This window comes from Corvus cornix, chromosome 5 (genome assembly GCF_000738735.6).
Source record: "Corvus cornix cornix isolate S_Up_H32 chromosome 5, ASM73873v5, whole genome shotgun sequence".
In the NCBI taxonomy this organism is placed as follows: domain Eukaryota; kingdom Metazoa; phylum Chordata; class Aves; order Passeriformes; family Corvidae; genus Corvus; species Corvus cornix.
The window spans coordinates 44,011,627-44,155,805 of NC_046335.1; the positions used below are offsets into that span (position 1 = coordinate 44,011,627).

Consider the following 144,179-nt stretch of genomic DNA (forward strand, 5'->3'; position numbering starts at 1 on the left):
TGATGATTATGGAGAGATTGAAGGCTGTTTTGCCTTCCTTCTTTCAGGGTGCAATTGTAGGTACAGCAGAAACAAGGAAGCATTTTGTTCACAGCAAAAAAAAAAAAAAAAAGCCAAGCAAACAAAACTGATTTCCAGTTCAGCAAGCTGGAAGAGAGAAACTTTTGGCTGTGTGTTAATGAGGCTGCTGTGGAGACTTTGGTCAACACAAGAGCACAACTAATTTTTACTGAAAGTATCGAAACATCAGACACGGAAATATCAAAGCTTTGGAGCTTTATATTGATTTACTTGTCACCTCCTTGTAGTCAGTGCAAATGAGGTAGGGGTTACTCTGTAGTTAAGTGTAGCTCATTCCTTTCCTCCCAGCTTTGGCAGCTGGGCCCAAAAAAAGCTGTCACCTTCCCTCTTCCCATCCTAAGGGACTTCATCTAAGTTTAAATGAATCACTTCCAACTTCCCTAAGTTCAACACCTAGGTAACTGCTTCCAGTGCCAGGGCAGGGGCCAACAAAGCAGGCTGCAATGAACTAGGACAAGGAAAACAGGTGTAAAGGGGAGACACTCCATTGCTTCAGCAGCAGAAGCCTTTGGGAAGAGCAGCAATAAAATCAGTTCAGGGTTTTTCCTCAGCCTGCAGTCCTGGGGCAGATTTCACTACCTATTTTTACTTTGAACTTGAAATAAGTAAATGATTTGGTTTTGTCATTCTCTCTCCTCACTTATAAAGCCAAAGTCATAGTGTTTGCAAAGCAGTCAGCAATTCGCAGAGAGAAACTACCACTGAGAGGCCAGCGAGCAGCCTCAGCCAATGTTGTCATGAAGCACAAGGAGTCCAGACACAGGGCAGAGGGAGCAGAAAGAGAGGAGTGATGAAGCAACCAGCCCAAGGGCCATCTTCCCCAGCCCCTCCCCTGACTGAGGGATGCTCAGCTTGCCATGATACAGTTTAATATTCAGAAGGTCACAGTTTCAACTTTTGCCTCAGGCCTTCCAGACTCCTTGACACAGCATTTCAAATTACATTAGTTTGGGAAAGAGGCAAACAAAAAAAGTTATAGTTTTCTCCCAGGCATTGCTTTAAATAGAAAGCAAACAAATGTCACTGCTGACATGCACAGCCCTGCAGACAGCAGTGAGATGCACAGACACAGACAGATGCGTGCGACTGGCCTCTGTGCTTGATCAAGACTACAATTCTTTAACTATCAGCCCAACATGTTCTGCATAGGAAACGTTTTTTTAATATCAGATTATGGAAGATAATTAAACAGCTTTCCATTCGCATGCTGGGCCATTTGGTGAACTATATGAATACTATGGTGGTTTGCTCTCAGTTTTCCACCACTTTCTTTTCCACAGTCTCCTGTGTAATTTGTTCTGTCTGGCTGTTTCAAAGCACATCTTTATGATGTCCTTTTACTCTATTCAAATCACCATCTGTTTGTTTCATTAGCAGTCTCACTTGGGGGGTGGGGTGTGCTGAGGAGGTCATTCAACATTTCAAAATTAAAAGCTCGGAACTAATATTCTTCAACTAGAAAATTATAAAGTGCTGCTCTTTGGCATTTTCCAGAAGCTTGTCTAAAAGCAACCCAGTGCCAATTTCTTGATACTTTCCCCTTTCCTTTTACCTTAACTGAGAATCACTACTTTACTTGCAGACTAAAGACTAAATGCTTCACACAGTTCAAGGAGAGGTTGCTAAATAATCAGGCTAATAGTCCATGGGTCCACTTATTTATCTGAGCGCACGGCTCTCGGCAAAGCAATGTGATTTTACTGGGCACAATCCCAGTCCCCCCAGAACCACCAGCTCCTTTTACCCTGCTTCCAGTGGGGTCAAATCCAACCGAGAGTGCTCTAGGCCTGCAGTTCATGGGCCAGCACCACGTTTGATGAATGAGAGGGCTGCCACACAGCTTATCCAGAAAAATGCACAATGCTGAAACATAAGCAGGCATGAAGAGGGAAGCGTTTGTCACCCACAGTGCCAGTGTCACAGGAGAGACAAAGCATCATTTTTCATGTCTCTACCAGAGAGTGCAAGCTTGTTGGGACATGATGGCAACTCATTGATCTTGGAAAAATATCTGAGTAATTTCTTGCTGAACCAGAGGGGGTGCAACAAATTCAGCTTCACGTCTTCATGCCCGCCTTGTTCTGTAGCACAGGATGAAAAACAAGCCCTGCCGGAGAATGAAAAGGAGGCTATTGCATTGCATTTGATTATATTGCCTTGTGTTGGATTTTTGGGTGATGCAGGTAGCCTGCAGGGGGAAAAGGAAGATCAGGCAGACAAGAAACATGAAGGGTCACACAGTGATTTGTTTATTCACTGAGTCATTAACTCAGCAGTAACCATCTGAGATGTTTTATTGGTTTAGAACCCTGTTTTGAAAGGTTCTTCCTTAAATTGTGACTCCTAGACTCACCAGACTACAGCTGAAGCTATTAATTTCCCAATGGAAAAAACAAGACACTTGAAAAACACAAACACATCATAACTAATGCACTGCTCATTTGTCTGAATGCAGAGTCCTGCTTATAGAGAAGCACACTACCTCTTGCATGGGCTGCTGGCTGAAAATATGGCTGCATTAGGATGAGTGGTGCCTCAGATGCCAGGCATGTCTCCAGTTACCAAGCCATCACCAGTGTGCTGCTAGGGAGAGGCTTTCCCAACCTGCCACTTCAGAAGAGGGATTCTTAGTTGCTTCACAGGCTGCCTAAAGACAGTGAGCAGAGACACAAGCAGTTGCTCAAGCCACAACAGTGCAGCCAGACCTTCTCCATGCTGGCAAGCTTGGGACAAAATTATCAGGAATAGTTTCAGCAACAGTGTGGCCAGCAGGACCAGGGCAGTGATTGTTCCCCTGTACTGGGCACTGTTGAGGCCAAACCTCAAGTGCTGTGTCCAGTTTTGGGCCCCTCACTGCAACAAAAACACTGAGGTACTGGAGCATGTCCAGAGAAAGGCAACAGAGCTGGGGAAGGGTCTGGAGCAGAAGTCCTGTGAGGAACAGCTGGGGGAGTTTAGCGCCTGGAGAAAAGGAAGGTCAAGGGAGACCTTATCTCTTTCAACAACCACCTGAAAGGAGGCTGGAGCTGGAGGTCGGCCTCTTCTCCCAGCTAACAAACGACAGGATGAGAGGAGATGGCCTTAAGTTGTGCCAGGGGATGTTTAGATTGGATATTAGAGAAATGCTGGGCTGTGAAAAATCCCATGAAAGTTCAGAGGTGACTTTAATCCTTGAACTACATTCCAGCAGCAGGGCACTGTAAAGCAGTCATGTAAGCTGAAGAGAAAGCAAGGGCAGAAGGCAGTCTTCAGATGGAGCATGCACTGGAGCACCAGACCTTCAGGAAAGGGACATGGAATACCAAGCTGACAGAAGAGATCTAACCACAGGCACAAATAAAATCCAAAATTCTTCAGGGCATCTTAATAAACTCTCAGACTGAACATAGATAAGGGCAGACAGATCCTCTGGCATTTTCCTAACAGTTGATAGTGGTGAGGGAAAGCCTCCCCATAGCCTCAGGGATCCTTCCTAGGTGACTGATGGTGTGAAGTCATACACTCGCCAAAGAATACAGCACAAGCCCGTTTCCAGATGACACTTCATGTACTTATCCCCCCTTCCCCTTCATTTCCTCCCCTTTGCCTTCAGACCTGTCACAGTCCATTTGGTAAAAATGATCTGTGCTGCCTCCTTTGAAGCAGCTACTTGGATCCCACAATGTGGTTTAAGGGCTTTCAGACAGACTTAGTCCTGGGGCTGCCACAGAGGTTCAGCTACTATCCTCAATCACTGTAAGAGGGCTGAAGTCCAAAGCCCCTGTCTTGAGCATATCTAGCAATCTAAGATCTCCCCTCACACTGATCCTGGAACCACTGGCTACAGGTGATTGCAGAATGCCAGGTCAGACTGCATCCACTGAAATAAATGCCTGTTTCTTCAAAGGAATGTGAAATCCTCGGGTGTGCCTGTGCAGGCATGTCCTGTGCACTGAGAGGTAATGAACAGCCCCTGGAGCTGCTGGTGCTACCAGCCCACCATGCAGCAGGATTAACCTCTGCTTACAATGGGGTTATAAGGCTCATTACCCAGCAGCTGGAGGGAGGCTCACCCTCACACAGTGGTATGGCCTTCAGCTCTCACCCGACCTGGGATTTCACCACACACATGGCATACACACAGTCCCAGGGAAAATAACAAGAGTAGGGGCTGCCCTGATGGGATTAGCAGGCAGCAATGCTATTAGGACTCCAACTCCCTGTCTGCCTTCTCCTCCCCAGCCAGAGCCTCATCCTCTTAGGGTCTTGCATTTGCTCCTGTCTTGGTGTCACACCACACCCTTACAGCCCAGAGCAGCTCAAAGCCCAACTCGCTGAGCACAGCAAGTGCTTCCCTATGCGGCACCTGGCCTGTGCTGGGAACAGCTCCTCTGCTTACTTCATCAGATTAACACAAAACATGCTATCAGCACATTGGCAGGCTCTTAATGTCTTTGCTGGCAGGCTTTAATGGCCTCAGGTCTTCTAAGGCATCCCATTCATCTGGTGACTGTCAGGCTGCAAGAGCACCAGGGTGCTCTCCCCCCACATCCCCTTCCTCAAAGCAGAGATAAGAGCAGCTATTTTAAAAAGCAGGAGGTGACATGAAAGCACTCACTTTAGTTAGGACGCTGCTGCCATTCCATAATTAATTTCACCTAAATTTTCAAAGGAAGAAAAAAAAACCATCCGAAAACCATTCTGAATCACTCTCTCATCCACGTTAGCCATCTCCTTCTTCATATCAATATCAAGAAAAGAAAGTGGGGACTTCTTTTATTTTTTTAAATAATATTACCCTTCAAAGCACTATCTTGAGCTAATTTTTCAAATGCCAGCATGAAAGGCAGCCAGGTCACACTCTTCTCTCTGTAGTTCCTTGTATCACTTTGGGCTACCTAGAAACTCAGGGTCAAAAAGACATTTCTCCCTCTTACCTCCTCCCCCTCCTTTCCCCAGTTCCATAAAGCAGAAAACGTTGGTGCCAGCCACCCGATGAAGTGTTCCTTCAGGGCCTGTAGTAACCTGTGGCCCTCCCCTCCACACACTGTAATTCCAGTGGGCATTTCTAAACCAGCATTATTTACAGCAACCCATTTCCAGTACACCCTCCAGCTCCCTTCTGGGAGACATTCACAGTCCACACATTCATTAAGCTACAACCTTCTTTCATGGAAACCTACAGAAATACCTATTCTAGGTGAAGATCCAGCCCACAACCTTATTCTAGAGCAAAGTCCTCTTCCATGTGAAGAGCTATACCGAGTAACTGTTTCAATGAGTTTGCAGAAATAATAGGGCTAACAAATACCTAAAAAGTTAGAAGAAAATAAGGAATTCAAACATTTCTTCATGTTTTTTTAATCACTGCAAGAATTTTTTGCAAAAAGAAAAAGAACTTGAAACAGTTACCTGCATATCCAGACTTAACTCTTTTTTCTTTTCTCTCCTTAAATCTGCAAAAAATCTTCTGTTAAATGGAATAAAGGATTTAAAAGATCTCGAATATATGGATAAGATGGCACTATCCAGAGGTCAGGAAACTGGATCTTGGAAGATGCAGCTTCTGTTATTCCTGAAATTTATTTTGATGTCTCTCCCTGTCTCAGGTGTCCCTACTTTAAAAACAGTGCAAATCTTCCTCCCATCCCTGCAATGGATAAAAAAAGAAGAGAGAGTCATTAGCTGCTTGAGAAACATGACTTAAACAAAGCAGCCAAACAATTTCCACATAGTTTCCCAAAGGAAGCTGACAATTGGTCTAGAATGATTTTCACATAGTTCAGGTATCACATACCAGACAGACCAACTCCTGCTACCAAACCTGAAACAACTATTGCTTTTTCCTGTGAGTGCTGCACCTGCAGCTCCACTGGGCTCACAGTGCAGGAATATCTAACTGACCTGTAGCCAACTCCTAGACTGGCCTTGCTGATGAAGATCTGCTGTGTCTCTCCGATTCACAGGTTTGACACTTTTTTTTCTTTTCCCTGTAGAAGCTCAGGTACAATTTTATTTTATGTAATTCACATCTTAACCAGTATACCTAACATGACACCTTGCAAGTGGATATGTAAGCCAGCTCCCTTATTTCTGAAGCAAAGCACTCTCCAAATCCACTTTGGGTAATTCATTGGTTCTGCTAACTCCACTGCTCTGCACAGAGTGCCAAGGGAGAACAGTAAATACAGCAACAGATGCATGGAGAATTTTTGCTCTTGACTATGCATCATATTTGAGTAAACAGAAATTAGCAAAAGAGCAGCCATGTATCAACCCTACTTCCTTAGTCTGCAAATTCACTTACTGAGCAGCATTTAAATATTTCTTATTCAGGTACAAGAGCTGGAACACATAAGAAATCTCCGAAGCAGTTGACACATATACATATACATTAAACAGCCAACCTTCCTGTCCTCCCCTTACCCCACACCTCCATGAGATAGTGCTACTTTGGATGCAGCACTGGGCAAGGAGCCTTTGGAGCATTTTCTAAAATAACTCTGTCACAAACAAATGAGAAGAAAAATCTACTCTGTCAAACACAACATCATACTTCTTCATCCCTGTGCTGCAACAGGACTCGCATCTGTCAAGGCAATAGAAGGTGTTCCAAATAAATATAAAAGACTCAGACTCATTCAGCCAAATTGATGCTGCCAGGGCACTCCTTGAGAAGTGAGAGGTTTGGGTGAAGATGAGCTGTTACTCCTGTTGTTCCTCACAGGTGAAGGTTATTGCACTTTTATGCTGGAAAACAACAGTGGTTTAAATTTGAAGGAGTTACAGGCTGTAGTATCAAATAATGAGAGATGAAAGGTTTCACCTCAGGGTAACTGATAGGAATTAACCTTAGGTAAGATGAGACTAGGAAAAAAAGAAAAAGCCACCTGTAGAGTGGCTCTTGGGAAGCAGAAAGGAAGTGATGGTCCCAAATCAATTCTCAGTGAATGGGGGTCTTCTGCATGGTATCCAGCATCAAAGAAACTGCACCTAGTGAACCACTTGGTATTCATTCCCACAGAAATACTAAGGGTCAGATCAGCCCCAAATCTGCTCTACCTCTTCTTCTTCAGTGGTTCCTGCAATAAGGCTGTAAGGAATACTGTCAGGATTTTGGGAAGCAGAGAATCATGTTTCAATATATCTATTCACAGTATGTTTGGCAGATAAAGAGAAAAGTAAATTTCCTAGAGAGATCAATCCAGGACTTTTCCAAAGTGCTTTATGCAGTACACATACCCTCAGCTTTTCTTTGAAAAGCAAAGAAGAGCTGTGAATTTCCACATGAAGATGTCTTTGCTTCAATTAATAACAGCAAATAATTTTGGACTACAGCTCCCCAAACAGTGAAAAGCTGCTCAGTTCTCTCTCCAACAGATAACTGAGGCTGACTGATTAACAGAGTGCCTGCAAACCATCAAGAAAAGATGTTGCTCTTAAAAATCACTGCTGCCTATTTCATTTTTAAGGTGTAAAAATTAGGATCTTTAAACAAATCAAAGCAGAGAGAATAAAAAAACTTAATTAGGGATCTTAGTTGGAGAGTATGGTATTCATTATCAACATTGCTCAAGCATAGCTCTTGCTGGGATGTGAGACTGAATGAGCCAGCTCTGAGACTCCAGTACTCCCTCCCCTGCAGAGAGCCCATTGTGGCAGCCTCAACAGCTCCATCTCCCTTGTGCCACTGGTGTTGAATTCTGGATCCACAGCTATTTTGGGGCAGTTTGCCAGCACTAAACAAAGATTTCCATCTGAGAATCTGAGTGAGGGCATGTGATTTAATTAATGAGGATAACAATAAAACTGGCATGCCTTTGTGAAGGTAGCAAGTGGAGAACAATCATGGAAGTGGGATATGGCAACCTCTGTATACTTACAGAGATTCAACTACTTAGACATAACATTTGAATTAGTTCTCCTTAGTCTGGGAAAATAACTTTATAACATCAGGGGTACTTCTTACAGTAATCCTTTGATTAACAGGACTTGGACAAGAAGCGGGTCTGGATTTCTGGGGCTGGGTGGTTCCCCTGATAGTGGTGGTGCCTGCATGAGGCATCTGACTTGGGACTGCAGCCAGGCACGCTGCCTCCACGGAGCATCTCCACTTGAATCTGGCTCACGCGTCCAGCACGTGGATCACGGACCTGGAGATAAACAGGGACATTGTGCTGGCAACACGAGTGGGGGGGAAGTGGCAGGCAGAAGGGGGGAGGGAGAGGCTGATGCTGACAGCCCCTTACCTCTGTTGGTAAATCCATATACAGCAGTCAGCACAGAGCACCAACCTCTGCTGCGGCCTCTAGAGCTTTGCGACAAAGCAGACAACAAAACTGGCTCAGATGCCTCATCTTTGATGCCACAAACACAAGCAAAATGAGAAGTTATGAAATTAAATCATTTTCATTTGTATAAATACGAACACACATGGATCAGTATATTTTTATACATACGGGTACATGTGAGTTTCCAATATCACTTTGTTTTAAAAATACCTTTAAAACCCACAAAGAGTTAACAAAACTAATCACGGAATGCAAAAAGAAGCCTCATGTAGGAGGCTTTAAAACAACTGAGACTTCATGAGACAGGGGACACGCTCACTTGTGAACAGTATTAAAACACCAACTTTATTCAGGAATACAGAATACATTTTTGAAGATTTCCAGTTTACCAAAGTTTAAGACAAGGTTGGCTTTCAACATACAACCTCCTTTAAAGCATTTAAGTAACTTCTCCATTTCAAGTTAACAAAACCCCTCAAATCAGGGAAAAAAAAAAAAAAGACAAATGAAGGCCACAGTCCTGCACTGGGATACATTCAGGCAGAATCCAGAACAGTATTGAAATTCTTTCTGCAGTCCGTATTTTAGTCCATGGGTGCAATATAACCTTGTGTTAATAAAAAAATATTGCAGATCTAGTAAGAACTGCAAGAAAAGCCCTTGTCTTACCATTTTAATTCCAGGCATTATATGCAAAGTAGCTTCCAATAAGCAACAGTTAAAAACAGTACTTGTCATTTGATCACCACATTAAAAATACAGCATTAAATTTTTTCTTCATTTATACAATTTTAAATATTCATTAAAAATCACAAATCAGTGTCCCTCCATCCTTTTCATCGTTAATAGTTTTTCTTATCTACTAAAACCATTTGTCTTTGCTAAGATGTCTAAAAGTAAAGAGCACAAGATTAACAAGCTGCAGCATTAATTAAAGTGAGAGTCATCTCTTTCCTCCACTCAGTGTCTAAATCTATCACAAGGGCCCTATTAGCTGTATCAAAGTGAAGTGCTGTAAATAAAACTGATTTGGCTTAGAAGTAGAGGAAGAAGGAATGCAGAGTTATTTAAAAATTGTGATGCAGTCGGTGTTGTTGTGTGTGTCACTGCAGACAAGAGCCAAGAAAATTATTCACAGGCTCTCTTTTAAAAGCATTACTGCCAGTTTTCCATTTCCAATACCAGAGAGGTAAATGGTAATTTGCTTTACAGGGAACTTCAGATTACTATCAAGCAGAATCACTAATGGCTTAACTTTAAATACACAGCACTCTGATTTCAGCAGAGGGTACAGACACTTAAAACTCCTAAATTTTATTTATTTGTTTATTTTTAAATGACCTTCTTTTCAACATGCCTTCATTTACCTCAAGTAGTCATTTCTTCAAACTCTTTTGTTCAAATATATTAACAACTGCACTGAGAATTACTCAACACAGTGGTCACCAACCACTACAGATGCGGAAACAGAATTTGGCTCTGGAAGAAAATTTTAACTGATTTTACTTTTGTAAGAATGGATCTTTGTAATAACATCAATTTGTTTAAACATTAAATAGAAAGGAAAGCTCTTGGATGACTAACATCAAACTAAAAGGTTAAGAGCAATTGTAAACAATAGGATGATCAATTCCAATTTTACCTGCTACTGAAAAGAAACCCTATCATGTGGTATTGGATGAACATTTAACTGCAGCCTTACAAGCTGCAGGATTTCCAATGAAATATTTAATTTCATCAGCACATTTCCCAAAGATTCCACTGAATAATGCAGCGTAGAGCTGTATTAACACTCTAGAAGTGACACATCATAAACAATTTCTGTGTGATACTACAGCAATTTCCAAAGAAGCCAGCCTAGCAAACCTGTTCTACAAACCAGAAAACTGGAGTAAGACGAGTCACCCCAGGTTTTAGCACGCCTTTTTTGAACAAGATACTGAACAGCTGTAGTCCTCAAAGTTCAGTGGTCCCCATGAGTAACAACGAAGAGGAAGACAAGACTTGTTGCTCTTTTTGGATCTCTAGACAATGATACCTAACAACACCCAGAAATGCAGGTAACAGCCTCTCCAATCAACATTCAAACAGAAAGGCACAATCTCCTTTTAAGTTGTGTTCTCATAAACTAGAAGATTCCTTTACAAAGATAAATACACCCTTAGCTGGAAGGGAAAACATCACACCATTTAGAATGTTTATTCCTTTTTTTTTTTTTTTTTTTTTTTTGTAAAGTCCAAATGGATTATCTTAATGCAAAAATTACATGAATATATACATCCTGGAAGAGTATCTTTTTTTTTTATATATATATATATATGTACATATATGACAGTGACTGACACAGAAGACAGAAGAAACAGGCTATATTCACTCTTTTCCTACTTGTTAGCAACGCAAGGCAATGTTTTTCAGATGCCATAGGCACACAGTATTTGGGTTGCACACACTCTTGGTGTCTTAGAATACACATGGGGAAATGCAATTGCCTGTGCAAGGCTTGTTTGAGGGATACTGGACACAATGATTTTGTTTCACTATACAGCTTTTGGCCACTTTAAAACATACCCAATTACAATGAAGCTACTGCAAACTCCTCAAGGGTATGTTTTCAAGAGCAGTATAAAGTTTCTAAAACTGCAACAGAAAACTATTAAGGTTAATTCTCATACAGCGTAACACAGCTCTCTTACGGAGCCCAAGAAGAACTTTAATGAAAGGCCAGAGGGACAGCAGGGTCCAGTGACCACAGGAGATGTCCTTGCACCCACCTGTACTATTAACTCATTCATGTACCTGAGTCTGATCTACCTGTAAAATAAAGAATAACTGTCTGCTCTGTGCAGACATCAGTCTGCTGATGACCTCAGTCAGTCAGTAATACAGCTAAATCCTGCTTTGTGCAGGACAGCATAACTACATTGCTTGAGTTCTCAGCAAGCACGAAATCAGATCCACTCTTGCACATTACTTTGCAAGGACCTAAGAGCATCTTCAGCAATGCATTTCACCACAGGCTGCCTAAGCCTGTAATGAAAGCCCTTCATCTGCTTCCAAAATCAGCCCAGCCCATCAGTATCAGAATTCTCCAGGACACCCCACCATGTCCTCAGTCCTGGAATGACCTGTGCTTGTAAATCTCTCCCTGCCTCTTGCATATCGTGGCAACAGACTCCAGAGCTGGAAATGGAAAAATAACCAAACCAACAACACCCCCTGCCTCCCTAAAAATTCAGGTGTATTTATGAGAACTGAGACTGAACTTGAGTTGTTCCCTTACCTACACTCCAAATTCTTGGGTTCTCAGCATATTACCTCTGGGCAAAAGAGTCTACCTTAGAAAGATGGGGAGAAAGAAAGCAGAAGGTGTGGGCAGTCAAGCTTCCTTCACTTCTTTTAAACAGCAAGGTCTATTTAATGACACTGTTCTTTTACACAGAAGGAGTGGGAAATGTGGGATAGACAAATATTAATAATTTTTCAAGGCAATTTTCCCCTCAGACAAGAGAAAGACGTTGTTTTCTCTATATTGAGCACAAGCACAGCACTGCAGTGGCATTTAAATTCCTAGCTTCTTCCCTCTTGCTACTCTGAATACCTTTACCTCCAAGGTGCTTTCACATGGGTGATTCAACAAGGTGCACTGAAACACATCTGACAGGAGACCATGACAAGACTCAGGACAGAACAGACAGAAATAAATTCTGGTTATCTGCAGAAGTTAGGATTTTAACCAAATGAATATGAATAATGTAAACTCTGTAAAAACCAATGAGTTTATCAAAACCAAAACTTTGACAGTTTAGAGTTCTTGTGGTGCAGAAGAACTACACCCACGTGATACACTATGCACATACCCACACACAGCATTACACACATGTATTCATGCATGTACACATACATGATGGAGGTGGGATGACAAGGCCAACGCCTTTCACTGCATGACCTGCCTGCTTTCAGCTATTTTACAAATACAACAAACTACTCACTGACATTAAAGCTTTCTGTGCCGGGTGTTTGCCTCACACCAGTTTTGGTGTTGAAGATTTAGCTGGAACAATTTGGGTTTTGTTTTGTTGTTTAGTTGTGGGGTTTTTTTAAGAGGGAACACATGGAGTAATGTTTTGCCGCACAGGAAAAGAAGTCTTGCTCTGTTGTTTTGAGAAGCTTCAGTGCCTCTGTACTCAGCCTTGACATTTGACAGATAAACCAACCTTTGTGGTGTTGCTGAGACAACCTATGCAAATATGGCCTAAATACTGGCATCTGGAAAAAAACCCCTTGCTTAGTTACAGTTGTTGCATCCTCACAAGCTTAAAACTCCTTCACAGTGAGAATGTTCCAGGCTATGCAGAGATGGGTCAAGTAGGAGATTTTCTGCAATTTGGGCACTGCCAGGCGGCTGGCATTGGGCACCACACCTCCAAGCAGAATGACTGCCTCTCATGTGCTTCAGTGACCACCAGTTGACACCAGAGAGTAAGAAGAAACAGCTCCCACGTGGACAGAATGGAAGGCAGTCTGAAAACAAGAGTCCTTCTGGCAGAGTTCTCGTGCACCACTTCTGTAAATATTATACACACACATATATACATTCATATACAGTAAGCAGTTCAATAAATACAGCACATCAGTTCTTTTGACAAAGCACTGATGTTTCTCTTACTTGCTGAACCAGAACTTGCTCACAGAAATACTGTGGAGAGCTGATGTGACTCTAGGTTTAGCCCCCCTGCTCTGCCTTTGATGAGCCCAAAATGCTGAATTCAAGTATTAACTCAGTGTGAATTCAAACCAAGTCATCATTCAGGCACATGTCCCCCTGAAACCTATTAGCCACAGCAGATTAACCCACACAGACACAGTAAATGCCTTCCTGCCATCCCAACTACTGGAGCAGTTACACTTCTCTTTCAGCAATGTGGCTGAGCAGAGAATCACTCTGATCTACTGTCCTCTCCAGAAGAGTTCTGTGCCCATCCATGCTGCCATGGACATCTCTCGTCCAACTGTCGGATGTGCCCACAGGACTTTCTGCCATGGGGGTGTCTGTGCTGGCCAAGCTTCCCGACCGAGAGCGGTAAGGAGGAAGGTCCGCCTGGTTAAGTGATTCCGATTCGGAACAATAAGGTGGTGGAGGAAGGTCAAACCAAGGTGGTCTGCTGTAAGACACACAACAGAGTAAGAAGTTACTGGAAACATTGGGACAGAAGATAGTACATGGTATTCCAATTATGAAAAAAGCAAACAGCATTTCTCAGCTTTTCAATTATGACACATATCAAGAGATCTCAGACCTTCCTACATCATTCGGGTCATTTCAAAATATCCACACCACCACTGGGAAGCAAGGTTTCTGGCCAAGGTGCAACACAGTAATTACAACCTGTTCAACAATCCACACGCTGAGTTAGTTGGCTATGGACTTCAACAAAGCTGGCTCAAAGCCAGCTGTGCAAGAGGTAAAGAACTTTTCTGTTTAACATTTACACCAGAGAAAACAAGTTTAACAGAAATAACATTAAGTGGTGGATTTACACCTATAGATGATGACGTGAACAGAAGAAAGCTCCAAGGAAACCTCCACTAAGTGACAGAGATTAATGGCTTACAGTCCACAAATAAATAACAAACTGAATTCTCCACACTGACAAATCACTTTGGTTGTCATGAGATCACATGCAGGGCAACTGCTAAGTAGGTACAGGCAAGATGAGTACTGCATTCAGGAAAACTGTTCTGTGGTTCTGATAGCAAGCACATAAAGTAGCTGAAGGGTTGAGCAGACTGATAACAGGCCCTGGGGGCAATTAGCTCCAAAACTGCTGATGGTTTTATCAGCTCAGGTGAGAATTGATTACAGTCTGGACACCTGCTCATTTAGTTGTCCTTAACAATGAAAAGATACCATTATTATGAAAGTCAACATTAAGACAAGGGACCTGCAGCCAAAAGCAGCAGAGAATAGGAATTTACTATTATTCTTAAATCCTACAGTTTGTACTAAAAATACCAACAGGGTGATAGTGAATAATCGGAATTGTTAAAGTTTGTACTATGTCCTTTTCATGTAGAGGGGATGTCTGTTTACAAGTTTTGTTTGGAAAGGCTTTACAGACAGAGGTTAAAATGAAGGTTAATTATCTACAAATAAAAACAGTGTCATAACTCCATAACTACAAAAGCATCATAAACAAGCCACACCCACACCAGACTTCAAAGCACTTTCAGCTATTTAAACTAAGACGAGTTCTTTCCGTTCCAGAGTTCTGTTCTTTTCTTGGTGAAAGGAAAGCAGTGCAGAGCAGAAGAATGACACAATTTCTTTATACAAGAATTGAAGAACTCTCTCACCTTTATATACTTATTATAAATGAACAGGGCAATATTTTTTCAGTGCTATGACCTTCACCTTAGCTGGGTTTTTTTGGTGAAACTCCAAACCCAGTTTTCACATTTTGATTCCAGACTGGCACAGGATATCACTACTAGAAAAATGATACGTTCTCCTGCCATTCTCAGTATCTTACAACCAACAACATGTGCTAAGAGGACATGACTGGAGTTAGCCTCAAATCCCTTTAATACCAGTAACAGGACCTGAGGACCATGAACTTTTCATACACAGAAGGAGCTCAGATTTACTTGAAATATGCAGGCAACAGAAGTGCAACACTGAACTTCTGTCAGAAGCAGCAATAAGCGGGGGGCAGCAGCACAGATTACCAGAGCTGCAGTCAGCAGAGTGACGCTTTGGAGGGCCCAGAATCAGCTCCCGTACGTACCTTTGGTCGAGCACGGCCTCTGAATAGGAGGGTGGGGAGTCCAGATCCCCTGGCCTGTGGTAGGGCTGGCTGGCCACGTACTGGATGCCGTTGTTGACGCTGTAGGTGACGCTGCAGTGGTGCGGGTGGTCGAGGACCACCAGGCGGGACAGCAGCACGGGGTGCTGCAGGCGCTGCACCGGCAGCGCCATCAGATTGTTGCGCTTGCGCTGGTGGTGCAGCACTAAGGCAAGAAAGGCCACCACGAGCACGAAAATGACAGAGCTGCCAATGATGGCATAGGTGATACTCGGGTAGTAGAGCAGCTGATTTTCGGACGTCACGTAATCTTGGCCACTCCCTGCCTCTGCAAGACAAAAGGAAAAAGGAAGCCTGAGATTGGTTTCAGTATACAACTGCTTTTGGCCTATGCTGTGTTTTCTGCTAACACGCTGTGTGACAGAAGAAAGTTTTCCTTTTTCTTTCAGATTGTGGAAAACGAGCTTATTAAAAGCACATGCATGCAAATTGGAGATTGGCAGAGTATCCCTCAGTCCATCCTCGCCCGCAGCAAGTGCCAGCACATAAACTAATAGGGAGAGACAAGCTGAGAAAGAGGAAAACACACATCATAGTAGGAAGCATGAGCATTATCATGGGAGTATCTCTCCCACCCCTACTTAATAGTCAGTACTTTTGTTTCCAGGTGAGACACCCAGATCCAAGCCATAACGGCAGTACCTCAGCTGCACCTGGCAAAGCTCACTAGAATCAGACATGTAGAATGTGCAATACTCACTTTTCTTTTTCTTACTTTACATTCCCCTGACGCCATTTAAGCCCCATGTTCACAAGATCGTGCAGCCATTGAGCAATATTTTTTTGGGCAGGAATTTCTCTCTCTGTGCAGCCTGTAATTCCTTACAGCCTCAAACAGGCTATTCTGACATTCATCTACCTCAAGAAAAATATGAGGCTGAGTAAAAACCAAACCAAACAAACAGAACCCCAAATCCACACAATTACAACAGCATGATCCATTCAAATTCTTAATTTCCTACCGCAGAAGGCTGGCACAGTAAGTCTTAGCATATGATTTTCCTTTCTTTTCCCTATCAAGCAAAACTGCTTTTTAGTCATTTAGAATTGCAACAGAGCCACTAATATATTTCTCTAACAACAGATAATGAAATATACACTGACTGTGCCCAGCATAATGGAGAGCTTTACTCAAGCACCCATTGTTCTCATCAAGATGCTTTAGGTATCTCTGAATATTTGATTTTGGTAACTCACTTCCATACTTAAACACCAAACAACAATTTCCAGCATCACTAAAAATAGCTTCTGCATTTGTTAGTAAGATAATACAACATAAAATGGCGAATCCTTTAAACATCTCCATTTTAAAGCATAGATGCTTTCATAAGAAGAGATGAGATGGGAAAAAAAGACTGTACCAGAACAAAGAAACATGATTTCTTCACTATGAGAATAGTGAGGAACTGGAACAGGTTGCCCAGAGAAGCTGTGGATGCCCCATCCCTGGAAGTGTTCAAGGCCAGGCCGGATGGAGCTTTGAGCAACCTGGTCTAGCGGAGGGTGTCCCTGCTCACAGGGTTGGAACGAGATGCTCTTTATGGTCCATTCCAACCCAAACCATTCTGTCATTATTGGTCCAGCTACCAACTATGAAAACTACCACTCAGATAGATCTGTTCTACTGATGATGCCACTACAACCACACACCAGAGCTTTGCAGGCCAGCCACAAGCCACAGACTTTTCCTGGTGCTTAGTGTAACACCTTAGTGTAACACCTCAGGGAGGATCTTCACTAACTTTATTTCCCCATGCAACTGTGCTAGAGAAAGCAAAAATCACTGTTTCCAGTCAACATTGGGTCTCTGGCTCACTCAGCAAAGTGAACCAAGTCTGCAGGAGGAATGTAAATGAAAGCAGAAGGAAGGAAAGGAATTGACATGCATTAGTAATTTTAATTACAGCTCATCACATATTACTCTGGCTCCTTTAATACACTCCCTAAATTCAACAGCCAAGAAATGAATTCATGTCACATACCACAGACAAGGGCCAACACAGGGAATATAATGACAAGCAGATAATTTCTATGCAAACATCAAGAAATTTATTTGCAAGGACTGACCCATGCATGAATACTACTTCCTGCAGCAAGTGCAAGGAAGGTCAATCTATTATGACATCCCACTAAAATACCACAAGACTCTCATTCAGCTTGGCTCACTGGTTACAGTGCATTGGCATAAGGCTGCAAACAGGATGCCTTTGCAGACCTGATGAGACCTAATTAGTTACCATAGGCTCATTCCGCAGCAGCACAGTCCCTTCTCTGTATAATCTCCATCTTACTAAAAGGGAAGAAACATGAGAAGTGAATTATCCATCAACTTTTTTCCAAACTTTCAAAGTTATCCACCTGTTTAGGATAGCATCTTCCAGGTCCTACAAGAACCAGCTCTAGAAATCCAAACAGGTTAACCAGACTGCTGAAGAAAAACTACTTTGTCGAAAGTCAGACGGGACCTGATGACCAGCTTTAGAACAGGGTGAAACAAAACATCTCTTACCTGCTTTTACAATCCTTTTCATACAACAACCATGGACATCTTTTGCAGAGATTTGGAGTAACTTTGCAGTTAACATGCTGTTTTGGAGATCTGGGATTACTGTGGCTAATGAAACATCATCTACTTACCAGTTAACTCTGTTGCTTTTCAGGTGCTTTTAGATCTGTTCCTTGTATTCCCATTTAGTTCAATGTCCCTCTGAAACCCAGAGCAATCTAAGGGCATGCCTGCAGATGTGTGTAGAGGTCTCTGAGCCAGCAGCAGAGCCATTAGGGTGCTGTTTTGAGCAGTGCTGTCTGGTGCAACCTTTGAACCGGCCAACACAGCAATATTGCATTTGGCATTGGAATTAGCATCTCCATCAGTTCAGCTAATTCTAGCCCATGTGTCTCTAACACGAAGCTGCACAGAGAAGTACAGATACACGCTGTGAAGAGGAAAGAATCTGTTCATTTGTCAAGTGCTCTTTCTTGTGCCCCAGGCAGTGTTGAGGATTTGCATGGAGACACCCTCCCCATGCAGAGAATCCAGCTCCCTAAACATGCATAGCCTTTATACCTGCCCAGGAAAAGACTGTACCTGAGATGGAGTTCTAACTAGGAAGATTCAGCTATCACTGAAACTAAGTCTTCTTTCCCCACAGTAACAACCTTACTCTTGCCTTATAGGTGGGTTTTCTGGGCCAAGAAGATATAACCAAAGGTCTCTTAGCAAACCATGCTCACAGGTGAAGTCCAGTGGCATTTCACTTCTGCTGTGGTATAATTTATGCCATGAAAGACCAACCCGTACCTCACCTCTCTTTTCTAGCAAGGTCAGTAAATCCAAACCCAAAAAAGATGAAAGTAACATTACCTGAGCCTATCAACACTGCTTGGCTTTCAGCCCTAAAGACGTGAACTGCCCTTAATGGTCTTCCAAAATAATGCTTTGGCAACAAAACTGCTCTTTGGCACAGCTAAAACAAAAGTAGCAGAACTATGAGACAGTTTTGCATACAGGAGACTCTTACATAAAGTTTTTGCTTTGTCTTCATATATTGTTACTCACTTTGAAGTGAGTAACTTCTTAGAACTCCTTGATAACATTCTGGAGGTCTTTTTGTAGAGCCCAGTGAATATTCAGAGGTGTGGAAGGGAATGAGGGGTACTGAGCTGAGACTGCCTGATGAACCTCTATCCATTTTGCACATGATGTAAAAGGGAGAAGGTGAGATACGGAGAACACCTGAAAACTCTCAGCTGGACATGCACAACTACTTAAGGAAACAAAATCCACTACTCTTCAGCTCTGCTCTAATAATTTTCAGCAAATGTTTACACATCATAGAAGCCATTGAACTGAATTTCTCGGTAATTCAGTTATCTTCTCCCAGGAGAAGCAGGTATTATCCAGGTAGGTTTAAAAAGTTCTGTCTGCTCTGCTACTAAGTGCAAATTCATGAAAAAGAGTGAGTGGGCAAGCAAGTTTAATTTAAATTCAAGGAGCATTTCTTATTTTGTGCTTTTTTTTCCCCTTAAGAAGATCCATTTTCTATCAAGCCACATATAAACAGTTTATCAATGTCACTTATGCCTATTAAACCCTAGTATCTGGGAAATGCTGAATTCACAGATTAGAGATTTTTGGAGTGTAAAAAGCCTTGTGAATAATTTAGGAAAACACTGATAAAGGAAACATAGCGGGTTGTGCTCAGAGGTCTATTTTATTGACTGTGAACAAATTTGCTGTCTCAAAGTTTAAAAAAAGATCTGAGAGTAACTGCATTAAGTCTGCCAGACATAGGCATGAGAGGCTATTATTTTATCTTTCACAATCCTCTGCTCAAGCCTGGCTTTTCACAGTTCATTGGAGAAAAAGCTTTTGAAAGACATAATCTGAGCAGACATCTGTAGCCTTAATGAGCACGAGTCATGGTCCATCTCCAACAAAGATGCTACTGTAACAACACATTGAAATTCCAACTGGTTCAAGTGCAGAGCTGCAGCTTGGAAGGTTAAAGGCAACAAAAATCAAATGCAGACAGGCAGAGCCTCTGCACATTATTTACTTTCTGTGTTTGGAGTTCTTAGGGCATCCAGCTAAGTCTCCCAAAACTCTTACTAAATTTCTCATCCTTGATGATTTTATATCCCGCTAAAACAAATCTTACATAGATTTTGTGCACCGAACTCTCAGAATACTCTTTATTCTAGTGATGTTTCTCTAACTGAGTTATTTTTTTCCCTATTGCCCTTCTCAGTGCTACAAACAAGATCTCTCCCAGACTACACAGCACCTTGACCTCATGCAGTCTCATACTAGGTTACCATTGTTCCCCTCCTGAACAGCTTCACAGTTCCCATAGACACCAGAAAAAAGGATTGGTTTTCAACTGTATTCAAAGCATGTTTTTGCCCTGCTATGGCTCTCTCTGTTTCAGGCACAGGAGAGAGATTCACTAATGGAGGTGTTACACATACTAAACAGACCTTATCTATGGGAATTGGCCAGAGGAATACAATATGATTACATCTTTGCTGAACAGGTACTTGATAAATGGGTAAGATTTCTGGGAAACCACCATGATGAAGTTCCTTCCAGGCATGTCTAGAACAGTGATGACTTCACAGACACAGACAACAGGTATCTGCACAGATGTCCTGGCTTCAAATGGCACCAGGTTATCCTGTGTTTAACTCCCTGCTAATCACTGTCCCTAATGCTCAGAGACCAGAACCACAGCAACCACAACAGCCCTCGATCTAACAAGCTGGAGCAAAGGGCATATCTATTCCCAGCTCTTGAAGTTGCCCATCAGGTCATTTTCTCCATCTCTGCCGGCTCCTTGCCAGGCTGTCGCCACCTGAAAACCAGACAGTGATGTTCCTACATTCTCAGGACATCCTCCCAAGCTGACAAGAACTGCATTTTCCTCAAAAGTCTAAGTGTTTCAATATCAAGCAGAAGTCTAAATACCACTGGGTGCTCTGTCTTTACCTATTCTTTCAGATGACTGAAAAGATAGTCATGATCTTGCCTACATAAACAGAGTAGGACCTCTTGATATGAAGAACTTATTAGCTGTACATACATATAATTTTTTTTAAATCCCTATTGGTATTAGTGTAACAACTTGAGCTCTGAGCAATGAAATAGGATTTCTCTGTATAATGCACTTTAGAGGCTCTGAGAAAAACAATGCTTATGTTCCCAAGAATGTACAGCTAAGTTCAAGACTTGGAGCTATATATAGTTATACAAGTAGCCAGCAAGACACAGATAAACCTCAGGACAGTAGCAGTCAGCAGAATTAGAAGCAGTGCCAGCATGCCTCATTCAGTGCACCAGAATGAGCGCATTACCAGTGCCTTCCTCCCCAGACTTAAATCCTCCTCCTGACCACGCACTACAAGAGCTGGGCTTTCAAGTCTTTGCAGCTGCTCTAAAAGAGCAGCTGAGTCAGCCTGAAGATCAAGAGCCTCACCTCTCACATGCCATCCTTTTTTATCTTCTGCAGGGCAGGATAATTACTCCATGCGCTTCAGACACACACACAAAGAAAAGAAAAGCAGCAAACTGAGCAAATATGTAGAGAACTAAGAAATACTTAGCAGTAGTCATGGCAACTAAAGTTCTAAAATTAACTTGGCAGCAATGTAAAAACCTGCAAAGCCAAAATCTGCCATAAAACACAGAAACAAAAGGTCCAGACTTGGCAGCTGGATGGAGCCCAAGGAGGAAATTAAAGTGTTACTCCAATGTAATTCAGGATTACTCCAGCATTGATCTAGGCAGCACTTCCTGGACACGTGATAGGATAGTGGTGTACTTTGATTAAATCATAGCCAGTACAAAAACCAATACCAAAAGCAGGGGTAGAACATAAAAAGGAAGAACTTTGTTCTAAAAATGTTCTCTAAATGCAGTGGTTCGGTTACTTCTGTTTGTCTCCTCTTTCTCCTTTGGAAATGGAGTGCCACCATCAAGGAGGCTGCCATGAAATTAGTTACTATAGAGTTCTTGTAACATTTTATGACAAAAGATGCCACTCGGGAAGAGTCTGGGGCACTGAAAGCTTTAGGGGCTTGTGCTACTATTGGCCCCTCCCAAGCATTAAATTAAACCTGCTTGCAGAAGAAAAATCTCAAGCTGTACCCACCAGAAGGCTCTTTGGTAGACCAAGCTTATGAAAGAAATCAAGAATGTGCTTCAAAGAAAAAAACAGTATTATCTTTATGGCATAAACATGCTCTGGTGCTCTTACCAATACACGTGACAACTACACACCTCCCAGGCTCCAGCTCCAGTTAAAGCAAAGTGCCTAAGTTGGAGATAAGAGCCATTGATCCTGAAGCACAGCCTGCTCTTTCCCCCAATCTCCCAATAGATATTCCAGTCTCACCTGGCTCCAGGCACAAACAGTATTCCTCAACTGCATAAAAATCCAGGTTTGGGGTCTTTGGTTGCTGTGTACTCCCCTGCGTATCATTAATGAGTAGCATAAGATAGTCTTGAAAGTTAAAACAATAGAAGGTTTCAATGGAAAAGCTAACAGAACTGTGAAATTCAACCAGCAAGACCCAAGTTACTCAGTCTCCAATATTTAAGGAATAATGGACATACACTCAAACACAAGAAGTTCCACCTCATCGTGAGGAAGAAATCCTTTATGCTGAGGGTGGCACAGCACTGGAACAGGCTGTCCAAGGAAATCATGGCATCTCCCTCTCTGGAGACATTCAAGAGGTCCCTTCCAACCCTAATGATTCTTTGATTCTGTAATATCAGCTTCACTTCTTTAACTAAAGCATGCTATTTTCTACCAAATCCCCTCGGCAACACTGGCAAACTTATGTGCAAGTGCACTCTGCTGTCTTCTGCGAAGGTTAATCAGAGCTCTGAGCCAGGAAAGAGCCTGGACATTGGATCAGCTCCCTGCCAGGACAAAGGCATGCCCTACCTTGATTAACTCTGAAAGGTCTTCAGTACAGTTCCAAGTCAAAAGCATGATGAAAAACAAGTCTGGCAAAGGCCATGGGTGGCTTTGCCTTTCCTATTCCAGTCTTGACCTTAAGTGCTTAGAATCCACGTTTCCATGACATATTCCACTAACACTCCTTGCAATCATGTGAATATCTAGAAGGCAGAAAAACCCAACAAATAAAAACAAAAAGTAAACTAATTAAAATGAAAATGTGTGGATGAAATGCTAGTGTTTTCATCATCTATCAACTCTCAAACTAAATTACACCCACTGCAAAACTGTTACCAGTTTGAGTGATCTGCATGCCTGAAAAAAATGCATGTTATTTCAATAGAATGTCTGGAAAAAGCTGAACATGGGATGCTGTGCAGGACAGCTGAATTGCATTTTTGTAGTGTTTATTCTGGAGGCTGGCAAGAAGAGACACACAGTGCTCAGCTAGAATGTGCACATTAACTTTTTCCTGGGTGCTGATTAGTGCTATGAACAGCTGGAGCGTAAGAAGGATAATAAGGCTTGAAGAAATGCAGTGCAGGATTTATGGAGCCTGCAGTCAGGTATACACGGCAAGAAATAGTGCTTAAATGTGATTTAAATCTATATTAGACTAAGTTTATAAGCAGTTTATAAATTTAGCCTAATCGTTCAAGAACTGTATTTTAATGGCTCTGATTTTTGAGAAAGTGTTAGTACAACGTCCATGTCCTGTTTTACATATTACTATTGTCAATCCTATTTTTTTTCTAGAATTGTTAAGAGGAGATGTTGCCAGATACACAGTGCACACAGCTTCACTTGTTCAAGATATTAACAATCCTAACAATTTAGAAAACATGAGCAGGTTGTGATCTCGAGTAAAAAAATAAACAAATTTGAAGAGACAGACAACAATACCTTCCAGGTCACCTAATCCCTTCCCTCGGGTCCCATTTCACATCACCCATTCATTCATACCTACTCAATGCCCCCCTTCAATGACTGCTTCTAGGATGCCACAGAAGAAACCAGCAGCAAATCTACTCCAGCACGAGCCTGCAGGCTACCTTCTGGCTCTAGGAAGCCAAAGGAGACTGGAGAGGAAATCAAGACTACAACAACTGAGTGGATGTGGGTAGAGACTCAGTCCAAACCAAGATGGAGCTCAGTTCTTGGTTCCACAAAACAGTGCACCTGTGTGAAGTTACATTATGAGATGCTTTGCTTCTTAAAGTTATCCTGACTTTGCATTACAATTGTTTGACATACAAACTAATGTTTCCTTTCAGCCACAAGCTCTGTAAACTCAAGAAACTGTTGCCAAACAGTGGCCTTAGTAGCTTCACTGCATTCAGGTTCCACCTTCAGGAAGGTCTTCACAGACATTGTACCTGATTGCAAATCAAAGTCTAAATATTTCCTTAAATATGATATATACATACAGAAAAAAAAAAAAGAAAAGAGTAGCATACAACAGCAGAGAAGACAGCAATTGGCTGTGAAAGTAGCTATTTCATAGCCCTTTTTGGCCTTCCTGATCACAAGACCCAGACTGTCAAATGCCAGAGAAAGAGAGAGGGGAGAAGAAAGAATGCAGAAGCAAATGAGGCGAAGAGAAGAAAAAGAAAAAAGCTGCATTTGAAAGCCAGTGTACACAAATGGGACACTAACAAGCATCTGGAAGGCATTAACACCAGGAAGAAGATAAACATGTGCTTTTCATCCTCTGATAAAAATCTCACTTGATCAGAAAAGATGACACTGAAAATAGGGAGTGGGAGGGAAACTCAAAGGCTGTGGCTGCCAGGGGCTCATTAGAAAATTGAAAGCTTTTCAGGAGGGTCCAAAAGGCTCTCCTCTGAACCTGAAACTATTCATTAATTACCTGAATGACTGAGAATGCTTATTCAGCTTGCTGTTAGGCAATACCAACTCTGCTAGATGAGATCAAAATTAAAAATTATTCAAAAAATAGCAGAAATGGGCAGGATCACATGTAGTCAGCAGAGAACAGCATGCTGACTGGCAGTGAAAAATACAATCGAAACAGAATCCAGGTCTAGCAAAGTGTCTGCTCGAGCATTTATCCAGCTCAGGACATCACACTTAAAAAAAAAAGCAAAGGTGAATCAGAGCTTGGTGGAGAACAACATGAATTACCAGATGCCCACAGAGACACTAACTACCAAGAAGGGTTGTAAGAATCAGGATTGTTTAGGCTGAAGACAACATTGCAGGGAAGCTTTTAACATTTTTAAATACAGAAGTTTGAAATGAATGAGAATCAAAACCATGCCTGCTCTAACGATATAAGTGCAGGGCTTTCAAACACTGCAGGGAAGTGTACCACATGACTAACATGAGAGATCACAGCTTTATTTCATATGTCTAATTGATCAGAGCTGCTGCCTTTGTCAGTGAATGAACAGTAGCAGCACCACACGCCTCCATGCCTTTAGATTTCCAGATACCCTGACCACTCTGATGGTTTTATCATAGGGACTATCATTCCTGTACATACTCAGGAGACCTTCCTGAAGTTTTTCTGCAGAGTATAAAAAATCCTGTAAATTTTAACTATCTACAATCCAGGTTGAATCTGAACCACTTACCCCCAAAGGCAAAGCACCACAATAACTTACTACCCACATGTGTAGCTCTGGTGTGAGGTGCAACTTGGTAAGTGGCAAGGAGAATGCAGCACTGGAACAGATCCTCTCAAGCCAACAATGGTCTAGGTACGCTTTGCAAGTACCCTGACACCTCTGACAGTCCTGAATGTATACACTGGCCTGTAGTCAAAAAAGAAATAGCAACGCTTTCACCCTGCCAATTGAATAGCCCAAAACACCCCATAAAACCTAAATTTGGGTTATTTCTCCTGGTGAGCTGACAAACCTGTGTTTGTTTCACCAAACCTGTCTTCAGATAAACAGAAAAAAGATGAAAAACGCCTTCTAACAATAAGGATGGAGCTCCTCTGGTAAAGAATTTTCTATCACTTGTTACATGATCCCATTCTTCTGACAAGTTCAGTAGGAGTTCATACTTCATTGACAAACCAATAAATTCTATAAGCCTTAGAAGCTAGCCATGCATCCATAAAGGAAGGAGGAGCTCATCTCCTCCTTTAGTGTGCAGAGGACACTTGGATACCTTTCCCCTGTGGATGGACTTAGCATAACATTTCAGACAGTAAATCAAGGTATTATAGTACCTGGGACTTTATCCAGAACTTTTCTTTTTGAAAAATGCATTATAAAAATTTTGGTCTCACTTCAGCAAGTTTTCATATAAATAAATTAAGCAAAAAATATCTTTCATTATAGAACGAAGGAAATTGGTGCACTTGATGAAAGGTTGTTTATTCAGCACTGTCAAATGCAGCCTAATGAATGTGAGAGTGCCAGATTTTATTCTTGCTGAAGATTTAGTCTTGTTTTTTGTTTCCAGAGAAATTGTGGAAACATTTATTTTCCCTTTGACCCTGGCTAACTGACTAAACTAGTCATACTGAATTGTGCAATTCTTGAAATGAAAAGCATGTGTACAATGCAAGAAAGAAAAATGTATTTTAAAATTAGTATTAAGAGGCAAGAATAATAATTATTAATCACTATGTCAAGATAATTACTGTGTGCAAGGGCAAATGAAGAGATTTTTGGTGGCATACTTATAGTTCTCATTCTGCGTGAAAAGACTGGAGGCAAATAATAATGATTAGTACGGCTTAGCATCGCTTAAAAGGCACTGAATTAGCTAATGTGTCACATGAGAACAAGCCTTTATTGACAGAAACTTTGGCTAATGCATAGCAGTGGTAAAGAAGGTTAATAGAAAACTGGCTTATCACAAGGGAAGGATATGAACTGTATTATGGCATGATTCTGCAAAACCCCAATGAAACCATGTCCGAACACTGGCAGTCTGTTTTGGCCAGCTTACTTGAAGACAGAATTAGGTTGATGAGAGTACAGCACGAGAAACAAAGATGATGAATGGGGGAAACAGGGCTTAAATATCAAGAGAGAAAAAAGCATGATTTATTTAGTCTTGAGAAAATACTCTGAAGAGGAGACATGATTGAAGTATTTATAATAGCCACGGGTTATAAAAAATAAGCTCAGTGACTAATTCTTAGATTATTGGGCAGATCAGAACTAAAGGCGAACAAGGGGAAAAGGGAAAAGATACAAGACAAATTTAGTGAAACACTTCTCAGGAAGAGAAAATAGGTAAAATGATGCTTCATGACTAAATTTAAACAAAAGCTGGGGGACTGTGGGCTGGGTAAAAGCTTCTAGGGAGCATAATTTGTAATAGCTGAGACATGTTTCCATTTACACACACACACGAGCATCTGCTGCAATTTTAAAAACCATTCTTAAAGCAAGAAAGGTTAAGAGTTTATCTAATTTGAAAGAAGAAGAAACAAAACCATTTACTACTACTCCTTCATAGTACAGATGCAAACAGCCAACTCCAGTATTTTTTACAGTACTATTCCTTTAAGTATTTAGAGACAAATCACATAAATGTTACAGTAATCCAACAAGATAGGTAAACCTATTCCTTACCTAAAAAGCAAGACTTAAATTAATAAAACTATTCGCTTCCAGTTGCATAGCTAAAGATTGTCAGCCAGGATCAGAAATTGGGAGTTCTCAGCTTCCATCAGCCATACCCTGCTCTCCACACACACACTTTAATGAATTATTTACTTTTTCTTTACTATCAAAGAGGAGGCAGCTTTATTGCTTCATTCTTAAGGTGCACTTAATTATCCTTGAGCAACCCAGTACTGTCCTCCCCAACACTCTGTGGTATTTTAACAAGCTGTCTACATACAGTGCTCACACATTGAAGATGAAGGCTGATTTAATATGCTTATGTCTGAGCTTAAAAACTTGTCTAAACACAAATTAGGAAAGAAAATTAAAAGAAAAAAAAAGGTCCAAATCACACTGGATTCTAGACTAAGTGAAACACACCAAATATCTAGAAAATACTGAATAAAAATGCAAAACAAACCCCAGACACACACTCGGTCTGTATGACTCCTTGCTGCCTTTACAAACAACTTTTCTTTAATTTTTCAGCTAGTTTTGTTCCAGTAGATAAGGACCCCATAAACAAAGACCTCTGGATGCTAAAGGCCTGACTGATCCTAACATCACTCTGTATAGCAGTCACTCGTGCCTTGTGCTTGCTGGCTCCTCTGCATCATGCTTACCCGTGCAACTCAACATCCTTCTCTTTGAACATTTTAAATACACAAACAATAGATGCTGCAATTTGCTTTCATCGGGCTTTTCACAAAAGTTTCAAGAGTTGTAAAATTGGAACATAATGGTTACCTGTGATTCGTAAAGTGGCAGATGACCTGGGAGACCTCCACCCAGGAAAAAGAAATCCTAAAATGCAATTTTCACACTCTGGGGTGTAACTACCCTGCCTTGGGAGTGTCACTGCAGTTTTGAAGGGATTAAAACAAAGAGCAGTCTCCATAACTAAGCCAGCTAGAAGTTTAATTAAATACAATTGCTTGCTGTGCTTCCCTTCCCCAAACAGCCTCATGCATATTCATCACCGTAATTACAGCAGTAAAAACCTCCACAACTAATTATGCCATGCTTCTCATCTTCTATATGCCTGGAATTTTTTACATAATTACCACTGAAATTAATTGCAAGTTAGTTAATTTTGCACTTTGTCCTTTCAAGCTTAATTGAAAATTAAAATTTTTCAAACCAGTCATTCTTGAAAGCATGGTGCTTTTACCTCAGATGGTGCCATAACCAAAATGTGATTTTAATGGCTTTTAGTAATATAGCATAGAGGAGTACTGTAAATTTTATCATTTAAAATAAGAGTGTTGCTCTAATACATATGAACCATATGCTCAGTAGTGCTACACTCTTCACAGAACATTCAGGCTGCCCAGTGCCACTTGGCCTGTCATGCAGTGTGTTAGCATGCCACCACCTGAGACACAGACCACTATCAGCCACAGTTAGCTTAGATCAAGCTCAGACCTGGAATTTTATCTGACTATGATTTAAGCATTGTGCCTAATATTTCAAGGGTAACTAATGATTTTGGATATCCAGTTCTACAGTCGATTCTGAAAAAGTAATGAACGTTTCCTCCCTTAAGAAGTAGGGGAAGAGGGCAAGAGCCAAAGTTTGACTTGGTCTAGAAAAATAATTGCATGAAAAATTTTCACTCAGCCCAGCAGCACACAGTCTCCTCATTTTCTAGGGTAATCTCTGTAATCAATTATGACTTATTGATTTGGGAGTGCCTTCAGTGAAGGACACTGTACAATGCAAAATCTTGCAACCAACTAAGGAACCGACCAAACCCCATGTTGTGACAACAGAGAGAAGATGCAGAACCCCTGGATGGGGATCCCAGCAATTTCCACAACACAAAGAGAACCAGTGACACACCTCAGCAAACCAAAGGAGATTTTGGGGGCACACACCATATAGCCCCATGTAACTCAATCCACTATTAAGATTATTTTCATTTAAGCCTATGTCCTTGGGATCTTAGTGGCAATATTAGGGGGTTTTGCCCACTAAAATAATTCATTATTGTTTTAAATGAAACGAAGTCTGTATTTCAAACACCTTTTCAATCTTAAATTCAAAGCTTCAATCTTGCTGTGTTTAATCAAATCTATTTTTTTCATCTGTCAAGAAATCTTGCAAATTTCTCATCAGATAGACAATTTTCAAAAGCACAAGAGAAGTTTGCTAAGAGAGCACTTGCTCCTTACGCCTCCACAATCTCTATAAGCCACTGACTCAATGGGTGAATTTTCTCTTACAATCTTTTGTTTTCAGATTCTGTAGAATCTTTCAATTCTGTACAGTAGTTCAATATCTTGTGGCAACAAAAATCAGGGTGGCTGGGGAGTAATTAAAAAAGTAATTAATAAGAAAAAGCACTGAAAGTCAAGAGCCCAAGAATGCCAAGAAAGCTCTTTCAGCAAGTGTCATAAAGACCTCTGACAAGTGATCCTTACCAGTAAAGCAAATGAGTACAGTATTTGTTCTGTCTCTGTACACTAAGAGCTGCCTGTGAGTAGCTGTGAACCTGTGAGCCACATGTGTATTATTAACTAGGAGGTTCTGAACAAACTAGACTGGTACAGTGTCAGAAAGCAATGATTTCTGTTTCACAGATAATTTGCAATTCAATGAGGAAAAATCCCTATGTGTTTGCTATGTCCAATTTAAAAGTGAGGCAAAACATAAATTCCGTTGTGTATTTTCATAGACTAGCTATAGTTAAATACTTCTAACCACATAAAATTGCAGAGCTCTTTGTAAATCAGTCTCAAATTTTCTTAACCAAAGAAACTTCATTCTGCTAATGACTAGCAAGTGTTACACAGGTGTATACACAAAAATACAATGAATGATTTGGTGTGAAATTCATGATTTTTTTGTACTCTGCATCTTTATCTGATGGAAGTCTTCTATGCTCTTATCCAAACCTCAGAAAACATGCTTCAAAAATCCTAGTTCAGATCTCCTAAGGATTTCTCAGTGTATACCTACATACCACACTAAGAAGCATTTTTAAAACCCAAAAAATACCAAGAAAAAAAAAAGAAGAAAAATCAGATTCTGTCAGTCCTACAAACAGTCATTTATTTCAACTACCCCACCACAATACTTCTGCTTTAATTAAACATTAAATCAGTCAAGTAGGCATGCAGATTTAATTACTGCTGTGGTTTAAAATGAGCTTATTTTCCCTTGAAACCAGTGAAGGTTAGCAGGATGACCTCAGTATAATGGAAAATCCTCAATCTGGCAGGATGCTGGACACGAATTTGTCCCTTACGGCACAGTTTAAATACCATTCTCAGTAATACAATGCTTACAAAGAAGCACTGGTTTAACAAGTTTAATCCAAACATACCTGAGGCCTATGGCAACTGAGTGTTTCATGGAAATAAATCAACCTGGTTTAGGGAACTAGCCTATTAAGCACTAACTTTGTCAGCTCAGTAAGAGTGGACTGATGCACAAGTCCCCAAATATCTTCATGTTTGATTGATACTTTTCTCCTCTGACTCATCATTGTGACCATTTCACTCAGCCACCTCGGTACTCAGGGTCAGGTCACTACAAGTGAAACAGAGCTCTCATAGGGGACAATGCGTGGTACAGGAAAGGGGAAAGAAAAGAGGAGTCTTTTAGGCCACATGGCGTCAGTTCAAAGCATTTCCCATCAGACAAGAGAGTGAGGATTGTCACCTTGAGTAGAGTCTCTTCCTGTTCACACCAGGGCTTTGGAAAAGACCAAGAACACACCCACCACAATGATGGTAAGAATTCTGTTTTCTCCTGAGTTACGTCCTACAGGGACCTCTGGGATAGCTGTCAGCAATCTGAAACCCACCCACTGATTTCCAGGCCTCTGTGAAGGAAAATCTGTGTATGTCTTCATCCTTTTTCTGCACTAAGATTTTTGACCAAGAATCTCAAAGGCTGTATGTCAGATGCAGACAGTGATTCTGGTTCTGGGCAAAACCCAAGCAATGAAGCAATTACTTGCTTAGTGATAGATCTGAGTAGCTGAAAACAGGGCAAAGCTGTTTAGTAGGAAACAACTACAGACATTTGTATTTATTAAAAAAACATAAGTATTCAGTGAAAAGCAACTGGCAGCTGAGAAGGTACTTAGTAATACAGTCCTCTTGCATTTAAAAATTGCAGATGTGCCTGAGTATCTTTGCAACCCTACTCTAATACTCTGTCTAGACAAAAACACCATAGAATGTATAACATACGAAACTTTCTACATCCTCTGTGGGGATTAAGCAATAAATCAGGTTTTCAGACTCAGAAAAATTGTGTTCTTTTGAAAGTGACTTGCGAAATTTCAGTAAAGGTTTTCTGCCCTTGGGAATAAACCCATGATGCTTTAAAGATAAGTACCAAGAGATCATATCCAGGAAAATAATTGAACCAGTTTTTAATTAATAGGATCTGTAGAGATCAAGGAGAAATCAATGACATATTCTATGCTGCACAGCCTCTTTTCAATGCTGCATCTTACACAAACACTCCAAACTTGACACTCATTGTACAGAACAAATATTATGCATGTTCTTCATTGCATGCTAATTCTGTAACAGAACTGCAGCATTATGACATTTAACACAAAATCGGTATTCTTCTATTCTCCTTCTTCACTAGCATCTGAAAACAAAGGAAATTGGGGTTGTGTGATTCATCTCCCCCAAGTTACTGAACCTACCTAACCTTTAGGTTGTGGATTAACAATTACAGAGTTCACCCTGGAAACAGGAGATGCCAAGTCTCATATCTTCTGCAAAGACTGCTTATGCTTTTCTGTACAGTGCAACATGTAAATACATGAACCCTACTCATGGAGAAAGGAATACAGAGTTGCCTCCTCCCATGCATCTTTTGCATCACCCTTCTTCTTTCTCCCCCTTACCAGCCCAAGGACTCTCCAGTTCTCTCCTACAAAGCAATAAAACGTAATAAAAAGAGTGTTTCCACTCATACACCCTGAAGCTGTAGAGTGCAAGGCTTTCTCTTAAGGTGTTTTGCTCTTAATCATTTTAGGATGAGAGAAGCAAGGTGTTCCAAGGTGTTCCATTCTCCAACAATGATTTAACTAACCGTGATAGAGGATGAAAGGGAAAATCAGCTTATGCTGGGTCTTTCTGAGGTAAGTGGATGCAAATGTTACATTTCAGTGGAACTTAATCCTGTTTGTGCATGTGAGTCCTCCACCGTGGGAGTCTTTGGTAAATGAACTCCAGCTGAGAGCATCCCTGTCAGATACACGTGTGAAACCAAAGCCAAACTGCTTTGCCCCACCCAAATGGAAGCAGATACAGAACACTTCAGCTGCATTAATCTAGGTACCTTTCTGGACTAACTGCTTGCTATACAGTGGCACAGATCTTTCAAAACCACATCCTTCTCATTCTGTTGTCTCAACCATTACCATCAGCATATGGGGGATAGATTAGCAACAAACTTTCTTCCTGACTATGTCTTTGGCATAGTTGCTTTGTTGAAACTCTACATGTAATTATTCATTTGCTTACTAGCTGCTTGCTGTTTCACTGCTAACTGGCTATAGAGTATTTCACTTAATGAACCTTATTTAATGATCCTTTATACTGCACTGCCTTTTAAATAAGGGGCTGAGTGAAAAAAATCTACTGCATTATGTCATACAAGGCAGATACTTTCTTAAATAAGGAAAATTTCCTTTAATCTGAAGCCTACAGACCAACTTCATCTGTTCTATTTACTTATACTTGGTGAATGCATGCCACAAAGCATAAGCATTTGCCATGGCAATACATGGTGAGAGATAAACATCTTAAATACTTTATGCAAATTCCTTCCTTTCCAACTCACAAAAGCTCCTATGCATCCTATACAGTGAATTTTTAACACTTCAAGGGGTGATTTAAATAAACCCTAACTCAGACTGAATTGTACAGGAATAGTCCAAGGCTATGACTTTCTCCTGTAACTAATGACACCCTTATAAAACACATAATACATGCTCTTTACTATTTTTCTTGATACCTTATAGTAAACTAGGTATCCTGGAATTTTCCTTTCACCCCTTCACTTTGACAAACTCCTGATCATTAAAATATCATAAAAAGATGCAGGCAAATGCTTTCATCTGTCTGGCAGAATATTCTGAAATAGGCTGAAAAGCAAAAAACAGAAGATACAGACCTCCACTATTCAAGCCAAACTGTGTCCATGGATTAAGTCTGCTGCTCATTACCAAAAGCTTTTTGGCAGGAAGAAAACATGCCAGGAACCCATTCTCCAGTAATATATGTACACGTATATGAGAAAAGAACACATCTGTTAAGACTGCAATTATGTTCACTTTTGATTGCCCTGGACAAACAGTAAACAATTAACCTGCACTGCTGACTAAAAAAAAATTAACTTTATACCCCTTCTAGTTAATTCAGATGCTTCTTCCTCAGGAAGAAAAATACATTTTTCTGTAGTACCCAGAACTGTGAGTGCAGGTTGCCTGTTCTGCCTCGTGGTTATACCGTGCATTTAAATCATACACCATTTAAGACAAAATAACATGAAGTTTATGATCCTGTCGGTTTTTAAAAGCTAATGATATGTGCTACTTAAAGCAAACTGCAAGCCCAATGGGAGGCATTATAATTAATACAGTTTGTTCAAAGAAAAACAAATGCAATTCCCCCTCATCTGTCAGCCAGCTGTACTGCAACCTGAATGCAAGGAACACAGAACAATAACACAAGCGTGTGAGAAAATCAGACAGAATTGGGGCTCGACAAAGAACAGTAAGAATATAAGCCAACTGCACCAATATCAGGCAGAAAGATTTGAGTTTTATAACATCAATTTAATAAATATAAGTTTTCCCCATCTGTTCTGGTTTCAGGTTTATTTTTCCTAGCAGAGATTAGCAGGCAATTTCGAAATGCTCTCTCCTAAGGAGAGCTCTTCAATTGTACATATAAATTATGAGAGCTAGCAAATTCAAGCACGGAGGAGAAGCATAGTAGAAAACAGGGGAAAGAACAAAGAAAACTTTATACAGCAGAAGAGGCCATGGGAATTTCTCCCCAGTCCCTGAAATCACACCCACACCAATCAGTGGTGTCCCATTAGCCACTAATCTGATATTGATTTTAATCTCATTTACACCAGATTAATTACTACAATACCAGATGATTTACTACTCATTTAAAATGGAGTATGTTATACTAAGATCAGGTCCTTAACATTTTGACAATCTTAATATTGATTCCCCCGTGGCAACTAGTCTTGCAGAATTCCTCTCAGTAACATCTCCAAAGCCATTCTTTTAAAATTTTTTTTCAAAACAACACCACCAACAAAACCTCAAGACTGGCTCTCAAGCACTCACAACAAATTCCATCAGTATTGGTAACAGTTTCATGCTCCAATATTAGTATGGTACTTCCAAGCACTTGCTGAGGCTTGAAATGACAGAGACATTTCATTTCTCACACTGACGCAAATGTAAATTTATCAACGTGCTGTGCTGCTGAAGTAACACAGCTTCCATCTGAGCAAGAAACCAGCCCTGTGGACTACAGGTTAGCTAACAGCTTCCAGGTAGGACATATGGATGAGAACAGGTATCCTTGGTGGAAATCTATCCAGACAACAGCAGGGACGCTGCCTCCTCCCCTCCTGCTGAGCCCAAGTGACCCAAGGGCTGCCAGGTGAATGTTTAAGTTGAGGTGCACATGAACGCAGGGCTGAGTTTAAATCACCATGTCAGGAGCAGTGCATTGTCGGGCATGTCTTCACACACACACCTGCACAGCTGCACTTTCCTCCATTGCTGGGCTTCAGTTAGGACCAACACCTGTTTCTATCTTTAAATGATCAACAAATTGATTCTTAATTTCGAAAAATAAGGAAAATATTCAACAAGGTCTTCTCCGCACCATTTATAAAATTCACCTGGCCCATGAGAGGAGTGATTGCAAGAGGGGTAAATCAAGAACCTTCTTCTTAGCATATTTCCCCTCAAAGTACAGGCTATGCATTTCTTCTAATTGGGTTAAAAGGAAATGGGTGGGTAATGACATGCACTGCAGATCTACTTAGAAAGAAAATGGCTCCAAATCTGGCATTCATGAAGTTTTAAATAAATGAATCATTTCTTGCACTGTTTCTTCTCCTTCCCACCCCCCACATCTCTACAAACATGAAAAAAATCTAAATCTAATTTATTCAAGTCCCAACATTTATCTTGGTACGAAACTTCTAATAGTATACTATTTTTCAAGCAAAAAGGGCAATCGAAGACCACACAACACAGAGGAACTCAGGATGGCATCCCTCAGCACCCAACTGGGTAAGTGAAAAACTGCTGTCACCACCAGCATCAGATTTCCTTGTCAGAGCTGATTATTGTATTGCTCTAATTTTTGCTTAGCTCGGTATTGCAGAGCTGTGTATATGATATATACATCATACTTGTTTGGAAGTGTGACCACCATGAAGAAATGCAATAATAGATAACTCTTTTATTGCTCACTGACTACTACAAACTTTAATAACTGTTCCAGCCTCTGTTCTTCTCACTTGGCCTTCATACCATTAAGGGAATGATGTTTTTGCCTCACACAACATACTGAGCCCATTTGCTGGATTTTCAGCTTTACTGGTCTTTTCTTTGAACTGATGATTTAAAGTGGTAGATAGTGTATTTCTAACACATTTATTCAGGAAAGAATTATTGATATCTTTTAAATTTGGGTATCCTGAGGACCGTTTCCCTTAGCTATGCACAGAAACTGAACAGAAGCAGCTGAATGAGTAGCACTGCATATAGAATTCACATCAATGAACAGCATAACCCACATAATATTTTAGGTGATGTGGGGTTTATATTAATTCTTTTCAGTATGTACAGAAACATATATAACTCAGAATTGTCTTCAGAATGGTAAATGGGTTTAAATTTTAATGGTTTAGAAGTATCTTTCAGACTCAGCTTCTGAAGATGCCAAAACAGAACAGTGTCTTCTCACATATCGATTATAAGCAATTAACAAACAAGAGCTGTTCTTTGCTGAGCTGGGGGGGGGACAGGAGCATACCAGCTTCAGATTGTCAATAAATCAAGAAGCAATGAGTCTCCTCTCCCTCTCCACAGCACTTGTGTCATCCCCCAAACTCCATGGGGCTTGTACGTTGTAACTTCAGGGGAACAGAGGCTGCCATGTACACAGACTGTGTGAACATGATCATTATGGAGATGCTAACAAAGAAATGACTTCCCAAGTAAAAACCCTCAGTAGAACACCAGATGCTTCTTCCTGCTGCTAATGAGTAACAGCAAAAATTCTGCCCCACCTCTGTAATAGAACAAAAGCCATTTTACCAAATGAGCCTCAGTGCCTTCTCTGTTCTCATGTTTACTTCATGCTTTGGCCTTCATCACTGATTTGCAACAAAAATTCCTCTTTCTCTATCTATTTCCAAGAAGAGCAGATCTGAATGAGAATAAACCTATCTTTTGAGGAAGAACACTCTGGAAACACTTTTAACTGCATTGTTTTAGTGAGCAGGTATTCATCTCTTCCTGATAATGACTGGATTTAATTAATAAAGACATTCTTTTAAAGAACAAAAATATGACTTTCTAATGCACACCAATCTTAATGAAGAAAAAAAAAAAACGTATTAAATCAGAAGCAGGGATAACATACCTAGAGTCATTAGAATTTTATGTCAAGACTACAAAAAGGCTATCCAAGCACTTTATCCTCTCAAGAGACAAAAATTACCTGTGTAAGCAAAAGATACCCAGCAAAAAACCCCAAAACAAAACAGAAAATAAGAGACAAATAATAAACTTTCATTCATCATTATTTACTTGCACAGACAAAGCAGAAGAGTGACTTAATCATATTCTGATACTTCTATTTAATTACTGGACTAATTTTAAATGAAAATGTAAAAATATGAAAAGGAATAAAAACATTTGATAGAGAGATTTAGAGGTCAGAGTGAGTATTTTGAGATCATAATGTAAATGCTTGTTTTGCAAATATCCTCTTGTCCCCACATTACTTTTTTATACAACTCTATAGTGTTATCTTATGGGAATTCCTAGGTGAAATGGATCCTCAGTATTAAACTGTCTTCTTGCTGCTCAAGAGGATTAACAAGGCATAAAAGAGTCATGCTAAAAAACAAAGACTAATGTCTAGAATCAGACTGTGTTCATCAGAAGGGGAACTACATTTTTTCTGTTGCAGTTCCAACTGCTGATTGATACAAGCATTTTCCACAAACAGAAAAATGCCCATTTCACCCATGCAGAGGTCACACAGCAGTCCTGCCAGCAATCAGGGTAACAAAGTATACAAAGCTTTTTTGGGAAACTCCACCTACAGGAGCTCCACATTGCTACAAGTGAAATAATCTATTAGGAGAAACACAATTTGAATTGAACTGCAAACACACAGCAGGATCCAATCAAGATCACCCTGTTCCAAAACACCTTGGTGTACGTGCCCTGGGGAACTGCATGAATTAACTCCGAACTTTTCCAAGGGCATGTCCAAAGGAGAAATGGATTCCCAACTTCTTCCTGAACAATGTTTTCAAGTGAACTTGTGACAGTACATTTCTGTCCTGGTGGATATAAATAACAAGACACTAACAGTTACTGTCTTTTTAATGTCTTTTTACAAGGGCATGTAGTGACAGGACAAAGGGAAATGGCTCTAAACTGAGAGCAAATTTAGATTAGGTATTAGGAAGAAATTATTTATGGTGAGGGAGGTGAGACGCTGGAAGAGGTTGTCCAGAGAAGTCATGGATCCCCCATCCTCTTCAAGGCCAGTTTGGATGAGGCTCTGAGCAAACTGATCTAGTGGAAAGTGTCCCTGCCTCTGGCACAGGGCTTGAAACTAGATGGTCTTTCAAGTCCCTTCCAACCCAAACCAGTCTATGAGTCTATGACTAAGTATGCAATCAACAAACAGTTTATATAATCCCCAACTATACCCTTTGAAGATAAAGGAAGTACTACTTCTATCTTAAAAATTTGGGAAAAAAATTATTGTGACAGAAACTTGCTGCAAGTCACACAGTAGGATCACAGGTGATCAAGGAACTAAATTCATTCTCTCAATTCTTTGATTAGATGGCCCAAGTGTCAAGGATGCCTTTTTTCAACTTATGATCTCTGGTGACAATTACAGTGTGTCAGGGAGCCTTTAGACAGATCATTCCCATATTTCTCCTCTAGCTAAAAGCAGAATAGAAGTTGCAGAAAAGTATTTTTAAAAAGAAAAATGATGTCTTCCTTGATTTGCAAAACCAGTTGCCAACAATGCAAATCGTCTTAGTAACACTGAGAAGGATCTAGAGCAAGGAATATCTTCACATACTCAGCAAGGAAGCACTCTGAATTGCACTGTCAAATGCATGACTAAATGTCAGACTCCCTCTAGCAGCTCTCTTCCTTCTCTGGAGGATGCATTCAAAAACCTAAGCTCCACAAATACAACTAGAAAATCCTTCCTCCCTAGTAAGATGCTCTGTTATAGAGAGATCATTAGAATTATTCTAGTATCAATAAAACAGTAGGTTAGGATCACAAGACTCATCAGCAATACCCTGCTCCTGAGTCTGTCAAAGCAGCCACGGCTCCGCAAGCACAAGCAGCTGGGATGTTCTCATTTACTTTGCTACTGGTCTGGAGTACAAACAACAATAAATTCTGAAGCCATCATGGACTGGAAGATTCAGGATAAAGAAACGACATTAAAACATCATTCCTTACATCTCTGAAGATTAAGACAGCTCCTGCTTTTAAGTGAAGTCTATTCAGTGCAGGATGGTAGTAAATGAAGCATGCAGTGAGTGTCTGCTCATACACGGGGCTTCAATACCTTTCCTAGATGAGTGACATTCTGCTGAGCCACTGCATCCCCAGCACAAGCCTGCAGTCTGAAATCAAAAATACCTGGGCCAAAATGCAACGTGCTTCTTTGGGTTAAGAAACTTCTTCAAATCAAGTGCCTGTGTCTGAAAACATTGTGCTGGATAGGGATCATCAGTCTTTCTTCAGCTGACCTAAACTCAATGTTACAGTTATCAACAAAAATATCGGCCAAATCTGTACCTCTGACTGACAAACAACACGCATTCCCAGGATTAATGATTCTGGAATCATGGTCTCATACTGATCCTATCCTCTGGTACTAGGCAGTTTGAAGGAAGGCAGTATTGATCATCAATGCCTTACCCATGGGCATACATTTAAATTCTTTGGGGTTGAAAAACAGGGTGTTTGTATGAGTGCTTTAGGTTTGTTCATTTTTACAGTAACTGGCTACTTTTAGAAATCCTACTGTAGTTCAGGGGCATTATTATTTCCATGGATCAGGGAACAAAAGAAATAGAGGGTAGAGAAACAATCAGAGTCACATGGTTTGCATACAGTTATCACAAAGAAGGCAAAGAATTTATAGTACAAAAGGATGCAAACACAAAAAGCTTAATGTTAACCTGATGCGATGCCAAAGAAATAAAATAGACTGAAAAGAAAATATTTGACAGTACATTCTCTGGATCATTAACAATGTCTAAAAATATCCTTGGTCAGCAGCTTTCCTTGATACAAGCGATCTGTTCAGAAAGGCAAGTCAGCCTCCCACTAAATCCTGATCAAGAAAAACATCCACAGGATACAGTAACATCTTCTCTTGGCAAGTTAAATAACCAGTGCTTTAAACATCCAACTAAGCATGGCAGCAAGGGAACTAACAATTAAAGTAGCAGAAAGCGGTGGAGGTACCTGAGGGAGAAGTGTAGAAGCTGGAAATACCAATGTTCAAGCTGCATGTCAAAATGCCTCTCATAAGGACTTGATTTACACAGCTGATCTGAAAACTCACGTAAATAAATATTTCCTTCGGAAAAAATATCTACTTGGCATACAAGAATCAATCACATGATTACATGTTAATAGACAGAAACAGAATGCTCTGAATGCATTTAATTATAGTAATGGGAACCAGAAGGGAAAACATTACCCACTGGAGTGACAGAGGCGATGGCAAATAATTCTGATAGAAAATCAAACGTATTATTCCAGAGCTTTCTATGTGTAACCAGAGAAAAATGATCTTCCCTTTGCTCTTAACCATTTTAAACCCAAAACAAACTCAGCACTTACATGATACCATTAATAGCAAAACAGAAACTAAAATATAACTAGCTTAACCTCGGCATGACACAATTATGTGAAAGGCTGATAATCCCTGTAGAGTGACTGTAACACACCAGAAAAGCTGAGCCACAATACAACCCAGAGCTGACTTCTTTATCTGTACCACAGAAGCACAGCAGCTCTTGAAACAGGCACAAACTTACTTAGCAACAGCTCAAGACATTTCACTCATCCATGATAGAGGCCATGGAGTTGTCAGCACAGGAAATTATACACAACTCTGACATTCTAGTGTGAAGTTTCTAATTTTAAAGGTTCATCTTGAGAAAGGTCTAGCTCAATTTTTATACAGCAAAGTGTCTGAAGTGGCCTATTTTCAAGTCATAAAAATGTGATGAAACAGGAATATCCACAGCAAAATATCTGGGGCAAAATATGGGAAGTATTCCAACATTATTTATCTTTTACATCAATCTCTGTATTGGACAAGGAGCAAAAGAAAAGTTTCAACTGTTAAAGCCCACAGTGATGAGTTGAATATGCATGAGCCAGATCATGAAAATGAGCCCACCAGAAGCAGACATGCTCTGGATCTGCTGCTCTCCAGAAGCCAAGACCATGCTCATTCCAGAGGGTGGCAGGTTTTACCACTGAACACTCACACTGCAGCTCACAAGTCTCTCCTGACAGCGAGATAGCACTCGGGGTGTGACGAACCTGTGCTGGCTCACTGCTTCAGAATGAAGCCTTATCTTCATCCCTATATGGCTGCAGATGCCAGGACAACAAAAAATGCAACTGATTTACTCAGCTGGTGTGGGGATGAGGAGTAGTATTCAAACCAGACTGCTGTAAAGACACTGCAGAGGTTATATTGAGTAATTACCAAGTTACTGCTTTTCACTCGAAGCTTAAAACCACACGGGAAGTGATCAGATTTGCATATTTAAAAAACTGACACTCACCTCTAGCTACATATATAATTTATTAAATATTGTGCAACAATCAAACTACAACTCTAGGTGTGCTAAGAAGCTGCATTCTCCGTGTTCTTGGCATAACCTGCACAAGGAAAGTTCTTTGTCAAACATAGAATTCTCTATTTATCAGATGAAATTCACTTCTATCCCTAACAGAAATCCCAGCTTCATCCATTTCAAGCTTCAAAGTCAGAATTCATGGACTAACAACCTTTTAAGGTTAAAGACATGTTAACTAAAGTGCCTTGAAGTACGATCTTGAACCATCTGCCTATTTAATCCCCTTCCCCACCACGAAGAACTAGAAGGAATTTATTTTCACAGAAAGATGGGACAACTTGTGAATGCCGTTTCCAACAGCATTTGACAGCACTTCACAAAAAGTAATTTTGGAACCATGTACCACACATTGTAGCTTCACAGAACACTATTCTCCCAGTGCAAATAAATCCTCCCATGCACATCACCTGTCCCTACCAGCTCCTGCCTGGACATGACTACCACCCACAAGGAGACTCTAATGAGCCTTCTAATTCTACTTTTTTGGTTGGTGAACTACCTGGCGTGGGAACTCCCAGAGCTGCCCTCCAGCAGGAGAGTTCCAGGCAATGGAGTATTTCGTGGAATGTTCTCATTCCCCTCATGTTGGATCAGACATACAATCAAGAACAAACACATCAGGTCTCCAGATGTAACAGAAATAAGGCTTTGTCAAATATCCCTCCCCTGACAAACACTTCCTGTGTTGTACTAGAAAAAACTAGGGACCCAACACTAATTTGTTTTTTAACTGAATAGCCAAAAATTTTTGTTCTATGTATTTTCACATGGCCTCACGACCCACACCTTTTCTTTAGGAAAGCCAGCAATTATGCAGCAGTAACCCCCAAGCCTTAGTGGGATGTACAGAATGCCACGCAGGACACTGTCTCATTTGGCACACTGCCATCACACAGTTAGATTTGTTTGGTTTATACTGTCAGGATGCTTTAAACTTCTAAAGATTAGTTCTAAATCAAAGCAACATGACTCTTTTTCAAGAGAACAGATAGTCCTACCCAGCTTTTGCAGATGCATCTCATGCAGCTCTATCAACAGACGCTAATTCTCCTGGCAACTGCACAAGTTAACAAAACCACATTTACATAATAAGATTGTGAAATAAACTCTTGGAAAGCAAGAATTTCAAAGTTAACAGTCAGCTCTTTGTCAATGTTAATGATGTGCATACTTGCATGCATGTGAGTGGGCAACAATCATCTGCAAAATGAAAAAACTGCATTAGCATTAAATTTTGAATTTTCTGTGTCTTGCTTGGGTTGCAGATTTAATTACTTTTTAATACAGGCCTCTTGTCCTTTTTCTGAAAAGGGAAATAAATGGAGGGTTATGAAAAATGAAACGCATCCACAGAATTTTATTGCTTTAGCCAAGTGATTATTTTAAACTGTTTTAATGTTTTGAAAGCTTTGTCTCAAGTAATCAAACACCACTTTAAGGAGGCTGTTCATTATATTTATGAATGCAATTGCTACAGCAATTTATTCTCAAGCTATTAGCTCATTGGGTCTCATAAGTCAAACACAGGATTAGGGTAAATGAGTTTCCTGAGATGCCTGTGACAATACAAGACGGGAAAAAAGGGAAGAAAAAAGCTACTGCCAACGGTAAAAAAATAGGAATTCAGCAAGTGAAACTCTCACATTTATCAGGAACACTGCCCCACCACCATGCTAGAAGATTCACAATATTCAAGGCTTTGTCTCAGATAAAGCAGAAGATTCTCACTTAAATACAGGACTGTATTTTAAGTGTCAATACCTGATTTGCAGTTTATTGGCATTTTTTCACAGGACTCAGATTACAACTTCCCTTAGTCTGTACCCCATCACCCTCAATGCAATTCCTCTGGAAAGGGAAAAAAACCCCACAAGTGCCACTCCCACAGCACAGAGTGTTCACAGAAAGCAAAGCAGTTCCTCCCTGCGAGCTCTCAGGACTCCCACTTTGCCTTCTGGACTTCTCTGAACACGTCTCTTCTAAGAAAGCTCTTGCAACGAATTTAGCTACTGCTACTGTGCAAGGAAAAACTGACAGTAGGATGTACCTAAAAGAAGACAGACTGAACAACCTGAGCTTTGGAAGCCTATTTGGAAGCATTTTAAAGATGTGTATTTTAGGTAACACAGCATAAGATACAGTGATAAGCTGTAAGAAATGATAGTGAGTCTGTAGAGTGGGAAATTCCCTCTGTCCTGTAGGAACAAGAACTATACCAGCACGAAGCACTCCTGCTGCAGTGACAGTTGTCCCTCAATGAACCAAACCTGTGCTTCATTTAAAGCCCACTTGGGCAGAACATGGGTGGCATCGGAATTCATAATAGTAAATGCTTTTAAATGACAACAGACAGGAGTTTTGTCCTTGCAAGGACTGAACGTTCATAAGCTTGGCTAAGCAAGTGAAACTAGAGAAAGCAGCAGCTTTCTCCAGGCCTGACAGAACATATGGCTAAGGTGCAGCCTGAAATCAAGAGGGAAAAGACAGGTTGATAATCTCTTCTGAAAATGCTCCCACTCACACTTTACTGTCAGAGAACAGACCTCTCCCTCTCCTTTCTTACACTGCATAGTGATAAAGGACCTTGTCTTTCACTTACACCGACTTTTGCACCATTCCCACTACCACTTCTCCACCAACAGGACTAAAACCACATCAGCCAAACAGCAGCCGTTGCACACACCATTTACTGCCAGAGGTGGAAAACTGCCCAGGGCAAGGGTGACACCAAACTGCCAACTCCACAAGGCTCAGCAGAAAAACCTAGAGCTTCTCATGTCACTAAGAGACACTGTCCAACAGGCAGCATCCCTTTCAGATTCACCAGAAAATGCCAAATAAGCTGGTATGGGGGACATCAGAGAATTTTCCCCAGTTAGAGAGAACGGAGCGCCTTCAGAATAACCAACACAAGCAATAAGCACTCCTTTTTCTGTTTTACAGTGGGTAACAACATACTCCTTCATTTCAGCAGAGCACCCCTGTCTCAGTAAATGAAAACCACTGAACATCCACCTGCCCTTCCAGGCACTCTGCCTGAAGGGCAAAGGAAAGGATTCTCACCAGCAGTGGTGAGACAGGGGCTGGTGCAGCACTGACACTGAATGAATGTGAGATGGAGCAAGGAATGACAGAAGGAAAACACCTTTTAACAAGCAGCAGCAGCAGCAGCAACAACTGGAAGTTTTAAGAGATACTGGTGGGGTGGAAGAAAGGAAAAGAGGGACTCATAGACTTCACTATTATGGCCAAAGAGATCCCCCTTTCTACCTCACTGAATTCCCTCTGACAGTTTCTATTCTTTTCTTCCTCTTCTCCTCCTACCCTCCCATGGAAGGTCTCCTAACCAGGTCTGTTTTCTGGAGGTTTCATGCAATACTTGGCAAGTAGAACACTTTTCTGCTGCCTGAAATCATTTTCATACAGCTTGAAAGTGCCTAAAAAAACAGATGCTGTTGAGCACTTGCTGAGGCTCTAGCAGAGCTACCTTTCCCCCATAGCAGCTGGACACCAGGCAGAGCTCCCTCCCTGCAACCAGCCCTGTCCATTCCCTAGGCCAGCCAGGGGACAAGGGCCTGGAACTGCATCTTGCCCAAGGAACAAGCTAAATTCAAGGAACCAAGGGAGGGAGAATCTCCCATGCATTTACCCCCCAGCTCACAAGATACACTTTCAGTCTGAAACACTAAATGGAAACTACATAGGGCAAAAGAAAGGTTTAGAAATTGAGATCTAGCAAAAACATAAATAGGTAATAAATTCAGCTGGACTGAGGATGGATTCATGTGATTTACCAGTCACTGACTCTGAAAATCAACCTCAGTCACTTCCATCCATGGAGAGAGAAACTAGTGCCAAGAAAAATGAAAGAGAATCCTTGTTTGATCATTGTTTTGAGTTCCAGAGATCAAAAAAGCCCAAACAGTATAATAAATAATAAAAAATGAAGTCGTAACATCTGTATCCCTCCTGTATTCCTCTGAAATGAAGCACCTATGGAAACACATGAGACTAGCAGGGCAAAAACCTTCTAACAGAATGCAGAGGACAGAATGAGATCAGGACAGGTTGAACCATGCACAAAACGGCAATAGAAAGGTCAGTGTCTGAAGATGAAGCCACAGGGCAGCAGTTTCATAACTTCCTATTGACAAAATGGGCCTAAATGCAGCTGATCTAACCACTGGAAAAATAACAAGCTAAAAGACAAGCTCAGCGCTACATGATCCTACCTCTGGACAATGAGAATCTTCTTTAAAGAGTTATTTAGCAAGACTCAGCAAGAACTGGTCCACCAAGTCTTAACAGAAAAATGCAGCTGGGATGGAGTGTTCATTAAAAGGAGGGAGCACATTTAATGTACAAGTCACAGAAAGACTAGAAGCAGTCCAGCGTAGGGCAAAGATCACTAATCTCAGCTCACCCAAAACAGCTGAGATAAATTCACTACCCTATTAAGGAAATCAAAGATCTAGAGAGTTTGTTCTGGATGCAAAAGTCAAAGGAAAGGTTAAAGTTAAGAGTATTCTGTAGTACAGGCTTGTAGAGGCCCCAAAACCACAGGTTATGGAACACTTGAGCATTCCTTGGCTTTAGAGCAGAGGTGAAGCTAGAACAGGAAAACCTGTGAGAGCTGCAGTTACAAGAATCCCCCAGAAACAGTAACTAAATCCTCACAGCCTGAGGTGTTGAAACTCGGACTGAACAAAACATAGGAGAGTGCTGCAGGACAGGGCAAACTGAATTGTCAGGATATGGTGATCCTTTTTGAAGCCTCTAACAAGGAAATAAGTGGAAAAAAGGACTCTGATATCTGCTCCAGTCAGCATTTTTTCAAGCAGGGGGAAGCCTTGCTTGTATTAAGTTATCTTTGGTGCTTCATTATTTACTTTGTTTAAAGAAAATCCACACTGACATTATATAAAAAGGGTGATCTTTACAAATTTGCCTAAGAGTACAGAACCTACTAGAAGTTGACCTTACTTGTGCATCTAAACATGTGCTTTGGAAAAAAATCCACTTCACAGTTTTTGCCTTTTTTGTTGGGATAGAGCCATAGCACCCATAAGAGAGACACATTCCTTCCTCAATGTGAAAAGGGCAGAGGCGTGCAGCACCCTCTTCATTTCCCTGCCTCTCTCACTGCATGGTAAAAGTAGAAGGCAAAAGGGTATGAAAGAGAAAAGAAAGAAAAAGGAAGAAGCTAAAGAAGCCCATCCTAACTACCAGAAGAAGAGACAGAGTATGATGTGATTGCAATTCCAGAGGCAACTGCCATAAGAGTAAAGTAATGGTTTTGGAGACGCAGTCCCTGCAGCCCCTGGAAAGTAACAAATTTAAGAAGTCTGATTACATTTTTTCCCTCCCCTATCTCCCACAGCTGAAAAACTTGGGGAAGAGTGGAGCAGAGAACTTCACCCTGTTACCCATAACAAAGACTTGTGGTTGAAAAAAGTCAGGGGAGATTTTTCTCTGAAGCATCACTCACAGAACTCGAAAGCAGTGAGGAATGCTTCTAGCCAACTGCTGGCAGCAGCCTGCACTCAACCCAGCTGCAAAGGCTTCCTCTCTCTCCTCCCTTTTAATGTATGAGCAGGGAACAGTTCCTGCTCTGCACCCCAGCCTCTGCAAGCCATGTTTGTTGCTGTGTGCTGCACATGGCTGGGGCTGCCCAAAGGCTTGCCCCCAGCTTACACTCCAGAAGTGGACTATTAACCCACTTATTGTGGAAACTTCTGCCTCTAGCAGATGTTTAATACAGTAACCTCTTTCAAGACACGCCCCCCCACCACCTTCTTCCACTGCAAGGCCTTGGTTCTGGTGTCCAATGGGAATGCACCGCAGCCAACAAATACACCTTATGTCAAAAGCATCAGGACACTACCCCCTCCTAGCAAACCACAGGCAGGGAACTGCTAGCAGCATCAGAGAAACTCATGACATACGCTATAAATCACAGCCATAAAATATAAGCAGTACAAATAAGATGGTAAAAAAGGCAGAAAGGAAATTCCTGCTCTAACAGCTATAGCACAACCAGAGCAGAAACTGACTCCTTTCCTCACCTGACTGTGAACTGCAGACACCACTAAACTTACATTAAATCTCTGCTGAAAGAAACACACCACTGCTATGAATACTGCCAGCTAACAATGTTCTTGTAGAGGGCCACTGTCTGGCAATCACATCAGAAAGAGATGTGGTCCAGAGATGGAACAGAAAGGAACGTATACCCAGTCTTCTCAGGGAGATGTGTGATTTCTCCCGCCCCTGGGTTTTGAGGGTTTTCTTGGATTTGCTTATGTTTTAAGCCTAGATGATCTCCTGCCCCTCCAGGGCAACACTACAATAGGAGAACAATGATTCAGTAGGAGAGATTTACCTGAACAGAGCAATGAAACTTTGTGCTGTTTTAACTAGAGGTAGTAGAGCAAAGTCTGCATATGGCTTACTGCACAGTTCCCCTTGTCTGACACCTCCAGAAAAGCCAAAAAACTACATGTGACAAAAGAGCAAGATGCAAACACTGAAGACACAAAGAAGCCAGAAAGCAAACAAACAGAAACAAGCAAGAAAAAGCCCCTGATGGCTTACAGGAAAGAAGGCAATGTAAAAAAAAAAAGAAGCAAGAGTTGGGGGGGGAAGCACAAATTTGACTTAATTTCTTTGCTTGAAGAGTTTTTCCAACAAATGAAATTAGAGAATATGGTGAGGGTGAGATGATGAACGAAAGAGCACAGAAACAGGAGAAACAAGTTCACTATGTTTCCTCTACTCTCTATGCCAGGCTCTCTGGAAAGATTGACCATATTATTGATGTACAGGTAACAAAGGCACAAACCAAAAGCACTCCTGTACCTTGCTGGGAAATTCATTATTCAAAGATTAACTCATTGCACAGTGTTTTTCCATGTGCTTGGTTTCCACCTCAGACAGGCCATACAGCTTGCAGAGGCATCTGTTGGGATATGTCTCCAAAATGTGGGCTCTCAACACCACGGCTGCAGATTTCCTGAGGCACCTCCAGCCAGCGCTCCTTCACATGCAGAGTCTTGAATTACATCCACCTTGGCCAGGAAGGCACTCTCTGAATATTTTCTTGCAATTTTCAGTCACGGCAAGAACCTGATCTCATGTGGCTGCCAACTAACCATCAGCTAGGATTTACATATCAAGAGGTGCAAAAGGTAGTCTGGAAAACAAGGGAGAGGCCAGCAGCGGCTTCTACAAACATTCAGTGATTCGATCACACTTGTGCTGTGAACTCAATGAAAAAAGCAAGAATTTGGCCTCAGGATTGTAAACCTTGGCAGCTAATTCATCACAAAACTGATTGTGTGTGCATATGAACAGCAGGTTACCACTATCTCAGTCTTAATTACATGAGCTGCCTCCCACACAACAGCAATTGATGAGACCATGGCCAACTGACCCTTCCATAAAATGCAGTTAAAAAAAAAGTAGGAGGAGCATGGCTTAAGCCTCTATGATGTGCAGCGGCTATTTCCACAGTAAGCTCTGCTCACTGCCACCAGGCCTTATCTTTTATCCCAACAGCTGCTTCCATCCTCTCATTCCTGCTGTAGCCACCCTGCTGTCTGAGCCCATCTCTGAGGAGCCTCCCTATTTAACCTATCCCCAACACACCTGTTCCAATCTGGTCAGACAAATTCGGCTTCAATACCAAGTAAAAACATAAAAAAAATCAACTTGGAATTTGTTCAGTTTTGAATGGAACATATGGTCTTCTCATTCCCCTTTTTGTGGTTGATCACAGTTGACCAGTTTCTAAACAAGGATACAACTTCCCTCACAGCACTGCATTCCTGAAGTCACATACTTACTGTTCTCTAATTCTAGAGTATGAAAAAAGAAAATTAAATTTGATGGTCACTTACTGTAAGGACACTCTCTTTCCCATACAATATTCCTACAACTATGGGTTCTTACAAGTATCAGTGCAAAATACCTTGCAGAGCTTCCATTTTAATTGCACATCATGTTCCCTTTCCCTCAAACTAAGTCCAAACCACCTCTTCACAAACCAGTCAGCAAGGCTCCAGCAACCAGAGACTTCAAAGTTATCTGACACAACAGTTCAAGTTTTAGTTCAGAAAACCTCTCAGGTCTAGAACCTGCGCTGCAGCATCCTCCTAAGTCTTCTCCTGTAGAGAACCATAAACACTATTTGCCATGGAAAAACCTACCTCAAAAGGCATAAAAGTGTTTTCCTAACAGTCATTACTCAATCAAGGTTGGTGTTTGCTTGCTATTCAGCATGAAGGAGGCAGCAGAAAATGACAATCTAAGAAAAAACACTTGAACAAATGGAACAAGTTAGTTTTTAATTTCCACAGGTTTTAGTGCAGTGTAACACATTTCTTAATCTCTTAACAAAAACAACAGACCCTCAAAATTATTTCCACTTAAGAACTCGTTGGTAATGACTGCATTTACTGTAGTACAATAACGCTGTTAGAATAAATGAAGCTTTGAAAGCTTCTGCTTTGAAGCCTCAGAGGATGTACTTCAGCACCAATGACCAGACCCCACAGTGACTGGCTGGTGCACTTCAGGTGACTGACAATATTCAGAAATGATTAATTATATTTATTTTCTTCAAATGACTTAATAATCTTTTATAAACCTTTCAAAAGTTAAAAGTTTGGTATTTTTCCCATGCAAAATAGAGACCAGGCACACAACCCAAACTGCCCAAGGTCATTTACCACACCAGTAGCAGTGAGCATCAAGCAGCTCCAGCTGCTACCACCTCTGTGCTCAGGACATGAGAACAGGCACTCCCAACTGTCCCTGCCCTCAGTCATATTAATGGAAACACTATTTAATCACAGGGCATAGGTATCAACAGGAGTTCTGAACCCAACGCTTCCCACTGACAAGGTTGTGACCTCCCTTAATAGCCCATACCGGTTTTTACATCTGAACTTGAACAGAGATGCTAAAAGCACTTTATGGCACCACACCCTCCACACTCCTCCCCCAGCTCATTCTCCAGGTTTTACTGTTTGCATAGACTCTATATTACAAATAAACAGAAAATTTATTATTCAGCTTCTAATTCCCATTGCATGTTGATGTTTATGCAATTGAAAACCATATAATTACTTTATGTTTTAACAACCCTCATAAATACGGATTTTTTAACACAATCCTTTACAGCAAATTAGCACCAAAAATCTGGTAATGTGAGATGGGAGCATGAGTTACTCTGGCAAGCTCAGGGAACAGCATGAAGACTAAATACTGGTGTGATGTCTCTCATCACTTCACAATTTTCAGCAGGCAGAAGAAAATCCGCTGCAGTTCCCAGCTTTGCTAGGAAGCCTGATCAGACTCTGGGACACAAGTTTTAATGCAAGAGCAGCAAAGAAGGAAAATCTAGATTTCAACAGCCTCATCCTTCACACATTTACAGGTACTGAAATGCTTGGCTGAGGATGAATCTCAGCTTAATCAGAAGCCTGGCAAGAAACTTCCTTCTTCATGATAATCCACTTACTTATCAAGTTTCATTTGCTAGCTTTAGATCGGGCAGTATGAAATACCTTTCTCTGGAACCCCGGCTGGCAATTTGCTTGGGCTTTAAAAATCACCCTCAAGCAATTTGTGCTCCACAGTGAATACAGCACACTGGCATAGCAATTTAAGTGTGACCTGCAATAACAAAACAAATGCTTTTAGCTTCAGCTGCAGAAAGTTAATGCTTTGCTTCCATTGACCTGGCTGGAAGTAGCATTTGGAAGGAGTAGGCATAAAGATATAGATACACTTTGATATTAATACCACCTCAGTGATTTGGTATCCCCCACAATTCAGTTTTCCATGCCTTTATTTGTCCTATAGGATGATATAGAAACATATTTTCTGTAAGGCAGAGTAAAACTGCAGCTATGCTAGCACCGTAAAGTGAAACCACTTAGAGAAAAACAAGAATTACTCTAAGCAAGGATTTCTCAAAATAATAGGCACAAACTGCCAGGGCCTATTCAGGTCCTGCACTCATGGGATCACCTACGCTTCTGAGGGCAATTCTGCATTTCTACCTGCTCTCCTTCCTATGAACCAAGTGCATTGCACCAGCACAGAGTCTATCTAAAGGGACATCCGGTTGACCCGGAGTCACTGCACTTAATCTTTTTGAGCAAATGTCAGCAAAACTTCTCAACAGAGCTTGGTAATGCTGCTCTAGGGGACATACTGCTCTGATAACATACTGCTTTAGGTCAGTCACATAATTGGCTGGGTACTAAACTGCTACAGCACCTGAATGGAGACACTTTTATACCTGGTCATGCTGGCTTTGCTTGTGGCTTTACCTTTGAGTAAGATCTCACACACAAGCTCTGGCAGAGCTCACGTGTCACAAACTATTCCCAGCTATAACTGAAGCTGTGAAAAGATACAGATTTTAACCACTTGCAAAACTAGTTACAGCTGGGGACAGAGCTGCAGCCTGATGTTTTAGGAGCCACATCTTCCAACTTTACTGCTGGCAGTTGCAGGGGGAAAAAATGAAACTAAACCAAAATAAAAAACCTACCCCAAAGTCTGACACTCAAGTAGCTAGGATCTGTTTTTTCCCACACACACAGGTATAAGCAGCAAAACTGGTCTTCCTGCCAATTCCACTGCCACACAAAAAAAACCAGCCCAACTCCTAAAAGGAAAGAAAGGGACGGTGGTGCTCTCTGCTCAAGTCCCAGTGCAAACTGCTGAATGCAGCCACCATCCCCAAAAGTTCATCTTGGGAAATCATTTCTAACTAGTGGTTACAGACACAACAATGCCAGACCAAGATTAACAAAGGTACTGAAGCATAAATAACCTCACATTTTTTGCTGACCCGGTTAATGGACACAGGTCTCAAAGCCAGATTAGGGTAAAGCATTATTACTTACCTGAGATTAATGTCAATTATCAGGCTAAACAACAAGGTTTAACTAAAAGTGCAGAGTTGATGGGGCCAGACATGGTGGGAGAGCCATGCAGACTAGCTCCCAGCTGGGCTTGAAAGTAGAATTACAGGTTAGAGCAGGCCAGTCTGATGAATGAGGGTTAGAAAGTGCAACAGAAGAGACAGCCAAGCTAACTCCCACTCCGCTAGGGAGAGCGTCTCGTCAGTACTTAACCCAGGAAACCTTTGTTGAGGCTCTTCCATGACACGTGTTTGCTATGACAACTCCCATTTTCCAACAAAAACCAGAGGTTGTCCCTGTACTGAAACTGCACTAACAAAAGGTTTAATTTTAAATACAAATGCTATGATCATTTTGTACAGTAACTGTAGAAAATGCACTTGGTCACCTTACCTGGAACTGATTTTGTTTTACAGCAAGTCAAAGATTAACATCTGTGCCTTTTATTTGGATTCTCTCCAATGACAGCAAAAGGACTTGGGTCTGGCACCTACAGTCCAGCAACAGGAGCCTTTTGCACAGTTAAATCACACTGACATCTGTCGGGGTCCCTCCCCCCCACCATGTAGCCCTGGGAGAGGGGCCCTGGGGGGAGACACGGGGTTTCCCTGGCCCTGGTCAGCCTCGTTCCCCCTTGGTTGGTTTGTGTTCCCCTGCGCGGGCAAGGACCCTCAGCCGGACTGTGAGGGTTCCTCGGCAGAGCCCCGGCCATGCGGCTGGAGAAATAAACATCTCTCTGAAACATCTAGCAAGAATCTGTCCGTATATATTTCTTTTCCATGGGACTCCTGGTTTGATATAGGCGTGTTACAGTAATCCCCATTGTAACAGACATCTATGAAAAGTTAATGCAATTCAGCAGTCAGGACATGGCATGACATGCCAATACATACAGTGTATTTCAGACACCTACATGATGTTATAAACTCATGGAAAATGTATTTCAAAGGAATTCATTTATTTTTACTAATGAGAACTCAAGAGATAATTTAATGAGCCTCCAGATCAATGGGGAAAAAGAATATCCTTTATTTTACACTTGTCTTCCTCTAGGGTGACATTTAATAACTTGTTTTTGAAGCTTCGAAGCACAGGCAATGAAACTGGATATCCATGTTACCACCTCTTTCTAAAACTTTTAATTAGACGTAAATGCCACAAAGTGAAGGTAAGAATATCTGGACACAATCATTAAGAGCTCATATTTCATCTCTGCACAAATGAGAAGACCCCATGCCTTTCCAGGCTCAATTCCTAGATCTTCTCATAATCCACTTGATAAAAGAAAAGTATCTAATAATCCCTGCACCTCCTGTTTTTGTAAGTAGCCTGAGAACTGTAATTTCAGTTCCAGCAACAAAAAAACCAACCAACCAACCAAAAAAAAAAAAAAATCAAAAAAAAAAATCATGGTATTACAGTAAGAGTCCAATGAAGCACTCCAGTGAGACCAGCACTTCCATGATGGGAGTAAGGTGTGCCTTGAGGGAAGGCACCCCGAAGTACATCTATCTACAGAACGTGCTTGAGGCACAATGTCAGCTCTCCATCCTTACTATCGTCAAGAAATTGCTTTCAGGTCAAGATGATTGTTGCCAGATCCTATTTTTCTTCCCTATTACCCCTGATAAAGCTGTTTGTAAACATGGTGACTCCTACAGACACAACACCCCATCCAAGATTTGACCTAGGTCATAAAACTGATTTTTACAGTAGTCAAGTCATCATCTGCTGGTAACTTTGAGCTTGAAGCCATCAAAGATGGGCTGAGTAGGAGATCAGGTGAAGAGTCTGGACACCTCCCAGATCTAGAAACACCTTTCTAAGTAAGTTTGTTGTCCATTTGAAGACTTGAAGTCATTGCTTGTCTATTGCCACATTATAGTTGCTCTTAATAGAGCATCTGCTCTCCAAACAGGGGCAGAATAACATTTTGGCAGCATGTTTTTTATTATTCTGCCAAAATGACAGGCCAAGGTGCCTGTAGAAGCAACATACTGGTCTACAAGGAGATTATTCCTCAGCTACATTTGCCTGTTCTGCAACAAAACCTTGTCATACTCCCAAGATCAGGGAGCTGAGAGAAGTAGCAACTCAAATCCACTTGTACCAGCTGTCTGGACCTGTTCCTGAGATCCCCACATCTATTTTAAACTGCTTTAATTCCAAAGCCCCCATGAACAGTGAAGTAAGAGTTCCTCTCTCAATCCCACTCAGAAGCTACCATGTTTCTGAATGAGCCTGGGTTATTATCAGCTGCTCTTATCAAGTGATCAATAATCCATTTTACAAATGATGGTCTGGCCTGGGAGGCAGCACAGACCACGGAGTCCACGTGCTGCCGAAATTAACGTGCAGATGAACTCACCAGTCACCTGAAAGGTCAGTACCAACTACAGGAACACCTGCCTCCTGCAGCTCACCTCACCTGTTAGTCCCCATGCAGATGGATCCATATTTTCTTGACAAGAACCCTCTCAAATGAATAATCTTTTGAGGAGAAAAAAAGGGAAAAAAGAGGAAGTGTGGATTCAGGGAATAGAGGAACACAGGAAATAAAAAGTTCACAGCTAACAAAAACATTTCCATCTAGCAAGTATTACAAAAGAAGGATATTAGAGAGCTAAATATGGTCAGGCAAAGCCCTCATTTAATAAAACATTTAGTGGCATTTTATTTCTATCCTTCCTTATGTTTCTGCTTCTACTCAGTCTGCCTCTGAGTATTAAATTCCGGCTGCAGGCTGAATTTGGGCTCAGATTATGCACAATAATTGCATGCTGAGCTTCAGTTTACAGACTGAGATAATAATGAGTCAGAGAGACTCAATAAAAGGAAACCTACAGACAGGATGAGACTACAAAGCCTTGGGATGTCTAAGTGACACCACAGCATTTGGGAATTTCAGAATTTCAATTTACCACGTGCAAAGGGCTGGTTACAAGCTCCATACGGAGTGGGATGGTCTGGGAGCTATTTGTGTTTCATAAATTAGGTTTTGTGGTATTTCATTGAAATTTAGAGTACGTCTGTTCCACTTAGCTGTCAGTTGTAAAACCCACTTTGCATTGCAACCCAATAATGCAAACATTAGCAAAGGCCTTAGTGCTTACCTCTACAGCCAGCCCACTTCCAGCTCTGCCTATAACTTAATCCACAGAAATTATCATTACAGAGCTCGTATTATCACAAAAAAATTCATTTTAATAAGTCAACATTTTGAACACTTTCCACTTCTTCAACACAGGGTCAGATTTTTTATTTTTTAATATGCTGACTAGTTTTATATAAGCAATTTATAAATGCCCCAGAGAAAAGAACAGAGACTTCTAAAACTGTACATGCTTCTAAATCTGTTTTAGAACACTGGGGTACATAAAAATTCTAGTGCAAATTCAATGAAAAGATAAGCAAAAAATAAAAGGAGGAAGTATCCACATGTACAGCAGTGGACATTACCAAATACACAGGACAGGAATTAACTTCTGAACACTTGCAAAACATTTGGTTTAGAACTTGACCACAATGGTAGTGTTTACAAACAACTGCAGAGCTAGAATTTCAGGAATATTACTGAAGTCAAGAGCCTCTCTTTACAGCAGCAGACAGAGTGAATACAGACTAGCAGCAATACAACTCCCTTTCCTAGGCAACAGGGTTAAAGCTAGTAAAGGTATTTAGCAATTTAGATGGAAAGAAAAGAAGGGCCATGAAAGAAAAATGGGTTTGAATTAAACTACCCAGTATGCTTTTGTTAGTGTTAAAGCTTTCTAAACTAAAAGTACAAAATGGAGGAGAAGAAGCACTGTGAGGACACATTCAGATTAAAAAACCCCAAACCAATTAAGAGAATAAATTAAACACAGTCCTAGAGCTGAACAAATTTACACGGTTGTTGGAAGATACTGAAAAGGAATAATTCCTTTCCAGTTGAGTGGATGCCTGCCACAGAACAGGCAATCCCCCCAGTGTCAGACAGGCCTGAGGAGTACACCCGAGTAGATGCTATGAATGTTTAGCACTGTTAGCCAAATAGAGGCATAGGAGAAAAGTGTGTGGGGGAGAGAAATTTTCCTCTGAATTGAGATCAATTAAGCACAGAAGAGGAGCAGAAATTTCTAATCACTGCTGGTGTTGCCAAACCTGGAGTAATGCCCTAGAAAGAACAATTCATAAGCAATTCATGTATTTGACTGGTGCGGATAATCCAAGCAATCATATCCTCCATCCCATCCCAAGACTCAAGCATATACTTTGATGAATACATCACATTCCAGATTAAGGGAAATATTTTGCTGTGCTACTTCACTACTGGAAAACTGAGATGACCGAAGTATAGCTGGGGTGGGATTAAAAGAATAGCTCTGAAGTTTATCATGGCAGTGACAAGAGCTACAGACAACTTCTGTCAGGAATTAGAGAAGAATTCTTTGACTTGCTGCTAAACTGGTGCTTTTTAATCTGACACTTTCCCCATGACATACAAACCTTTGTAAGATACACAACACTCAGTTACAAGTGGTAAGGAGAAAGGAGGGCAGGAACGCCCTCCGAAATTTGATCTTCCTCTCATTTTCACAACTAAGTCATGGGGCCCTCCCTCCTCTCAAATGAATCTGCTCTTATTTATGACTAAAATGAATCTTTAGAAATGCATGTCTTCAGGTTCATCTCAAATTGCAGCATGCTAGCAAAGCTAGGATGGCACATTTTGAAGTGGTCCATGTCAAAGCTGAGTCAGTATGTTTTTCAGTAGGAGGCCACATTCCTGTTTTCCTGATCTGCAGAGTGACCCTTCCTGATTGAAAGGGTCCTTATGTGTGGAGGAGTATTTGACACAAACCAAACTGGAAAGATACTGGAGCTTTCCAGTAATGACAGCCGGATAAAAGAGGCCTTTGAAGTTCATGGAAGAGCAGGAAGAGGTGATAATTCAAAAAGCTTGTCAGTATACCCAAGAGCAGAAGGAGAGCAAAGTATCAATTAATAATTCACACTTCTATTTCCCATGTTATCATAGTGTCTCAAAACAGTTTGCAAACATTGATTAAGTCTAGTGACATGCCCCTGAAGCAGACAAGCACGGATGAAGCTCTATTCCTACCAGCCAGGATGGCACTCCGGGAGCATTTCCTTTAGGTGATCTATGCCCTCTCTTCCCCATCTGTTAAATGGCGATAATGACACTATCATGCAGTGGTTCAGAAGCTTAGTGACTTCTAAATCAACACATTTACAGATAGAAAAACAGCACACAAGGACAATCTCATATGTCAGATTACACTCAATTACACTGAACTAAAGCTACCACATTTGACATAACATAGCCAGTGGGAAAAAAACCCTCTATCTTCATTTTGTAACACCCTACAGATTTGCCTTGCTCTGTCCCTAAGTACCCGGAGCACTTGAGTTCTAGTTAATGACCAGGATTCTTGGGTACTGTGTTAATACAAACACATTGTAATTACAGTAATTAGATCTGCTGTAGAAAGAATTGTGAGAAATTAAAGACTGTCCACAGTAGCCTCTAATTCCCAATTAACACAAAGCAGTTGGTGTGTTTGCAAGCCAGGACAGACATGCTCATGGCTGCAAACTCCAGAGGGAATCATCATTTACAATCGGATGGGAAGCTGAACACATTACATTGTTTTAATCCTTGCTTTGAAAGACAGGTACCCACACATTGCCCACTTACAGATGGTGAAATGGCAATCCAGGAAGGCTCTGAGCTGCCAAAGGGAAAAGCCTATCACACAGGCTCCCCATAGCCAGCATTTTACTTTGGGAACTCCTCATTCCCAACCCCATACTTGGATTACTTTTTTTTTTTTTTAAATTAGAAAGCCCACAACCATGGCTGTTCTTGTCCTAATGGAGAGAGTTCCTTCTTCCTTGTTTGGGCCTCTTTCACACATATAATAAGAAAGAATTACTTTGCTTAACCCTTTTACTAATCTAACATTTCCAGAAGGACCAAATATGAAGACAATAGTAATGGCTTCATGAAATACAGCTCTTTTCTTCTCTTGAGCCTGACAGTCAGTTCCAAAAGCAGATTGTCATGACAACAAACAACGTGGAGGCAATCCAGCCAATTAATCTGCAGAGGAAGCAGTCATCCCAACCTAGGAGAATAGCCCTGCTGCTTTAAGCTTCAGAAGCAAAAAAAAAAAGAGAAAGCAAAAGAAACCTAACACCAAACCTTACCACCCGCATTAATCTGATTAGGCTGCCTTAGAGCTGCAGTGAGGAACAGTCCAGCCCTGGGCACATGCTGGGCCCGTAGCAGCCCTTTCGTCCCGCTCCCAACACAGAGCTGGGGCAGGGCAGACCCTCTCCAAGGCTCTGATCCAAGCAGAGCTGCATTCCCAGGCTATGATGTAGCTCAGCACATGGAAGAGTTATCAAGATGACCCCTCCAACCCTTACATGTGGAGCCAAGGAAAGAGCCTGTAGGTTAGGCAGAGGTATGACACAGAAGACACCATTGCCATAAACCCTGTTTTGTTGGCATTGCTGTTGTGTGTTTTACCTCTTCCTCTGTGAGTTGTTAAGAATATTTATCAGCATCTTAAGATCAGGATTATTTTCTTTTCCACAAACGATTAATTGATCAGTGCAGGTAGATATTAAAGTAATTCTCCTTCAATTTCACTAATTACTTCTTCCTTCATACCCTACTTTATCTCTCTTCATGTGTCCTGCTTTCTATAGGCTGAAGCACATCACATCTCCCTTGAAAATATCCACTGTCTCCCATATTTTTTCTACCCTGGTCTCTCAGCAGTAACGCAGACATTACAATGTTTAGCAGCACATGCCCAATACACACTGTTTGTTAACCTCAAGTCATTAATATATACTTCATGTTTTATAAAATACTGTGGCATTAAGTTACAGAAAACAAAACTGAGAAGCACTAGCTGCAGACGTACATGATAGGTTAAAAAGAATAAAAATGTCAAAGACTGTGTTTTGAGATTCTCCCAAAACTCAATACACAACAATTTTCAAACAAAAATTTTCTTCCCTGTCTTCAGGGGAAGGGTAGGAATAAATACTTTCACTGTAGACCTGTCCTGCAGTTAAACACGTCTTTCAGAAGGTAACTGAGCAATGAAGATCTAAAGCTCTAAGCATACACAAGATTTACTCATCTGGTAAATAGACAGATTCACTTCCAACTGAGGTTTTACCTCAATCACCCCGGGTCCAATCCATCTCACAGAAGTACTAAATGGATTCCCAGTAACTTTGGTGAGCACTGGATCACAGTTTATAAGCACTTCCTGCAAAAGTGTGTTTTTACAACCTGAAAGATACCAGTCTTCTGAGCACTGAGAATGCAATGCATGCATGTGCACACTCTCTACACATTTCACTCTCACTATCTGCAGCGCTAGCCAACACAGAGCAAGCCAATAGAATCACATTTTCTGCTGAGCCTGTGTTAATTTGAGTCGGTCTAATATTGCAGAACAGAATAAAACCCCTGTGCCTACCTTGAGGGCTTTCGCAGCTTTCTTCATCACTGTTGTCTTGGCAGTTATTTTGACTGTCGCACACAAAGCTTTTATCAATGCAAAGACCATTTTTACAGTGAAATCGGGCAGTAGAGCAAAGCAAGGGATTTGCTGCTGCAAAAAGAGAAAGTGAGATCTTTCATTAGAAATTTTCTTGCCCAGGCAGTTAAACAACTGATAAGCATCAACCACAGGTTACAACTCCACAGCTGGTCAGTTTGCTGGCATGTGGGAGTAACGTGGCAATCATACCTGCCCTGGCTCTCTAAACAGGGAGAGCTGAAACTTCTAATTCGTGCAAGATTCATCACAATTAGCAGAGATTTAGCCCACCCACAGTTGTGATAAGCCTTCTGCTCATTTTCATGAGAGCCCAATCATGATCACTGTTCCACATTTGCTCACGCTGAAGACATATGGAGGGTAGAACTGCCTACCATAAACACTGCCTGTTGAATCCCATTACAGGAGACTTAGTTTAGCTGAAGTTTCATAGTGTAAGACAACAATTCTGACTGAGAACTGCCAGGCAGTGGTTTATTTACCTCTGCTTCTCTTCCCCATTCTCCTCACTATCTTGAATTGATACAACAGCAATGTTGAAATCTCTCAGCCTCTCACTGTTTGAATTTCAACTCCTTTTTAAGGAACAGTGTTTGTACCCTTCGTATACATCATGCCTTCTTATCTTTCAACACAGCCATCACTTAGCTGAGATACGCATAATTTAGCTGGTTTTAATACCCACTCATAAATCAGCCTCTGTCCCTTAATCATTGAACTCCAAGCAGTTTTTGGTAATGGGGTGACTGAAACGGAATGCAACTTTCCTACTGAAAATCTTTAAAAGGCTGCTTAGATGTCTTGTCTACTTCCAACTGCTTCTCTGCCACAACAACAAAGGGGATGATAGTTTCCAAATACTAACTGGCTTCCATTTTTTATTCTTTAAAGTAAGAGCTAAATTTAAAGAGTTTTTACTAAATCAATCAATCAATCAATCAATCTTAACTTGTCGGTCCTGCATATAACCTGCAGGACATATAACAAATGCTCCCAATTCCTCCAGCTCCCCAAGAGCATGTTTAGCATGAACAAGCTAAAGTTCCCTTGGTTTGAAACTTCTGCACAACTGCACGCCACATTGATTTACAAGGTCACCCTCGAACCTACATGGTTGGTCCTCTTCATAAGCAGTGGCTAGACATTTAGGCATGCTAGAAAGCACCAAGTGCTTCACTGACATAGAACAGGGGAGATCAGCATCAGGTTATCATCAGCTGTAAGGTCTCATTGGAACTACACACTACAAGCTCATGGGAAATGGTGTAATTCCTAATGAACTCCATAAGCTGGTGCACTTTCAGTTGAGACTCCCCGCTTGTCAGTCCACCACCTTAAGGATATTCAACGCACTTTTGTCAAAACCTATTTTTAGTCCACCCGTTCAAGCGTAACCCAGAGTAATTGCCTTAGCCTTCGATGCTTCAATGGCTTCACTCACTCCACAGAAGTGCTGACTCCCTGCCACAGTCCTTGCAGGGCCCAAACCAGACTCTCCAGGCTAACAACAGATGCCACCATAAGAGAAGTTCATGCTGTGGGGGAAAGCACACCAACTACCAACAAGAAAGGCAAGTCCTCCATGAAGCAGACAGTGATAGATTACTGTGAAGATTGCCCCTTTTGTTATCTTTGAAAGCTGCTGTCTGTTGTCCTCCTCCTGACCTTTAAAAGTCATTGAAAACAAAACCTCAGCATGCTCTGACAGGAGAATGAAGTATTTTGCAGCAAGCTTTCACCTAGAGAGACCCATGCTTTTACCAGCTCGATAGTAACAACAGAGCTGTTGGATTCAACATAACTTTTCCCTACTGCTATGATATATCCCTGCTAGACTTACAGATACAAAAGGATCTATGCAGCCACATGCAGAGGGTTTAGCCCAAAACATGCAGTACTTCAGATCATCTCTCTTCTACAACTTCCCTACTGCTGTGCATTGGCAGGCATGCCTGGCTTCAAGAACCTCCCTCTCCTTCCAAGAGCCTGTTTCACTAAATAAGCCATTATTTGCTTTTTTTTTGTTGTTTGAGAACATGTATAAACAGAGAAACCTAGATGTGCTGATGACCAAACACATCATGTTCTTCAGTGACAAGAAACAGGAAAATAAAAATGGAACAATACAAATGATAGTTAATATTTGCCCAATTTGAGTTACATTTGAGTACAGAGAACATGTTTAAAGCAAACATGCAGCTTAAAACTCATTTCATTGGCTTGAAGTATCATAGAGGCATTATATACAAAGTAAGACTGAGATGGACCTTGGCAGACTCATTAACGAAGAGAAAAGCCAAGGCTCATCTGGGTCATAAATGACAGAGAGAGTATTTGACTCAGGAGCTGAAGGCTACCGAATGTTTCCTTTCTGAGTAGCATCAGTTAGTTGAAATAAGCAGCAGTGACCTAGCTTGCAAGCAGGCTCCCACTTACTGCAGTTCTCCTCATCACTGCCGTCAGGACAGTCCTCAAAGCCATTGCACCGGAAGCGGCCAATGATGCAGTGGATCCCACTGGCACAGGGGAAGAACGTGGCACCACATTTGGATTTGGCTTTTGCTGTGAAAAGAGACAGAAGTGGGCAGAGGTGAAGGAAACAATTTGCAATGGTTAGAGATCCTGTTGTAGCAGTACAGTTAAGGGCACTCTATGCAGGGCTGTTGGCACTGATGTTAGGTGTCTTCCAAGTGAATTAGTGTCTTTGTGAGAATAAGAAACACAAGACACCCTCATAAAAATATTTTTCAGGCTGAAAACTCAAATTAACACTGCCTTTATTCAACATGATTTATATAAAACTGGGTGCAAAAGGACCACTGTATCTCCTGCTGCAGTTATTCATGACAGAAACTACATCTACTTCATAGTACCAGCACAGCTATTCATAAAACATTAAATACTAACAACAGCTTCAAAATGCGTGTAACACATGATTACAGAATCTAATTATGATCTCAAGTACTACACATTTTTTACTTTACTGCACAGCAACTCTTCATCGCAAGAAGAGAACACTGCCCTCAGCCAGAGAGTAATGCAGATGGTTCCACCATGATGCTCAAGGGAAGCACCAGTTAAGTCCTGTGGTATCCAGCCTAGAACAAAACAACTCCCAACATAAAAAGCAAAATTACAAGACAAATGATTACATTTCTGCTTTTTCAAGTTATCTCATGACTTGATGGACCACATCACAGGACACTGAACTCTTCAGAAAGTCCACTCTAAAGCAAAGGCCATATCTGCAGGAAGAGTATGCTGGTAACTGCAGGAAGGTATGTATGGTGCAATGTGGTAATGCCACCTATGGGAGAACCCCAGAGAAGCCAGATCCAGAGCTTGCCAGCCTTTAAAACAAATGTTTCCTACTCCTATACCAAATCTACCAGATGTGCTTACAACTCACAGGTTTTGAAATACAGATCTGGGTATCACAGCAAGAGGCAAGTTTTTTAATGTGGCCCTATGGCACATCAGTACACCAACCTGCACAGTTTTACAAGGCCAGGACAAGGTCAGGGACTATCAGTGTACACACAAAAAAAAGTATATCCGGTAGGGATAAACAGCATTAATTTGGAAGGAATCCTCTGTTCCAGGATTAACTACTAAGTACAACTGTAGCAAAGCCTTCCTTCATCACTCAACAGAGTGCATATAAATTGTTTTAAACCACAACTACAGTAATTCTCACTTGATTTAGTGTCCTCCAAAATCAAATTCCTGCAGTTCCTCTATTACATGTTTTTCTTCATTATATTAGTAGTTTTCAATTAGAATGATGAAGCATAAAATAAGATGTGTCACTAAATTTCATATATTCAACTACCACTTTTTTCTGAAGAGTATCCAAGGTCCACTTGGGGAAAAGAAAGTGAGCCATTATTTTGCAGAAAAACAGCTGATAAATTACCCTGTAGTAGCTGCTGTGCTTCACACCCCTGGCAATAGAAAATCGTCAGCAGAGACATTTGAGCCCCTGCAATTCTTCACACATCTTCAAAGAGCAGCTTCTGTATTAGAGTTCTGAGACAGACTGATCTCAGCTAAATAATTCAGTAACCACAAGGTGTGAGGCACCATCATACTCCCAGTCTTTAAACAAAAGCAGCAAAACAACCTCAGCAACATTCCATGTCATCAAAGCAAGCAGTCTGTATTAATACACTAACAAACCAGCCAAGACGCTGCTGGAAGAGGGTGGTAATAGCACACGTATGTTAAGAGATGCCCAATACTTCACATGTCGTGGTTTTATTGTTGTTTTCCTTTCTATAAAAGGTAACAACCTTTTGAAACCACACAGTGAATTTACATTCCCCACGCCAAATGACTGCTCCGGGACAACTTCTTATTTAAGAGGTGTATTTTGAGCCAGAACAGTTCCAGAAGGGGAGAAAAAGAAGAAGTTCCAAGAGTTTAAAGAAAGAGAAGAAATAAGAAAAGGGGGAAGCAACTGTGCTTTTGCCTCTGCTAACACTTACTGGATCCCATTTCTTCAAGCAGGTTTACTTTAGTCACTTGGGGTCTGAATTCAGAGGCTATCAACTTCCTGGCAAAGCATAGACAGTGGTGCTCCTTGTCCTCTCTGAAAATCTTGACAAATTAAGGCTTCAAAATTATTTACTTCTAACATGGACCATTCTCTTACTCTTGCAGCCTTATTCTTCGTGAGAGATTTCAGATTGTGACTCATCAACACCAGAGCCTCTGGCCCTCTGGAAAGGAGAGGTCATGTGCCTGCACTTTCCTAATCAGAGCCAGAAGTGGCAGTGAGCCTGCAAGAGCCCCGTTTCAGGTATGACAGACACAGGTCACAACATCCTCAGCTGCTCAGGCCCCAAAGGGTACAAAGCACACCTGGGACATTACCTTGAGCTACCACAGTAAGTAACCTTGAGCTTACCACGCCGTAAGTAAAGTTTAGTGTTTGGCCACATCTGGAAGAAAAACATGCTGGAATGACCAGGAATAAAGTCAAGTTCTGGAAAATGAACTCCTTCTTCATACAGATGAAGAGGGGGAAACCACTCAGAACAATTATTTAATGTAAGTATTACTTAGACAGTTATATAATGTTTAGTTCAACATTTAATTCCCAGATGTTTTCCTATCTTCTCCTCCTCCTCCTGAGACAGCAGCCAGAGAACAAGAAAATTCTGTTTTAGAATAACTGTCTATAAAAAACCACATACTAGTAACCACAGACTGAAAAACAAACAAGAAACTAAACACCTTCAAATTATTTCTAAGTTGCCCTTTCATACAGTCCACTAATTTTATTTTTTTTAACTGGAGGGAAGGAAAAAATAAACAAAACCCAAATGCGATTCTCTACATTTGCAACAGACATGATATACACACAAACCAATCCCAATTCAAACATACACTTGCATTAGAGACCCTAGAAACACAAAAGAGCATTTCAACCACCATGGTGATTGACTAGTCGCTCAGTCAGTCACTCACGAGACTCAAGTCTCGCTCCCAAACAGAACTTAGTTCTCCAAGTTACAATTCCAGTCACAAAATGCATTTTTCATATGCTGTACACAAATGCAGAAAAAATGAGAAACCAGTAATAGCTTGGTCCAAGTCACGTCCCCTGACTCTGGAGAACTCCACTGAGGAATTTCAGCTTTCTTTTCAATTTGACATCCTTCTTGTCCTCTGGCATAGTTTTCCCAAGGTTTTCAAGCAAGTGTTTTTTGGTCACTGCTCATAAAGTTCCTATGGAAAGCACAATCATTTCTTCCATAGCAGAAACCTTACCTTCCCATTCTGCAGGATCTCTGCAAATACCCTAAATATGAAGGGGCTATCATTTTCTTCAGGTCTTTGGCACCTTAACAAGTAACAGATATGTATACCAGGATCATGACAGCCTATAGCAAATTCAAGTCACATGCTGCACTATCCCAGCATTCCTCTGCAATTCCTACTCCCATTACATGACTGTTACAAAAAGAGTTTTCCTCCCCTTTGCTCATCATTGTCTTCTACTGCACAGGTTTCAAGTTTTCAGGCAGATCTGTATGTGAGAAGCTTTATGTTTATCTAATAGCAGCTATCTGTTTGGCTATTTTGGTGATTTCAGCCTCAATAAGCTTTCAAGGACAGCACTGTCTTTGCAATCTATATTCTTCTTTGTTACGCTTGGTTGAAATGGGCTCAGGGTAATCAAGAATTACAGGGATATCAGGAAATGACAGAAGTGGAAAAGGACACAGGCGCGTGTGGATGGTTTGACCTTATTTAGCCAAGGTATTATAACCAGCTACAGGAAAGGGAACAGAGGAAGTTGGTTGTTTTTAAAGGACAGGCAAGTCCCCCTGAACCCATGTCTTCAGAAAGGAAGAAACTGAGAGACCACACATTGGACAGGAAGGGGTAAAATACAGCAAGAAACCACAGAGCAAGTTACAAAACTGTGGCTAAAGAAAGGCTACCCAAATACAGATGCAGACTGAATTCAATATAGCAAGTACAAAGAACACCCCAAAAAATTGCCATTCAACCAGTTTGTGAGCCTATGGCAGAAAGGATCAATTCACTCCAGTTCCACCCTTCATTTGTTACCTACTCATGGCAGAAGTGACCCAGGACTGGAAGATTAACATGAATCTGTACTTACATTACACAAAAGGGAATTTCCATGGTACTTAAAGAGGTGTCAGTGAACTACCATGACCTTGAGGAGCCTCCTGTGACTCCATTACCCATGGGAAGAAATTGCTCTTCACTAAAATATTCTTATCTCTTAAAATTCAAACATGAAGCAAATGGTGAAGATGGTGGCAGAGAGCTGCTGGCCACAGTACAAGCTTGCCAAATGTTCCCTCCAGGTTGCTTTGCTAAAGTTCAAAAATACTATTTTGGCACTTGTACGTGCGAGTGCGTGAAGTGGCTCCTTATGCTACACAGAAACCAATCCTCCCACTGTCTTCTTTCAAAGCTCTAAAAAAAATACTAACTTCCCATCAGGACCAGCAGTACACTCCACAAAGGATGTGACAGTTTGCAGGCACAGCTCTACAGCAGTAACAGAAAAACATCTTGCTATCTTTACGATCCCAAGTGTGAAACAGTACTATTTTTAAAAAAGTATAATCCATTTTATTACTTCTCAGCAGAGAGGCACAATAGCAGCGGAAAAGAAATCAGATTTGGCACATACTGTGTAAAACCTTATACTGTATACAGACAACCCTCTTGAATAAAAGCAATTTTGATATTCATGGCTACAATGACTTGGAACCTGACTAGAAGGTTACAACTGATCTGCGATGGGCAGATGATTTTTCTTTTCAGAGATGGAGCAGCAAAGACATCAAATGCATTCTGTAATTAACAGTATTAACTATAAGTTTAACAAGACCAAGTGCAAGGTGCTGCACCTGGGTCAAGGAAAACTCTGGTGTCAAGCCGGGCTGAAGGGTGAATGGACTGAAAGCAGCCCTGCCAAGAAGGACTTGGGGATTCTGGTGGATGAGACTGGACATAACCCAGCAAAATGTGTACTTGTGGCCCAGAAAGCCAAATGCATCCTGGACCGCATTCGAAGCAGTGAGGCCAGCAGGGCAAGGGACGGGATTCTGCCCCTTTACTCTGTCCTTGTGAGACCCCTGGAGTGCTGCATCCAGCTCTGGGGTTCTCAGCACAGGAGGGACATTGACCTGTTAGAGGGAGTCCAGAAAATGGACCAGAGGGCTGGAGCACCTCTCCTATGAGACAAGGCCGAGAGAGTCAGGGTTGTTCAGCCTGGAGAAGAAAAGGCTCTGGGGTGACCTTACTGTGACCTTTCTGTAGCTGAAGGGGATCTGCAAGAAAGCTGGAGATGGACTATTTACAAGCACATGTGGTGATAGGACTTAAGCTGAAAGAGAGTAGTAGATTTAGACTGGATACAAGGAAGAAATTCTTTACTGTGAGGGTAGCGAGGCACTGGAACAGGCTGCTCAGAGAAGTTGCGGATGCCTCATGCCTGGAAGTGTTCAAGGCCAGGCTGGATGGGGTTCTGAGCAATCTGGTCTAGTGGAAGGGGGGGTTGGAACCACATGATCTTTAAGGTCCCTCCCAAACCAGACCATTCTGTGATTTTATGACTGCGTTACTGCTGAGCCAGCTAATCTACACCTCAAGCATTTCACAGCTATAGTGAACTGGGCACTTATTACTGCATGCAGCATGCAAAGAGAGCACACAGTGGGCACCCCACACGATGTGGCCAGTAGACAAGCCTAGTTCCTTCTTTTAACTTTACAAAAATTTCTATTTTAAAATGTTTCTCAATTATTTTGAAATCTGAAGTGAGGAAACAGGATGTAGCAGATACAAGAGTCGACATTTTGTGACAAAATACAGATAGAAGTAATCTGCACAGCACTTGAGCATCTTTGAACTCAAATTGTTACCTTAGAACCTCTCCAAGTAGCAATCAAGCAAAGTAACTTTATGCTGCTTCACAGCTACACATCTCAACTCAACAACAGATAATGATTTATTCAGCTAATCAAAACTTGATTACTTGCATGCGACAAGAGCAGCTCTCCAGACAGAAACCACTGTGTGCAGATGCTGCATTACTGCAAAGCCATTGGTATTTTCCTGACTTTGATAATCAACAGCCTTAAACTTCTCTGCTGTTGTTAATTTAGGTAAGGGATGCCACAGGCACATCAGACAGCACTGTAAAACCACATTCTTTTTATGAATGCATGGCGAGATGCAGCATTTCAGTAAAGGCTTTATGTGAAGGAGATAAAGGTTTTAACTTTAATTTACAAAGAAGGATTGATTTGACAACACTGTGTAACACAAGCAGGATGGCACCAGGATATGATTCCTTTTACCCCAAGAACTGATATAAACCCTAACCCTGTTAACACTTACAGTTATTTTGGGTTAGTTAACTGCTGTTTGGACCCTACAGTATTTTCAGTTCTGTTCCCAATGGGAAAGCCACTGTTACTTGCAGTCACTCAGCTGCATTAGCACTGAAGGCAAATGCATCATTTGTTGGCTCACAGAGCTCTGGAACAGGGTCATCTTGCAGAACAACACAGAAAAGTTTCACTTCCTCTGCTTGCTTTTTCCTATCAAGAAAAAAGCTGGCACTTATATTCCCAGTATAAAACACACCCAACAGTCCACTATGCCAGAACTTCTCCAATTCAAAACAAAACAACTATTTAATTTAATGAGTTATGATACAAAACACAGCCAACTGCAGAGTGTTCATTCCACCTACAAAAAGCCCTTGGGTCACTCTTGACTTTGCTCCCTGTTTAACCAGGCAGGTGAAAGAGTTGCTACTCTTAAACTGCTAATGCAAACACAGAGAAAAAGAGCCTAAAATGTGCTTTATTTTAAAGGAAGCAATTTTATGGTTTTGTAAGTAGTGAAATTAGCCCAGTAGGAAGCACCAGGGGTTGCCTCCAACACAATAAACTATCACCCAGAAGAGTAATATTTACACTACAGTTAGCAGAGAAAAAGGCCAATGCTAAAGCAAAAAAAGCCAAGGGAGACTGCTGCCATGAAGAGTAAATGGCTTCCTTCTAAAAGGGTGAAAAAAGAAAGCACTTCAGAGCTGAATTACTATGAGTCAGTGGCCTTTACCTCTTGCCAGACAGTAAGGCCCTAAAGTAATCTTTCATGGTCTAGGAGTCTATGTTTTAGTCCTTCAAAATCATCACAAAGCAGACAAGATGTCAGAAGAGAGCACAGACAAAAACCTTGGATTTCAGACATTCAGTGAAGCAGTTTCTCACTAAGAGAAGTATTTTAGAAGTTACTACTCACTAAACAACCTGAACAATAACACCATACTAAAGGACAAAGTATGCACAATTTCAGAGTTGTTAAGTTACTCCGGATGCAAACAAGCAGGACAGAGTACCACGCTTAAAGCACTTCAGTAGCAGTGCTCCTCAGAACATCTGTGTGTCTGATGGGCTACAATACCTCACTCCATTCTGAGACACTACCGACCCGTTCTTTTTCTTTCAGTTGTGCCACTGATTCCATCCAACTGTTAAACCTGTCCAATTCCAAGCTCTCCAGCTGGGTTGTTTACTGACCCCCATCAAGAGGATTAAATAATTAGCACCACAAACCCTCTTGATCTCCCTGCATAAAAAGCTATCAAACATAAGCAGCTATCGCATTTGCCCTTACTCATGTGTAATTGAGCTTCAAATGAAACATTCACCATGGTCACTTAATTACAAATCTTATTATAACTACTAAGTATTTGGTTGCTTAATCACGAGTAAAAACAAGAGCTAATTCCAGTTTGACATTCCAAGTTTGAGAGCCATTGGAGTAAGTGGCAAAAAGATCAGCAGCTGCCTTGCAGCATCTTCCCAATTAATGCAGATGCTCATTTCATGCATTGTTTAATATTCAGCTTTGCTTAAGAACTCTGATGTTTTTTACCTACCTGCAAGAAATATTCCAGGTCAGCCAGGAGATGACAGGAAGCAGCAAGAAACACAGAAGGAGACTTAAACGCACTCAGTGATTATGAGATGTGACTAGAAGTCCAGACATTTTCTATGTATAGATGTGCAACTACTACAAAACATACAACTACTTTTATTGAGAAATTCCTAGCTTTCTGCTATATATTCTAGTTATCTAGAAAAAGAAAAGAGGTGTTAATGTCATTAGATTTTTATACAAATTGTTACTGGATTATAAGTAAGAATGAGACACCTAAAGATTGGTTTTGTACAGTTTTCTATGATTGTTGTTTGCACAACACCTGACAGCCTGAAATCCTAGCACATGACAATGCTTACTCCATTAATATGCAAAATCTACTTTGACTGCAGCTTTTCATTGCCATGATCTTTTCAGGATGCTAATTCTGGTAGAATGTGTCTCTCTTCCTAAGTTGAAGCCCTGCTGTTAAATCTTCTCCTTCCATATATTAACACACCCCCCCACCAAAAGTAGCCAATATAAAAAATAATCCCTGTGTATAGTCCTGTAAGGGATTCACCTAGAAGGGATCCATCTAGAAGAGGCAAGGGGATCTTTGGCAAAGACCGGCCAACTCAGTGAGCAGGCTTTAAACTGAAGGACTCAGGGTGTGAGGTTCAAAGTGGCAACACTCACTACACCACATCCAGCAGGGGAATAAACCAGGCCAACCACAGCAACAAAAAATGTTCCTTATCTGCCTCCCAAGATGAGATACAGAAGGAAAACCATCTCAGGGGTGTCTGTGGCTTTGGTACATCCTCCTGCACCCCTTCCTCCAGGGAAACCTGCAGGAATAACTACCTCTCTGAAATGCCTGTAGACCAACACACACAGGATGGGGAAAAACCAGGCAGAATGAGAGGTCTGTGTGCACGATGTCACTGCAGTTACAGAGACATGGTGGGACAGCTCACATGACTGGAACGCTGTCAGGGATGGCTACGACCTTTTTAGGAGAGACAGACCAGCAAGGGGAGGTGGTGGAACTGCTCTTTGTGTGAGAGAGCAGCTGGGCTCTATCGAGCTCTGCCTCAGGCTGGGTGAAGAACAAGACAAGAGCTGATGGGTAAAATTCAGGGACAACGTGAGTGACACTGCTGTGGGTGTTTGCTAGAGGCCACCCTGTCAGGAAGAGGAAGTCAATGAGGAATTCTCCCATCAGCTGGAAGCAGCCTCACAGTCACAGGTTCTGGTGTTCATGGGGAACTCCTGCCCTGATCTCTGCTGGAAAAACAACTCCTGTGGGCACACAGGAGCCCAGGAGGTTCCTGCACAGCACTGATGGTAACACTTTGACACAGGTGGTGGAGGATCCATCGAGGAGAGGTGTGCTGCTGGACCTTGCACTGACAAACAAGGAAGGACTGGCTGGGGGTGTGAAGACTGGGGGCAGCCTTGACTGCAGTGACCATGAGACCACGGAATTCAAGATCCTGAGTGGAGGAAGTCAGCAGTAACTAGAATTACAGCCTGGACTACATGAGAGCTAACTTTGGCATCCTCAAGGCCAAAGGAATCTGGAGGAAGAATCGTATGAGTTATGGCCCTAGAAGGTAGGAGGATCCAAGAGAGTTGGTTAATACTCAAGTAACGTTTCCTTCAACCTCAAGATTGTTTGATTTCTTATTCATAGCGATGCAAAAGGGGGCAGGTGCATCCCTATGAATAAAAAAAATCAAGCAAAGGGGGCAGAAGACCTGCATGAATAAGCGAGGAGCTTCTGGCAAATTTCAAACAAAAAGAAATATTCTGGAAGGTGGAGAAGGGGACAAGCCACTTGGGAAGAACATAGGAACACTGTCAGAGTAGACAGGGAAGCGACAAGAAAGCTAAGGTCCATTTAGAATTAACTGGCAATGGATGTCAAGGACACCAAGAAGGGCTTCAAGTACATCAGTAGCAAAAGGAAGATGAGGGAAAATCTGGGCCCACCCATTTGGGAATGAGGTGGAGACCCTGGTGACAGAGAACACAGAGACAGCTGAGATACTGAATGCATTTTTGCTTCAGTCTTTACTAAGGCCAGCCCTTGGGAATCCCAAACCATGGAGGCAAGAGAGAAAGTCTGGAGAAAAATTTACTTTGCCTTGGCTGGGGAAGAACAGGTTAGAGATCAGGCAAACTTGACACCCACAAATCCATGGGCCCCAATGGGATGCACCGACACATGTTGAAAGACGCTATTGTGAAGCCACTCTCCATCATCTCTGAAAGATCATGGAGAACAGGAGAGGTACCTGAGGACTGGACAAAAGCCAATTCCTCTCTACCTTGCCCTGGTGAAGCTGTGTTGGGAGTACTCTGTCCAGAGCTAGTGCTGGTCAGAGAAGTTCTCAAGTCTTCTTCTCTGGAGATATTAAAAAGGCACCTGAACATGATCCTGTGCAATTGGCTCCAGGTGAACCTGCTATAGCAGGGGGGTTTGACTATGACCTTCAGAAATCCCTTCCAATTCCAATCATTCTGTGATACTGAGATTCTGTGATTCCTTACAATCTTCTTTTCTCTGTAAGCATTTAAAATGCACTAGATGGAGATGTAGTGTAAGGCAGGGCACCACAAAGGTAGACAGTTAGTCCTGTTTACAAGGAAAGTCAAACTCCCAGATCATACTCTCAAAAAACGCCACAAGCCTCACAGTTCCACCTTTCATGTAGATTTTAGCACTACTCAGAGCTATGAAGTATTCAATTTGCTGTAATTATACTAGTTATTTTAATGTACTGCTTTTATATTTATGCCTTTACCTTACTCATTGTGCCTGTATCACCCTCTTTCATGCTCACAGGGGATTACAGAGCACTTCAAATCCATCAGTATTTGACAACTAGCTTCATTGTTTGTATCAACCTTTCATCTGTCTTGGGACACATCCATTTGCAGCAGAGGCTTGTCATCACCTCCACAACTACACACAGACAACGACCAAAGCTCACAGCCACCTAAACCTCTGGTAAGTACTGTGAACCTTATCACAGCCACTCCACACTTCCCAAAGTAGTAAACAGAGATTTGATGAACTAAAGACTACAAATTCAGGTCTAATACTTTTGAATCGTTTTACAATCATAAGGTTGTAACAAAATCTTCAGATGTGAAAAAGTGGTCTTGATGCTGGAGTTCCCCTTTTAGGATTTTTTGGGTTTATTTAGGGTTTTTTTTAAGTGCCAGGTCACTAAATCACTTACTTGCAAATAAGCAACTAATGAATACTTATCTTCTCCAAAATGTAGTGAGTTTTGATACAAGTCCACTTCACAGCTATTTAGCTCACACTACTATATGCTGTTTACTAGCAAGACAGAATACAACTTATCAGCAATGAGGACTTCTCAAAGCTAAAAATGCACCTGGCTAGCAGCTACAGACTGCAACAGCTGAGATTGCCTTCACCTTTACACATGATGGGGCAGTCCAAAAACTTGTTGCAGGTATGCAAGGCTGAATCTTAATCCCAGGAATGTGAAAACATTTCTTGAAAATATCACCCTGCCCCTCATTTTCTGTAGAATTATCCCTTGTCTACACCTGGCTTTAACTGATGCTTCAGAATAATTTTCTGGGGCTACTGAATATTAATTCCATGTCAGTAATCTTTACTGATGGGTAGGATTAGTCCTGCCCAAGTCTTGGCCCACTGCTGTGTTTCTAGATCTCAAGTGGTTTAGACAACCCCTTCTGAACTGGGCAGACATTTCTTTTTAACAAAACACTGCATCTCATTCTTCAGTGCACTGAGCTCTGTTTGTTGAACTGAAAGCCTAGTATTTGAAAGGATAGGAGCCAGAGTTACTTTGTGCTCTTTGCTCCTGTACATGAAAGCCATTCATTAGACTGACCCTGCTGAGTGGTTAAATCCAAGCAAAATGTCTTCAGCTGTAATAACTGTACTATCATAACAAGCACGCATTAAATAGCTTATAAAGATTGCAGAACTCATTGTCTCTACAAGACCTTTTTTCTCTGTCTTTTAAAGTGCCTACTAAAGCTGGTTACTTATTCTTAGCAGTGTGGAAGTTAGGATTTTGACTGCTCTCACAGCAAACTGTAATGCAAGGAGAGGACACACATCTAAATTCAGACTGCCACCAGAATGATTTAGGTTGTTAGTAATGACCCTTTAGTAATAAATTTTGCCTTTGCCTCCATTATAATTTTGGGACTTACAAAGTGAAAAGCATGGATACCTAATGTGCCTTAGTATATCAACTTGTGAGCTTCCTGTAGAGCAGACTCAAAGCATAATCTTGATTGAGGGCAAACTCCATGATTTATGTTTCGTTTTTTTTTTTTTAAAGCATTGAACAGCAACAAATCTAAAAGCCACCTCCTGAAATATACCCTACATCAAAGAGGGCAGGACAAGGCAGTCTGACAGCTCTCATTTGAGGCTTCCAAGCATATGACATGGCTTTGAAGCTCTTGCAGTCCCCACTCAATCCACCTCCTCCCTACTGCAGCCCGTGCCAGCCAGTGTAGGAGTTCTTGCACTCAAGAGCTTCTCCAATGACAGACCAACTTCCTCAGACATGACTTTGGTTTCAGTGGGATTTTTTTCTTTTTTTAAATACTTTACAGCTCTCAGATGCAGTTGTTAAAAAACTACCTCTTTTGTAGAAACTGAATGCTGAAACTGAAAATTAAGCCAGCCAAAATTCACCTGAAGAAAACCTAGCTAATCTGTCTTTGTTCTCTAAGAGTTTCAGTTTCCCAGATGAAAGGGTTTAGAGCACAGGAAAACATTCTTCACATGATCTAGGAAACCCGGGCTACTAATTGCAGAGCGGAGGTTTCATCTGGCACTCCCCTGCAAAGACTTTCTCTCTCCTCCGCCGCCGTGTGAAACTGATCGTGACAAACCCGCGGCCCCGCCGCTCCTCAGCGGGGGGAGCTCCAACGCCTGTTGCAAGTGAACACCAGAGGGAGCAGTAAACATTTCTCTGGTAAGAAAGGTTTATATTGGAGATGTCAAACATAAGGAAAATAAGGTATAGCAAACCACGGGGAAACTTAAAAATGGTTACTGTGGGCTGCAATTTCAAAGTGCAATATACTGCTAATCCAGGTTGAGTCTCCATCAGTGCAGAGACAACGAAGATTTAGAGCAAGTGTGCAGATACAAATACTTTGAATGATGCAGGCTTAGCTGTGCCACATCTCCCAGCCCAGCACTCCACACCCTGACGACACCAGATTTATAAAATCTTCTGAGACTATAAAGCATTTATACAAAACCTTGTGTGCATTTAGATAGACTAAACGGAAATGCAAACATACTCAACATAGAAAGACAGATACAGAATGGAATGTGACAAAATAGGTCGTGTTTATTATATATAAACACACAGTTCCAAATCTACAGGGTAAAAGCAAGAACATAGTTAAGAGACACACAAGAGAAGATTAAATCAAAGATTAATATGCCAACATATCAGCAATGAACAAGTAATTACAGGACTATCTCAAATATTATTCAACTAACCTGACAAAGACAGTTAAAAATGCTGGCAAAACCAGCAATAGAAGCATGATCGCAACCATAACCAGAAAACATTCCCATCTCACACCTTCATCCTTGCACAATGGCACTCAGCCTACCAGGTGCAGGAGTTCTGAGGGTGTTTGTCACCAGGACTCTGGCTTCAGCAGGGGTGCCAAGGGCTTCAATTCCCTGACACAGAAACAGAAATGCTCTTACCAGATCTACTAGACACCTGGATTAAACAGATTTCTCAGATTGCCCAAATATGAGTCACAGTGTTCAGGACCATGAGAGTTAGCCTGCTGCTATGAAGCTGCAGAAAAGCTTGGCTCACCACACCATGCTGAGTGCAACTCAGGACCGCAGGTATTATAAAACTTTCAGTTCTGATTGCACTGGGTTCCCTGCAAGCACAAGTGTCTCAGGCAAAGAGACAAAACTGACCTTTAGTGGAAGCCTGCTTGGCAGGTGGCTTCAATACCTGTCTGGGGAATCCTAGTTATAATGGACCATTTTCACGCAGCACTTCATTTAATAAAGACATTCTTCCCCATGGAGGAGACTTGCTCTGTCTGAAGGATGATCAGAGCAAGGTTTGATGACGATGGATTGCTGGTGATGAAATGAGCTCTTTATTACCACAGTTCTGGATGTCCCTAGAGACCAGCTCTTGCTAGCCAGCCCAGGAGTGTTTTGGCAGCACATCCTTACAAGCATGGATGATGCCCCATTGTTCAGACACCTATACAACCCAGTCACAACTTCTAGCATTGACTCAGAAACCTGCTTTACCTTTACGTTTGTATTGAATGAGCAGCGGTGACAACCGGAAACAGAAACAAGAGAGACAGAGGTTTCGGACATGAGAACACACTGCCCCAAGGCTATCCTTGCATACAGGTTTTTTCTAGCCCACTCTTTAGCCCTTGGATTAACAGAGCTAGTCACTGATTCACTGTGTGCCACTATTTGCTCATAGCTGAACATACAAATTTGGCATCTCTCAGAAGAGCAATGAAGGAAAATCTAGACTTCTGGGTACTTGGTGTGTCTCTAATTCTGGCTGCTGTCATGCCAGGCCCTTAGTGTGGATGATGTGCCATGCTCCGAATCCCCACCATCTGCTCCTTGTTAGCTGACAAAGGCAGCACATGCCATCTCCCCACTAGCTGCTGCTCATTAGTGACAAAAGCCATTCTGTGCTCACAATGTTCTCTCTGTAATAATCTAATACAAAGGTGTACAAAGAGCAAAGGAAAGAGGAAACAGAGATAACAGAGTAAATTAGGAGCTTAACTAAGAATATTAGTGCACTCTGAAATCTCAAGATGAGAATCCTTCCAAGAGCGAGATGCAGGTCTTGGCTTCAAAGGAATAGGTCGGCAGGTAGGTATAGAAGTCAGCACTAGAGATAATTAATTTACCTAAAAACGTTTCAAAACATGCAAGCACACATTTCTAGGCTTCTTCCATTCAGGCTCTCTGTTTTGGAAAATTTTGGATCTTCCATATCTGGTAACAGAAAGAACTGAGTGCTGACAGCATGCAGCTCCCAACCCGACCAGGGCAAGCACTAACCCCAGCTATCTGTAATGCCTGGTGTGCAAGCAGAGGAGGATTTAGGATCTATGCAATCCCTCCAAGCTTCACAGGGAGGTCCTGTTGGTTAAGATTCTGCGTTTGTTAAGAAGAGCCTCAGCTTCCTTTAAAAATCATTCACACAGGTGTAAAGCAGTAGTAATACCAATACTTCAAAGAAACATGCATGACAGGTACTGGACTACACAGGCTAAGGAGCAATCCAGCCGATGAGAACCAGAAGACAAGGGGATTAACTACAAAGCAGTTCTCCATTGGGAGATACACTGATGATAGCACATTACTCAAACTACAGAGAACTGGAAGTACTCACAAAACATTCACATTGATATGGTAAACTAATCCTTTTCGAGCTCAATTATTGGCCTGCAGGAAAAAAAAAAGCAAGGCTGTTCTTCAAGAAGTGGTTCTTATTTACAACAATGAGAAGTCACTGTCTCAGCTTATTCCCTCCCTTCCATGCCTTTCCTCGACCCTCCTCCCCAGATAAAACCAGGTAACATTTTTCAGTCATCACATCACCATAAGTGAAGGCAAGGGTATGAGAAATGTTCTGTGCACTACGTAGCACAAAGACAGCTGGCATAGGAAGCGTTAAGGTAAGGGTAAGGGTACAGAGGAAGCATGGAAGATGACAGATGGTATGTGGGCATGTGGGTTCTGACAAGTGTGGGAGATGAAGAGAAAGGCCACAAGCAAAGTGACGTGGTTAACAGAGATGGCCCTGCAGAAGAGGAGACAGAAAAGGGACAAAAGCAAGACAGGAAAGAGGTAAGACAAGGATGGACAATGTGCAGGTAATTCTGCTTTGCATCTTATTTCCTCCTCACAGCCAGACCATCACTTTTCTACTTGCTGACCACAAAAAATGAGAACCAGACCCTGAGTTCAAAGTTTTCCTGTTTAAATGGGGACAGACAGGATGAGATGCTACAGCAACAGAATTGATAAACTATGGTTGAATGTGGATGTCCAACAGTAAGACAAACCAAAAGAGAAAGACTTTCCACATAACCACACATGTCTGCAGGACTGCTTCCTCATGGGCATGCCAAAACACAGCGTACTCATCTTCACAACAAACAAACCCTGTAACCAAACTCTTACACACAGACATTTTTAAGGAAGGTTAACACTTCTCAATGTGAAATAGTTACTTGAGGAGGAATCACAGACGAAGCAGCTTAAAGTACAGCTGTGAGTAGTGACACACTGGGAACTTAGCCACCTCATGTTGCTAATGCAACTCCTATGGCTTTGTGTTCACCATCAACAGCTCAGCTACTGCAAAGCAAAATCACAGCAGAAACAAAGGACTCTAATTTCGCTGCAAGGTAAGCTCTAGGAAGTAGAGCCCTATTCCAGTGGAAGGAAAGTAACAAAGTTTAGCTTAAGATGATTTAAAAAATAAAATTTTGTATGTATAGGGCTGCTTTTCAACACTTTTTTCTCTGAGCTAGGAACAAATCTGACCCCAGATTTGGTCTGTATAAGCCCATCCAACTTTTGATTACTTTATAATATAAAAGACTGGTTGGAAACATTACAAATGTGGAGATTCAAACGAGCACTACCTCCATTCTGTTTTGACTTATCTGACCTGCTAACAGTAGGCCAGCATAGGATTCAAATCGATTGCTCTCCCTGCAAGTCTCTTTTGTATGCTAATTTTACATTTGTGAGGGCGATCCAATAGCAGATAGATGTATGGCAAGAGGAAAGAACAGTCTAATTATCTCCATCAATTTGTGCAGGATCAAAAGGATGCTCCTCCAGAAACTGTCAGCCAATCAAGCTGGATAAAAGTACTTGAAAAAAACCCAGGAAGGACCGTTCCGCAGCAACTTAAAATTCATAGCTGCAGCACAGCCTACATCATTGAGGTTTATTTGAGTCTGTGGTGACAAGAACAGCTTTTATGAACTGCCATTTACAGCTATTTATATTTTATTGTCAGTTACTATGTTTATTACTGTCTGTAATTCACCACACCAAACTGATTTTGGTAAGAAAATTTTTGAACGGAGTCAGAAAGCATATTTTCCTGTTACTGATTCCTGAGTAAATACTCAGTCCAGCTTTCATTAAGAAAATCTTCATAAACATCATCTAATTGTATCAAATGAAAGAAAATTTATGCAAGGCAGACAATGACAACATTCTTAGAGACACAAAAACTCCTGGTGTGTATCCTAATAATACAAAGAAGTACCATCAATCAGCTTGTTTTAAGAAGTAGAAAAAGCACACCAAAAGTCATGCCAGCAGTCTGCTCAGGAGCAAAGTAACGAGGAACCTGAGTCACACAGTTGTTGTCATCAGGAACATCTCACTGAAAGGTACAGGCTGAACTTAAGATATTTTTATTCTTGCCAAAGCTGCCACTGATATAATTTCTGCTACGGTTTAAACAGATATGCATGACACTGATCAAGCCTTGTAACAGGCCTATCCTTTAATGTTAACATTTAAGTGTGAAAAAAAATTAAACTAACCTGTCTTCAATGTTGCAACACAAGCCTGATGATTTATAAAGACTGCAAAGCATTAGATACTTCATACAGATACTTTTAATTCTTTAGAAAGTGAAAAAGCTCACTGGCTGAAAGCAAAACTACACATGGAGATTTACACAGCACAGTTATTAAAGCCCCATTATTTAAAGGCGATGGATTACTGGGGTTAAAGAAAAGGAATCAAATTTAAAAAGCAAGAGCATTTAACAACACACTGTATCTCTAGTCAGATAATTTGAAAAAAGCTCTTATTTTTTCCTTCTGCTCCATAAGCAAGGCTAATGTTGTCTTAGAAGTATCCTGGGAAAGGTAAGCTTCTTATAAATTCAGTTTAAGTGTAATGAAAATCTCTGTAAAGTACACACATAAAGAAACCACATTTGCCACATGAAAACCAGTAACGTCTCAGAAATTTCTCAGCTGTTCTAGAATCACATGAAATTTTACTTCTTTCACTCTCAACTGGATTTCAAATCACAGCATTATGCTACAGCATAATTTTGCTGTCTCGTTAACACGTGCAGGCTAGAAAGTATCATGTTATGGCTGAGTAACATTAACTAAATCTTACTTAACGCTAAGAAAAAGATGAAACAGATGAGAACCAGGTCAGACTTTTTTAGCTCTCTAGAATACAAGTTCTAACTTAAAAACACCAATTAGCAAATTATTTTAGCCTATTTTTTAGAAAGTTATTATTAAAGTTCATAGAGTTCATTTTGATTGGGGAGAACAAAAATCACAGGATACAGTCAACAATTCTAAAATGAAAGGAACTAGGTTTGATGGCAGTGAAGGTCAGCTTATAGCACTAGACCAGTGTGCTGAAGCAGTACATGCAGGATCCCTAAAAATCACAGAGCATCACTCTTATATTGGAAGAATTGTAAGTCAAGTCCATCTCAATTTATCCATCTGTTCGGGCACCTCCCCAGGTGCTGTAATAAAATTGGACACTGAAGAACACTAAAGACCTGAAACAATAAAGCCCGTGTGTATTTTTCAACAAGATCTAAATGAGGAAAGCGGCAGCAGCTTTGCTCCTTCTCTAACACACACTACAGAACACAGCAGTAACACTAGTTAGCCAAGGCCTGTGATACAAAGCATGATAAGGCCACAGCAATGGTCACTTACGGCATTCCTTCTCATCACTGTCATCAAAGCAGTCCGGCAGCCCATCACACTGCCAGGCCCCGGGGATACAGCGTCCATTACTGCACATGAAGTTTCCAGGAATGTTGCATTCATTCGTGAAGTTATTCCCAGGCAACAGTTGGCTGTCTGCAACAAATGAAAGAGAGGTAAGTTTATTGAGGATTTAACAAAGGCAGCACAGAGCGAGATGCTTATCAGTGGTTGAATGAAGATGAAACAAATGGACCCTGACCCTGGTTATTTTGTCATTATCCTATCAGTATCCCGAGCATGGTACTTGCTAGCACTTTCTTTTTCCTAAATTCTCATTTTATCTGTTCTCCATTCTCACACTCTATTTTGCAGATTTCCTTTTGCTATTTTCTTTCTAAGAACACACATGCGGCCTCTATGTATACTCAGGTCAAAGCAATGTTTGTTTAAAAAAAATTCTCTCCTCTTCACAGGGTCAGTCTAAACAGAAGTAAAACAGATGAGGCTACATCCTCCCATGAACTCAGTTCTATCCTCCCATGCTTTTGTCAGATCGGTTCTTAGCTTGCAGAATACTTTGTTGTTGTTCTTGTTAGCCAAGGGCTGTGCACAAGGTAACACACTGACATTCGTACCAGGTTTTCAATTAAGTTTTAAACACAGTGCTGCTGATCAAAGTCAGAATTGAGCTTCTTGGTGTTCATACAGTCCCCTAGCATACATCTGTCCACAGGCTAGTAAGGCAGCTGGCACACTGAGTCTGCCAGTAGCAGGATACTGGAAATCAAGAGAACAGTGAGAAAAAGAAATCTAGAGCTTTGCCTTCAACGTTGAACACAGCACTACTCAGACATTATAATCTACTCTTTGTAGATTAAATTTTTTCTCACTTCGTGCATTGTTTTTTGGAATGCAGGTATCACAGAAACACGAACTTCAGTGAAGGAAGGATAATGACACTCAAACGCTTTAATAAGCATAAAAATGGCATGACCTGTCACAGAGCTGGGGGGAAGCTACAAGACAAGGCAGAGAGTAAGAAAAATAGTATCCTTCCCCTTGTCTTCTTGTCATAGTCCAGACTAGTCCCAGGCAACATGCACTTGAGTAGGCAAAAACCTCCTTCCCAGGTAAGGATGGAGGTGTCACAGAAACATCCTCCCTGCCAACCTGCATACCCTCATGGTTCAGAACCAGGAAGAACAAACAAAGCTGACACAAAGCTTAACCATTTACTTATCATTTATCTGTTTTGACAATAAGCACATTATTTTTGGAACTCTGGGGGAAGTTTTTGGAACTGCAGAGCTGTGGTTGGTTCTGCCCAACCTACTGCCCAACCCCTACACCATGTTGCTTCCTGTTGCTCTTTGAGTCCAACTCCTTCCTCTCCCAGGAAAGCCTGAACACCAAGGGCAAGGAAAACCATTATGAACACAACATGGAGAGTGCCCCATTCTTCAGTGCTGCACAGGGCACAGAGCAGATCACAACTATCAGGATAAGAAGTTTCAGGTAAGACCTTTTTCCTAGCATTCCTGAAGTCCCTGGGAGGAATTTGCTTTCTACAGGCATCTTTGGAAAACACATCTACCAAAATAATAAGCTTTATAGCATGATTAGTGCATGAGGCTTTTCAGAAACTCCTGAATCAGCCAGATGTAGCCAGTTCCCTTCCTCCCCCACAACATATCAAAATGCTCCATCCATGACACAGGCAAAACTGCTAAGATTCACATCACTGCTTCAAAAGACACAAGAGGAATGCTTCAGGGAGGTAGGCTCTTTACGCCTATGTCTGTCTCAAACAATGTATTCCCTTTCAAAGGCTATTTCTTGCAAATGGCTGACTTTCCTGGGGATGTTTCAAGAATGTACCAGCACAGAGCAGATGCCTTAATGGAAATTTGCCCTGAGCTGTTAAAAAGATAATGTAGTTCAGAAAAAAAAGGTGGAAATAAGGTCTTCTGAGGCAACGGGGCAATCTGAGCCACTGTCCACACACCCAGAGCTACCTGTAACTCTCCTGCTGTAGCACCTTAAAGAGAGAGAGTGATGGCCACCAAGAAGCATGCCCAGGCATGTGGCTGGTAATTAGACATCTTTTAGGAGTGTCATTCAAACCTCAGTTTCATTCCCTGCATCATTGTTCTTCCCACGGAGATAACAGCAGGTTTGTTCTCTACACTGTTACAGCCTACAGCACACTGGAACAAGCTCAGCTCCAGCCCAGTCAGGCAGGACCCTCACTGCTCCCAGCAGCTCCTGGGGAAATGCTACACCCCAACTTTGCCTTTGTGCCTGAGTCCCTGAATTTAAATCAGCAATGGCAACAGTTTATCCTTGGCTACTCCTGCCATGGAGCACTGAACGGATATGGTGCTCGTCAATAAGCACCCCCAGGCTAGTGCAGCCTTACAGCATCACTGTTAACCGAGTTCTGCACTTCTATGTTCAACCAGCGAGGGCTTCGTTGTTGCTTATGGCGTTTTTCCCCCTTACAACAGTAATTGAACACATTCAGATCAGTCTTTGTATCACTGACATGTACCTGCTAAGTAATGACCAAATGAAAACCACCACACTCAGAGAGCTGCAGAGTGAAGCTGTCAGCATTTACACAACCTTTTATTAGCAAACAACTCCCACTGCACGAACACCACCTCTGGAGGAAATCTACCACAGTATTGCAAAATTACAGGATGCCATTGTCAGATCAAGATAGGAAGGAGATATCTCAGTATTCTTTGCAATGTAGAAGTTCAGTCAATATACCATGTACTCTATGTCATGAAGTATGTAAGAGCTTCAACAGCAGACTCTAACTCCCTTCTCCACAGTCCCCTCAAAAGCAGCTTTCCAGTCAGTATGGTACTACTGGAAGACTTTCCTGGTAATATCCATAACTTTCACTAGAATTTACAAGTTCTCAGATATTACAAAACTGGAATGCCCTGGCTAAGAATAAATCTCTGCTATAAAACAGAGCTTATTCAAGCTTGACAAGAGAACTAGAAATTACCAAGGCTTTTGCTCTCTCAGAACCTAAGCAACTAAGGCAGTACATTTAGGCTGCAACAACAAAGAGGTGCCAATCTCACGGCATCTCTCTCCATTGCTCTACACTACCTTCTTATCTAACCTCATATCTGTATCTCTCATCCACCCTGCTCCCTTCCACGTGGAAGTAGCACCTATTCAAAATGAAAAGTCCTTCTGTGAGCATTTAAGTGAGACTTCTCCACGTGGGCAAGCTGCTAGCTAAGAACCAACAGCAGGTCTCACAGCTACCCGCCCCAGCTACAGAACTACCTTTTCCCCATGAAGCATCCTGGTGTTCCTGAGAGAAAACGTAACAACTGGATGCACTGTTAACACCTCCTGAGCAGAATAACCAAAGCTCAGCTCCCATCAGATCTACTGTTGTTATCTTGCCTGAAAAGCATGATCTCCATATTCCTTTAATGAAAAAAATTTAGACCAAGCTAACTAATTGTAGAAATTTTTAGAGTTTCAAAAAGCAAAAAGCACGAACAAGAACCAACCTCCCTAAAAAAGCACTATCAAGTCCCTGTTCCTTTCAAAAACTCCTTTGAATAAATACCATACTTCTATCCTATTAGATTGAAGCAACATTCCAGGAACAGGTATCAAATTTTGTTACCCAGTGAGTTGTTTACAGGATTTCCTTTGTCATACAATAACCTTATCCCAAATATTCTTTTAAAGCAAGGATGTATTAATAACCCTTTCACCAAACAAACAAAAGATAGTGGAAAATCAAGATACTTGCAGATAGCTCTACCCAAGCTTTGCTCCGAATTGGGAACACGGAACTCTGACTCAATCCAATTTCAAAGAAACCAATACTTCTCTTAAAACATGACCTCCATCACCTCCTAGGAGAGTTGCATGTTACAGAGAGCAATTTGAGAGCCACAGCCAATACATCTAGAAACTTGCTTCATGCATTACTCCATGCCCAAAAAATCCATTGGTGGATAAAAAACTGTCAAAACAATGGCACATGTGGAACTGTTTTAAATGGTATTACTCCTTCTGCTTCCCTCATACTTTGCAAGTCTCTCCTAATGGATTTTAAAAAACCCTCAAAGAAATCCTCAGTGCAGTCCTCAGCTCCCAGCCCTCAGGAATGCGACGTTCCTGCCCACTCAGCACACAGCCCAATGTAGGGCTGTGCACGCACAAGGAGAGGCAGCGTTACAGACACACTCAAGACAGACACAGAAAGGACCAAACCACACCCTCGTGTCCATTTTCTAACAAGGTCCATAAAGATGTCAGGTTTTGTGTAGCCAACTAGCTGCACTGTCTGTTGGCAGGAGCAGAAACTCCTTCAATCTGGCAGAGCTGGCATTCCAACAGTTGACATACTTACCCTGCAGCCTCTTTGATTAATTTTGAATTCAACCCAAATAGGAGCTACATGGATGTGTTCAGTTAAGTAAAGGAGGACGGAAAGAAGGGGAAAGTAGTCCATTTTCACTGCAACACATTGCTCACTTTAAGCAGCATACCATCTGGGCTGAATGTAAAAAAAACGGACTCATGTTTCACTCTGAAGGGGACTGAGTAAGGAAAATCAATCTGTTTTAGCAGCCACTTCCAAAAATGTTGGTATCTAAATATTTAATATTTCCTGAAAAAGAATCAGGGAAAAATAAATTAAAGGACAAGTCATACTGAGCAAGCACTTCACACTGTATTAAGAAAGCAAGTCAAGGATATCCTTCACAAAACCACCTTTACCTGAAAGCACTCCAGAGAATTGTGCACATTACATAACAGATCATTACTGATCACACAGCTCCATACCAGAAAGTATAATCAGTACAAACAGGCAATCAGCTTGGCCAAGGAGGTTTTGAGGAAGAAATACAAGACACTTATGTCTTCAATGCCCTCATGAACAATGCCAGTAACTTCAGCCTCTTGGCAAAAAGCATCTATCACCAAGGATGAAGCATGAACTCTTCAATGCCAAACCTCTGGCATGTCTTTTCTGCGAATCACGGGATCTTCACTGGATACTTTCAATGGATTGCTGCTTAAAGCTTTTCATATGTGAAGAGCATTATTTTGATCAGGCTGGTATGTAGCTGTGAGGCTGAATGGTTACTAATGATACTTTCCTGTCACACCATGCACACATTATACTCCATACTCATTTTTCATTTCTGCTTAAACCCTTGCCAGGTACAAATCCACACCAGGTTTGATATAAACACATCAGAAATCTGTTTTAACTCTACTGAAATCTGCAAAATGTTATGAAAACAAAAGGAGAGAGACTACAGCGAGTCAGCCGCTGGAATTTGCAGCAAGATGGCATCAAAAAGACATACCTTCAATACCTGCCAATATTTGATCACCGGGAAAACACATCACAACTAAAGAAAAACGAGCAATATTAGCAGACTTGAACAAGCACTTTTTGATGTTCCTCTGTGGTCTTAAGACTGCAAATAAGCAGTGTCAAGTGACTGGTAGGCTATTACAAGATTTGATTCCTCAGAGAACACAAACTACTTACAGACACTTACTTTCAGGTCCACTTCCTTCTGTAAATTTAGCCCTTCAGCACAAATGTTTCTTTTCCAACTTTTTTATATTGACATGAAGCATCTGACTCATGCCATGTCTTCTTCACAGAGACCTACTAATGTAGGTGATGCACTCAGAGGAGGAATTCAAAAGCCAAGCACGAAGAAACTGCTTTGCCTATAAACTTCAGTTCTGCACGTGCATGCACAAACTTCACTGGCAATAGAAGTATGTTGTCAGCAAGATAACACCAGTGGCATTAAGGCAGACTTGGCTTAACACTCACTGCACTGAAACACAAGGCAGAGATGATCTGTGCTTATGGGAGAAAGTCAGGAGTCTCACAGCCACCCAGAGAGACTGTGGAACAAACTTGCTCAACCTCTTTACTGCATGCACTTCACCCCTTGTTAAAATAAAAACAAGGCACTAGTTTTGAAGACAAAGGTGCCCATACTGACTTCAAGCATGTAGGGTATTAAAAGATTGCTCATTAACAGCACCAAAAAGGTAAGGAAAATACATCAAAGAAGATGAAGTGTACTTTCCATCTCTCAAATAAACACTTCTGGTATTACTCAAAAAGTTGTTTGCAGCTGAAGGTTCGTAAGTGCATCATATAAATCAGCATAAATGCCAGTCTTCAGTTTGATTTGCTTTCCTATGCTCGCTGCAAAGGTCCTTGCCAGAACAGAAGAAAAGCATGCCAGTGCATACTCAGGCTGGCTTTGGGAAGCAAAGAGTAAGACAAGCTCTCTCTTGCTCTGCAGTAAAACCTCTGACAACACCTAAGCCATCTGCCACAAGTAAAGGACACCTGCTACTGATTATCTGACAACTCAAATCCCCTTGAACAGTTTTAATCCCTATCCTCATTTAAACTGCCTGATGTTTACAGTGCTTATGCTATATTAGAAGTTATGAGGGTTATTTGTAAAGGCAGATTGATAGTCCCACTGCAATACAAGTGCTGAAAAATGTTTCTTCACTGAAGCAGCAGGTAAATTAGTGATTACTCAGGCAACTGCTCATTGATCAGGTTCAACTTTCCCTCCTTCAGTTTTCCAACCATGATCCATGAGATGTGGTATATTTGGTATCTGGCATTTTCAAGATTTAAAATGGATCAGTCCTAGCCAAAAGATCAGAAACTCCTACGGTAACTTCAAATTAAAGGCTAAATATTACTGAGGGAAGTCAAAGACAATGGGAAAACCCTCTCAGAGCACTAGAATGAATAGCTTCTTTTAATTTACACAGAAAAACTACTGTGGCAAGGAATACTGACTACTATCCAATGCCCATCATTCACCCATTCCTTCCTCACTGCAAAAGCTGCCTTTGTTGAACTGGAGATCAATTAATCCATCAGGGTCCCCACCATAGAACAGAGTATCTTCTTCTAACTATCTTACAGCATTAGTCGAAGCAATTGGCACATTCCCTGTAGTAGGTGGCTGCATTTCAGCACTTAGCCATGCAAGCACCTTAATTAAATATAATCTTTTAAATCATTCCCTAATAAACAACCATTTGCTTTTTCCTTGCAACAACATGTGCAGGAAGTGAGCCAAGGTGAACAGCCTTACTTTAATCCTGCAGACTTTGTGGCTCGATTCTATATTTGGGGGACTGGGCATTTCACTAAAGCTTCGACATTTGCTTGTCTCAGCAGCAGTGCAGCTGCTTGAGTACACACCAAAAATACATCCCGCAGGTCTGCAGGCTCTCGCCACACTTAGTGTGGTGGAAGGGAAACAGGCTATGGGCCATTAACAGTGCAGAGTGAACACAGCTCCAAACTAGTACAGTTTAAACAGAAAAAGGAAGCAGAAATAAGCAGGAAGGAATACTTTAGATTACTGAACTAATGCACCTCGAAAGCGAAGCATTCCCCAGCAAGAAGGTCAAATGGAGATTTTATGCTGTTCTTATCCAAGCTAAAGCTATCCACACCGCTTCCTTAAAGAAGCAGGAAAGATAAAAACTTTTCATTTTTCATACCTTTGAAGGACACCAACTGTGTGAAGTTTAACAAGGGCAAGTGCTGGATTCTGCACTTGGGACAGGGCAACACCGGTTGTGTGTGTAGATTAGGGAATGAGAAGCTGGAGTAGTGCTGTGGAAAGGGACCTGGGGGTCCTGCTCACTGGGAAGTTGAATCTGAGCCATCAGTGCCCTGGCAGCCAGGAGGGCCACCCGTGCCCCGGGGTACATCAGGCACAGCATGGCCAGCCGGGCAAGGGAGGGGATTGTCCTGCTCTGCTCTGCACTGGGGCGGCCTCACCTCGAGTGCTGGGGCAGTTTTGGGTGCCACAATATAAAAATGATATAAAGCTGTTAGAGTCTGTCCGAAGGAAGGCCATGAGGATGGTGAAGGGCCTTGAGGGGAAGCCACGTGAGGAGGGGCTGAGGGCACTTGGTCTGTTCAGCCTGGAAGAGACAGGGGAGACCTTTGTGCTCTACAACTTACCAGGAGTTGAAAAGGAGGGACAGACACTGATCTCTTCTCTCTGGTGACCAGTGACAGGACCAAAGCGAATGGCCTGAAGCCATATCAGGACAGGTTTAGGTTGGATATTAGACAAAGGTTCTTCACCCAGAGGGTGTATGGGCACTGGAACAGGCTCCCCAGGGAAGTGGTCACAGCACCAGCCTTGACAGAGTTCAAGAAGTGTTTGGACAATGCTCTCGGGTGTGACTCCCGGGGTGGCCTGTGCAGGGCCAGGAGTTGAACTTGATGATCCTGATGGGTCCCTTCCAACACAGCATATTCTATGATTCTATGGCACACTGCTATAACACCACCCTGAGGAAAACATTATTTTTGTCTTCACAAAAACAAATTACTAAATGATTTATGCACAATAATGCAGAAGACCTACAAGAAATCTTGGGACAGAATTTAGATTTCATTATTCCTGTCTTTCATTTAACAATACACTTGTAATTACCTGCCATTGGTTTTCGTATCAAACAGATATACCTAAGAGAAATTAATTGGGGAGTAAGGGTAAACAAGAAGATAATAAGCTCATGTGATCCATCATACTACTCCAATTTCCCAAAAAACACGCCAAGCTGACATTCTGCCCGGAAAATACTGAGATCATGCCTGAAATGCAACAGCAGCAAGACTGAGTTTGATTCATTCAGCATCAAATTTAAAGGAGTAACAAACAGCAACAGAAGTGATGAAAAAAACCCCTTCCATTTAACAAGAAACACTGTGGTTATTTTATTGTTTTTCTAACAATTGCAGGGGCTAAATTTTAAAGGTTTAAATTTCCTCGCATGATATTCTATGTCAATAAAAAGCCTATCTACCACAATTAAGTTCAAGTTCCCCAATCACCGAACCAGAAAATTTCCTTTCAAAGATCAAAAGCTTTTAATTGCTCTTTGAGACTTGTTTCTGCAAGGACTTTTTTTGCACTGTGCAGATGCAAGGGGTCATAAAAGGCTGCTGTTAACCACATTTTCTTGCTCAAAAAGATGTACTGAATTACCTGCGTTTCAGGGCCTTCAGAGAGGATGGTTAGCTGTGCAAACTCTGGGATGTTCAGCCTTACTAGCTGGGCAAATTCATCTAGGCCTTACACATGATGTAAGAAAAATCCCACAGTTTTCTGTCCGGAGAAAACAACTGAATTCACTATTAGGTTATTTCCCCACAGGCAAGTGGTACTTCAAGCTGTTCTGTTGTGTCACATGACAACCCCTTAAAGCGCTGCACCAATGAGAAGTAATCACAAGGACTGCCAGAAGTTAACTGTGAGGCTGTAAAAGTGTTAATTCTCTGAAAAAAAGACCTCCATAATGTCAGTTGCTCTAGGAGCATTTCACTATGGCAGTGGTTAAAGTATGCTCTAACTTATAGGCATAAAACCCACTAAAGTCCTTTGGAGTTGGTACCCGATACAGGACACACTCCCCCCTCTTTTATATCCCAGCATACAAAAACAATGCCCAAATATGCAGCAGTACGAAAACAGAAGGGCAGAAAAAATGCTTCAGCAGGATGCTAATGAAGTATCATCTTGCCCCTCCTCCAATGATCAATCACTCAGCACTTTTAGAATATTTAATATTTCTGTAGTCTTACGTCTCACCTCACAGATCAGACATAGAATCAACCTTTGCAAGTGAATGCAGTTTAAGCAAGAGCTATGTGAAAAAAAAAACCCAAACAAACAATAAACAGATATTAACTGGTAGGCAAAATGGTGTTTCAGCCAGCGAGAAAAAAAAACCCAACCATACAAAATGACAACCTCTGCACCTACAGAGATCATAGAGTCCAAATCCATGCAATGATGACAGTATGGAATGGTATCACTGGTCAGGAGCAGAAGCACTATATCAAACTAACTGCTGCTTTGTGTAAATGGCTGTGATTACCTAAAGGCACATGTCCTCAACAGGATTTAAGCTGATCTAAATCAGAGCAAATAGCCTCATCTTTCTTCAACCCTGGCTATAAATTCCTGTCTTTCTCTTACTGCATAAACTCCAACAGGTGAGCAGCAAGCTTTAAAAAAAGTTAACCTAGAGCTGTAGTTCTCAGTGCTGTCTGAGTCAACCCACCACAAAGTTTCAAGAGCTTATGCCATCACAGAAGAGAGAGAAAGGAACATACATGCCCCCACCAGATTGAGAACACAACAAGGACTGTAGCCTTTCTCAGGCTAAGTCAGGTAACCTAAAGCAAATACTTCTGCCATTTTCAACTGCAATAGACACCACTTAGTCTCATAATAGTTGTTTGTCTTTAACAACCATGCCACGATTGCTTATTTAAGCACCAAAGTTTTGAAGAACACTAATTTCTTCTTGGTAGCTGTATATCCAAGTCTTCCCCAGTAAGGAAAGCTGCATGTCAGAACCAGACATGCCACTCTGTGTCCCAGCATACATGTAAATGGTGAAGGCTGGTTTCTCATACTGACATCTTACTGGTGCTACAGAAACTTTCCTGTCTGACTACCCAGGAGTCACTCTGGCAGTCACACTCCTACGACCAGACACTTCCACTGCTGGGACTGAAGCCCCTACACAGTGGGTAGCTACAGTGACCCAATGGGCGCCCTACTTGACTCCCTGCACACCCCACACTCACACAGTCAGACAAGGTTTCCTTACCGGATAAACCCTGGTTTCCCATCGTAGAGTCCCAAATCTCTGGTTCCTTTAAGTCATTTAATCGTGATGCATAACACAAAACCAGCTTGATCTGGTGCCTCTGGAGAGGGAGCCTGAACAACAGAACCCCTGGGCTTTTATACCCGAGTCCTTAGCTCCTGCTATGTGCCAGTGTCCGGTCACCTGGCCAGTGCCGGTTCCTGGGGTCAGCACCAGGTCACAGCCCCGACCTTGTCTGGGGCTCCCGACATTTCTCTCACGCAGGACACAACCTGCAGCTCTCACTGCAACTGCACAGCCAGTACCTGCTCCAAGTGTATCCCTCGGCACTGGCGAGTGACAATTTCAAAGGTGTGCTAGAGACAAAAAGCGCAGGGCTCTGAAAGCAAACTCACTGTGTAATAACAGTGGAGAAAGCAAACCAAGATGAAATAGTGATAATGATTACCTTCCTGATGACGGAGATGGCAGAGGGACTTTCCCATCTGGAGAGTTTGCATTTAGGATCTGACAGCACATCAGGAGGAGAAGGTAAGCTGTGGTACTAGTAATGAGGGGAGAACGTGGGCTCTGAGACTACATGAAAAGGTCACACCTCAAAAAGAGCCTGGAAGAAACAGCTGGGCGTGAGGCTCCACAGAGGAACCAAGTCCAAGAAAGGCTGGGATGCAAGACAGAGTAACAAAACAAAACACCAACAATGTCCTTAACAATAAAGAAATAACTCATAACCTTTCACTCAACAACACTGAGCTAATTTTCAAGTGTGAGGAGATTGATGACAGATAACCATGATTTTAATCTAGACAGGAGACAGATCTGCAGACATCTCTACCCTAGGAAGGCAACTCAGCTCCTGCTTTGAAGTCTTGCCCTAAGAAAAGAAAACCAGGAGACCAGAAACCTCTCTCCTAAGGCTCCTAAAAATCTGGAAGAGGAACAAGAATTTTTTTCTAAATATACTGAATCAACAGTTAAAATTAGGAGAAGAATTACCAGAAGACAATCAGAGTCAAGGAAAGGCAGCGGTTTAAGAAAAGGGAAGTGACTGTACTAGGTGGTAGTGACAGCACACAGACAGTGAAGATGGGATAGTATTCCGAAACAGAAGCATCACCTGGAAATAGATGGTAACCTCTTCCAATACATGCAAATCTAACGAAGAGATAAGAGTGAGACTGGAAAGAGGGCATACATAAAGACCATGTGTATTGGGTGACAAAACATGATGCAAAGTGAACTTAGAACATCCCTGAATCTTTAAGGAGAAAGGCAACTCATTCCTCACCAGGTGCATAATGCAGATCTGTACCCTGTTAGAAAAAACAATTTCAACAAAACAAGCCGAAAGAGAGCCTTGAGTTCAGAGTATCAGCAGGCTGGGTTATAATCAGCTGATTTTCATCTACAATATATATGACAACACAACACGCCATGGGGCAGCCACAGCAACACCCTTCAGACTGTCCAGGAGCTCTCACCACTCTCACAGTATTTTGGAGACCCGTACTAACATACTGGTCTAATTAACCACAGGACACAAGCATTTTCAAAAGTCACGGCCTAAGTCTATTGGAAGAGATTTTGCCATTCCTTCAGAGTTGAGAGGTTTCTTTTTCTAGAAGACTGTGTATTTGCTTTTTCCTGTAGCTTTGGTCACATGCCCTCCACTAGGTAAGCCTCAAAGACAGTTAAGTGGGGGCAGAAGATGGGGCTCAGGAATGACAGATGGATACGAGTCATGGTTATTTATCTGAAGTTGGAAATTTCCCATAATCACTACCAGAAACCTAGAAGATAATCACTTCAAGTGAAAAATAACAGCTTTTATAACCATTTACTTAAAGTGTGATTTTCTCCCATTCAAACTGGGCTCTTTGATGCGCTCTATACAGCAATAATAAAAATTTATACAGAAGATAAAGTTACTCAGTGTTTGCTGCACGGATTAGACTGCTGCTGCTTTCTGTAAGCAAATCAAAACCAGAAAAATAAATGTCATTTGCATTTTGTCAATAGGAAACATGCTGTTAGGCAGATATATGGCAGGGATTATACTGAAGTGAGGGGCTCATTCTTTTCACTGGAGTTTAGTTTCACCTTATCTCTTTCACTTACTCATTGTACCAGAAGCCACAGCCAAGAGCAATGATGTTGTTCCCCTGTAGAGGAATATACAGAGTGCCTCCACACAACAGGACATTAACACGGGGTGCACAGTGGGGCTGTGCAATCTTCCTGAAAGGCACTGGTGGCTGATTCTTTCCAGCAAATACTGCCACAGCAAGATACCATTCCAGACACCACACACTCCAGACTGCTTTCAAGCCGGCAGTAAAATCAGGGGTTGACTGTAATATAGGTAATCTTGCATTTTGGCTTTTTCAACACTTGCTGCATTTAACAGCACAGCAAAGAGTAAAGAGTACTGGAATGAAGGTAGACAGAGGAAGATTCAGCAAAAAGCAGAGAAGCTCTTCATGAGTGCGTGAGAAAAATGAACTTTCCCCAGGAGCAGCGGATGCAACTGTAGACAGTGTCTCTGGAAAGGGCCACAAAACAGAAAGACCAAGATTCTGTCTCTGTGGTATACTAACTTTCTTCCTTTTCCCACTTTTTGCTTCCTGACAGTTGTTTCCTTTATTTCCTAAAATTCTCTGAAAAGTTTCTCAGGGAAAAAAAAAGAAAGGAGAGAAAGAAAGGAGAGAAAGAAAGGAGAGAAAGAAAGGAGAGAAAGAAAGGAGAGAAAGAAAGAAGGGGAAAAAAAAGAAAGAAGGGGAAAAAAAAGAAAGAAGGGGAAAAAAAGAAAGAAGGGGAAAAAAAAGAAAGAAGGGGAAAAAAAAGAAAGAAGGGGAAAAAAAAGAAAGAAGGGGAAAAAAAAGAAAGAAGGGGGAAAAAAAGAAAGAAGGGGAAAAAAAGAAAGAAGGGGAAAAAAAGAAAGAAGGGGAAAAAAAGAAAGAAGGGGAAAAAAAGAAAGAAGGGGAAAAAAGAAAGAAGGGGAAAAAAGAAGAAGGGAAAAAAAGAAAGAAGGGGAAAAAAAGAAAGAAGGGGGAAAAAAAAGAAAGAAGGGGAAAAAAAGAAAGAAGGGAAAAAAGAAGAAGGGGAAAAAAAGAAAGAGGGGAAAAAAGAAAGAAGGGGGAAAAAAAGAAAGAAGGGGGAAAAAAAGAAAGAAGGGGGAAAAAAAGAAAGAAGGGGGAAAAAAAAGAAAGAAGGGGAAAAAAAAGAAAGAAGGGGGAAAAAAAAGAAAGAAGGGGAAAAAAAAGAAAGAAGGGGAAAAAAAAGAAAGAAGGGGAAAAAAAGAAAGAAGGGGAAAAAAAAGAAAGAAGGGGAAAAAAAAGAAAGAAGGGGAAAAAAAGAAAGAAGGGAAAAAAAGAAAGAAGGGGAAAAAAAGAAAGAAGGGGAAAAAAAAGAAAGAAGGGGAAAAAAAAGAAAGAAGGGGAAAAAAAAGAAAGAAGGGGAAAAAAAAGAAAGAAGGGGAAAAAAAAGAAAGAAGGGAAAAAAAAGAAGGAAGGGGAAAAAAGAAAGAAGGGAAAAAAAGAAAGAAGGGGAAAAAAAGAAAGAAGGGGGAAAAAAAGAAAGAAGGGGGAAAAAAAGAAAGAAGGGGAAAAAAAGAAGAAGGGGAAAAAAAGAAAGAAGGGGAAAAAAAGAAAGAGGGGAAAAAAGAAAGAAGGGGAAAAAAAAGAAGGGGAAAAAGAAGAAGGGGAAAAAAAGAAAGAAGGGAAAAAAAAGAAAGAAGGGGAAAAAAAAGAAAGAAGGGGAAAAAAAGAAAGAAGGGGAAAAAAAAGAAAGAAGGGGAAAAAAAAGAAAGAAGGGGAAAAAAAGAAAGAAGGGGAAAAAAAAGAAAGAAGAGGGAAAAAAAGAAAACGAAGGGGAAAAAAAAGAAAGAAGGGGAAAAAAAAGAAAGAAGGGGAAAAAAAAGAAAGAAGGGGAAAAAAAAGAAAGAAGGGGGAAAAAAAAGAAAGAAGGGGAAAAAAAAGAAAGAAGGGGAAAAAAAAGAAAGAAGGGGAAAAAAAAGAAAGAAGGGGAAAAAAAGAAAGAAGGGGAAAAAAAAGAAAGAAGGGGAAAAAAAAGAAAGAAGGGGAAAAAAAAGAAGGGGAAAAAAAAGAAGGGGAAAAAAAAGAAGGGGAAAAAAAAGAAGGGGAAAAAAAGAAGGGGAAAAAAAGAAGGGGAAAAAAAAGAAGGGGAAAAAAAAGAAGGGGAAAAAAAAGAAGGGGAAAAAAAAGAAGGGGAAAAAAAAGAAGGGGAAAAAAAAGAAGGGGAAAAAAAAGAAGGGGAAAAAAAGGGGAAAAAAAGAAGGGGAAAAAAAGAAGGGGAAAAAAAGGGGGAAAAAAAGGGGGAAAAAGGGGAAAAAAGGGGAAAAAAAGGGGAAAAAAAAGGGGGAAAAAAAGGGGAAAAAAAGGAAAAAAAAGGGAAAAAAAAGGGAAAAAAAAGGGAAAAAAAAAGGAAAAAAAAAAAGGAAAAAAAAAGGAAAAAAAAAAAAAGGAAAAAAAGGAAAAAAAGGAAAAAAAAAAGGAAAAAAAAGGAAAAAAAAAAAGGAAAAAAAAAAAGGAAAAAAAAAAAGAAAAAAAAAAAGGAAAAAAAAAAAAAGGAAAAAAAAATGTTATCCACTGTACTCAAAGTGCCCATGAGACAAAAAGTCTCAGAAAGAAGCTTCCCAGTACACTCTAGTTAATAAAGATTAAGCATTTACATACTTCAGCCCCTAATCCAAATATTTTGGGTGTCTCACTTGAGCCCTCTTGCAGCTTCCAAACCCGGATGTATTTCATTCAGATGAGTCAATCCTGGGGACAAACCCAGCAAACAAAAATGAATACATTTCCGGTTAACTACGAAACCATTCTTGCCTTTTAAGGTTTCATTCAACATTTTTTGCATCAGGTATTCTTCTCCACTGAGCCAAATCAAAACTCAGGAGATCTCTAAAACCCCATGCTGTAACTCCACACATCATTTTCCTGGCTTAACAAACAGAAAGCCCCACATTCCTTCTGGCACCCATGATATCTATGTATGCTACAAAGTGTACTTTCTGTAGAAGCTGGGGCGAAGACATGTCCAGACAGAGCGCACCAAACCGGCAAATGCTGTGAGGGCTGCGGAGCAAACCCATGAGCTGAGCAATCACCTGCAGAGCTGCACAGACTGGGATCAGAAGAAACCAACAAGATCTCAAGAACCTCATGAAAATTTTCAACAAAATGAAACTCTTAGTATCTCAGAGAACTCAAAATGCGTAGACAAAAGATGTGGATTCTACATACTCAGTAATAGATTTTTGATTCTCAATGTGCATACCACTTGGTTCCAAGGCAGGATACATTTGTTTTCACACAAAATCCAAACTGGAACTTAGGATGCATGAAGTTCATAAATTTGCCAATCTTTTTTTCAAGCTTCTTGGCAAATAAGCATTATCACTGCAGTGGCACCTGAGGCTGGTGAGAACAGAGGTTCTTCAGCACCTAGCTGAGCACAGTAATGAAACAGCAGTTTCAGCATACTGCCATTAAGGGTTAATTTCAGTTTTTACTCTTGTTGGCCCAGTTGGCTATTCCCATAAATACCAACCCAGCAGATATAATTGCAAAGCAGGTATATTTGGTTCCAGTCACTCTGCCAATTTAGCAGCAACTAATGTTTGAAAATTGCAGGGTGTAAATTTAGCACAGTGGGTCTCACATCATGTTTTTACTGCTAGAGACTATTTAATTAACAAGAATTAAAAGAAAGATACCACACTTTATGAAAGCTTTTCTGGTTTTCCCCCAAATCCCTGGAAACAAAGAAATAAGAAAAATCAAACTGTATTGACTTGGTAATGACAACAACAGTGCAGCTCAAAACTGTGCATCTCTGAGTTTCAGCAGTCATTTTTTTCAAGTTGATGAGCAGAGAATTGCTAGTGCCAAGCCATGCCAAGACTTCTGCCAAGCAGCTATCAAATCTTGGTAAGACAAAACAAGCAGCAGGAGACATCTTTGGAATACAAGGACAACCAGAACGTATTTTCTCTGAACAATGTTCAATTTTCTTTCACAGCCCCAAGAAATCAGCAACTGGCTAGCTCTAATTGTGGCTCTCCCACTACTATTCACATACACATTTGCACCTTCCTTTCTGTCCTTATCACACACTAGAAGAAGTTCAGAAGATAATGTACATAATAGGTATTTTTAAGGACTTAAAATTACCTACTTTGGTAGGTAATACACAGTGCTAGACTGACAGCCACTGCCATCAGAGAGACCACCCAGTGTAATGCTTACAGACACTAGCCAAGGTTTCTGCTACTTAACAAAGTGTGCAACAGAAGCAACAAAAGCAAAGCAGCCTCCAGCCTTTGCATTTCCACGAGGCAGCGTGTCAGTGCATCACTGCTGTTATGACAACTCTGATTCTTCCTTGGCAGAACAATGTCTCAACCCACTCGCAGTCCTTACTTGCTTCTGCTCATTTGGGGTTAGATTTTCTAACCAATTACCTAAGCAGACTTACTCCAGACTTACTAAGATTGTCAGACTTTCAGCACCAGAGCCCTGTCACACAAACCCTCTCTTTAAAAAGATAGGTCCATATTTAAAAGAACAGGAATCTTGCTGAATATTCAAAACTCACTTTTCTCCTGGGGAAACCTGAATTGAAGACACGTAGGAGCAACAAAGTTCTTAAAAAGGCACCTGAGACTCTTCACAGACTCATTTCTCCAATTTTGATTCCCAGTTACTGCAGTAATTTTCTTGAAAGTCAAGGTGACACATTCTGTTCAGATCTTCTGTTGAAGCAGTCACAGCTCCCACATTCTCAACTGGAAAGCCCAGTAAACTGCAACCATCCATACACTGAGGCTTTGCCTATTCTCTGAAGCTACTTCATTAGCATCAGAAAAACAGGTCTCACAGGTGAGGTACAAAGCTCTGAGATAACAGACCCTGCTATAACTTTGGAAAATTAGTTAAACACTCCAGAAAGGTTTCACATACTTTGCATCAGACAAGATGCAAAGCAAATGGAAAAAAAAAGATTAAAGAGAGCAAAGATTTTCCTCCTACAAGACAAGTAGGAGGGGGCTTTCACTTATCACAATTACCTTCCCTAAATTTTCCCTTCAGTTTTATTTCCCAATGCTGGCAAGTTACTGAAGTATGTGGAGATGAGTACTTTAGCAAAATAATCACTCTCACAAAGAAAAAATATTTGGCCGAGAAGACAAATCCTGGGCTTGTATCATAAAGACCATGAACTTGGGACCACTTTTAATATTCTTTTTATTACAAACAAAAAAATGTCACTATCATTCACGATGCTTCCAAAAAAAACCCCATGCTTTCATTGTTATTATCACTAATGCTGAATTTAACAGGATAGCTGTGCCATCCTATTAGCAGGAGACATTACACAACACAAAAAGACAATAAGCCATACTGTCTAGGACACAGGATAAGCAACCTCATGAGACTGGTGATATCACTGGCTAACCTGTGACCTCATACGTTATACAAGACATCAGGCTGCTCTGTTTCCAGAGACCCCCCAAGCAAGCGCCTCGCAGCCCGGATCATTCCAGACAGGCCTTCGTTCATCAGTATGTACGAGGATGCTCATCATTCATTGTAACAGAACATGAACTCCTTGCATTCAAGACCTAGAAGAACCGAGTTTTATGAATGACATCGACAACTCAGTCGCATTCTGTTCAAGTCTGGAACAAAGCCTGTCTGCATCTCACACTGCTTCATGTGGAATGAGACCCCTGTGACCCTGGTGACCAGCACAAACACAAGAGGATAGCTGACAGTCAGGAGAGGCTTCCTTCAGAATACCTCATTCATAATTTAACTGTTAACAGCCATGCAACGGGAGTGGCTGCAGGAAAAATTAACTGTACAGCTGTCTGTTATATTGAAAGCACTTGAATTGTGTTTGCTTTCTACTTAAGCAACAGTGCTTCTCTTTAGTTCAAAGGTTAGTCCCTTGGACAAGAAAAAAGGTGTGAAGCTCAATTAATAAATAGAATTAATTTAACTTCATTTTTAATCACTCAAGGAAAGCTGAATGTGATTACTATAGTCTTTCCTATCTTCCTCATCTCCTATACAATTAATTTTCACATATTCATTCACAATATAGTCCATAACATAGAAAGGAAATATTTATGCATTTGTTGCTTCACTACAAGTTTTGTATATGGATATTTCTGATTCAGGAGGTTAACACAAAAATAGTATTACTTTTGACTATGTACAGTGACCCATATTCTGTGAACAATCTGGAAGTCTAAAGGAAAAACTGACACAGAAAATACAATGTAGTGCTAAAATTCACCCAGGACCAAGAAACTTTGTTCAAGCTGTAAGTGTCCTAGATCATATTCTTATGTTTCATACACAAAGCAGATGATGTGGCTGAACCAGAAGCACTTTATATTATCTATTAGCTCCTTGAACTATAGCTGTGTTTTGTCCAGATTTTCCAAGAAATAAATCTGAAAGTAATACGCTAAATCTTGACTGCATTACAGCTGACAACTGCACAAACAAACTTAACTGAAGTGTTACCACCACCAAACAACAGCTGTTCATTCCATGTGTGAACTCAAAAGAGAGTCATGTGAAAATGACCAATGATACAGCACCCCAAACACAGACATCCTTAAGATGAGGATGAAAATTCTTGCTTCCTTGTGCCTTACCTGATCACCAAGTCCATTCATATGATCAGAAATGGTAGAGTATCCTTCAGCAGTCTGGAAGCTTCACCCCAAAGGCAGGAATATGTTCTCACAGAGACTGCTAGCACAAGGTAACTTTGCAGTTTCATCATTGTCATCATTTGAGTGGCCATTATGAATTTTTCAGTGTATTGCAGACAACCCTGCTGACATTCTTCATCACACACAGACACAGCAGACTGTTGATCACAGAGACTGCCAGAGACGGGTGGCGACACAACTTTTCCAGTATGCCTACATAGCTTCTGTGTTTCAGAAGCACCTTGGCAACAAGAAGCACATGCTAACAGAGATGCTTTGTGATCAAACACTTACTTAGCACTAAAAAAATTTGTATGGCAAGATCAAAACCACAGTAAAACTTTAAATGTAAGACAGCAAAAGTTTCCTTCCCCCATGTATTCCCCAACCAAAAGCACAAAATTCATTGTTCTACTGGAAACCAATTACTCCTTCCCCATAGATCTGCCCAAGTCTTAATTCTTCTTTCTGTTGCATCTTTATAAAAGAGCTGCTCCACTGAAGCTGTTAAAATCTCACTCGAGTAAAGCACAGAATGAAGGATTACTTTTGTTTGTAGAAAGTAAAGTTTTAAGCCATTTTACTCAGACTTAAAAAATACCCTTTTCCCTTTCTCAATTTGCTGCCTAGAAAGGTCAACAATAAATATTCTTTTTAATACATGGAAGAACAGATTTAGGAACATAATGTAGGTACACTGCTGTGCAAAATGCAGGTACATTGCTGTGCAAAACATCCTAGCTGCAACATATTCAAGTCAAAACTCTCAGTTTGACAACTCCTCCGTGAAAAACTATTTACTAAAAGTAGCAGCATCTTTTGTATCCTCCTTTTTCCCTGAAGAGAGGCAAGAGTGACTACAAACAGAACAAAGTGCGGCAGGCTGAAGAGATTAACTTTTTAGTGTTAATGAAATTTCATCATTTGAAATTTCATTTTGAAACCAGCACTTTTTAAAGGAAGCTTGGTAACTGAAAACTGAAGAGAGAATGTAGTAGGTCTTTAAGGAATCCCACAAAGCAGCTGATTGACATTCTTTCCAGTCCAGTCCCTTTAATGAAGTTTAAAGACATCAGAACACACTGAAACAAAACCAACAAAGGGTGATCAGGCACTGGAACAGGCTACCCAGAGAACTGGTCACAGCCCCAAGCCTGACAGAGTTCAAGAAGCATTTGGACCATGCTCTCAGGCACATGGTGTGATTCTTGGGGTGTCCTGTGTAGGGCCAAGATTTGGACTTGATGATCCTTGTGGGTTCCTTCCAAATAAGGATATTCTGTGATCACCAAGAAGTGAGTTGTCAATTCATTTTTATACCCACAGCAGTTGAAAGGAAAAAATTAATGCACTGAAACAAATCCATGTAGGTTCTTTTAAAGAATTGTGACGCAAATTCTCAAGAATGTATAGAAATAGTAACAAAATCATTCTTGATGTGTGTTTAAGATAGAACTGAATCAATTTGGAAGCTATGTATGTTTATACAAAAAAACCAAAAACCCACCCCAAAAAAACAAACTGTATCTCTCCCCTTAATGCTGCCTTGGCAAACCAGTCTCAGATGAAAGACATGCTCCAACAGACTGGTTTTTAGGATGTAGTACAGTCTTTAAAAACATTTGGCATTTCCAAACCCTGCACAAGTGTTAAACAGTTCCAATTCTGCAAGGTAAGGCAGTGTCCCAATTTTAAGAAAGTGATCAGAAAACACTATGACTAAAGTCCAGTTGTAGCTATTTATCTTTGGACCTTCATCCAGGACAGTAGATGAAACATGCTTGCAGTGTCCTAGGGGATAAGCTATATAGATAAATGGATACTCCTTCCCCACCTCTCATTTCTACATATGAGAGTGTGATACTGCCCTGCTTCCTCATTTGTATTTTAGCTCATATCTTACACAGAACAGAGACTACCCTGTGCTAATAAAAATAAGCACCACATATTTTCCAGGACATCTATTTTAAAGTTCCCCTCTTTAGCATGCAGAAAAGAAATCTGCCATATTCCACCCTAGGAAACTGGTGGCACTTACTTCTTGCTATCAGAAACATTGGAAGGAGAACCTGCACAATTCCAAATCTCACCTCTGATGATACTATTGAAAGTATGATGATATGACTTCTCACATAAAAAAGCAAAACATATCCAACTGTTATCCACTCCAAAACTACATATTCCTATTATGATGAAAAACGATCAGAAATAACTCATATGTAATTCAAAGTAGTGATATAAAAGGGACAACTGAAAGAGCCTTCTCACAGAAGCTTATAGACAACAGCATCAGACAAAAGCAGCAGACCTGTAAGCACTTTGAGCACCAGCAAGAGGAAAAGAGCAGTCTAGGAACAGCCTATTCGAACAAAGAAAAGAAGCAGAAGTGACAAACAGTGACAATGCGTCACACACGCAGGGCTGAGTCCTATAAGTTCAGCCTGTCTGTGGTTTGGCCTTTCCTGGACTTGCTGCTTTGCTGATGCAAAAAGAAATCCACCACCTCATCTGATGCTAGGATGTTTCCCCCACTCTTTTTGTAAGCTACTCCAATTTTTTTGTGGTTCGAGGGCAAAGCATTCCTGGAGGAGAAGGGAAAAGGCAAGTGCACAACAACCCCATAAAACATTGGCAAAAGCAGAGCAGTGGAACTGACAGGGGAAACTACCACTTCCAAGTGTCTTACTTAGCAAACCATCGGAAATCAGCTCCAGCAATTAAGTGATAATGAATTATTGATGACACTACTTTGGGGAACTGGGCACTTACCAGCATTTATGAAACTAAAGAAACTGAGGTGTTATCACCATTTTGTAGACAGCACAAAGCAAGGCAGACAGCAAACAATTCCGCGACATTATGCCTTGCCGAGGATCACTGTTATCTCTGACATGTTATCTTAGTTCTGTTTGCACATGATCACACATCACCTTGATTTGTGTTCCACTCTACCCACGTGTAACATATTCCTGCTTCAGAGAGGCACAGTGAATGCACCATGTACAGAATTCAATAATTTCAGTAACCACATCCTACTACCTTTTCAGAGGTGGGGAGAAAAAGGCTGCTCAAAGTAAAAGGCAGCAAAATTGGAGCCAGGGAAAAACCACTTTAAAATGTGATCTACAACATATGTTCAGTGGCAGAATTTGCCCTTGAGAAAGCAAAGAAGGTATTCAAGCCCTACTATTTCAAGATACTTTAAGTCTATGCTTAAAATGTCTTTAAGTCAGCCAACTTTTTTTGCCAATGCAAATACATTCAACTAGAAAATCAGAAGAAAGCCAAGAATTCAGTCTTGGATTTAAAACACTCTTGCCAGCCACTCACGGCTGTCAGTAATGCCACACAGGAATATTTCCTATCACTAACACATAAAACTAATCTAGGAAAGAGAACTCGCTCTACTCCTACCGTACTTCACACCTGAGCTTTCCAACTGATGCCGTTATCTATTTATACCATTAAAAACCAAACAGACAAAGGAGGATATGACCATTCACTGCACATTATTATCTATCCTGCCCCTTCACAATTTTTCATCAAACTTATAAAGCAGACAGGCTATTGTCTACACGCACTTAAAGGTAAGTCTCCCACATTTCTAGAGCTTTCACTCTCAACAGCAGCTGCCAGAGCTGAGGCAGACACAGATGCAGCTTTACAAATTAGCAGCCATATGTCATCCAACTGGCATGAAACACCACGATGCCCCTTCAAACACCACAATAGTTACATGCGAGTGTGCTGCCTCCTAGTCAGCTCTCCAACAGGAATGTTGGTGACATAAGCTTCAGGAGAAGGAAGATTAATGTCAGTACCTGCAGAGTCCAGCCTTGCAGACAGGATGCCTTTAAGGAAAGGGCAGCTTTCTGTGTGCAATTTGAGACGACCGGAGATAGGGTTCAATCCGGCCACAGATGTCTTACGTGATCATATTATTCTGCCTTCCTTGGCTTCAGTTTCCCTTATCTGTTAATGACTACTAATGCTCTCCTATCCCATGGGAATACTTGCAGCATCCATAATTTATGTTTCTACCCTACTTGGATGCTGAGAAGATGGGTACCTAAAGATACATACTGATCAGCTGTTTGCCAAATATATAAACTGTTTTTTAAGAAGTACCATAAAAAATGCAAACTATTAATATTAAAGCCCATCTATGTATCATATAATTATTAAGGAGGGAAAAGGCCTCAATGATCACTGAGTCCAAACATTAACCCAGCACTGACAAGTCCACTACTACACACCTTATCTCTAAGGACCACAGCCACAAGATTTTTGAACACTTCCAGAGACTGTGATTTCACCACTTTGCTGGGCAGTCTGTTCCAATGCTTGATCACCCTTTCAGTGAAGAAATTTGTCTTTATTCCCAATCTAAACCTGCCCTGGTGCAACTTGAAGCCATTTCCTCCTGTCCTATTTCTTGTTACCCTGACTACTTCACCTCACTACAACCTTCTTTCAGGGTGTTGTAGAGAGCAGCAAGATTGCCCCACGAGCCTCCTTTTCTGCATGTTAAACAACCCCAGCTCTTTCAGCTGTTCCTCACAAGACTTGTGCTCCAGACCCTTCACCAGCTCCAATGCCCTACTCTGGGCTCATTCCACTACCTCAATGTCTTTCTTGCAGTGAGGGGCCCAAAACTGAACACAGGATTCAATGTGTGGCCTCACCTGTGCCAAGTACAGGGGGACAATTGTTGCTCTGGTCCTGCTGGCCACACTATTCCTGACTCAGGCCAGGATGCCATTGGCCTTCTTGGCCCTTTGAGCACTGCTGGCTCATGTTCAGCTGCTGCCAACCAGCACCCCCAGGTCCTTTTCCACAGGGCATCTTTATAGCCACTTTTTCCCAAGCCTACAGTACCGCATGGGATTGTTGCGACCCAAGGGCAGGACCCAAGATTATGAATCTGTAGGTTCCAAAGTATCCAAAAATTACTCTGCCCTGGAAACATGCAACGACTAGCTCTTGGTACAGGGGCTTACACCTAGGGTTTAATTTTGACAGTTGAGCTCATTCAAACTGTTCGCTAACCAAAACCTACAGCATTTCAGTAACACATTTTTTTCCAACACAACAGGCCAACTTCTATAGTCCTTCTAAACTGAAGCAAACAACACTGAACAGTAACTAAATCATAGCCAAGGTTAGTTTTCTTACAGGAATGTGCCAAGTAGCATGGAAGGCTTGTGTTTGCAAACACCCAACTTATTCCATCTTCAAGGGCCAGACTGGCAAAGGTGCAAACACCGTTCCATTTCCTCAGTGTCACTGCTCCTTTGAGACATCCCATATCAGACATGCTTCCTTTCCAAAATGGAGATAGCCACCAGATATTTTAGAAGTCTAAATCATGCACTCTTTACTGGGTTGAAAACTGGCTGAATAGTCAGGCCCACGGAGAATGGACATACATCCAGCTGGTGGCTGCTCACAAGTGGTGTTCCTCAGGGCTCAGTGTTGGGGACAGTCCTGCTTAACACTGTTATCAATGACCTAAATGAGAGGATCACGGGTCCTCTCAGCCGGTTTGTACAGTGCTAAGTTGGGCAGGAGTGTTGATCTGCTGGACAGGCTGGATCGATGTGCCAAAGCCAGCTGTTTGAGGCTCAACAAGGTGAAGTGATGGGTCCTGAGGGAGTTGGTGTTGTTCAGCCTGGAGAAAAGGAGGCTCAGGGGGACCTTATCACTCTCTACAACTGCCTGGAAGGAGGTTGTAGCCAGGTGGGGGTTGGCCTCTTCTCCCAGGCAACCAGTGACAGGACAAGAGGACATAGCCTCAAGCTGCCTCAGGGGAGGTTCATGCTGGACATTAGGAAGTTTTTTCACTGAAAGGGTGAGCACTGGAATGGGTTGCCCAGGGAGATGGTGGAGTGACCACCCCTGGAAGTATTCAAGAAGGGACTGGACACGACACCTAGTGCTACAGTTTAGTTGACATGGTGGTGCCTGGTCAAAGGCTGGACTCAATCTCGGAAGGCTTTCCCAACCTTGATGAGTCTATGATTGTATGTAGGCTTAATTTTAACAGGATCTAACGGGCCTTACAGAGGTCTCTTTGATATAGGCCCAAAGGGAGTTACACTGATTGCTTCTTCAACTGGAAAGCTTGCTCACATTAGTGATCTGCCTAATTTTTCAACTACTGATGAGAAAATAAATAAAGCACCAACACTGCAGGGAAAAATTAGCTAAACTGTGCTTTACAGGCTGAACACAGTTTCCCCATGAGGCTACTCACAAGGAACAGCGGCAGTCAGCAGGTCAGCAACTCTGGATTCAACCTCAGTTAGGACACGAATATCCTGCCAATGATCAGCACTGTTTCTTGTTTTTTCAGATTCAGCTAATTGGCCATTAAGCTCCAATGAGGTGGACATTTATCTACAGATAACACAAGGAAATTGGAAAGTAAGCAGCCTGAGGCTACCCTGAAGACTGTTAACCAAATAGCAAGGCAGAGCTCAATTAAAACAATTCATCAGAAAACCTATATAGTCTATTGGCAGATTTTCAAGGATCCCATTAGAAATTTTAAGGATATTCAATCTGATTAGACACAGAAATCTATCTCATGTAGAAGTCATTAATAAGTAAAGAGCCTTTAACTTTGAAAGCCTGAAAGTTATCAAAGCTGCAGCAGGAAGAGACACTGGGCCTTTTCTCTGTAACTAACATGCACAATTTTGCATAAGAATGGTAAATGCTTTCTCTGCTATACGGAAAGAAGTGAGACTGATGAAAAGGTACAGCTGTGCAAACCAATGTCATTGAGTACCCACCACTTTTGGGGGGACTCTGTTGATGTAACTGAAAGATACACACTTTTACATGCTACCTCAAAAGAGCCTACATCCAGGACCTCTGACTCAGGAGTATTCCATGAAATGTCTAATACCTCAGTTATTGAAAAGGGCAGGCATTTCAATCACTTGAAATTGCAGTGCAAATAGGAAATTACACTGCAAAACATTTCGTTTCTCATTTTATGAAAACTTGAAGAAGAAAAATGGCTATTGTGCTCTTAACCTTAATGGACATATAATTCAAGTAATAATAAGGTCACTGAAACTGTTCTGGACTCTTTTTTTTGAAAAGAAAGGTTGCAATGAAAAACATTTCAAAAAATGTGATGATGTCAGAAATCCCTGTAGGGAAAAAAAAATCTGACAACACTCTACTTCAAACCTACAATTTAGAAGCTGACATTCCTCATGGAAGATTTTCAGGGTACAACTGGTACTGCCAACTTGTACTGTTTGTAAATATTCCAAGGAACTCTACTATCAACGTCCTTTTTATCTTTCAGGTGCTCTGTTAATGTTCTAGGCAGACCACTTTGATCTTCGGACAGAAGTACATTCCTGATTCGTACACTGCACATGGTAGCTCCATTTTCACAGGAGATAAAAAGAATAGGTTCTTGAAATTTAAATACTGCTTGCAGATAACAGAGGGAAGTCCTCCATCTGACTGCAAAAGGACAAATGCTTGTGGTTTGATTAAGAACTTGTAAGCTGAAATATCACAGGGATTCACTTTTTTCTTACCTTCACACTTGCTGATATTCAAAGCCACTATATTCACAAGACTGAAAATGCCTAAAAAGCATAGGTAGACCTTACCTTTTAAGAAAGGGCTACCAAACACTTGTTAGAGAATGTAAATCAGAATTCCAACAGGACTCAATTCAATAGAGGGCAAGTTTAACATCTAGAACCGTGGTTACACAGTAAAATGAATGATCTCTTCATTTAAAAGTGCGCAATGTTTTGAGGTTTTTTTTTTTTTACAATTCTACCTGTAACTCCATTCATGCTTTCATTTCACTCACAATCAAATACTGAAATTCAGCCATGTGGATTGTTTCCTCCCTCTCCACCTTCTTTTCACCTTTCAAAAACTTGCTGAAAGGAAAAAGAAACCTTTTTTGAGTTTGAAAGACAGCAATCACCACAAACACTGTGGTTCCTCATTAGCCAATTCTGAATTATGCCTACTTAGTTTAAAAGATTTTGTCTTTTAAAAGTGATTGAGCAGTAAGTTCTTCCAGACTCCAGGATTTCACAAGTGCAGTCTGCTTTCTGCCAGACTGAGTAGATCTTGATCTCAGCATCTGTACTGTGCCTTTCCAGTTACTCAAACAAGCACAGATGTTCAGATTTCACATGATGCCAAGGCCTTGAGAAGACACGTTTTTTACTGTTGATCAGATCATGGAAGATTTAGTTTGGCATCTCCAAGATCCCCCATCCAAGATCAGCATCAGAGCCCCAAACTCTTCTGGAGGACAGCCATTCTCCTCAAGACAAAAACCATGCACTCCAGGTTCCAGTTAACCATGCATTCAGTTTAGGAGTGTGCAGTTCCACCCAGATTTTAAGACTTGACAGTTTTGGGCCCAGCCACAAGAGCAACTCATGCCATTGGCATGAGGCTGGCTAACAAGTTAGAGAACTTATTTAGCCCTTGAAACTCACTGACTGCAATGTGTTTCCTTTGAAGGCCACACATGCTGACTCTACCAATTTATGTGTTCATGAAGAAGTGATGTGCATCGGCAGGTGAAGCAACTCTATGTATTTAACACCGTAACTACTCTATGACTGCATATATTTAACAATGCATTCATTAACTATTTAGCCCTTTATACATCACACCTTGCACTGTGTCAAGTAAGTATTATCTGTCCTTCGTAACTGATCCCTGAGAAACAGAGCATTTGCTTAAGATGCACAATTCACTTACAAACTGTACCAGAAACTGAGCAAGACCAAGTCCCAAGTAGTCTGCTCTTACTAAACTCCACCTTCCAAACTCAGCAGCAGTGAAGTCCCACACAGCCTAAAGCTGGGCCTTAGCACACAGCACAGCTAAGCAATGGATAGGGAGGACAGGGAGAAGAAAAACAAGCACAGCACCAGTGGCGGAGTGAAGCAGAGAACTTGCAGTAGGGTAGAGGCAAGGGAAAAATAACAATTCCTAACTGCAGGTTTGGAAAAGATATAATAAGTATACATAACAGCATCTTTCTTTTTAAGTATGGAGGCACCATGAGGAAGTCCATGGCTAGCTCCATGCATCAATGGGTACAACCTGGTGAGGTCATAAGGCACAAAGGGAAAAAAGAAAAAAGGATCCTGAGAGGAGGAAGGAAGTGACACAAATCATCTACGAAAAGAAGCATGTAAAGACTAAGTCATCAGCATGTAGCTTCAGAACAAGAGAACAAGGGTACAGGCAAAGAAAGAAAAAGAAAGGAGTTTGAATCTGACAAGAAAGGGATTCACAATCTGAGAAATCATGGCTATCTTTAGCTGCAGAATTTTAGCTAACCTTATACAAAGAGCAGCAGAAACATTTAATAGCCCTTAACATAACTTATTCTGACATCGGGAGAGCAGCAGCAGAACACCAGTCCTGAGACTGAATTAACAGCTTTGAAACGCAAACCCGCAAGCTCAAGTATTGCCTTCTGCAGCCATGTGTGCGAGCAACGACTGCATTCCCTGCGAAGCAGCGGCTATCAGCGAGTTCAGCACAGTACTGAGCCACGGCTTACCTGTGCAGAGCACCCTGGACAAGCAACAGTACTTCCAGCTGCCAACTCCTGACCTGCCTTACAAAAGGGAGAGAAAGTGCAACTTGACAAGTACATGGGTTTTCACAAGTATATCAATTAGTGTGTCTCTATCATGCTTCACATCTTTGTAAACCTAACGCTCCTGTGTTTGAGGAATCTTAATGTCTTTACGCTAACAACAACAAAAAGAAAGAAGAAAACAGCAATACTTGACTAAAAATCATCATATCATGAAAAATCTACTTACTTAATATCAAATCCATACCAGGCAAGGCAGAACATTTCTTAAAGGCAAAAAGCAATATTTTGAACTGTAAAAAGACATGCCTGGTATTTGTGGCACAGAGCTCTTGATTAAAACTAGGGTAGCACTAACAGCATCAGAGAAAGTTGGGAGGAGAGCTGGTGTCCAAAAAAAAAATTTAAACAGGTAAAAGGGGAGGAAGTACAGTGAGGAAAGAATTCTATCTCGCCCAAAGTCATCCTGCTGATCAGTAACACAACCTGGAGCAGATCCTGCAGCACTAAGACCCTGAACAGCTTTGCCCAGAAGACTACAAGTCTTCAGTTGACACAGATACATATGGCTGGCAATGGTGTTCTGTCGGGAGCTGTAAGCATCATCTGACTCATTAACAATTGAAGTGATAAATTCATCCAAAATACATAAAGCAAGAGAAATTACTCCAAGGAATGAAGGAATCTGAGCACAAAGTGACACTCAGTAGCCAGAATTCACATCCTAATTTTTAATGGAACCATAACCTACTTGCTGCAGTAACATTATTGCATTTTATCAAAAATGGAGATAAATCCTCACAGGCAAATGCTACTTAAAATCAAACTCTTCATCCAACAAATGCAACAGTTTCAAAATAGACCAACATAGGCTACCTCATCTATTGTAACTGGTTTCCATCTAAAATTTTCAGTAAGAGAACCTTGAACCAGGAATCTCCTCCATCACATTCCCTAGGAGCCATCTGGAATCTGTCTAAGCAGATGAAAGATAACAACACACCACCAGAGATCCATAGCAAGGCGTGGCACTTAGGGATTTCTCCTTTAATTTAAAAGGAAAAAACTAATCAGAATCCCTACTAAAGAACAAAAATAGCACTAAAACCTGAAAAATTGTATTTTTGCCCCTATTGAAACAAGCTATTTCATAACACAACAGCATACTTCAACAATATTCAACTTATACACTTCCCAATCTTTAATAAATTAAGCCTCATAGGCTGCTTGAGAGACACTAAAGCCATTTTAAAACACATCTTTTGGCTAAGAGGACATAGTATCAGGGCCTTGGAGTTCACTAGCTGCCAATTCTTAATAATCCCACATTTTAGCAGTTTCACAGCCACATCACCTTCCATTCATTACCCCAGCTCTCTGTTCACTGTGACATGCGGCACACTGTGACAGAGCAACTTACTCAACCATTTACACATTGACAAAGAGCAGCTTTGCTTGATATGTTTTAATTGTGACAAGTTCACAGCTGTCCAGCCCATGGCTGGAGGAAGGATTAAGGAACACAGTGGAAAAAGTTATCAGCAGCCACCCCATTCCCCCCAAATTGCTTCCATTTTCATTTTGTTCATCTGGGCCCTTTTGATTATCCACCCACAGGATTCCCCAGTCGTTCCTTCTCGCACATTTCTCACACAAACAGGAGCTACCCATTATTTCTCTCAAACTTCCAAAGAGTACATATTTCTATAAACTGAAACTAAAGTATGTGATTCCACAAGTTCCTTTGCAACCAAGAAGTGGGTAAGTGGGTATCTGCATAAGCAGCTGAGAACAAGCAAAGAGACCAATGGCTCCATTTTGAAATCTCACTGCCTCAGCACTTCCCACGTGCAAATTAAAACACACACACACACCAAGCCAGCTACCATTACACCACCTTCTCCCCTAAAAGAATTTTTCTGTCCTGATAGACAACACTGCATGCAAGGTGAGATCGGCCTAAAATGCCTTTTAGTCTGACAGTTTCACTAGCAGAAGAGGCTGCATGAAAGAAACTAAACAGCTGATCAAGTTACTGCAGCTTACAACTCTGCACATCAAACAGGCAAGTATCTGGACACACACTCAGTCCATGCATATGCAAAACCCCATTAAGCATATAAAACTGAAGTTTCACTATCAGAGATAACTAATTTAGATAAATGCTATCTGCCAAGGTTTTTTGTTTGCTTGTTTTTCTCAAGCTATTTGTTTAATTTTCAGTCGTTGTCATTGGGGTTTTTTGGGTTTTCTAATATATATGAGGTCCTCCTCAAAAATTCTATAGCAGTCAGTAAATGTATGATAAACTGATTATCCTAATGGCTGACTATACAATTATCTCCAGCCACGATCTATTTACATTGCAGGCAAAGGGCAGTCTGTTATGCAGTGTTTCACTTGAGAGCTACCTTAAAATACACCATTAAAGCTGTTTTCACTTGAAGTATTCCATTCTGCATCTTAGCATTATGGGATCCTGCCAGAGCAGAAGAGTTATGTTTTAATACTTGAAAGACAAAAAACACCAAAACCCTACTACTGAGATCCAAGACCTTTCTCCTTCGTCATCCTCAAAACCTGCCAGCTCATCATGAAACTGTTTTCAAATTCAGACCCTGAAAATGCCAGTTGAAATAGTTATCACAGAGTGCCTTGTACCAAAGGTAGAATATCCACAGCTCCAGTCTGCAGCAGGCAGGACAACTGAACAGCCTACAAGGCTTTCTAGCAATTCATAAAACTCATCAGCTTCCACAACAGACAAGACACTGAAATGGAGAGCCCTGCTACCATCACAGCAGATCTCATGCTACAGATTTTTAGGCATTTTTTTACTGCATTTCTGCTCACACAGACAGAGAGAGTAACCACAGAACAGGATATATGACAGACACTACTCTGGTAAAATGAATCTGTTTGGAAAAATAAATTAAAATTTAAAAAACATAAATAAAACAAAACCAAAACAAATTCTTTCACCAGGTGACAAATTAATTTTTAATTAGGCCTTCCCACACTGCCCTGAAACACAGATGCTTGAATCTCAGCTCAATTCATCACCGCTACCTAACAAATCAACATATCCCTGTTAAAGTCTACCAGATTTACAGCAAAGGGAGCCATTTTATTCCTCACCCAGTAGATAATCAGCATACAAATGAAAGCAGGATGCAGGTTCCTGTTGTCACAATAAAAATATCATAGTATCACCAGGAAACTTTTTCCTCTAAAGAGGTAGAGAGCTTGCTGCTCTCAGTGTATCAGGCACTACAGACTGACTGCATGCTGTAACAATTTATTTCACATTTGTACAAAAGGTGCATTTCTACTATCTATATTCTTTATAACAATCTCCACTTCCTATCACAACATGTGACTGCAACATTGCAGTCATGCTTCCACCCTCTCCACTGGGCAGCTGCCGACTACTTGCAGCAATTATCCCAAGTGAGACAGGATGGATGGAAGCTCCTGAGCCTTGTAACTCCCCACATTCAGCAAGCAACAGAAACCTGTTTAAATCTAGCCAAGGACACATCCCCCCCAAATTATCATCTGCTTATTTTAGTCCCTGCAAAAGAAATGGACTTGCAAGAGTAAAGTCTGACAACAACCTCAAACATCAAACATCCAATAACCAGAAACTGATTCAAGACAACTTGTCCATGGGCATTGGCTCCTGCAAGAAATCCCACATTCTCCTCAGCATGGCTGTGGAGCTTTGCATTAAAGTGAGTATTTCCTGACTGCTCTCATCATGACCACTGGCAGACTTACATCTTCAGCAAATATCCAGCGCTTGTTATTTATTACTGTCCCAAGTTGGAAGATTCTTGACTTGCCAACTACAGGAATCCTTGCTCACCTCTCCCACACTGATGTGCTACCCATGCCCACAGCTGGCTTACGTACCAAGAGAGAGAAACACTGGTTATGAAGCAGTAGACTCAGTTTAAGAGTTTTTAAGAGGACTGCCTGAAAAACACAGAACAGACCTACTGAATACACAGTACAGACACGAGTCTCCAAGTAAAGAGTGGTTTTCCTCTCTCTCTGCTTATCCAACAGTAGAGACCACTACTCAGCAGTGCCAATCACTCCTGCCATGCCGTACATAAGGTTTTCAGCAAAGAATTTCCACTATTAGTAACTCCCCTGAATGTCAGTACAAATGAAGACCCATGTAAGGAAATAATGGCTACTTCCTTAACACCAAGTGGAAGTTTTAAGCTAGCAGATATTACACAGTGCAGACTGATGTGGTAACATGACTCTTCAAACTTCCTACCCCTGCTTGATTTTAGGGATATTCTGGTTTTTTCCAAGCTTTTGAGGCAAAGTTGCAAAATGCAATGAAAGCACGTGTGGCCCTTCATGTTTATGCTGTCTGTGGAATGGGGTCCTGATTCTAACAATATTAGACCAAAAGACTGGAGGGAATAAGACACAGAAGCCTCCCCTTAATACAGAGCAAGTTGAGTGTATTGTAAGAGGCATAATAGCTACATTATATATTTGACTTATGCATCAGAAAAGCCCTTATACTGAACTGTTACACCTGGGGATGATACTCAGAAATTCCAGCCGTGCATTGCATTTTGATTCTCCAGTCAGTTGAAGACTAACATTTTAAAACCTACAGGAAGGTCTGTAATTGTCAGAAAAAACAATGTCCCTTTTCGGCTCACTTTGTAATCATACTTTTAAAAGCAGTTAATTTACCTGAGTGTTTGTGACTCCTGCCATCATTTCTCTCCTTAATGGATGATATACGGGTTGAAGAAAAAAATACATAAATCTATGTTCAAAACATATTCAGTAGATTTAGGTTTCTTTGAATAAAAAATTTGTCTTGAATACACAGTACAGTGGCAGTCAGGATTACAGAACTCATTTTTCTGTTAGGGACTGTTTACATTTTATTGGTTTTTCAGCTATAGTGTACTTGCAATTCTCTGAAACAATCCTTTCCAAAACTCACTGTAACTGTGTGCAGATCAGCTTGCATTACTCCATACAAGCAGTAGAAGAAGATAAACATAGATGTCTGTTTTCTAACTAACAGACCTTCTTCTATATTAACTTAACCCGATAATGTTGTTACAGTCTGAGCTGGAAACAGGAATCCTTGCAGGACCTAACCTACATCCAGGAACTCCTGGGCTGACACTGAGCCAAAGTAAAGCGCTGGAAACTGGGTCACACTATGACATGTACAGGGCAGCAGGAGGGGATCGGAGCTGAGCCTGACCTGCTTATACTGGCAAGAGCACGAGAGATGAAAGAAACTGGGTGTGCATGGCGTGTGCGCTGCCCAAGAGCTTGATGAGACTTGAAATGAGGTGGGACTAGAAAAGGAAAGGAAGGTAATCAGGAAGCTCCAGCACAGGAAACAGAGGCTAAAACTTCAGATCAGTAGTCTCTTTCTGATCAATTACCAGTTAGTTACCAACTGAAATTAAACCAGCCTGGTGTCAGTTCACATTCAAGTATCACAACAACATAAAACCTTTCCCATGCAGGTAACCTCCTTCAGGATGAAAAACACTATTTGATACAACTACAATATTATGAATAAAGATACAAATAAAAGACCAACTTTGCCTTGCAAATATTCACTGCCAATGAGAGTCAATAGTTGCTTACTTCTGCACGCTAGCAGAACAACTGTTTAGACAGGGAGACTATATGCTGTTTATCTTCTGTTAACTGAAATTCATCCCTAGGGTTTCAAGGTTTCCAATCTGTACCCAAAAAAAGATTCAATAGGAAAAGAAGTACTTTCAGGAGTTACCAGAAGTAAAATTCAAAACAGAGTGAAGGTCAGGCAGAGACAAACTTATGCTCCCTGTGGGAAGCTTGCAGGGGTGCCAAAATATACAGAGGAAGCAACATCTAAAAACCAAATCCCTGACGACCCCCTACTTTATTTTTTAAAAGAAAAACAGAACACATGAAAAAAAAGTTTCAGAAATTTCTTTGAATCTGCCCCAAAGTAAGCCAGAGCCTCTGGTTAAGTAACTGCAAGAATGTTGTGCAAGAATGGCAGCAGTCAAAAAGCTGAAGTACCAACTTCCACACAAGAAACAGGTCCTGGTCACTGCCCCCAAGCCAAGGTGGAGCAGGAATATGGGGTGTGGGTGGCTGGGAAACCTTCAGATATAAAGATCAGTATCTTGTAGACAGGAACCCTCCGTGTTAATCTAAGGGTGGTATTACAAGCAAATATATTCAACACATGGAAACACATAACTTAGTGAGAATAACTAGATGAAATTTTGGCAGCAGTAAAATGGAAATTAATAAGGAAGAAGACAACACAATCCAGATAAACAAACCTGAGCTTCATCTGAAGCTTCCCAAAAAAGGAACAGCAGAAACAGTTTTTCAAAGACACCTAAACCTCCATAAGCTTTATGTATGTGACAGTCAAAGTTTGCAGTTGTGCAATTTCAAAATAGTGCAAGTCCTGTAACTCTTCTCCTCCTTCTTACCCATCTACACCAAACTCGAATTTTACCATGGAAGCCGTGAAACTTACGAGTTCTTCATGACAACAAACACTCTTAAAAGAGAAGAAAAGAAAATAATTTCAGTTTGATAATCTGAGTTTTACACACTGTGTGTCACCACTTCATCGCCAAGGCGTGATTCGGAAACAGACACAGCAGCATGCAGCCAGGCTACTTACACTGTCTGGAAAAGCGCCCGCTAAGATCATGTTGCAGAAATAATTCACACCTGCAGCAAAGCTGCACAAAACATCATCAACTCGCCGATTTTGACAGGCATATGCCGACCGTGGCGGGGGAAAAGAGTTTCTATATAGACGAATATTAATAAGAAGTATGAAATCCCCTTTCCGCACCCCAAGTAAAGCCAGGCAGGACCCGAGCGCTTCACTTGGCCATATTCCGCCGCGGGCCCACCGGCGGAGGGTCGCCTGCACCCGCCACGGCCTCCCTCGCCCCGAAGCGGCCTCGCAAAGGAGAAGGGGGCCCGCCCCGGGATGCACCAGCGGAACCGCGGCCCCTTCGGCCCGGCGGCGACTTCGACGCCCGGTTCGGCCCAAGGGCGTCCGACCCCAACGCCGGCCCGGCCCCGCTGTCCGCTCCACGCGCCTCGCCTCACGCCGGCCCCACTCACCCCCGCTGGGGTCGGGACCAGCCCGAGCACGCCCCGAGGGGCGGAGGGGCCGAGACGCACACGCCGCGCCCCCGCCGTGGGCATCCCGGCCCGGCCCGCCCGGGGAGGGGAGAGCGGCGAGAGCAGCCCGGGGAGGGGCGGCCGGCGGCACCCCCGGCCCGCCACGAGCCGCGCGGGGAGGCGGGGGGTAGCGGGGAGGCCCCGGCGCCCTCCCCCGCCGAGCGGAGCCGCCCCCTCGCCCCCGGGCAGCGCCCCGGGGCGCCGCCCCCGCCCGCACTCACCCGCCGAGCCCAGCAGCAGCCACAGCAGCCACATGGCCCCGCGCCGGCCGCCCCGCAAACTTCGGGGCTGCTCCGCCAGTCCGGCCCGACGGAGCCTGCGGCGGGGAGCGGCGGTGCGGGGGCCGGCCCGGGGGAGGGCCCGGGGGCGGTGCCGCCGCCGCCCCGCCCCGCTGGGCGGTCGTGCCCACCCGCGGCTGCCACCGCCCCGGCCCGCACGGCTGAGGGGCCGCCCCATCTTCCTCACCTCTGTCGCCCATCAGATACCTCCGGCCAGTTTTGACGGCCGGTTGTGGTGGCATTAGCGTATCTTACAACAAACTCTCCGCTTGCTTGCAGCGGCGGGCAGGAGCCCTTTAGGAATACCTGGAAGAGTTTGGGTCAGAGCTGCATCCCGGCAGACACGCCGTACCCTCAAAAAGCCTCCTCTTAACGTCCTCTGATGCATGCTCCTCTAAACTTCATTCCCTGACTAGAAGACGAGGTACTTCCATAGCCAGTCAATCAGAATCAATTACATTGGAAAAGACCTCTGAGATCATCAAGTCCAACCTATGACCGAACACCACCTTGTCAACTAGACCATGGCACTGAGTGCCACATTCAGTCTTTCCTTGAACACCTCCAGGAACAGTGACTCCACCACCTCCCTGGGCAGCCCATTCCAATGTCTAATCACCTTCTGTGAAGAAATTCCTCCTAATATCCAACCTAAACCTCCCCTGGCTCAGTTTAAGATGATGTCCTCTCATCCTGTCACTGGTTGCCTGGGAGGAAAGGCCAACTCCCACCTGGTTGCAGCCTCCTTTTAGGCGGTTGTAGAGAGTGACACTGAGTCTCCTTTTCTCCAGGCTAAACAATCCCAGCTCTCTCAGCGGCTCCTCACAAGACTTGTGCTCCAGACCCTTCACAAGCTTTGTTGCCCTTCTCTAGACATGCTCCAGCACCTCAATGTCCTTCCTGAACTGAGAGGCCCAGAACTGGTCACAGTACTTGAAGTGGGGCCTCACCAGTGCCCAGTACAGGGGAAAGCGCCGATTACAAAGGGAAATCAGAGCCCACCTGTGAGGTTTACTATCCTAGTAAAGCTCTGAAACATGGCATTTGGGAAACTTATATTGCATTTTCAATCTAGGGGCCCAATCCTGACCCTACTTGGCTTCAGTGGGAGAAGTGGGCCTTGTTTTAAGGTACAACATTTTTCAGTATATGATGACCAGGAAGAAATCCACGTTACTGTGTGCCATTCTGCTTTCATGCAAAAATCATGGTCTGTTCATTAAGTGGTACCAAACCTTTTGGCTGTAAAGTATTCCCCTGTGTGTGTGTCAAATACATAAGTAGATCTGCATGTGTACAGAATAAAGTTTAACTCTCTAAAAAGCTTGCAGCATGTATTTAAGAGCTGAAGAGGAAGGCTTAGTGCAGAAGGTATTTTAGCTAAGAATTAAAGCCAGTTTATAGCAGTAAAAAGCTGCCAAATGATTTCTAAAACTGTGCTCAGCTAATCTGCAGAATAATACTGTTTCAAGCAGAATTCTTACAATTCATGTTTAACACACTCAGAAGGAGCTTGAGAAGATTTACTGATAAGGATTTCACAGCATTTGGAAGGATGAATTAATTTTTTATTTAAAATAAGACTTTTATTTGAATACTTAGATCTAGCTTCTGTTAGTTTTTCAGTGCTATTTTCACTCCTGATAGCTAATTCCCACATTGAAGTCAGCTTGGGGATTAGTTTCCAGAAGGTGGTCTGAGAAGGAGGGGTGGTTTCTGACTCCTGAGGGATGTGGCTGTGGGAATTTCCTCTGCCTGCCAGGACACCAATCACTGGCTGCTGCCCTTCCTTCCTGGGGTCCCAGTGTGACACCCAAAACTGACCATCTCACCACCTGGTGGGTTCCAGCCAACTCACCCTGACTACATGCAGCAATTGGGATTCAGAGGCAAAGCAAGGTGCGTGGGAGCCTCCTTAGCAGTTCCCAAAAAGCAGGATCTTCTAGTTTGCTGAGTGATTAAGTGGGAAGCTCTCCATCTGTAAAAGCATTTTGTACACCTCAGTTTCTTAACCAGCACAGAATAAAGGGTCCAGTGTGATTCCTTCGTACCTTCTGGATGTTGAGTTACGTGATTAAAAGTGTAATCCCTGTTAACACAAAGATGCAGGGAGAACAAAGACAGGCAGAGAAACCTCAGTAACTTTATCAGGGAAAATGGACCACAGAACACTGGCTGCTCCCAAGCACATCAGGAAAAACAGATTAAACCTTGGTAGCTGGTGTGAAGTCTGCCAAGAAACTGTCTCCCAGATACCTTGCAAATTAAAGGTGATTATTGCCTATGGTATAGGACACCTGGAGGGATGTAATGGGAGCAGTGTTTTGGGAACCTGCGAGTTCTTCCCTTCCCACACAATGTTTAGGGCAAAGACCACAGGAAGGGAGAAGGAAATCTTTGAGGTGGATGGAGGAGGAAAAAATGTGGGAAAATAAAGGAAAAAGGGGATGAAGGGGCTGGCCAGATCTAGCTGAGCCCTGTGTTTGACCACCGCAGCCTATCCTATATTCTAATTAAATCCTGTTTCTAGCTATCTGCACTATCATTTCTGAGGGTATATGTGTGAACCCTAGCAAACTTCAAACTAGATTAGCTAACAAACAAGTCTGAGTATCTGTAAGTGAATGAGACCACAGGCCTCAGGTCAACACACGCTGATTCTCTTTACTCTCACATGAACTGCTTTCATATCACCAAGGGAGATTTCTGGGTTTGTCCCTCAAAGCAAGATGTGATCCCAGCTCTGTTGCAGATTTTGTGTGGCCTCAAGCAAGTCACTCGTGTCAACTCATGCTTTGACTCTTGATGAAACTACCAGCCATCTATACCACAAAGATAAAGGATAAATAAATAATTTCAGGTTGCTCAGAATGTGGCTAGATTCTGAATGGCTACCAGTAATGCAGGGTACCAGCCTATAATCAGGACAATCAAGGAATATACTCTGAAAAAGAGATTAGCCTCATAGTAAATTATGCTGAAGTAATGACAAGCTGTCATAGGATCCATTACAAGAAAGCCACATCTTTTAGCTTTGTGCACTGTGGTTAAAGGCTAGAAAGGGAAATTTTCTTCAGAGACAAGCTTATCACAGAAGACTCATTTGTGTTTCTACAAGATCACAGAATTACAGAATCACAGAAGGCGTATGGTTCAAAAGCACCACTGGTGGGACTGACTGGTCCAAATTCCCCGCTCAAGTAGGATTTCCCTAGAACACATTACTCAGGGTTGTGTCCAGACATCTTTTGAGTATCTGCAGTGAGAGAGACTCCAGAACTTCTCTGGGAAATCTGTTCCAGTACTCAGACACCCACATAGTAAAGCTCTTCCATATATTCAGGTGGAACTTGCAGTGCAGCAGATTCTGTCTGTTGTCTCCTGTCCCAGTGCTTGGAGCCAGCAAGGAGAGCCTGGCTCCATTCTCTTGGCAACCCCCTTCAGATACATAAGTACAGATACATTCATTAAATACCCTCTCAGCCTTCTCTTCTCCAGGCTGAACAGGCCCAGTTCCCTCCTCCAGTCCTTGTAAGAGAGATGCTCCAGTCCCCCAATCATCCTTGCAGCCCTCCACTGGACCTGCTCAAGGAGCTCCACGGCTCTCTTGAACCGTGGAGCCCAGACTGGACACAGTGCTCCAGATGTGGCAGCAGCAAGCCTGAGTATAAAATTGTTCCTTTTTAGGTTTTGCAGGCCATGGAGTGTCTCCAGCTTACATTGGCAGACCTGCCAGGTCTTATCTGGGGGGACAAATGATTACTCCTAAGTACATTGCAGAGGATCTGCATCCTCAAGAGAACCTGACCTCTCTAAGAAGTACCAGTGCTCAGCATGTTGTAAGCTGAAGCTCAAATTTTTCATTTGTTGTTTCTAATCAGCTTAGTATACAACCCATATTTAATTTCACAATTATTCTTACAAGGTAGGAGTTGATTTTTTGGGGAGTTCACATTGGTTTGAGACAAAAGAGCAAAATGCAATAATGTCTCTAGGTACAATCTAGATTTGCTGACTTCAACCTGTAAATAGTACTCTGAACAAAATTAATACAAGTAATTTACATATGCAATGCCCAGTGACAGGATTGATAATGATGAAAAGTCAAGTCTGTTTTAATTAAGGATAAAAATTTGTAATAATATATTGCAATATTTTGTATGTGACTGAACTGCTACTTAGCAAGCCTGGGAGTTTGGAGCTGTGGTTTGCAACAGCTTTTTGAAGGATTCAATATAATAATAATAAAATTTTTAACACACTTCAGCAAAATGATAAATGTAGATCCAAATACATTTATAAATTTGTCATCAGCATTAATATCTATCAAGTTAAACAGGTATATTAGCCTATCTCCATCTATCCATTAGAATAATCTTCATTATGGCTTTGTAATGTTCTGATCTCTAGCTCTCCTGGCTGTTGAAGCTGTATTCTCTCTGGAAAACAGAGCTGGAGATCAGTTTTTAAAAGAGGAGACATACCAGGCATTCAGATTGCCCCAAATGACTCATTTGCTTCTCTCATCTCAACATGTGAAGGGTTATTAACTGTGTGCATTGATGTGGTCCTCATCACTATGCCAGTTTAAAACATAAGGATCAAATCAAAAGCGATGGACAGTTCCCAGACATGTGCAGTTACATTGACAGCCTTCTAAAAAAAAGGCAAATTGAACTAGGATGGAGGTCAAAGAGTGAGTGAGACAAGCCTCTGCTGTCCCCTGCATACCCTGGGCTCCAGAGCCTGCAGTGACAGGAAGCACCTGGGCAAACTCATGCACCTTCCTTTGAGCTCCAGAAGTGCCAGGCTTGGATTCAGGCATCTACCCAACCTCCGTGGCCTGCCTCTGTGCTCCCAGAAGGACAGTCCTCACAGCTTCCTCAGGCATGCAAATGCTTAATTCTAGGACTGGGCTCTAGAGATATGAGCTACTCCATACTTTGTGTGCAAAAGAGGGGTTTAATGAGCCTCCAGAAAAAGTAAGTTATGATGGACCAAATCTGGGATGTTCTGCTAGTATGAATGAGGCTATCTTAAGTGTGACACCCTCTTCCTCCTCTCCTGCCAGGCTCTGGGCTCAGCAAGTTAGAGACTCATAGCTCTCAGTAGCCATTGGCTTTTCTGCTCTAGTGCTATGGAAAGGAGAGGTCCTGAAGCTTTGGCCCATTCATTTTCATTTCTTTCCTTGCCCAGTCTGCAAAGGGCCCTTTGCTGCGCAGCTCCTGTTTGGCCTGAGCTGCAGCTCTAGCAACACTCCCTGTCTGGGACTCAGAAACCAGAGATGAAAAGTCTGGTGAGGTCAATTTGTCCATAACCTGGGCAATGTAGGACTGAGAATGCAATGGGATGCTTTTGGTCTTGAGCTCTCCCATACTGCCAAAGCCATGGTAGGAGGCTGGAATGCCTTGGCAATTGCAGCATTTCCTGACAGCAGGGAAAGGGGTTTAGCTCACAACTCTGCCTACTGTGATGGCAACCTGGGAGTATTACTGGCTGATATTTCTGTATTCCTGGTAACACAAAAGGTGCAGGATCCCACCCCTAATTTTTATCCCTCAGGTGGCACACAGCTGGTTTTCCTCATCCTTATTTTACTCTGAGCTATGTTAAATTTCAGCTGGATCATTTTCAGAGCAGTTTTCCCTCTTCCAGCCACCCACACACACACCCCCCACATACTTGCTAGCACCAGTCTGTCTATACTATTCCACATCCCTTGTTCAAGCCAAGTAAATTCCAAGTTCCAACTACTCTGATACAAACGACAAAGTTCAAAATCAGAAATGCTGGTGGAAAGTTCTGATACCTGTTTTACCTTTTAATCCTACTCTGTGAAGTGACAGGGGGCTACACTAGCAAAATCAATTGCAAAATAAAAACACTTTCCAAAAAATTGCATCCTTTCTATCTTACCTGTTGTGCTGGTTTTGGAGAGGTGGGGGTTATTTTCTTCACAGTGGCTAGCATGGGGCTATGTTTTGGATTTGTGCTGAAAACATTGGTAATAGAGATGTTTTTGTTATTGCTGAGCAGTGCTTGCACAGTGTCAAGCCTTTTCTGATTACTGCACCGCCCTACCAGCAAGCAGGCTGAGGTTGCACAGCTGGAACAGCCGACCTCAGCTGACACAGGGTAGCCCAGACCATATGACATGCTGAGCATAAAAAGCTGGGGAAGATGGAAGGGGGACATTCAGAGTGATGGCATTTCTCAAGTCACTGTTATGTGTGAGGGGGCCCTGCTCTCCTGGGGATGGCTGAACTCCTGCCTGCTCTTGGGAAGTGGTGAATAAAATCCTTGTTTTGCTTTGCTTATGTGCATGGCTTTTGCTTTCCATATGAAATGTCTTTATCTCAACCCATGAGTTTTCCTGCTTTTATGATTCTTTCCCCCATCCCACTGGAAGGGAGGGAGTGAACGGCTGTGTGGGGCTTGGCTGCTGTCTGTGGTTAAACCAAGACACATATCTATAAATGTAGAAATCAATTAGGAAGTTCTATAGTTACCATTCTCTAGCTACAAAGCCAGACAGAGCCCTTGTTTACAAGCTCCTCACCCCCCACCTCTCACCCACTCAGGTTACAGTTTTATTACACTTGATCATCTGAGTACTTGTGTTTTCTGGTGGGACTCATTAAAAATCCATTGCATTTGAGGGGGAAATGGGTGGGTTTAATTCAAAATGTAATTTAGTTTCTGTTATATGGGTTTTATTCATTACCTAACGTCAATATTTTAAGCCAATGATTTTGAAATAAGTAATCACAGACAGCATGTAGAACAACAAGATGATTATGCTGTTCCCAAGTCTTCCAGTCACCTCTTGGACAATCAGTATATCAATACTTTCCACTGAGGTAATGGGCAGTGTGTGAAATTTCCAGGCTGCTTCCAGAATCTGAAGTAGATGAAGACAAGTAAACAGAGGGGATTATTTGGCAGTAAAGTAGCTAATCAATAAATGAATGCCTGGATCAATACATATCCCCTAGCAGGACCACAGCAGTTTAGCTCCAGCTGTCCCTTAAAGAGAGTCTAACAAATAAATAACAGAAGTCAAACTGATTTGTCTAGATAATGAAAATTTGCTGTAATTTGCAGCAAAATGACCTAAAACTAAATTATGCATGTAAATCCCCTGCTAAAGTAAAATGTTACACCTCCTATGATGTCTATGTCACCTGAAGGTCTGAAAGTTTAACTCCTGCCTCTGGTTTAACGCCTATTTTAGAAGTAGAGTGCCTCTTTTTTGCTCCAGGTCATGAAAAAAATCACATCATGAAAGCCACCTTTTAAGTGCATATGTGGGAATCTTTGTCTAAATATTTTCACAAAATATTTGGTGCTATCTCACACTGATGCCTTTGTGTATAGGAAATGTAACCAGAAGCCGGCAAGTAATTAAAAACACAAGGTGGGAGGCAGTGGAGTAGCCAGGATTCTGAAAACTTCATAGGATAATAAGCTCTAAGCTAAAACTGAATTTTCTGAGTGCCAGATCTTAAATTAATTCTTTTGGAGTTGAACCCTGAGGTTCTAAATCAGACTCCGTTAAAACGGTCTGGATCACAAAATTACTTTGTGATTAGGTAAGAGGTGAAGGAAGGAATGCATCTTATCTCTTCAAAGCTCTCCTGAAATACAAGGCAACAAGATGTCAGAAGAAGATAACCTACATGGTGTTTGCAGTTCCTAACCAGGAACCTGGCTGGTATTTGAAAAACCATGAATTAAGTAATTTTGTGTTTGCTAACAAGGGTAAGTTGGTTTTTTTACATTGAAATGTGTGTTTAAAATGTTTTATTTTTAAATCATCATCTGGAATTTGGAGTTTGCCCAAGATTCAGTCTTTTCAATGGCTAATGTTCCTCAAGCTGTTCACAGATAAAGTCCTCTTAAGCACTTCTAGGGTTCATCTGGCTTTTTAAATGTCTGCTTCAGGATGAGCTAAATCCCCAGAAATGTCTATTTCTCTCAATTAAATGTGAAAGAAGCCCACAGTGTCTGGCTCCAGTGGAAACAACTGCACTGGAAATGGCTGGAGCTTTTACAGATGCAGAGCCAACACCCTGTGAGCTGCAGCCCTTCTGGGGCAAGAGGGGGTGCTTAAACTGGGGCTCAGATCTGTTCTCTCACCCCTGAGGTACAGCCATCACTAGTGCAAGAAGTTTGCACCCTGGGAAGCACAGGAGGCTCAGTAGAAATTTATGACTCACACAGGAAATTGTCCAGGTTTCTCTAATTTTCTGAAGGATGAAAAACTCACTGGTTATTGAAAGAACCCCTTAATGAAATATAATTTTGGGTGCATGGGAAAAAGGAAAACTTCAGTATCTGCAGCATTTTTAGTGTGGTGGTTCTAGCAGTCCTGATTTGAGAAAAGCACATCTTCCATTTCCTCGCCCCAGCTTCTGAACACTTGGATGCTTCCTAACTGAGAAATGTGATGGCTAAATCATGTTTAATATTTAAGATCCCAGCACAAACTTGCATGACCCGAGGTCTGATGCAGGGGCCAGAAATACTGCATCTCTATTTCCTAGAGAGGAACTTTCGGAGGCAGAGGAGCAATAACTGAATGAATGCATCCCACCAGCTCAGTCGTCTCAGCCTGACAGCACACACTATAGACAGCACACACTATAGACACAGGTATGGATTTAGACAAGTGTTGTGGTTTAACCTCAGCCAGCAGCTCAGCCCTACACAGCCACTCACTCACTCTCCCTTGGTGGGATGGCGGAGAGAATCAGAAGGGTAGAAGTGAAAAAAATTGTGAGTTGAGATAAAGTTCTATATGTAAAGCAAAAACCATGCACACAAGCAAAGCAAACCAAGGAATTCATTCACCACTTCTCATGGGCAGGTGTTGAGCTACTGCCAGGAAAGCAGGGCTCTGTCATGCCTAACAGTGACTTGGGAAGATAAATACCATCACTCGGAATGTACCCCCTTCCTTCTACTTCCCCAGCTCCCTATGCTGAGTGTGAGGTCATACGCTCCGGAACATCCCCATAGTCAGCTGGGATCAGCTGTTCCGGATGTGTCCCCTCAAGGCTTCTTGTGCCCCCCCAGACTCATCATTTGTGGGGTGGGGTGAGGAGTAGAGGAAGCTTGGGCTCCCTGTAAACACTGCTCAGCAGTCAGGAAAACATCCCTGTGTTGTCAACACTGTTTCCACCACAAATCCAAACATAGCCCCATGCCAGCTACTCTGAAGAAAATTAACTCTCTCCTAGCCAAACCCAGGACAATAAGGGTTATGATTCTGTGATATTTTTATTATCGACAGTTTGTTTGCGACCAGTGCAGGGTGTTGGATGGGAATAAGACCCCAAGTTGTAATGGGGAGTTGCTCTTATTTTACACAAGAGAGCAATGGCATATTGAAACACTCACTTTGATGGTTTCCCTTGTCTGCAGGGAGTGCTCAGTAAAAGCTTTCTGCTACGTCTGGATCAACATAACTGGGATTGTTGGTCCCAAATGAATTGAGCCAGGAAGTACTGCAGTACAGAGATGGTCCAGACACGAAAACAAATGTCAGTGACAGGCAAGATCTAATTTCAGCGTTAGGCTAATGATGTGACTGATGCTGAGCCAGTAGGAAATTATTATGGCCTAGATTAGATTATGCATGCAATGTCAGAAGAGCCCTTGTCCACCTCCGCATGCATCCCTGCCCTTCCCCACTCTACAGAGAGCAGTCGGCCCCTTGCCTCTCTTCCATCACACTCTTGTTAATAGAGGTAAGTCAGAAAGCTGTATAAGCAATTACAAGCTTCATCATAGTATTCTAACACCCACCTTCCCTCACCCTCTCCTGAAATCTCATTAAAGAAAGAAAGAAAGGAAAAAACAAGAAAACCTGTCTGTATGGAAATCCAAAGTGACCTCTCTTATGCATCCATTGGTATTTGTTTCACCTGCCAGAAGCACCAAGGACTTTTCAGGTCCAGAAGCTGCTTGCAGCATCAGCAGGGCCAAGAGCAAAATGAATGACTTTGCCACAAACCAGAACAAGAATTTGAGCTCTAGCAACTCCAGTCTCACCTGAAACTCTCCAGCCAGCAATTCCCACTGGCACAGCACTGGCCAACAGGACTCGCCCAGCAAAAAAAACCTCTCCTCTCTTCCTCTGTCCAACAAAAAGGGCAGGTTTGAGTTACAGTAAAGGACAGCTTATGTTTATGAAATGTTCTTTCCAGCCTCACTGATAAGGAGAGAAGCCATCTTTCCTCATGCTCCAGCCAGAGTTAACAGAGCTCTGTGCAAAGCCACATACCCACACGTGGTAACATGAAGCTCATGTTACACAGGGGGGTGGCAAGGTATCTGATAAAGGACTATCCAGCTGACTTCAAGAGACAAAGGACAAACTTCATGGCAACAGGGAAACACCACAGAATCGCTATCAGGGAAGCTATTTCTGTCATGTAGGCTTACCATCAAACCTCAGCACAAAAGTCTGGAAGAAAGGTACCAGTCTAACAGAAGGTGAAGGAGAGGGTATAGCAGAATACAGGAGTGATTCTGTTCCTTCACACGTGGCTGCATAACAACAGGGGTTGTGCAGAAAGGGAAGAAACTGTACGGGAGAAGGTTTGGGTTTCCCTACTCAGCAGCACGTACTCAGATCTCTGAGAACCTCCTTGCTTGGGCTCAGGTGAATCTGGATCAGCTCTGCTGAGCCAAGTGTCTCATAGATGTGCATCAGACTTAAACTGAAAACAAAATGAAGTTTTCACTGGCTTGAAATTTCATATGAAACCAGTGCACATCTGGATCTGAAAACAAAATGAGCCAAAGTCAAAAAGGTTCATTTTTTTAGAAGCTGCTGCTAATGCCCATGAAATAGCTTCATTACTGTTTGTGTTACACTTATAGTTGTGCATGAGATGTTGCACAAATCCTTAGCATGGGCTTGTCCTGGACTAAGATGGCCAGAGGGGTGATTGATTTATTTGATAGCAGCTGAGTGTTTATTTATTCAGTGTATTGTTAGAAGCCCTTTAAGGCTGACTAGAGCACTGTATAGGCATTCCTTTGGGTTAGCTTGTAAAAATTTAGTGATATACACAGGGAGTGCTCCCCTGAGCTTGCAGACATTAGCAGAAGGCAGGCCCTAGCAGAACTGTTTGACACGCTGGTGTCTGAACTAGCTGGGCATGAAAATGGGATTTATCTTTATTAACCCTCTCTTCAAAACTTTATTTTTGAGTCAGTCAATTATTTGCAAGTTTGACCTTTTTAGTGGCTAAATTGTGACTCACACTGAGTTTTAGCGAGTCAGATTAAGCCGGCCTGAAACAAGCTGAGAGGTGTCATTTAAAAGATAGCTGTCCACAAATTTCTCCATGGGAAAAAAAAAAGAAAGCTCCAGCCTGGAAACACACTTGAGTATAAGTTTTTGTTTTATATAGTAAGTGAAGCTTGTAAAGCATAGAAAATGGATAAGTAAAGAAAAATTAATCAGGAGAATCCTATGGCAAGCAGAGTTGGAGACTCTAAAAGAACAACACAAGTTGTAAAAGTATTTCTTCAAGACTGAGACAGATCGTAGCAATAGCATGAGCCCCTCACGGCAAATTTCCTGTCTTCATCACTAAGGCAGGAGGACACAATTTTCTTCTGTTCTGTACAGACGAAGATGGAGTTAATGAATTGATACCACATCAGCTCTGTTAAGATGCTTTAGAGCAAATGGTAAGTAAACAGGAAGCCAGGCAACAGGAACGCTAAGAAACAGCTATTAACATCAGGCAGTCTAACATCTCCTGGTCAAGTCAACTTCTGTCTGGCATGTTATTACAGATCTTGCATCAATCCTGTCCCAAATAAAAGATAAAGAGTTAAACCAATGTTTAGAGTCTGCCTGATTGTTCTGAAGCAGGAGATAAGAGTTCTCAGAACATCCATATCAGAGATGTATGGCCTAAATGCAATGCAAAGACTTACAAAGGCACTTAAGAGCTTCCAAGAAATCCTTTCAGGAAAGAGATATTCTCAAAAGATTGCAAAATTACATTTAAAAAATTCTTTCTTGCAGCATGTAGGATTGAAACAAACTTCTTGCCCTTAACTCTTACCTCCTTCAGCTCCCTTCTGGCACTGATATCAGAGAATTCTTCATGACATCTGTGATTCCTATTTAACAGTGTGTCTTCACGAGTGTCATTGTAGAGAATCACTGAGAACTATCCCTGTGGAAAACATCAGAGAAATGCAAGAGCAGGCACCTGGAAAAAAAAAAAGGTATTAAAAATAGAGAAAAAAAATCTTTGTATTTAACCTGCATTCAGAAGAAGAATGGGGACTTACACCAGGAATGGAAAAATAATTTCACACTGTAAAACTAGCCCAGAAAGTCTTTGCCTTGGCAGAGTACTGATGTGCTGGCATCCATTTCCAGTGTGAGTTGTATTAGCTGACCAAGAGGATATCCTATTCCATCCGTGTTCCCTTTTGTGAGCCAACAGCGTTTCATTGCGGTTTTCCCCACTACTCTTTACCTGGTTGGATGACAGTTTCCCAAGGTGCTGGCTCTGTGCTCAGCCCAAGGAAGACACCACCCATGACTGTGACCTCTGTTCAAGGCTGCTATAGCAGTGTTCTTGCAAGTGTGGTGCAGCACCTGGCTGCTTGCCTTAGGTGGTGGGACAACCTCCCTGTTTTTGGGGAGGCAGAGCTGCACTCAGGTGGTGTTCAGTGTGAGGTCCCAGGTAGCCAAAGCCTACCAACATGGCAAAGACCGGTCCCTCCCCAGGGAAGGAAAGGGACCATGGGGCATAGGCTCTGGGAAGCCTCCAGGCTCTAGTTTTTCTAGCCTGGGCTAAATACCTGTCAGGGCTTCTTCCCCTACAGTGTTTCCAGAAGAGAAGCTTAGACTGATGCCTGGTGGTGTTTCCAGAAGAGAAGCTTAGACTGATGCCTGGTGTTTGCTTGCCAGGGCTTCATACCCCACCAGGGGATCATCAGATCAGACTGGTTCTGCTTTGAGCTGGATTTCACAGATTCGAGGCTCCATCCCAGTTTCCCAGGCCACCCCATCCATGCTGTGGTTGGCAGTGCCCAGCAGCCTGGCACACGTCAGCTGGATGCGGTACTGTGCTTACACATTAAGACTACCATAATGTGGGGTGGCTGCTTCCAAGCAAAACAGCCTCATGGCCCGCTGCCTGCTCCCTGCACTTCCAGAGCCCACTAAAAATGTGTCATGGGAGCAGTGAAGTGCTCCCGTCCATGCCTGGGCCATCTGAGGCTTTATCTTCTGAGGCAGCATTCCCTGGGAGAGGGGAAGGGTGCAAGGAGGGTAAGCAGGGGCTGGGGTGCCCCCCCCCAAGTCCTGATGGGCCCTGTGGCAGTGTCACCCCAGGCAGTGGGCAGGGAGGAGAAGCTGGCAGCAGGCGCCAGACCTGCCTGCACTTTGTCTCAGAAGTCTTAATGCCTTTAGTCCCCTTCTCCACCTGACGTGTCTGCATACAAAGCACTGCCAGTGCTCCTCTAACAGGCATTATATTATTATAAGCATTTATCTAAGGCACCCGGGACCCAGACACTGTAATTAGGGAGCAGTTAAGGTCAGACAAGTGATTAGTTAACAGTAGTTCTCTGACTCAGCTTACATGCCTTGTTCATCTTCACTCAAAACCATTCCGTTTGCTGACAGTCATACAATTTTCTGCTAGGTAATCCTGAACATGTGCCTGTTTGGCCCTGAAATCTTTAATAAAAATCACCAGAGTTGAAGAGTGAGCTACCATCTTCCCAGATACCATTTCCCCTGGCCTGCCAGCACTGAGCTCTCCCATGTGTGTTTAGTCCTGTCCCATGACATGCTGTGCCTGCATGCACATGGATTAGCAAAAATTAATGGCCATGGCAGGGAGTAAAATACTTTCCTTGACTTCGTATCTCATCCATGGTAATTATTTTCTTTCCAACTTAATGCTCCTCTCTTTGTTTCTCCTTCCTTTTTCCTTACCAGCCCTTTCCAGTAAACTAGAGAGATTGCAAGGTTAGCTGAGATTTTTATTTTTTTACTTTATGAAGGGCACATCAGCACGTTAATTTACTGGACATGTAGCATCTGTAGCTGCTCAGAATACTGCAACAACAGCACCAACAGCAGGCAACACAGTGTGCTCTTCAGCAAAGGCAGTACCGTCCAGTGCCCAGTGGAGACAATCCAAAACATTATGCAGAAGATCAGGACAACTGCAAAAGTCTTTGTGGCCTTAAAATATGCAAGGCTTCAAGCAAGGGAAACAATCCTTTTGGAGCAGAAAGCCTATCCCCTAAATGCAGCTCAAGCCATTAGAAAACAACCTAATACAGAGCACTTGGATTATTACATGACTAATATTTCCACTTTTAAACTACCTGGCCAAAAACTACCCCAAAAACATGTTAAAATATAGTTGGAATACCAAATATATTCCTAGAGCTGTGTTTGCTTTTTGTCTCTCCCATTGCACTGTCCCACTTTTCTCTCATGTGCTAAGTTCATCATCTGCCTGTTGCATCAGGTATGTACCAAACCTACCCCTGCTCTGTAGACGTGCTTCTGGGAGACAAGCTGGGCCCTGCAGAGATCTACAGGGAACCACCACGGAAAAGTTGCCATGTCCTCACTGAACTACATGTGTTTGGAGAGGACAGCCATCCCTCCAGCCAGAGGAGAGCAATCATAACAGCTAAATCATGGGACTTCAAAGCTTTCACTGCTTTGTAAATCCTCAGCACAGCAGCTGCCGGGTATTGTCATGGTGAGCAAAACTGATCAGTCTCATTTAATCATGTCACACTTCATTTGTGCCACAAGTGTCAGGAAGCTGGTCAAAACAAGGTTAACGGGCTACAGTGCGTCACAGGCCAGTAATCAGATTAAGCGGGCAGTTGCCCAGTTACTGGCCATGATTATACTCACCCCATGATACTGCTTTTAACTATTTGTGACTGGGTTGCCAGTCTGGTATTAGAGGCAGGAAAGACAAGGCTAAGAACCCAGGGGAAATTAGTTATTGCTAGAGATTAAATGAAGCTTCCACAAGGTGCAAAATAAAAACTGACAAGAAAGATATAGAAGTATTTGCATTTTCATACATAATCTATTTCTTTTTTTTTATACTGGGAGGGACCATTTGTATGGACACAATAACTTTTAAACTGTCATTTTTAAACACGTATCTTTACCTCAGCACAACCCATTAAGCAATCTATTAAAAACTGAGAAAAATGCATGGGCCTTTTCCTACTATTTTATAGGTCATAATAAAACAGAACCTTTTCTTTGACACCTCCTTGGTTATTCAATTTGGGATGCATTTTTCTTAGCTGTCAGATTTCATTGCTACATCATCAGCTCAATGGGAAGAGTGCATAGACTGTATGGTGTCAGTGCAGCTCCAGGTCATGTTACAAATCTGTGGGGTTCTGCAGACTAAGTATGCAGAGAGAGTGATGTAATTTGAAAGGAGACACAGGTCAGTCATGCTAATGTCCCTGGCTGCCTGGCATCAGCCTAAATGCTGGGCCTTGATGTAGAGTTGCTACGGGAAATAACAATGTAATAAATACAAAGATTTAAAAAAGACTGTGTTTTGAAGCCAGTGTGATAAATAAAGATACAAACTCTCCTCTTTCCCCTTCCTTCAGTTTTTAGAGGGAAAGTCACAGGATTTTGATGAAGAGGGCAAGCGTGGGCAGGAGGGCCCTGGAATGGTGGTACCTCCTGATGGCAGTCAGAGCAGCTGCTGTGCTCTTCCCTTGCTGTTTCTTAGGCAGATGAAACAGAGAGGCACAGAATCAGAGATGATCACCCAGCTCACACCATGAAGTACTTTCCCTTTGCCAAGATATTAATTTAAGGCAGAGTAAAAATGTTCCCAAGTTTGCACAGAAATACATAATTAATGAAAAGATAATTAAATTGTTCTATTATTTTGGGAGTCTGACCTTTTCTACACCGAGATTCATGTTCTCTGCCTTGGCATGTGTTCCTGTGAAAAGTTAGACATCTGTTTCTCTTCTGTGACTCTGGTTTTACTGTCTGTAAAGCGTATTTGATCCTATTATGATATGAAGCCTTACTATGCAATCAAAGCAACTCAAAGATTCGTGAACAAAGCCCTGATTTTCCTTCAAGTACAGCTTTGCCAACAGGTAGAGCTCCTCCTATTCAGGGTCTCTGCCTCAAGAAGTTAAAGCATTTAACACAAGCAGAAAGAAGCATTCCTCTATGCACTTTACTCAGCCAGTGGAACACAGACCCAGAACAAAGAACAGAACCAAGCTAAGAACGATGCCGAAATGATAGGAGATAACAGCACCGTGGGCTTTGCACCCTGTACCCTGGCCAGCAAGGGGCAGGTTTGCACCCAGCCTTGCCTCAAGTGGGGGCTATTCAACCAGTAAGGCAAAAAACACTACTGGAAATCATCTTAACAGCAGAAGATTGAGGAACCTCCTGAACCCAGGCTTACCCAAAACAGCCGCAGCTGCTGGAGCATACGCTCCTGGGTGAAGTCAGGCCATAGGCACTTTACATTTCAAGGCTGTCAGCACATCCTTCGCTGTCACATCCCCTCGGCTCTCCATCTGGCATACACCTGTGTCTTGCTCCTGGCTCTTGGTAGTGCAGATGTCTGAATACAGGAGAAGCCTTTCCTTCAGCTGGTTCAGAGAGGGTGAAAAATTGATTTCTCCCCTGACTTCCCAGTCAGACCATCCCTTAATCCATTCCAGGCAAAATGACCTGGATTAATTTAAGAAATGTAAGAGGTTGCTGTGAGTTATTCTGGTTGGTTTTGCCTGGAACAGGACCAGGAGTGCTCACACAAACCAGTTTGCCAGGTGAGCTGATGAACAGTGGTGGCTATAGCCAGAGGAGGAGGTACCACCTCTGAACTGGCACAGCTGGATTGACGACACGACTTGTAGCCTTAGCCCTCCACCTGGCAGAAGAAAACTTGCTCGTTTCCTCTTTCTAATACAGGACATAGGTTTAATCCTTGAGGGGGTGTGGGAGAGGCACAGTAAATCTGTACAGTGAAGGACAGTTTCAGAGCAATGGTTTCTTTAATGTGGAGTTGGAGCAAAAGGAAATACAGCTGAATGAGAGACACTCCCCAAAATTCCGTGTTGTCCAGGGAGGGTGGTACAGGCCTGTGGGGACTGTCTGGGAAGAAAGCTGATAATAGGAAAGCTTGCAAAATCCAAACTTAATCTCTTGCGCAGTAGAGAACTAATCCTCATGCTTGACATTAATCTTTTCAATGGAGATATAACACCCTTATCTTCCGTGTTGCTGACTGAGCCAGAAAGTAGGGCCTATGGTCTTTATAGGCTGGATATAGAACTGCAGAAATCCTTACACTGACATTGTCTTTCTGCTGGGTCTTTTTAAGATTTCAGTATGGACTGTGCTCCCTTTGATGGCAGCCCGCCTTTGCTCTTTTTACAGAAACATTCCCATGTGTAGTCCTGATACAGCCCCTTCTCTTGACATAAAAAAATATGTCTTGACCCAGCAAGGAAGAGGCCATTGCCAAGGAGGACTGTAACAACCTGACACTCATGGCATCTCACTGGATGATCTCCAGAACTGGAGCTGGCTGGCAGTGGGTATGCCTCTGGTTTGTTCCATGGTCTTCCGTTTGGCATCACCTGAAGGTCCTCATAGTTTGGGTTTGCTGCCACAAAATCAGTACTTGTGTTACAAATGAGGGCAGCCAAATTAGCCTCAAGACAAAGCCTTCTTTCCTCACTGGAGCAGAGGCCAAACAGTTTGGCCTACATACAGCACTCAAGCCAAAACCCACTGAGTTTTCTGGTCTTCTGGACTAGGGCTATAAGTTCATCTTCCTCTACCTCTTTCTGACCCACCAGCCCTTCTGGGGATTTTTTGATTTCTCTTTTTTCCCCCCTTGCTTCTGTTTTTGCTGTTCTTAGTTTTGTTTCTTTAAAGAGAAAGGCTCTAAGTGAATACAACAGATTGCACAAGCCCTTGTGCTAGCCAGGGCCTTGAGGCAGGGATATTTAGATGCTCACCAGCATCTCTATAAGCTGCAAGATAACATATAGGCTTCTATGGAATCAGAAAATATTGAACTTCATGGTTTGAGATAAAACTCAAAGGATATAAGCCTTCATTTTCCAGCAGACATGTTGCGGCAGAGGAGCACAGCCTTTCCAGCATTTAAAAGCAAATGGTGAAACAAATCTGAATGTATGAGTCTTAATATGCATTAATTGCTACTAGAATTAGACTTCATTGGACTGCCAAAATTCTAAACCCAGTCAAAATCATCAGGGTTTCCACATAACTCTAGGATTTGTGAATAACAGAGAAACAGGCAGTAGCAAGGGAAGTAATCGAAGTTCCTATATATCATATTGATTAAAACACGAGGAGTGCCCTTCAAGGAGGAACTTTGCATCAGGAGGGAGATATATTGGCTGCTCTCCTAAGCTGCTTCTGGCTCTGCCAGCGGCAATCCAGGACATATGACTACGTTGCCATAGATAAAAACAAATCTGTGTTTTCAGTCTCTCTACAGTAAAAATATAGCCCAGGAAACATACATGTCTTAATTAACCCCTTGGGAACAGAAGACAAAAGCAAATAACAAACAGACTACTGCACACATGGAAAGAATTTTGACAGTGAATCCATTGAAGTCAGGTGATTTTTTTGTTTGCTTTCGTACAAAAGAAAAATTCACCTCTGCCTGGCAACCTAGCAAAAGGTCACACAACACCGGAATCCTGTTAAGAGTGCAAGTTCAAAGACCCAAATGAGGCACTATGTGGATTTCACCTACCTGCTGTAGCTCTTTTGTTGGCAAGGATTCCAGCTGTGCGTGGGTTGCCGCTTCGCTACACAGGATGCAGGAGCAGGAGTGAATTATGACAAGCTGACATCACTATTTCCTTTGAGAAACAGATGCCCACATTTGACATCCCTTGAATCTCTTGCTTAAACAATGGGAGCAAATGGGTCTATCTGAAGTTTGTACAAGCAGGTGCATGTTGCCCTTCGGCTATACACAACACTCGGAAAGCACAATTAAAGCAAGAAGAAAACAAAACTGGTTGTTCCTTTGCAGCTCAAGAACAGGACACCTGTGCAGCAGGAAAAGAGCAGAGGGGGAGAAACAAAGAGCAGTTTGTGCTGGGCTGACAAAGATGAAAGATGTTCTGCTTTTTCCTGAGCCACTTTTCATCAGTGTAAGAACCCAGACCCTGAGCAGATCCTAGCAGACTCCAAAATGGCAATAGTTTGTCCCAAGCGTTTCATGGAAAATGAATTTTCTTCTGAGATATCTTCTGGTTGATTTTATATAGAACAGAAAGAAAAGCCCTCTTTTCAGTGAAAGAACTATTTGGCCTTATGGGCATTCATCTGGTGGCAGTGCTGCTCACATCACATCAGAGCCTTATCCATCGATACCTGGGTAGCACTCAGGGGCCGAGCAAGCTGCCAGGGTCACACAGGAAGGCTGCAAGAAAATCAGAAAGGTGATTTTTCTCAAGTAAACCACTGGCAGGCAGATGCTCCAGCTCTTTTCTTCCCCCACCACAGGGGCAGCAGCAGCACCTGCATAGGGAAGCCACCACAGTGGGTCTTCCTCGCAGCCAGAGTTGAGTCTATGTTGTACTCAGTAGTGCAATTATGCCTTAAATGTGTCGGAAATTACCTCCAGGAAGATGAGAGGGCTGCTCTCCTGGTGCTGGCCACCTGCCCACCAGGGTGAGGACCTTCCACACCCCACCATCCTCTCCATAGCCCCCTTACAGGCAGCCAGAGCCTGGCTAAGCTCCTGCCTGGCATGCAGTGTACATCCTACTGGAAAAAGCTGGCTGCCTTCTCACAGGAGAGGAAATGGCCTGCACACACCTCAAAGAAGCGGGCATCATCAGCTTATAAATGTGTCCTGAAATTGGTTATAACTTCAGGCAGGAAATGTAAATCCAATGATCACACGCAGGTAGAAGAAGATACTGCTTTAGCCCCAGTGCCTGATTACAGGAAGCAGTGCTCAAAGATTGTTTCTTTCCCTCTGTTTCCTTCTTATTTCCTCTCAGATCTAAGCATGATCCCTCAGCCCCTCTACCCGAATTCATTCACACATTTGATCCCCACAAGCAGAACCTCTTTTTCATGGGAAAAAGACACTGGGGGAAATGTCATTTCATCAGACAGGTGGGCAGGGATTGGCAATAAGACAGGGATGCAAGATGCACCTAAATGAAATCTTTAACACTATTTTTGCAGCTCCCTTGGCTTTAGATGTTCGTTGTCTACAGCCAGCTTCTCCCAGCACTCAGTGGCATATCCAGAGAAGCGGGTTTGCCAGCCCAGACCACATGCAGTACAAGAGTGTGGGACCAGAGCCACACAGGCAAGTCAGGGAGGAGGTGTGCTCACCCTGGCTGTCTGTTGAGCTGACAAGCTCACCACCAAAACATTATTTCAGCTTCAGTGTGCCTTGATCCTGAGTCCAAATTGCCTGAAACACCATACCGTGGAGCTGGACTGTTTGGGCTGAGAGGTTCTCCTTCTCACCTCATCACGGGATCTCTCTGTTTTCTCACTCACAGGAGAAATGCAGCCACTGGGGACATGTTGACACCAGGAGTTTTCCTTGTCACATGTAGGGGAGTGGGCTGGTGCAAGGCAGCAGGACACAGCTCAACGCGCAAGTGTCTCATAACCTGCTGGCCAGAGGGTGCAGCTGAAGCAGAATGGCCTGGGAGCTCAGGATGGGAAAACACGCATGGTACGCAATTTATTTTCTGGCCTGCTCTGCTGCTTTGGTTTCTCCACTGATGTTTTCATTCAGACAGCAGCAATATGAAGGAGAATAAGGCCAGCTCATGCCTGCAAGTAAGAGCAATTCGGAGAAGATGTGTTAGAATAGATCGGAATGGATAAATATTGAGGAACCAAGATGCAGCCCAGCCTCAGTGGCTGAAGGGTGCGAATGCACGTACATGGAGGTATGGATTACCTCCTTCCTCCTGCTTTCCTCCTTCAGTTTCTGCAGTCATCTCCTTTGTCAAAGTTGCTCACTGAGGAAGCAATGTCTTTCTCCTGCTTTAACATAGTTCTACAGTGACTATTTGCCATGAGAGCAGTTGTTTCCCAAGTGAGGTATAAAACAGAGGAAACTTGTCTCCATTATATTGCTGCTGCAGACTTTCTTGGGAAGATGCTTCCCTTTCTGTCCTGAAGCTCCACCTCCCTGGTATACCAAATAACTGTCAATATACATATTGAGGATTCTTGTATCTGTTGGAAAGGAATCAAATCCTTTGAATCATACAACAGAAAAAAAGAATTTTCTTGAGAGGAAAATTCTCATTTGCGCAACTAGGAAGCAAACTGCAGCTCTCTGTTAGTTCTCTTGAGCTCCTTGGACAGCGGAGAGAACTGCCAGGGTCACCTCGGTAAACAGCGTTAGCAGCCTGGGAGGGACCAGCCTGGAAGTAGCTGGTGATTGCCTTGAGGTGTGCCTACGGGCTGAAGACTCTGCCGCCACTTAGTCCTGGCTTCTCTCCATCACTGAAGCATCACTACAGCTAATTAACAGAAAACACAGTGGTGAAATGCTCTCTGCATTAACATATGGTCACCACAAGCAATCCAGAGCCCTGAGCTCACTGACAGCGTTGTGAAGTAACAGCAAGAGCCAGGATTGATGCCAGTCCTGGTTCAACTCAATGTAGCAGTGCTACTTCCCCACAAAGTTTCCATGAGTTGTCTTCTCATCTGAATTTCATTCCTTTATCCTGTCACTGAATGAAGCACTTGTAGCCAACAAAGTCTCAGAATCTGAGTAATCCTCTCCTAGTGTAAATAACAGCAGCCTCTTTGGTGAAGTGCTGTCAGCCCATCTCTTCAGCAAGCAATTCTGGCAGGTGTGGTCTTAGCCCATCTGCACAGGAAACAAAATTGCACTCAACGTCTCTCCCTCAGCCCAGAAAAAGCCTGGAGGAATATCTTGTGCCATCTGACTTGCCTTCATTAAGTTTTCTCTCCTGCATTGCACTGCACAGTCTGTAAGGTAGGTCGACCATGCAAGACTGAAGCTAGTAATAAATATGTCACATCGAGCAAATAGGATGTGCAAATTGGAATGAATAAGAAACCTCTGTGGCACTAGGACTGCTGAGGGGCCTCTGTAAGACTGTTCTTCATTGTGACAGCAAGAGCCTACAAACTATGGAAGCAGTACAACGTTGGATATATAGCATCTAAAATGCCATGTTTCTGGATTTCCTGAGAAATCTTCAATCCTTGAGCTTGAGCTTCCTCACACGCAGAGGGCAGTTCTGATCATCAGAATGAGAAAAGAAACATTATGTATAGACAGCTAACATAATTTTCAGTGGGGAAGTAGGTACTATCGCAGCAAGCTGCTGTTAGGCCAATAAGAATTTGAGTTTAACTGCGGATGTATTGTATGAATGTTGTATTCACCCAGCTCATCTTTGCTTCTAGAAACATATCTACTTTCTTTAGCTTAATGACTATGAGATATCTCATTTTGTCCCCACACCAAACCCCTCAAGTTAAACTGCAGCATGTATGCCAGCTAGGTTTTCCTTTTTCTTGGTACCAGCTTGACTTTTGCTGTCTCTCCTTCACCACCTAGGACAGCCCACACAGCCCTGGGTGCACCAGAGCAGCTCAGGGGTTGCAGCTAGGCCAAGGAAAAAGTTGTGTCAGTTGGTTGTGGTCAGGATCTTCTCTAAGCTCTCAAGGAGATAGAGAGTTTCCCTTGGTTTCCTCTCTTGCTTCTCCAAACAACTCTGATCCTCCATCTTGTAAAATAGGCTTATCTAATAAAACTATCATATTGCATATAATAACAAGAATCAACTCCAACTACTCTTATTTTTCAAACTCTTAGTATTTCTTCAGCTGGTTTCACACCAAATATATCTACCATCAACAGGTGATGTTAGCTGTCTTAAAATGAACAAAGTTACCTTCTTCAGCTACTTCCTAGGAAAAAATGCCAAAGATTTTAAGGAAGGCAAAGAGAAAGAAAGTATGTGTGGGCACGTGACAAGTGGAACTGAAGTAAGAAGGACCAGTGCTTATTGTATCATAAAATTCACCATATGTTGTGTGGCTTCATTACTCAAATCTTGTATGTGCTTGTTTGATGATTTGATCAGCTGTCGACTTCATTTCATATTGCTGCCAATTCACGACTTGGTTGGTTTGATTTGAGCTGTATCCCTAACCAAGGATTGCATTTTGTTCATTTTCAGTCACTTTAGTTATTAAGGGGAAAAAAAAAGTATTCTGCTTTAGAAGTATTTTTTATGATTTGTGTGTATAAGGTTATTGCATTTGCAGTAAAGACTAACAGGAAAACACAACCCAGAGCCTTACAGCCAAGTCCCAGAAGAGCCACCCGCCCACTGGCTACAGAGATGGACAACTATCACATTCTGCTTCTCCATTGTTCACAAGCTGCTGGGACATTTACTGGCTACAAGGTAAGTTTCTTAAAGATTACTAGGAGTGTAAGGAAGGGACTTGATGGACCACCAAGGCCAGTTTCCTGCAACTACAGATAAACGTCTTCTGTAATCCTCCCTCATACACTTCCCACGTGTAGCTTTCAAAAGTGACAGTGTTCTCTCGTGGGAGTTATGTACTGCTGCCTATAAACCATGGAGTAAGATAATTGCTTTCCTGTAAGTGTTTTAGAAAATTTACATGGATAGACGACACCTCAAGCTATTGCTCAAATCTAGGCATTTTTCTTCAACAGCCTTGATGTCAGACAGAAACAAACGGAGCTGTGTAGCATCAGTTCCTCTTTGGCCCTTGCTCCCCATTACAGCCCATGCCTGGTAGACAGAGATGTCCACGGTCTGAGCAACGCTCACCATGTGAGCACAGGTAGGGCTGCACTTCGACAGAGGGAGCAGAAGAAGTGTGTGATTGTGCATATCAGATTGCTACACAAGTCCATATGTTTTAGTGTGATATGTGGACATGATCCTGCAAGGTACTGAAAATGATAATGCATCTCTGTTAATCTGGGCCATTCAACATTCGTGTGTTCAAACCTTGACTATGAAGAAGAAACCTTGACAGCTTTTTTTCTGTTTCCCAGAGAGGGAAGCAGGCTACAAAGGTTATGGGGAAATTCTCTTTTTTCTTCTCTGTATCAAAGTCATCTGCCATGCTGCAGATGTTGCCAATGTCAAAAAGTATTAGTTATTAATGAATAATAGCTCCATCCTTAATGGGATGCCCTTTTGCAAGGGCACAGAGCAGTGCAGTAGTGATATAAGATGGCAGAACAAAGTGACAGGGAAAAGCTGGTGAAGAAAAGCTGTATCTGGTGCAATATACACCAAAGAAGCACTTACTCTTGAGATTTTTGTTCTCTGCATTTCAGATCAAGATGCAGAAAAGGCATTAAACACGACTGCCTTTCATTTGAGCATGTGTGTCTGTGCACACGTAGCACGCCTGAAAGTAGGGAACATGCAAATAAGAAATCCTCCCATGATGCACAGAAGATCAGGAGAGAAACTGAGACAGAGCCCCAGCAGCCCAGCGTGTGCTGTTGTGCGCTTTGCTTACCAGCTGCTTTTGAGCAAATGCAGGAGGCTCTAAGGGCTACATACCAAAGAGACCACACACGGCTCAGGGAACAGTGCACGAGGCATGGCCGTGGTTACTCATGGTTACTTAGCTGTGGGGCTAAAGAAGTCCGGGGAAAGTCCTCTGTCTGGGAGGTGTTGACAGGCAAAGATGAAGGAGCAAAGCAATGCAGAAAGTGCTGTAGATGACATATACACACATATAGGGAAAGAAAAAGAGAAAAAGAGAAAAAAGAAAGATATGAATGTGGATATGAAATGCTGGGAAAATTTCCATCCAGGTTCACAAAGTGAAGATAAATCTCATTTCACTTGCTCTCTCCCCTCTCCACTTCATTCACAGGAGCTGTTTTAGCAGCAGTAGTGATGTGGGTCTAATACAGTCACACAGCCCGCTCACCTGAAATACCACTTGCCACCAAAGGGGAGCTGCAGCAGCGCAGAGTGTTACGAGGCTCACAACTCTTGCAAAATGAATTTCAAAAACAGATTAATTTTTTCCCTTAAGGCAGCAGGGATACAGTCTGTTCCAGATTTCTGGTCATACCACTCACCTGAAGGACAAAAGGATCTGAGCAACAGAACCTTAAACTGTATTAATGACAATTAATTTCCAGATCCCAGAAACAATAGAAGGCAGAGTTTTTTAATTAAAAAGTTTGAAGATGACACTGGTAGAGGTAGGGAGATTTATGACCTGGTTTCTGTCTTCTGGAGGAACCAAGCATCTGCACCACCTGCTAAAGCTAGTGGGATTCATGGGTGCCCAGCACCTGTGAAAACTAGGCCATATTTGTCTTGTCTGCTCTGCAGATGGGGAAGAAGCCAAAGAAATACACTTTTTACTGGAAAATCTACTTTTTTTCTCTCTCTCTTTTTTTTTTTTTTTTTTGGTAGGAGCTGTCAGTTGACTGATGTATTATTTCTCCTTTGCTGATATTCCCACAAGATCCAGAACAGAGAGGAATGGGAAGGGTTTACTTTGTGTTCTTTAGTGTTGCCAATGACCTCTCCTGCCCTCTTGAAAGCTGACAGCTGTCCATGTGACAGGATGTACCACACAGCTCCTGGGCCTCCAGGAAGCAGGGTTTATACTGGCAGGACTCTCCTTTCACCCCCACTTCACTCCCACCCAGCAGAGCCGTGGGTTTTGCCTTTGCTGTCCTCATAATTCCCCATTGCTCACCCTGGTCTTTCAGAATGGCATCATCTCTTTAAGCTGTGAGCAGCATCATGGCTCTCCCACCCCAGGGGTGGCAGAAGTCCACAGGCAGAACCCCACTTGCCAGAAAGGCTGTGAAAACCACCATAGCAGTACAAAGGCTGGGCAGGAGGTGGGAGCAAGGAGGTTCCTCAGTGGATGAAACCTCGGGGTGTGCACTTGAAATCCCATCCGAGACATTGCTCTACTCCAGCTCTGAGTAGAGCCACTGCATTGCCAAAGCTTGTTACCAGTTTGAGGAGCTTTGGTTTTTATGGGTCGGAGCTTGACAGAGCTGAGCTTCTGAAGGTGCCAGATGCACCCTGCTCCCTAGACCCTGCCCTTCCCAAAGCTCTTCCCTCTGAAACTGGTGGTGGATGAGAGGGTTTTACACTAACACAGCCTGGGAAAACCCCAGGATATGTCTTTACACTGAAGGGGTCAGCAGGTTTCCAGGTTGGCCCCAGGGTGCCCTGGCCTGCACAGGAGCTCGGAGTGGGGAGTGCCAGGTTGAACGAGGTGCTCTGGGATCCTGCTGCTACTCCAGCAATGCCCCAGGCT

The 144,179-nt window shown here is 42.0% G+C and overlaps 1 protein-coding gene across 3 annotated transcripts; it reads right to left on the reverse strand.

Annotated features, from left to right (window-relative positions):
- Positions 1-8,670: 8,670 nt before the first annotated feature.
- LDLRAD3 (low density lipoprotein receptor class A domain containing 3) lies at positions 8,671-117,842 on the reverse strand. 3 transcript variants are annotated; one of them, XM_039552973.1, is made up of 6 exons: positions 117,719-117,842; positions 81,220-81,366; positions 62,428-62,553; positions 59,908-60,039; positions 15,137-15,482; positions 8,671-13,510 (listed from the first exon to the last, which is right to left on the reverse strand). In XM_039552973.1, the coding sequence occupies exons 1-6, from the start codon at positions 117,750-117,752 to the stop codon at positions 13,252-13,254; spliced, it is 1,044 nt and encodes a 347-aa protein (XP_039408907.1). In that variant the 5' UTR covers positions 117,753-117,842; the 3' UTR covers positions 8,671-13,251. The 3 variants fall into 3 exon arrangements, with proteins under 3 accessions (XP_039408907.1, XP_039408906.1, XP_039408905.1); XM_039552972.1 differs by having other exon boundaries at positions 59,908-60,042; XM_039552971.1 differs by having other exon boundaries at positions 8,671-13,513; positions 59,908-60,042.
- Positions 117,843-144,179: the final 26,337 nt, after the last annotated feature.

Excerpts from the sequence above, each read along its gene's own strand:
- LDLRAD3 (XM_039552971.1), bottom strand. The coding sequence starts at position 117,752 with ATGTGGCTGCTGTGGCTGCTGCTGGGCTCGGCGG. Across the intron at positions 60,043-62,427 it reads CAGTGATGAGGAGAACTGCA|CAGCAAATCCCTTGCTTTGC; the intron begins GTAAGTGGGAGC and ends CTCTTTTTGCAG. Across the intron at positions 15,483-59,907 it reads AAGCTGCGAAAGCCCTCAAG|AGGCAGGGAGTGGCCAAGAT; the intron begins GTAGGCACAGGG and ends TTTGTCTTGCAG.